Genomic DNA, 144,179 nt, shown 5'->3' with positions numbered 1-144,179 from the left:
GCAGTTAACCCCAGACAGGTCTGGGTGCAAGAACCATAGAGAAAATTACAAAACAAATTAATACAACACACAGAGAAAACCCAGCACTCACTTACAAGCTCTCAGCTAAGATTTAAAAGCAAAAATGGAAAGGTTAGTCACTGCATCTGGCCAAATGGGACAAGCTCAGGTACCACGTCAAGGTCCTTTCCAATACCTGAGACCCTAAAACAGCCACACAATGCAAGCTTTCAAATCCAAACAAACTGAAAACAAGGAAGGGTGCACAGGAATATGTAACCACCCTAGACATATACAAAACACGGAAGGGAACTGCACTCTCATACCGGACCGGGTACACATCCCATGACCCTGCAACATGCTCAGCCCTGGGTGCCACTGGCACTCAAAGGAAGCTGTGCTGTCCCCAGAGCCACAAGCAGTTAACCCCAGACAGGTCTGGGTGCAAGAACCATGGGGAAAATTACAAAACAAATTAATACAACACACAGAGAAAACCCAGCACTCACTTACAAGCTCTCAGCTAAGATTTAAAATCAAAAATGGAAAGGTTAGTCACCGCATCTGGCCAAATGGGACAAGCTCAGGTACCACGTCAAGGTCCTTTCCAATACCTGGGGTTAACTGCTTGTGGCTCTGGGGACAGCACACCTTCCTGTGAGTGCCAGTGGCACCTAGGGCTGAGCATGTTGCAGGGTGATGGGATTTGTACCCGGTCCGGTATGAGAGTGCAGTTCCCTTCCATGTTTTGTATATGTCTAGGGTGGTTACATATTCCTGTGCACCCTTCCCTTGTTTTCAGTTTGTTTGGATTTGAAAGCTTGCATTGTGTGGCTGTTTTAGGGTCTCAGGTATTGGAAAGGACCTTGACATGGTACCTGAGCTTGTCCCATTTGGCCAGATGCGGTGACTAACCTTTCAATTTTTGCTTTTAAATCTTAGCTGAGAGCTTGTAAGTGAGTGCTGGGTTTTCTCTGTGTGTTGTATTAATTTGTTTTGTAATTTTCCCTATGGTTCTTGCACCCAGACCTGTCTGGGGTTAACTGCTTGTGGCTCTGGGGACAGCACAGCTTCCTGTGAGTGCCAGTGGCACCCAGGGCTGAGCATGTTGCAGGGTCATGGGATGTGTACCCGGTCCGGTATGAGAGTGCAGTTCCCTTCCGTGTTTTGTATATATATATATATATATATATATATATATATATATATATATATATATAGTTTTAGAAAGACAAATAATTGCACCACTCATATATTCGTGACCCGCCCAATTTAAATTCCCTGATTATTTAGTATTTATCAGGAAAGATAGTGCTCGGGGGGAAAGGGAATATCAATTTTTTTATGAAAAAAGAGAGAAAATGTTAGACCATTGGCCCACATTAGTATCCCCTTGTCCAGCACCAGAGCATAAGGTCTATTATATCCTAATTGTATCCCAGTGATAGAAGAGACCACAAATTATGGTTCCCTAAACTTCCTAAACAACTTAACACTTATATATTATCACAATGTTACAAATGAGATAAATACATTAATATACTAAGCAGATACTTTATTGCTACAAGAGAAAACACAGACATATCTTACAAAGTATTCAATGTGGGCCCACTTTAAATTATCGGTTTACCGAAAAATTTCCAGCAGACTGGGAGAAAAAAAGGGGGGTTGAAAGTTTCCTTGAGGGTTCTGGTATTTAAAGTCCCATACTGTTTAACTACTAATTTATGCTCCACATTTACTTTGTTGAAATCTTCAGTGGGAGATTATGGCAAGGTATTTATAAAACACTCACGGGTATTATGCTCACGGGTATTAATATTCCAACAGTCACAGCTTTTAGTTATATCGTAGGTATATGCAAATTCGGAGTCATTACCACTTGTCTTAAAATCTTTGCTTGTATTGCATGCAGACAACGCCTCACCAGGTAGGCTTATAGTATTCCTCCCTGCTTATTATTTCAAGCAAGTAGAGAACGCAGCTTTTATTACTCTGCGCTTACCTTGATTGTAAATCCTCAGTGACTTTTCTTTCACTCCTACTTACAATGCAGCTGTAGACAGCCAACTCCGTTCAATTCCGCTTCTGTGGCAGTTTCCCATCCGTGAGTGTACCTGCTACTCAACCACTCCTGTGATTTACTGTCTCCGGTTAGCAAACAACATGAAGGGTACAGCTGTTACCCTCACAGAAACGGATTGCTTCTAGCTTGCTACGCGCATTTCACCCTCATTGGTATGTCAAAGAACAGGGCTTCATCCGGCTTGTTTCTCATTCGTCAGTTACCTGACTTTTAAGCCGTATAGTTTCTCCGCCCATACAGGTGAAATGAAAACGACACCTTAGTATATGTCCATTCAGTTGTCCAATCTTCTATTTGTTTTAGGAGTTAAGTCAAAAAATACACTCTTTAGCATCAGAAGATTTATACAATCTTGCAATTATGTGCAATTTTAAGAATTTTCAATTTATAGTAATTCCACTTTTGCCAACACACCATAAGAATTTTTTGAATACCTTTTAATCCCATATGATATTGCAAAAAATATACAAAGGAAAATTAATACTTATTCTGATTTGAAATTGCACACAATTCTTTTTCTTTGCATAAGTTTAACAGACTTAAATCTTTAATAATTATAAGTCAGTAATAGTTTGGGAATAATTTTAACAGATTCCTTATTTTGTGCTCTTACACTTTTTATAGAAATGGAGCGTAGTTAATTTCTTCGTTTAACCCATATGGTTTTAAAGATTTAAGGTCAAATATCCACCTACACTCCTTTTGTAGGAGTAAATTATCAAGGTTACCCCCTCTAATGGACAGGTCCACCTTTTCTAGACCCAAAAACTTTAGTTTATGTTCATTACTTTCATGAAATTTTTTGAAATGTCTAGCTACGCTACAAGTTTTAATTTCATTTGATATGTCCCTTTTGTATTCTTTTATACGTTCCTTGAGTTCCCTATAGGTTTTTCCAACGTAATACATCAGGCAATTACAGAAGACTAAATAAATAATACCTTCACTTCGACAGTTAATTTTCCCTTTTATTAAAACTAGTAGCGTAGCTAGACATTTCAAAAAATTTCATGAAAGTAATGAACATAAACAAAAGGAGTGTAAGTGGATATTTGACCATAAATCTTTAAAACCATATGGGTTAAACGAAGAAATTAACTACGCTCCATTTCTATAAAAAGTGTAAGAGAACAAAATAAGGAATCTGTTAAAATTATTCCCAAACTATTACTGACTTAGAATTATTAAAGGTTTAAGTCTGTTAAACTTATGCAAAGAAAAAGAATTGTGTGCAATTTCAAATCAGAATAAGTGTTAATGTTCCTTTGTATATTTTTTGCAATATCATATGGGATTAAAAGGTATTCAAAAAATTCTTATGGTGTGTTGGCAAAAGTGGAATTACTATAAATTGATCATTCTTAAAATTGTACATAATTGCAAGATTGTAAAAAGCCTACCTTCGCTGCCGCGGACCTGAAAAAATACGCCTAAGTTATCAAATAAAGCTGTCAAAAAGCCGTGGGGCGATGAGCAGCGGACTGTGAGAGTTATCACTCATCCGATCTCGCTGCTCTTCGGCTGTTTGACAGCTTTCTTGCTAGCCTGTCACTAAGCACTCACACTAAACTACACTGTTCTACCCCCTATACTGGCGCCCCCGGAGCCCCCCGCAACTAAATAAAGTTACTAACCCCGAAACCTCCGCAAGTCTTATAAATGTATTAACCCCTAAACCGCCGCTCCCGGACACCGCTTCCACCTACATTATACCTAGTAACCCCTATCCTGCTCCCCCTATACCGTCGCCCTCTATAATAAAGTTATTAACCCCTATCCTGCTGATCCCGCACCTCACCACAAATAAATAAATAGTTTAACCCCTAAACTGCCGCTCCCTGAACCCGCCGCAACCTATATTAAATTTATTAACCCCTATCCTGCCCCCCCTACACCGTCGCCACCTATAATAAATTTATTAACCCCTATCCTGCCCCCCACTACACCGCCGCCACTGTAATAAAATTATTAACCCCTAAACCTAAGTCTAACACTAACCCTAACACCCCCTAACTTAAATATTAATTAAATAAATCTAAATCATATTTCTATTATTAACTAAGTTAATCCTATTTAAAACTAAATACTTACCTTTAAAATAAACCCTAATATAGCTACAATATAAATAATAATTATAATGTAGCTATCTTAGGATTTATTTTTATTTTACAGGCACCTTTCAATTTATTTTAACTAGGTACAATTGCTATTAAATAGTTATTAACTATTTAATAGCTTACCTAGCTAAAATAAAGAGAAATTTACCTGTAAAATAAAAACTAACCTAAGTAACAATTACACTTAACACTACACTATACTTTAATAAATTATTCCTATTTAAAACTAAATACTTACCTGTAAAATAAACCCTAAGATAGCTACAATATAATTAATAATTACATTGTAGCTATCTTAGGATTTATATTTATTTTACAGGTAACTTTGTATTTATTTTAGCTAGTTAGAATAGTTATTAAATAGTTATTAACTCTTTAATAGCTACCTAGCTAAAAGAAATACAAAATTACCTGTAAAATAAATCCTAACCTAAGTTACAATTAAACCTAACACTACACTATCATTAAATAAATTAAACTACCTACAAATAACTACAATTAAATACAATTACATAAACTAAATAAAGTACAAAAAATAAAAAAAGCTAAGTTACAAAAAATAAAAAAAATAAGTTACAAACATTTAAAAAAATATTACAACAATTTTAAGCTACTTACACCTAATCTAAGCCCCCTAATAAAATAACAAACCCCCCCAAAATAAAAAAATGCCCTACCCTATTCTACATTAAAAAAGTTCAAAGCTCTTTTACCTTACCAGCCCTTAAAAGGGCCTTTTGTGGGGGCATGCCCCAAAGAGTTCAGCTCTTTTGCCTGTAAAAGAAAAATACAACCCCTCCAACATTAAAACCCACCACCCACATACCCCTAATCTAACCCAAACCCCCCTTAAAATAACCTAACACTAATCCCCTGAAGATCATCCTACCTTTAGTCGTCTTTACTCAGCCGAGCCACCGATGGAACTGAAGAGGACATCCGGACCGGCAGAAGTGATCATCCAAGGGGCGCTGAAGAAATCTTCCATCCGATGAAGTGATCCTCCAAGCAGCGCTGAAGAAATCTTCCATCCGGGCGAGGTCATCTTCCAAGAGGCGCTGAAGAAGTCTTCTATCCGGGCGAGGTCATCTTCGAAGCCGGGTCTTGAATCTTCATCCCGCCGACGCGGAACATCCTTCTTTCCCGACGGACTACTGACGAATGAAGGCTCCTTTAAGGGACGTCATCCAAGATGGCGTCCCTTCAATTCCGATTGGCTGATAGGATTCTATCAGCCAATCAGAATTAAGGTAGGAATATTCTGATTGGCTGATGGAATCAGCCAATCAGAATCAAGTTCAATCCGATTGGCTGATCCAATCAGCCAATCAGATTGAGCTCGCATTCTATTGGCTGTTCCGATCAGTAGGTGTAATTAGTTTAAAATTGTTGTAATATTTTTCTGATGTTTGTAGATTTTTTTTATTTTTTGTAACTTAGTTCTTTTTTATTTTTTGTACTTTAGTTAGTTTATTTCATTGTAGTTATTTGTAGATATTGTATTTAATTAATGTATTGATAGTGTAGTGTTAGGTTTAATTGTAGGTAATTGTAGGTATTTTATTTAATTCATTTAATGATAGTATAGTGTTAGGTTTAATTGTAACTTAGGTAAGAATTTATTTTACAGGTAATTTTGTAATTATTTTAACTAGGTAACTATTAAATAGTTCTTAACTATTTAATAGCTATTGTACCTGGTTAAATAATTACAAAGTTGCCTGTAAAATAAATATTAATCCTAAAATAGCTACAATGTAATTATAATTTATATTGTAGCTATATTAGGGTTTATTTTACAGGTAAGTATTTAGCTTTAAATAGGAATAATTTATTTAATAAGAGTTAATTAATTTCGTTAGATTAAAATTATATTTAATTTAGGGGGGTGTTAGTGTTAGAGTTAGACTTATCTTTAATCCATTTATTAGAATAGCGGTGAGCTCCAGTCAGCAGATTAGGGGTTAATAATTGAAGTTAGGTGTCGGCGATGTTATGGAGGGCAGATTTGGGGTTAATACTATTTATTATAGGGTTAGTGAGGCGGATTAGGGGTTAATAACTTTATTATAGTAGCGCTCAGGTCCGCTCGGCAGATTAGGGGTTAATAAGTGTAGGCAGGTGGAGGCGACGTTGTGGGGGGCAGATTAGGGGTTAATAAATATAATATAGGGGTTGGCGGTGTTAGGGGCAGCAGATTAGGGGTACATAAGGATAATGTAAGTAGCGGCGGTTTAAGGAGCGGCAGATTAGGGGTTAAAAATAAAATGCAGGTGTCAGCGATAGCGGGGGCGGCAGATTAGGGGTTAATAAGTGTAAGGTTAGGGGTGTTTAGACTCGGGGTACATGTTATGGTGTTAGGTGCAGATTTAGGAGGTGTTTCCGCATAGCAAACAATGGGGCTGCGTTAAGAGCTGAACGCGGCTTTTTTGCAGGTGTTAGGTTTTTTTTCAGCTCAAACAGGCCCATTGTTTTCTATGGGGGAATCGTGCACGAGCACGTTTTTTAGGCTGGCCGCTTGCGTAAGCAACTCTGGTATTGAGAGTTGAAGCTGCGTTAAAAATGCTCTACGCTCCTTTTTTGGAGCCTAACGCAGCCTTTATGTGGACTCTCAATACCAGAGTTATTTTTATGGTGCGGCCAGAAAAAAGCCGGCGTTAGCTACGCGGGTCGTTACCGACAAAACTCCAAATCTAGGCCTTAGGGTTTATTTTACAGGTAAGTATTTAGTTTTAAATAGGAATCATTTATTTAAGTGTAATGTAGTGTTAGGTGTTAGTTTTTATTTTACAGATAAATTTCTCTTTATTTTAGCTATGTAAGCTATTAAATAGTTAATAACTATTTAATAGCTATTGTACCTAGTTAAAATAAAAATAAATCCTAAGATAGCTACAATATAATTATTATTTATATTGTAGCTATATTAGGGTTTATTTTAAAGGTAAGTATTTAGTTTTAAATAGGATTAACTTAGTTAATAATAGAAATATTATTTAGATTTATTTAATTAATATTTAAGTTAGGGGGGTGTTAGGGTTAGTGTTAGACTTAGGTTTAGGGGTTAATAATTTTATTACAGTGGCGGCGGTGTAGTGGGGGGCAGGATAGGGGTTAATAAATTTATTATAGGTGGCGACGGTGTAGGGGGGGCAGGATAGGGGTTAATAAATTTAATATAGGTTGCGGCAGGGTCAGGGAGCGGCGGTTTAGGGGTTAATAGGTATTGAGTAGCTTGCGGTTGGCTCCGGGAGCGGTAGTTTAGGAGTTAATACACTTATTATAGTTGCGGTGGGCTCCGGGAGCGGCGGTTTAGGGGTTAATATGTATAGAGTAGCTTGCGGCGGGGTCAGGGAGCGGCGGTTTAGGGTTAATATGTATAGAGTAGCTTGCGGTGGGCTCTGGGAGCGGCGGTTTAGGGGGGTAATAACTTTATTTAGTTGCGGCGGTGTAGGGGGACAGATTAGTGGTGTTTAGACTCAGGGTACATGTTAGGGTGTTAGGTGTAGACAGCTCCCATAGAAATCAATGGGATGTCTGGCAGCAGCGAACTTGTACTTTCGCTATGGTCAGACTCCCATTGATTCCTATGGGATCCGCCGCCTCCAGGGTGGCGGATTGAAAACCAGGTATGCTGGGCCGTAAAAGTGCCGAGCGTACCTGCCAGTTTTTTGATAACTAGCAAAAGAAGTCACTTGTGTGCGGAACATCTGGAGTGACGTAAGAATCGATCTGTGTCGGACTGAGTCCGGCAGATCGAAGTTTACGTCACAAAATTCTACTTTTGCCGGTCTGTAGCCTTTGATAACTAAGGCGAATCAGCCTCGCCACAAATATGCTGCGGAATTCCAGCGTATTTGAGGTTGACGGCTTGATAACTACCCCCCACAGTATAAACATGTGGTTCCATATACAAAGATAGATATAACTTGGACGAAAAACACTGTTAATATGAAATGCTTAACAGTAGACATGTGCGCGGGCAAAAATGTCAGTTCGTCTGAAAGATTTAACTCAGAAATGTTTGCTGATTTGGGTTGTCAGAATTTTGCTTGTGGTTGCATTTGGTTTGGCTGAATATTCGGATAAGAATTTTGTTTGAAATAAAATTCATTATATTACATTATGGCCAATGGGAAGCCCACAAAACATTAATTTTAGCAACAAAATTTTGCTACTAGGAAATGCCAACAATTGAAAGATTAAGTGCTAACTGGGACACAAGAACATACAGGAATAAAAACAATTTTTAAAAAAGTGAATTCAAACAATAAATAAAAATAAAAAGCATTTGATAATTACAATAATATCAATTCACTACCACTACCTTTTGCCACCACCCTATGGTCTCCCTTTCTAACTTTTTATTTCCTACCACTACAACCTTCCTGTAGGATTTTTTTTTCCAACTCTCTTATTCTTTTATCAAATACCTCAAGCTAGTACCCACATTCCTTGCTTTCTCACTCACCTTTTTGTAGTTAAAATGTTTTCCTTGGAGACTCAATTCAGTGAAGGACAGGAGCAGGAGATGCAGCACCAGCAGGCAGCAGAGTTAATGAACTAGATAGTCCTTTATGTACAGTGCATAAACCTCAAATTACATCTCTAAAGTAAGAGGACAAATGTGTTTAGAATCTCTTGGGAACAGCGGCGAGCAGTTCCATGAGTATTTGGCATTGACGTATGATGACTACAACAAAGTGGAAAGGGCAGAAGCCGGAGAGGCAGCAGCCGGCAGAAGAGTTACTGAACTAGGTAGACCTTTACTACACAAACCCCAAAAATACCTCTCCAAGGGAGGAGGACAAACACATTCTTAGAGACCCTTGGACACAGAAGCCAAATGTTTGCTATGATTTTTACTTTAATTCATGATGACCACCATAGAGCAGGAAGGGCAGGAGCAATCGAGGCAGCAGCAGCATATGTACTGAACTAGATAGGTCTCACAGTACATAAACCTCAAAAATACACCTCCAAGGGAGAAGGAGGAAAAATATTTGCCTAAAGCCTTGGACAAAGTGGCCGGAAGTTCCCTGAGGATTAGGCATTGGCAGAGGATGACCAACACAGAGCACAAAGGGCAGGAAAACAAGTGGCAGGAGTACCAGGCAGCAGAGATACTGAACTAGGTAGACCTCAAAGTACATAAACATCAAAAATATGCCTCCAAGGGAGAAAAAGGACAAACAAGTGCCTACAGCCCATTGGACACAACATCCTCCTTCAGGATTTGGCATTGACGGATGATGACCACCGTGGAGCAAGAAGGGCAGAAGCAAGGCCAGATTCGAGTGACAGCAGTGATAGGCTGCAGAGTTACTGAAATAGGTAGGCCTACTGTAAAAATTAAACCAAAAATAGATCTCTAAGGGAGGAGGACAAACATGTGCTTAGAGACCCTTGGACACTTCAGACAACAGTTTACTATGATCTTTCACTTTAACTGATGATGACCACCACAGACCAGAAAGGGAAGGAGCAAGGTCAGATTGTCCTACCTGGACACCAAGAGATTTCCCGGTGGGCCAGTGCCATGGGACTGGCCGGTTACAGTATAAGGGGGTGTGCAGCTAGTGAGACAATGTAGCAGTATCACCTCTCTTCTTCTCTGAGCTATATGTATTAAAGGCAAAACGTTTTTTTCTTGTAACTTTTATATCTTAGACCACGTACCTTTTAGAAGCCTTGCTTTAAATTGTTTCTATTGTTTAGTCAAGTCACACTGTTATTTTCACACTTTGAAATAGTGTAAAAGTGAAATAACAACAATCTTTTTTTTATTACAAACTGATATAATTTAGTTCTGAATAAAAAAATATAGAGGGAAGTAACTTTCCAGTACCTCCCTTGAGAAAAATAGAGTGTGTGCATTCTACAGACTCAATGAAAAATAGGGCTGGTTTTCACATTTTTCCAGCTGTGATTTTTATGCCCTGGGCAGGAGCAGAAGAGTCAGCATCAAGCAGAAGAACTACTGAACTAGGTGGGCCTCTGGTACACAAACCCAAAATACACCTCCAAGGGAGGAGGACAAACACGTTACTAGAGTTCCTTGGACAGAGCAGCCTGCAGTTTACTATGCATTTTTTACTTTAACTGATGATAACCACCATAGAGCAGGAATGACAGGAGTAAAAGAGACTGCAACAGGCAGCAGAATCACTGAGCTAGGTAGGCCTCTGGCACACAAACCTCAAAAATATACCTCCAAGAGAGGAGGACAAACACATTCTTATAGACCCTTGGACACAGCAAACATGAGTTTACTATGATTTTTAACTTTAACTGATGATGACCACCACAGAGCAGGAAGGTTAGGAGCAGAAGAGGCTGCAGCAGACAGCAGTTACTAGACTAGGTAGGCCTCTGCTACACAAACCCTAAAAATTCACCTCCAAAAGAGGTGAACAAACACATGCTTAAAAACCTTTGAACACAGCGGCCAACAGTTTGCTATGATAACCCAAAAAATACACCTCCATGGGGGGAGGACAAACAAGTTATTAGAGTCTCTTGGACACAGGGGCCCACAGTTTTTTAAAAATTAACTGATGACTACCACAGAGCAGGAAGGGCAAGAGCAGGAAAGGCAGTGGGGGCAGGCAGAAGAGTTACTGAAGTGGCAGCAGATTAACTGAAGTAGGCCTCTGGATTATAGTACACCAACCCCATAATTACACCTGTAAGGAAAGTGACAAGTTGAGTGAAAGTAATATGGGTGAAAGGAAAAAACATTCCCACATTCCTCACCATCTTACACACCTACACCTTAAACACATTTGAAGTTATCCTTTTGTACTCAATTCAGATCTGCTTACAAAGTCCTTGTTTGAAATTTCTTTGACGTGAGCATGAACAGTATCTCTCAAAAGCCCAAATTAAATATAAGGTAGATATCTACTTTGTAAATGATGCTTTGGTGAAGGGATGAAACTTCTGAGAGATGCACAATGGTGTGGAATGTGTATCAGTACTGCAGGTACCACAGTCTTGTCTGTTTCTTTTTTCCTAACTTGTGTGTACTCCAAGTATTGGTGAAAAATCTTATCTGACTTCTAGGCTGGCCTCCAGCCTGATGTTGTCATCATGAACTAATGCTTCTCGGACATAGATATGGCCGGAAATAAATAGAAGAATTAAATATTGGAATGGGAATGAGTCAACAAGTGACTCAAGGGATCACTGGATAAGAAGAAAGAGGACAAATATGACTCCCTAGATAACCACAACAATTAGGACAGTGCCAGATGCAAAAACATGAAAAAGAGAACAAAAAGAAAGAAAAGAAGCATCCCCTATGCACACTTATACCATTATTACAAAATTCCCTCAAATATATATGATATACAGTGCCTAGGGGATGTTTTGTTTCTTTTTTGGGGGTTCTATTTTCATGTTTTTGCTTCTGGCACTGTCCCTTTGATGTGGAATGTTCATTGGGATCGGGAGCCTAATAGGCAGAGATGAGTGGACCACAATTAGTCAGTTAGTGGCATTTCTAAAGTCTATTAGGTATATCAAAGAAAAACTTGAGCCAAAACACTGTTAGTCTTGGTCAAGTCACAGCCTTGTTCAGTAATCTCTTGAGCAAGGTGGATGTCATCCTCAAAAATCAAGAAGTTGCCCCTGGTGGCATACTACGTATTGAAGTAGGAGCACTTGTCAGGAGGCTGAGGGAGTTGAAGAAAGATCGAATGTGAAGCATCTCAATTGAAAACTTTTTCCAGTAAAATCTTGCATTCAGAAGTAAAATGGTTTGAAAAGGTTAATTCCATTATTTTGACAATAAAATAAAGGGAAGTAGCTGATTGTATGTACATTTCTTTCAGACAGAGTAGAATTTAGAAGTCACTTAGGAGGAAAATAATATTTGACAGACTTAGAATTCTGTAATGAAATCATAAAAGGTAAATGCAAATGTACAGTGAGCAGTGGAGAACTTATTTATGAGGACATGTATTCATGTATTTTTCATGGATCTGAGGACAAACTATGATGATCAGACCAAAGATTTTGTTATAAGGGCAATAAAGTTTTTATTATTATTATTATTATTATTATTATACTTTATTTATGAAGCGCCAACATATTCCGCAGCGCTGTCCATTGGTACAATTCATTTAAATAAAACAATACAAGATTTGTAAAAGACAGGACAAAATTTAATTACAAACACATACAGGAGGGATTGAGGGCCCTATTCCCGTGGGAACTTACAATCTAGAAGGGTAGTAGGTTGAGAAACAGGAGGTGAGGACTGCAAGATTTGGAATGATGTTAATACAGAGTTAGATGAGGGAAATGTTAGGTAAGTGAAGTTAATTTATTATTGAGTTTGGTGGTAGGGTTCCCTGAACAGAAAAGTCTTCAGGGAACATTTAAAGGAAGACAGATTAGGGCAAAGCCTGACAGCACGAGGGAGAGTGTTCTAGAGGGTAGGTGCTGCACAACAGAAGTCCTGCAGTCTAGCATGAGAAGAGGTGATAGTTGCGGATGAAAGGAGCAGGTCATTGTTGGATCTTAGTGGACGGGCTGGAGTATACTTGTGTATTAGAGAGGATAGGTAGAGGGGAGCGGCGTTGGTGAGAGCTTTGTATGTAAGGGTGAGAATTTTGAATTTAATTTTCTGTGAATGGGGAGCCAATAAAGGGACGAGAAAGGTGGAGGCATTTAGGATGGATTGAATGGGGGAGAGGCGGGAAAGAGGAAGGCCAGCGAGTAGGTTATTGCAGTAGTCAAGTTGGGACATAACAAGGGAGTGGATTATTTGCTTTGTGGTGTCAGCTTTGTGGTGTCAATTCTCAGAAAAGGGCGAATTTTGGAAATATTGCGTAGATGGTTGTGGCAGGATGTAGAAAGCGATTGGATATGGGGGACGAAGGATAGATTTGAGTCAAGTGTGACTCCAAGGCAGCGGACTTGGGGTGATGGGGAAATGGTGATGCCGTCAACAGGGATAGAGAAGTCAGAAGTCGGCGTAGAACTTGAGAGGGGATAAGAAGGAGCTCAGTCTTGGACATGTTAATCTTTAGGTGGTGAGAGGCCATCCAGGAAGAAATACCAGATAAGCAATCGCTGACATGAGAAAGGACAGAGGAAGAGAGAGCAGGGGTGGAGAGGTAGATCTGGGTGTCATCAGCATAGAGGTGATATTTGAAGCCGTAACTGTTGATAAGTTTTCCCAGCGAAGAAGTATAGATGGAGAAGAGTAGAGGACCCAGAACAGATCCTTGAGGTACTCCAACAGACAGAGGCATAGGAGAGGAGGAGTCACCGGCAAATGACACAGAAAAAGATCTGTGGGAAAGATAGGAGTGAATCCAGGAAAGAGCAGTGTCACAGAGGCCAAAAGAGCTAAGGGTCTGTAGGAGGAGGGGGTGGTCAACTGTGTTGAAGGCAACTGAGAGGCCGAGTAAGATGAGTATAGAGTAGTGGCCAATATTTTTTGCAGAGAGAAGATCGTTTGTAACCTTGGTAAGGGCAGTCTCAGTTGAATGTTTTGCCCGGAATCCAGATTGCAGTGGGTCAAGCAAGGAGTTGGTGGACAGGAAGTGGGTTAGGCGATTGTAAACTAGTTTTTCAAGGAGTGTTGATGTTAGTGGAAGCAGTGATATGGGGCAGTAGCTTTTGGGAGAATTAGGGTCGAGGGAGGGTTTTTTGAGTATGGGAGTGACTTTTGCGTGTTTAAAAGAAGATGGGAATGAGCTGGGTAAGAGCAGGAGTGATGGTGGAAGATAGGGAGGGTATTAGATGGGAAGGGATAGGGTCGAGTGGGCAGGTATGAGGCATGAGGAAGATAGTAAGGAAGAAACTTCATTCTCAGTGGCTGGATGGAAGATAGAGAGGGTGGCAGAGGAAGTAATTGGGCCTGTTGGAATATTGCAGGTTGGTGTTGGGATGTTGCTTCGGATAGTACGTGTTTTGTTTAAAAAGTAGTCTGCTAGGGCTTGAGCACTAAAGACAGACAGGGGTGGTGGAGCAGGTGGGTAGAGGAGAGAGTTAAAGGTGGAAAAGAGTCGTTTAGGGTTTGAGGAAAGAGTAGATATGAGAGAAGAGAAGTAGGTTTGCTTGGCTAAGTGAAGGGCAGAAGTATATGAGTGAGGAATAATCTTATAGTGTATGAAATCAGGTTCAGAGTGAGTTTTCCTGCAGATACGCTCAGCAGTACGAGAGCATTTTTGCAAATAGCGTGTATGCTGAGCATGCCAGGGCTGTAACTGACTGCATGGTGTTTTGCCCAGCTGGGGAAGGGCAAGTGTATCTAGTGCAGAGGAAAGAGTTTTGTTATAGTGGGCTGTAGCGAGATCAGGGCAGGTTATAGTGGAAGTGTAAGGGAGGAGATTTTAAATGATTTTTGAAAATTGGAGCGGGTCCACAGCATGTGTATTTCTGCAGGTGCAGGGGCGGGATGGAGAAGTGGGTTTAGCTTTTGCATTAATAATATAGGTGACCAGGTGATGGTCTGAAATGGGAAAAGGGCGACAGGTGGTGTCAGATATAGACCAGAGGTAGAAAAATACCAGGTCGATGGAGTGTCCATCACGGTGAGTCGGGAGTAGGGTGGATTGTGAGAGACCGAAGGAGGATGTGAGTGAAAGAAATCTATAGGCAGCGGGGGCAGATGGTTTGTCAATGGGAATGTTGAAGTCCCCAAGAATTAGGGTTGGTATATTTGAAGAGAGAAAGTGAGGAAGCCAGGTGACAAAGTTGTCAAAGAATTGGGAGGTTGGTCCAGGAGGGCGATAGATGACTGCCACTTTGAGGGAGAGAGGGGAGAACAGGCGAATACAGTGGACTTCAAAGGAGGAGAAGGAGAGCGATGGGATTGGAGGTAGGTATTGATAAGTGCAGGAGGGTCCTCTTAGAACACAACAATTTTTTTTAGGGTACTTACTACCTCTAAAAGAGGGGCAAAGTGATGGGAGCAAAACTTGTCTTGTCGTATTGCTACTTGTTTATAGGTTGGCTAGAATACAACTTCCTTTTTTGGAGATAGTAATCCTTACTAGACTTGTGTGCGATTGAAAAAATTGGTTTGTTTTGTTTCATTTTGATTCGGGCTGTAATAAAATTTGGTTTCAGACATTTGTAATAATTCGATATGTGTCGGTAATTCGGTTTTGGAAATTATTTGTGTTGCTTCGAATTTTGAAATTCGGATGCATTCGAAACCGTTACCGAATTATTATTAATGTCAGACCGAATCTTTATTACGGACTGAATCGTTATTTCTAGCAAATTTTCCAGCGATTGGCGAAACAAAATTATGTTAAACCACTGCCACCCACACCGCCACTAAATAAATAAAGCTATTAACCCCAAACCACATACCCGACATCGCCAACACTAACTAAACCTATTAACCCCAAAACCACCGTTCCAAAACATTGCAGACACAAACTAAACCTATTAACTCCTAAACCGCACCCCCCACATCACCGTCAGGAACTAAACCTATTAACCCCTAAACCGCACCCCCCCCCCCACATCACAAACACTAACTAAACCTATTAACCCCTAAACCGCCATTCCGAAACATCGGCGACACCAACTAAACCTATTGACCCCTAAACCGCACCCCCCCACATCGCCAACACAAACTAAACCTATTAACCCCTAAACCACACACCCCACATCGACGACACAAACTAAAGCTATTAACCCCTAAACCACCGTTCACAAACAACGCCAATACTAACTAAACCTATTAATCCTTAAACCGCAGGCCCCCACATCACAACAACCTAAATTAAACTATATTAAATCTTAAACCTAACACCCCCTCACCCTAAACCTAACCCTAAACCTAACACCCTCTAACTTTAACATAATTAAAATATAACTAAATTAAAGTTACAATTATTAACTAACTAGTCGAAAAGCCTGCGCAGAGGGCAGTCTAATTATTTTTTAAGCTACAGATGTAGAAACAACATATGTTGTAACTCTTCTTTTATATAAATATATAAGCTACAGGTGTAGCAATACTATAATTTTAATGGACTACTGTCTTAAATATATCAAAAATATTTTCTATATAAAAAACTACAGATATAGCCACACTCTATTTGGACAAACTACTGTCCTAAATAAAAACAAAATGTCTTCTCTTTAAATTATATCTATTTTAAGTATGTTCCTTTATATACAACATTTTTGGTAAAACAGGCATCACTTCCAGTTATTAATCTCCCTTGTTCTTGTCTGTCTATGACCTTAACTTTTACATATGCATTGTGACTGTATAAATAATGCGTAGACTGAGCCGCCTGCCAATAATAAACCTAACAATTCTTTACCTATATTTCCGCCATCCATAAAAAATCGCAAGTAAAACTAAAATTAATAACCCCTTAACCGTCAACCACCCACATCGTAATAAAGCTAATTACCCTATTAACCCCTAAACCGCAAACCCCCCACATCGCAATAAACCAAATTATCCTATTAACCCCTAAACTGCAAACCCCACATCGCAATAAACCTAATTATCCTATTAACCCCTAAACCGCAAAATCCCTACATCGCAATAAACCTAATTAACTTATTAACCCCTTAAACCGCCAAAACCCACAATGCAAATAACTATTTTTTTTAAATAACTAAGCCCCCTAACCTAACACCCCCTTAAATTAACCCAAATTACCTAAACTAATAAATTCTAAAGTTACAAAAAAAAAATAAAAAAGAAGTTTACAAAAATAAAAAAAAACTATCATTAAATAAAATAAAAAATCAAATTGTCAAATTTTACAAAATTAAACCTAATCCCTATGAAAATAAAAAGCCCCCCCCCCAAATAAAAACACCCCCTTAAAAGGGCTTTTTGCAGGGCATTGCCCCAAGATAATCAGCTCTTTTACAAAAAATACACAAAGTCCCCCCTAACAGTAAAAACCCCCACCCACCAAACACCCCAAAATAAAAAAACTAACATTAAAAAAACCTAAACTACCCATTGCCCTTAAAAAAGAGCATTTGTTTGGGCATTTAGCTATTTTAGCTAAATCTTGGATATCCCGGAACAGTAGTGGTATCGGCTATTGAGTGTGAGGACACAAAAAAGGATTTCTGCCCAAGGAGGGACTCCTTGTAGTCCCAATAAAGTATAGAAGCAAAAGGAGGAGGCAGACGTCCTTGAATGTTTTAAAAATAGCGTAGTGCTATAATCATAAACCTGCTACACACTGAGAAGTGAACATCTTAAAAAGGATATTCTGCACAGGTATTAGTTGATTAAGAGGAAGGAACAAACCCTCCTCTTTAACCCCTCACTTATCTTAATCAATATTAGTTATAAACATAATTATTTTCACATAACAAAATGAGATTCTTATATGGTATTTTCAAGGCATAGCGAATAATGCATTTTTAAAAAAACTGTATTTACATAATATTAATTGCACATACAATACAAATATATGCATATGCATAGGGTATGCGATTACCGACCCATAACTGATGAGTGATATAGTTGTAACTCCCTAGACCCATACAGTAAAAGTTGACAGCAAACATATATAAAATATATATATCGATGTCTAAAATAGCCAAAGTGTTTGGCTGTATTCATTATATTAAATATACCTGTAATAGCTGTAGGGAGTGGAGGGGATAGCATCGCAAAATATATATGGGAATGTGCAAAGGGTAACAGTGCATCAAGAATGAACAAGACGATACACTAGGTTTATATCAGAGGTGACACATTCCAAGAGTTATGTACGAGTCGTTCACTATCCGCTCAAGTGTATGAAATGCTCTGACTGGGAACTTTCTCTATGTTTGTTTTGCTGTTTCCTTGATCCCAGCACACTCTCATACCTTTGGATTTGAGTACTGTTTGTTACTCAACCTTTTCAGTACACCTGACCATTTGCAATGGAAACACAAGATATTACACAGTATTACTCTTTATTACCCCCCAATGACTCTGACTTTGAAGGCTTGGAATTGGAGGATTTTTTTTTTCAAAATGAGTCACAGGATGTAAAATTTGGAGATTTGTTCTACTCCTTGGAAATTTTGAGACTTAAAGAGACACGTCTCAAATTAGATACATGTATTATTAAGAAATATTTGGATCTAAGTATGATGCCCAAAGCAAACAATAGACCAGGCAGGACTGCAAGGCACTTATATGAAATCAAGGAAATGCTTTATTGGAAATCTGTAAAAACATCCATAACGAAGCCTGACAGCTCCAAGACAAAAGTGTCTTGCGCGTTTCGGCTCTGGTTAGCCTTACTCATAGACATAACTATGACCCAGAACCACCAGCTTAAATAGCTGGTGTTCAGGGTCATAGATTGGAAGCAGCTGTCAGTGCTGGATTAACATCACTATACATATTACGGACATAGAAAGGAATGTAAGAAGGTTAATTATTACATGCTGCTCTGTTAAGGAAAATTAAATGTGAGAAGTGGAACAATGAAAACGAGTACAAATGTAAATATATATATACTGTTTTAACATTACCACTAACCTATATTAACAAGTGGAAACACGTCATTGGATATGCTGAGTTCACGACCTGGCGTGATATAGGTCTGGGCAAACATTAGTACACAGTGATCCAATATGATTGCTTGGTAATGGGCATGAGCTGGAATATAAATGTAAATACATGAATACATGAACATATGTGCATATTCTATAGTGTATACTTATAAGCTTATAATGGGTAACCTAACTTAATGCTAACACATGAGTTTATACGAATACTGCAGTCATAATGCAGACCCCTAGAAAATGGGTAACAATCATTATTAATAAACTAAAGTTAGAAATTTACATGTGTGAACATTAGTGTTATTGAGCCGCTAAAGTATATATATATGCACCTTCAAAAAACATTATATCCTAGCTCAATTGCCTTATTTAGTACAATAAAAGTAAAGGTGTGAGTATGTATACTCTATCAAAAGGTTTTGTATCTTAGCTCCAATGCCTCATTTAGTGTAATATAAGTGAAGTACTCCTATAATAATATTGGTGTACAATAAGTCGAAAGACCTAAATGTACACAGTAGTAATAATGATTAGCTCTTGACCTGAGCAGTTGTACTGAAAAACTGTCTTAGCTATTAGAGGGCATTTATTTTTCTCGCTGCCAGAAATTAATAACATCACCATCGATATTAAACCCATGAAGTCTTCTTGTTTTTAACTGGAATATCCAGAACGCTTTTTTGTAAAGCAGTTTACTCGTGGTATCCCCTCCTCTCTCTGGGGATATTGATTGATTTGTTCAATAACCTGCCAAACAAAATTATTGACATTTTTCCCATGCACATTGATGAAGTGTCTAGCCAGATCGGATACTTCAGCACCGTTCTCAATGTTATACGAGAACGTACCTCTCTAGTGGAGCACCCAACATATTGCCCGTCACATTGTGTGCACTCCACCAGATAAACAACATTAGAGGAGCGGCAATTGGTGCAGCTTAAAAGGTCAAAACTCTATGAGTAACCTTTGATTGGAAATTTTTGGTTACTCTAGTGCGACCACATGCAATGCAGTTAGAAAAATGACATTTGTAATGACCTTTGACACTGAGCCAACTGCTGGTTGTTGCTGTTTGTTTCCTTAACATGCTTGGAGATAGCATGTTAGACAAAGTACAGCCCCTTCTTGCAGAAAATTTGCAACCCTTGCTTACATAGTCTTTTAGACTATCCTCTGCTGTCAAGATGGGAAGATGTCTGTTTAGTATATTACAAAGGGTAGAGAGAGGGCGCCACAATAGCGTGATACCGTCTGGAAATGCAGGTAAAGATGACAGTAAGTATTATGCTTACCAGATAGTGTAGCACTGTGCTGTGACCAGTACGTGAAAGCTGGCTAGCACTTAGCAGTGGCTAGTACACTGTTGAAACCAAGCTCCAAGGGTACTTTTTCTGGTTCCAGCTTGAAGTATGCCTCCTAGTGACTGGACTTCAATTGCTACAAAGGTGAAATCTTTCTGTGTGTTGTTCTATTAGTGTTGAAATAGCACAACACAGTAAACTTCATAAATATAATAGCTTTAATGTTATGACGCATTTCTCAACCCCAATTGGGTTGTTTCATCAGATAAAAGTGAATGCAATCATTAGCAATTGTTGACAATTTATACACATTGTGTGTTTAAAAAGGAAGTTGTCATCAGGTGTTTAGTCCAATAGGAATACATTTGTGTGTGCTCAGCTGTGGAAACCAAATCAGGCTCCCAGCTGTTACAAATTGGAAATTAAAAAAGGGTAACAAAGTTAAAGAGAGACATATATATAAATAGGAGTCAATACTTTTTTAACCTGTTAATTGCATTGTGAATATAAAAAAAGTAGAATCGCTTTGTTTTCATTAAAAATTGACACATGTGTAATCTAACTTGATAATTTGTTGCAGTGAACACAATCTTTTATAAAAACAGGGGAAGAAATATTTGATTATAAAAATTGTGTATACATATATATATATGTAAAAAACAAATTGTTTTAAAAAAAAAGTTTTTTTTCTTTATATATATATGGGGTGTGTCGTTTGTAAATAATTGCTTAATATATATATATATATATATATATATATATATATATATATATATATATATATATATATATATATATATATATATATATATATATATATATATGTAAAAAACAAATTGTTTTTAAAGAAAGGTTTCTTTCTTTATATATATAAGGTGTGTGTTGCTTGTAAATAATTGCTCAATAGTTGGTAATCTATGTCCTGAATTTTATTCAAAATATCATTCCTATTTTAATTAATCAGTATCTGTGTTGAAACTTAATTTGTGTATGTCCTGTTGTTACTAGGGTGATCCTAAACTAAAAAATAAAACTGAAGAACTGCCTGTTATTAGGCAATTGTTATCTTGAATGTCTGTGAGCTCTGTGTGTCTGCTGATCTATAGCCACTGCTAAGTGCTAGCCAGCTTTCACGCACTGGTCACAGCACAGTGCTACACTATCTGGTAAGCATAATACTGTCATCTGTACCTGCATTTCCAGACGGTATCACGCTATTGTGGCGCCCTCTCTCTACACTTTGTATTTCAGCAGTTGTCCTACACTCTCTGGAATCAAGAGGAGCAGCCTGACTCACTACATCAAAAAGGAGGATACTTCCATCCCTTCAACCTACGATCATTATATGGACATTTTTCAGGACTGATACAGTAGATCCGTTCCACTAGATTTACAAGTACATTATTTTGTTCAACACTTTATAACAATTTTATATTTTTTTTCTTTCATAATACCAGCGTCGTTTTCTATCCCTTCACTGGGATACAATCATTATTATATTACAAATTTGATTAAATTCGGAACTGTACGTAGTGACAAATAGGGGTTTGGACTGATCAAACGTCCTTGCTTGTTGCCTATTTGTATTGTTTGCTAGCATATTATTTCTGTCCATTCTGGTTACCTCTAGGAGGGCCCTATTGACAGATTTTGTTGCATACCCTCTTTCTGACAGGTGAGATTTGAGAATCTCGCTCTCTCTCAAAAAATCGGCTTCATTAGTGCAATAGCGTTTGATGCACATAAATTGCCCTTTGGCTACACCGAAGCCTGTATGTTTGGGATGATTGCTACGGGCATGTAGCAATGTATTGGACATAATGGGCTTCCTATAGAGACTGGTAATCACCTTGCCAAGTTCGGGCTCACCTTTCAATGTAAGATCTAGATAGGGAATTTGTGTGGATTCGTGTTGATAGGTAAACTGGAGATTAAGATCATTTTGGTTGATATATAGGACAAAATCTTTCATTTGTTGTTCATTCCCTGTAAATACTATCAAGAGGTCGTCTATGTATCGTTTATATATTTTAATGTAGTCCTTAAAGGGGTTACCTTCTGCATAGACGTGGGACCGCTCCCACCAAGTCATGTAAATGTTGGCATATGATGGGGCGAACTTGGCCCCCATGGCGGTTCCACGCCTCTGCAGAAAGAACTCGCCCTCGAACTTAAAATAATTGTGACTCAGGAGAAAATCTAAGATCCTCATAATATATGCTATTAATGAAGTATCATAGTTGCTCTGATGTTTGAGGAAAAATTCAACCGCTCTTAGGCCATCTTGGTGGGGTATTGCTGAATAAAGGCCCACCACATCTATGGTGAGCCATGAGCAATTGCTATCCCAGTTTACTTGAGTTAGAAAGTTTTAAAGATGTTTTATGTCCTTGAGGTAGGACGGGATCTGTAGGACAAGGGGCTGGAGGAGGGACTCCTCCCAACTGGATAGATGCTCAAATAGGGAGCCGATGCCGGAGACTATCAGTCTTCCCTTCACCGCTATTACAGATTTGTGTACTTTGGGTAGGTGATGGAAGACCGACATTACTGGATGGGAGACAAAGAGATATTCAACTGTATCTATATCTAGAATACCCCCTCCAGTCCATCATCCAACAGATCCCAGAGCTGTTTTTTGAAAACCTCATTGGGATCTCTACTCAGTTTTTGGTAGACACTCTAATCATAGAGTTGTCTATGAGCCTCCAGGACGTAATCTACCCTATCCATAATAACAATACTCCCACCCTTATCCGAGTCTTTAATTACTATGTCTTTTCTGGCACTCAGATTTTTCAGGGCCTCTCTTTGTGGGGTGGTAAGATTGGGGTACGTCCTTTTGTGATTCTGTGAGAGACTTATTAAGTCTTCTTCAATCCTTTTATGGAAGGCTTCTAGAAAAGGACCACGTTCCTTGGTTGGGTAAAACACCGAGCGTGGTTTAAAGCCTCAATGTGAGATTTTAAAACTCTGGGTTTCTACAGTAGACTCTGAGTAGAGGATCCTGTAAATTAACCAAATCACAGGTATCTTGGAAATTAACCAGATCAAAAATCTCTTGACTGGTAGAAGTGACCCTGGATGTTTCATCAGTGTTCATGGGAAAATCATCAGGGTTTGGGAGGGACGTTGATCTATTCCAAAAGAATTTCTTTAGGGTAAGATCTCTTATCATTCTATTAACGTCCACTATGGTGTCAAATAAGTTAAAATCACTTTTGGGTACAAAGCCCAGACCCAGACCCAGACCCAAAACTTGTTTTTCTGATTCATTTAATGTTGTTAATGATAGGTTAATTATTTTTAAAGTGTGTACTTGTTCCACCTGCCTCTGCCTCTTCTTGCTCCCCACCTGCCTCTTGCGCCTCTTCCTGCGCTGCCTCCCCCTTCTGTTGACCTGAGGGAACTCTGAAAACCCTGATGTGTGTCCTGTCTGTTAGGGGGGGTTGGAAGAGGGAATGGATGGTCTCGGGTCTGAGTCGTCGTTACCCAGAAAATCTGCATTGCTTAATTAATTTGAAATAGTTAGCTGTAAGCTCTCCTTATTTTTTGCAGAATTCCTGGTAACTACCGGCTCAGGCCTGATTACTCTAGGTGTTTTTGGTATCGCCATCTGTGTGTCTTCTAAGGACTGACTACATGATTCAGTATTATTGCTTGTTCTAGGTCTCTCCTCATCAGATACTTCAGGATCTGAAAAAGTAACTCTCTTGTCCTGTTTCTCAGTAGAGTTAATATTGGGTACCCTTGACCTTGATCTAGATCTCCTGTGTCTATTTTCTGCTGAGTTTGAGCGATTGTGCCAAGTGTAAACCCTGTTGTTTGTGTAGTCAGTGAGGTCACGATTGTATTTTCTGAGTTTGTAGTTATCTAGTTCAGTCCTGAACTTCTTAATGGTGTCTTGCAAAATTTTATCAAATTCTGTATACTTAGGATGGTCTATGTATGCATTTAAATGTGCCTGTGTATTAACCATTTCCTCTCTCACATTAATCAATTGGGTTTCTTTAAACTTAATAATAAGACGCATGAGTCTCTTTCAACAGTCACTCAAAATCATATTCCATTCTTTCACAAATTCCTGATCATCAACTTGAAATGTTGGATATTTGTTAAGTCTCAGCCCTCTAGGTATTAAGTCCATTAGCAAATACTTTTCTAATGCACATTTATCCCACCAGGCTTTGTATTCTTTAAGCAAGATTTTTTCCATTTGTAAAAATGCTTCACTAATTGAGAGAGTCTCTATTTGTTTGGTAAAAGTGTCCTCCAGAGAAAGTATTTCTATGTCCATATCTTGCAATGATTTTAGTGAAAATAAATCTGTGGTTTCCATGGTTAAACAATCTGATATCCTGGGGTATATGTCTATCAAACCCTCAGGAAAATACAAAAAGGGAGCCAATTCATAAAAACAGCGTGTGTGTGTATGCTGAGCCCTCAGGAGAAAAATATGTTCATACAAAATTCAAAGGAAAATCTCCTAATGGAAGGCTGCTAGGCGTGGGTATGGTAAAAAGATGCTATTAATATGTTGCTGTAACTGCAATTTGCACCAAAATTCAAGCTGACTACACCCCCGGGTATATGCCAGAAAAATTGTGCAAGCGGTATGAGCGGTATAACCATATGTATATGTATGCAATTGGGAAATGGTCTACGTGAGCCCCTTGGCACCTGATTAAGCAAGCCTCTGTAGTTGAGTCAATCTTACCATGATGTACATCCAGGTCTTGCTTTGCCGTCAACAGCTCTGCCGTATATCCCAAACACTGCTCCGCATTCAGAACCGCTCCGTACCTCCATGGGTCCGTCTGGCGTCACTTCCGGTATGTGCCTCTGTGTGGATGAGAGTCGCTGATAGGTCCTCCTCATTCAGCCAATAACCCCACACGCTGCTTAGGCTCCCAAAAGTGCCGAGTCCCAGCTTGGTAAGAAAATCGATCCAAAGCAAACAATCTAAGTATGATGCCCAGGGGGTTAAGGGTAAATAAATTTCCCAGCTTTGATGTTTTTAATAACAATGATTTTGTTAACAAATGGAATAGCATTCTGTCTGAGTGTTCACTTAGATTGATGGGTGTCTTAGCCAGATATAAATCTGAACAGCTACAGATAGTGAGAATTGAAATAACTAAATTACAAGCCGAGTTAAACAACTATAAAGATGCTAATGAATATAGTGATTTTGATAAAATGTTAGCAGAGGTGGTTGAAACATCTAGAAAATAATTGATACACACAAAACATACAAAGTTTTTACTTGATCAGAGAGACTACTAGGATAATCGGGTCTTCATTTGGCATAAGCCCAGAAGATTTACAAATAAAAAATATTAACAATAATAAAAACAGTTCTGGCAATGAAAGTGTGGTTAGAGACCTAAATCCTGGCAGTTTCACACAAACACAGAAAAAATAAACAAAAGAAAAAAGTTACATTTGTAGATACTGATACCACTAACAATGACCAATCTTCCTTTGCAGCCTCTACCTCAGGGGATGATAATTAAGGGTCTGAAAGAGATTGTTCATATGACCCCTAACCCAGAAACTAAGACACCAACTTGTGCAACAGGCACTAATGGTAACTCATACAATATGGTTGATCAGGGAGCTACATCCAAAAATGCTAATTCTGTCATGCAGGGGCCTATAACGATCAATCATCAATTAAACTTTGATAGAACTAATGGATGCACTAGCCAGATCTCTACTGATAACACTCAGGCTTTTCTGCCTGTTTTGAAAACAACCCACAGGGTGAGGGAAGGAATCGGTAATCAGACAACACAGGTATTCCCTCAGGGAGAACAAAAATGGGAATTTTTATCTTTAGGTAGTGTGATAAATGTATCTTCACATAAGCTCACACAGGTGGAAATCAAAGTCCTAAATTATGGTCTGGGCTTTTGTCCCAGTAATAGTTTCAATCTGTTTCACACTATAATAGATGTAAATAAATTTATCAGGAAACTAACCCTTGATAAGCATTTCTCAACAAACACCAATTCAATACAGCCACCTAATGATATGTGTTTAAAATCAGAGCCCATCAGAACAACTACGTCCAATTTTCTAGACACTTGTGACATAATTACTTTGGAGAGCCTTTACAGAGAATCTAATATCTCTAACGATTCTACATCAGTTGTATTTCACAAATTCAAAGTGGCATCTGAATTCTACCCAATACACAGCCGAGGCAAAGCCTTGGGACTTTTTCATAAATGGGTAGTTGAAGATCTTACTTACCTACAGCAATCCAAGAGAACCACAAAACACAACCTGTCAGTAAATGAGAAGGTGGCTCTAAGCAGCCTTAAAGGGACACTGAACCCAACATTTTTCTTTTGTGAATCAGATAGAGCATGCAATTTTTAGCAACTTTCTAATTTACTCCAATTATCAATTTTTCTTCATTCTCTTGCTATCTTTATATGAAAAAGATTGCATCTAAGCTTTTTTCTTGGTTCAGCACTCTGGACAGCAGTTTTTGATTGGTGGATGAATTTATCCACCAATCAGCAAGGTCAACCTAGGTTGTTCACCAAAAATGGGCTGGCATCTAAACATAGATTGTTGCATTTCAAATAAAGATACAAAGAGAATAAAGAACATTTGATAATAGGAGTAAATTAGAAAGTTGCTTAAAATTTCATGCTCTATCTGAATCACAAAAGAAAAAAAATTGGGTACAGTGTCCCTTTAAGAACAATCGGTCCATTGTGATAAACAGTTCTGATAAGGGGGGTAGTTTGGTCCTCTTGGATAAGACAGCCTACATTGCAGAAGCTAAAAGACAGTTAGAGGACCCCGACACGTATACTATTCTATCCTGCAATCCTGTAAATAGATTTCAGAAGGAACTCTATGACCTATTGGACAATGGTGTGCACTGTGGTATTTTGGATGTTGAAACTTTGAAATATCTATGTAACTAATCATATTACACCAGTGTTTCACCATTTGCCCAAAGTGCATAAAAGTTTGGTAAATGTAAAGGGGCGACCAATTGCCTCAGGCATTGGCTCGGCCTTACATAGCCACATTAAAGACACCACACATGTATTGCAGCTGTTGTAAGGCCTCATGTAGACACCTGATTTCAGTTGGCTTACCCCATCCTTTGGGCATCATGGCTATTAAATACTTTCTGGAACTACAATATGACATGGAAGGCCACGCAATTGAGTTTATATTAAGGGTCACAACTTTTCTCCTCCAACACAACTATTTTTTGTTTGACGGGATTTACTACCTGCAGAGGCAAGGCACAGACATGGGGGCGAAATTCGCCCCGTCATATGCAAATATATTTATGGGATGGCTCGAGAGGTGCTTTATCTATGCAGATAGTAATCCCTATGCAGGTTGTATCCGCCTTTATAAACGCTTCATAGATGACCTGCTTATAGTGTAGACATCTGATGAAACTGATGCAGGAAGCTTTGTACAATTCCTAAATGACAGTGACAATGGTGTTAGTTTCACATTTGAGTGGAAGAAACACAAAACCAACTTTTTAGACATTGCCCTAGAGGGGGATTCTATGTCTGGGAAAGTTATCACTAAACTATATAGGAAGCCTATTTCAGGCAACATATCCCAGGCGCATTTTCAGAGGTATTGCAAAGGGACAACTGTTGCATACTAGACGGATCTGTAATACCGATGCTGATTTTGCGGAGGAGAGTACAACTATGATGAATAGATTGGTTGAGAGAGGCTATCAGCCCAAGTGGCTAGAATGAACAGACAAGATACTTTCAGTTAAAAGCCAAAACAAATTGAGGATAAGCGCACTTTGTTTATCACACAGTACTCCTCTGAGTTTTATGAAATCTGTGACATACTTAAAAAGTACTTTGCCTTACTATATGGTGATAAGGGCCTAAATACCACTGTTGAGAAAGGATTCAAATGTGTATATTCTAGGAATTTATCCTTGGGTAATATTCTGTCCCCCACCCAACTCCTACAAAAAGAACGGCAAACTACTTGGCTAAGTTTTAATGGTACATATAGGTGTTGGGGTGCTAGATATAAAGCTTGTGAATCTATTGTAGAGGGGAAAGACTTTTACTCATGTGTCACCAATCAAACCTTTGAAACAAAAGGATGTGTAAAATGCTCTACATCCTACAGTATGTTGTGTACCTAATAGAATGTGTCCACCACTGGTGTCAATATGTAGGTATGCTACTAGAGAAATACGAACTAGGATACGTGAACATTTTGGCTATATAAAAAATAAAATATTATTCTCTGCTTTATCAATACATTTTATTGAGGTGCATGAAGGGGATGTTAGATCATTCAGATGGAGGGCAATTGAAACCATCAGGCAACCACCTGGGGGGGTAATAAAGATGAGCTCCTGGCCAGACAAGAAGTCTTCTGGATTTTTAAGCTACATACTCAGGTCCCCGATGGTTTCAATTCAGTTTGATTTAATTAATCATTGGCATTGAACTACTGCCTGTACATATATATACACAGTATATTTACATATATATTAATATGGGTTTCTGTATAGCGCCTGAATGGTTAATTTTTCAGTCACCTCAGAACATTGAAATTCTACATAATTCTTGGAATGTGTCATCTCTCATATAAACCTAGTTTCTCATCTTGTTTATTCTTGATGCACTGTTACCCTTTGCACATTCCCATATATATTTTGGGCTGCTATCCCCTCCACTCCCTACAACTATTACAGGTATATTTAATATAATGAATACAGCCAAACACTTTGGTTATTTTAGACATCGATAGTGATGTCGCGAATTGTTCGCTTGCGAATAGTTCCCGGCGAACAAAGCTTGTTTGCGTTCACAGCGAGTAAACTTTGACCCTGTATCTCACAGTCTGCAGACACATTTCAGCCAATCAGCAGCAGACACTCCCTCCCATACCCTCCAAGGTCCTGGACAGCAGCCATTTTAGATTCATTCGGAAGCTGCATTGTTAATGAGAGGAGGGACAGTGTAGCTGCTGCTGATTTCATAGGGAAATTGATAGCTAGGCTAGTGTATTCAGTGGCCACTACAGTCCTGAAGGACTCATCTGATCTCTGCTGTAAGGACAGCACCCCAAAAATCCCTTTTTAGGGCTAGAACATCAGTCTTTTTTTTATTTGCCTGTGTAATTTTGACTGTGAAACATCAGTCTGCTAGTGTAATCTAATTGCAGTTGCCTGCCTGCAGTGCCACCACTCATATCTGTTGTAACAGTAGTGTAAATTTAAAAAAAAAAAAATAGTGATGTTGAGAATTGTTCGCCGGCGAATAGTTCCCGGCGAACAAAGCTTGTTTGCGTTCGCAGCAAGTAAACTTTGACCCTGTATCTCACAGTCTGCAGACACATTTCAGCCAATCAGCAGCAGACACTCCCTCCCAGACCCTCCCAGCTGCTGGACAGCAGCCATTTTAGATTCATTCAGAAGCTGCATTGTTAGTGAGAGGAGGGACAGTGTAGCTGCTGTTGATTTCATAGGGAAATTGATAGCTAGGCTAGTGTATTCAGTGGCCACTACAGTCCTGAAGGACTCATCTGATCTCTGCTGTAAGGACAGCACCCCAAAAAGCCCTCTTTAGGGCTAGAACATCAGTCTTTTTTTTTTTGCCTGTGTAATTTTGACTGTGAAACATCAGTCTGCTAGTGTAATCTAATTGCAGTTGCCTGCCTGCAGTGCCAACACTCATATCTGTTGTAACAGTAGTATAAATTTAAAAAAAAAAAAATAGTGATGTCGCTAATTGTTCGCCGGCGAATAGTTCCCGGCGAACAAAGCTTGTATGCGTTCGCAGCGAGTAAACTTTGACCCTGTATCTCACAGTCTGCAGACACATTTCAGCCAATCAGCAGCAGACGCTCCCTCCCAGACCCTCCCAGCTCCTGGACAGCAGCCATTTTAGATTCATTCGGAAGCTGCATTGTTAGTGAGAGGAGGGACAGTGTAGCTGCTGCTGATTTCATAGGGAAATTGATAGCTAGGCTAGTGTATTCAGTGGCCACTACAGTCCTGAAGGACTCATCTGATCTCTGCTGTAAGGACAGCACCCCAAAAAGCCCTTTTTAGGGCTAGAACATCAGTCTTTTTTTTTTTTTGCCTGTGTAATTTTGACTGTGAAACATCAGTCTGCTAGTGTAATCTAATTGCAGTTGCCTGCCTGCAGTGCCACCACTCATATCTGTTGTAACAGTAGTGTAAATTAAAAAAAAAAAAAAAAATTTGACTGTGAAACATCAGTCTGCTAGTATAATCTAATAGCAGTTCCCTGCCTGCCAGCGTGTGTGCCAGGCCCACTTGCCAACTAGTGCCACCACTCATATCTGTTGTAAAAGTAGTGTAAATTTAAAAAAAAAACTTTTTTGACTGTGAAACATCAGTCTGCTAGTGTAATCTAATTGCAGTTGCCTGCCTGCCAGCGTGTGTGCCAGGCCCACTTGCCAACTAGTGCCACCACTCATATCTGTTGTAACAGTAGTGTACATTTAAAAAAAAAAACTTTTTTGACTGTGAAACATCAGTCTGCTAATGTAATCTAATTGCAGTTGCCTGTCTGCCAGCGTGTGTGCCAGGCCCACTTGCCAACTAGTGCCACCACTCATATCTGTTGTAACAGTAGTGTAAATTAAAAAAAAAAAACTTTTTTGACTGTGAAACATTAGTCTGCTAGTGTAATCTAATTGCAGTTGCCAGCCTGACAGCGTGTGTACCAGGCCCACTTGCCAACTAGTGCCACCACTCATATCTGTTGTAACAGCAGTGTAAATTTTTTAAAAAAAAACTTTTTTAACTGTGAAATATCAGTCTGCTAGTGTAATCTAATTGCAGTTTCCTGCCTGCCAGTGTGTGTGCCAGGCCCACTTGCCAACTAGTGCCACCTCTCATATCTGTTGTAACAGTAGTGTAAATTAAAAAAAAAAACTTTTTTGACTGTAAAACATCAGTCTGCTAGTGTAATCTAATTGCAGTTGCCTGCATGCCAGCGTGTGTACCAGGCCCACTTGCCAACTAGTGCCACCACTCATATCTGTTGTAACAGTAGTGTAAATTTTTTTTAAAAAAACTTTTTGGACTGTGAAATATGAGTCTGCTAGTGTAATCTAATTGCAGCTTCCTGCCTGCCAGCGTGTGTGCCAGGCCCACTTGCCAACTAGTGCCACCACTCATATCTGTTGTAACAGTAGTGTAAATTTAAAAAAAAACCTTTTTTGACTGTGAAACATCAGTCTGCTAGTGTAATCTAATTGCAGTTGCCTGCCTGCCAGCGTGTGTGCCAGGCACACTTGCCAACTAGTGCCACCACTCATATCTGTTGTAACAGTAGTGTAAATTTAAAAAAAAAATTTTTTGACTGTGAAACATCAGTCTGCTAGTGTAATCTAATTGCAGTTGCCTGCCTGCCAGCGTGTGTGCCAGGCCCACTTGCCAATAGTGCCACCTATCATATCTGTTGTAACAGTAGTGTAAATTTTTTTTAAAAAAAACTTTTTTGACTATGAAACATCAGTCTGCTAATGTAATCTAATTGCAGTTGCCTGCCAACGTGTGTGCCAGGTGCACTTGCCAACTAGTGCCACCACTCATATCTGTTGTAACAGTAGTGTAAATTTAAAAAAAAAAAAAATTTGGATTGTGAAACATCAGTCTGCTAGTGTAATCTAATTGTAGTTTCCTACCTGCCAGCGTGTGTGCCAGGCCCACTTGCCAACTAGTGCCACCATTCATATCTGTTGTAACAGTAGTGTAAATTTAAAAAAACCAAACTTTTTTGACTGTGAAACATCAGTCTGCTAGAGTAATCTAATTGCAGTTGCCTGCCTGCCAGCGTGTGTGCCAGGCCCACTTGCCAACTAGTGCCACCACTCATATCTGTTGTAACAGTAGTGTAAATAAAAAAAAACAAAACTTTTTTGACTGTGAAACATCAGTCTGCTAGTGTAATCTAATAGCAGTTGCCTGCCTGCCAGCGTGTGTGCCAGGCACACTTGCCAACTAGTGCCACCACTCATATCTATTGTAACAGTAGTGTAAATTTTTTTTAAAAAAACTTTTTGGACTGTGAAATATGAGTCTGCTAGTGTAATCTAATTGCAGTTTCCTGCCTGCCAGCGTGTGTGCCAGGCCCACTTGCCAACTAGTGCCACCACTCATATCTGTTGTAACAGTAGTGTAAATTTAAAAAAAAACCTTTTTTGACTGTGAAACATCAGTCTGCTAGTGTAATCTAACTGCAGTTGCCTGCCTGCCAGCGTGTGTGCCAGGCACACTTGCCAACTAGTGCCACCACTCATATCTGTTGTAACAGCAGTGTAAATTTTTTAAAAAAAAACTTTTTTGACTGTGAAATATCAGTCTGCTAGTGTAATCTAATTGCAGTTTCCTGCCTGCCAGCGTGTGTGCCAGGCCAACTTGCCAACTAGTGCCACCTCTCATATCTGTTGTAACAGTAGTGTAAATTAAAAAAAAAAACTTTTTTGACTGTAAAACATCAGTCTGCTAGTGTAACCTAATTGCAGTTGCCTGCATGCCAGTGTGTGTGCCAGGCGCACTTGCCAACTAGTGCCACCACTCATATCTATTGTAACAGTAGTGTAAATTTTTTTTAAAAAAACTTTTTGGACTGTGAAATATGAGTCTGCTAGTGTAATCTAATTGCAGTTTCCTGCCTGCCAGCGTGTGTGCCAGGCCCACTTGCCAACTAGTGCCACCACTCATATCTGTTGTAACAGTAGTGTAAATTTAAAAAAAAACCTTTTTTGACTGTGAAACATCAGTCTGCTAGTGTAATCTAACTGCAGTTGCCTGCCTGCCAGCGTGTGTGCCAGGCACACTTGCCAACTAGTGCCACCACTCATATCTGTTGTAACAGCAGTGTAAATTTTTTAAAAAAAAAACTTTTTTGACTGTGAAATATCAGTCTGCTAGTGTAATCTAATTGCAGTTTCCTGCCTGCCAGCGTGTGTGCCAGGCCAACTTGCCAACTAGTGCCACCTCTCATATCTGTTGTAACAGTAGTGTAAATTAAAAAAAAAAACTTTTTTGACTGTAAAACATCAGTCTGCTAGTGTAACCTAATTGCAGTTGCCTGCATGCCAGTGTGTGTGCCAGGCGCACTTGCCAACTAGTGCCACCACTCATATCTGTTGTAACAGTAGTGTAAATTTTTTTTAAAAAAACTTTTTGGACTGTGAAATATGAGTCTGCTAGTGTAATCTAATTGCAGTTTCCTGCCTGCCAGCGTGTGTGCCAGGCCCACTTGCCAACTAGTGCCACCACTCATATCTGTTGTAACAGTAGTGTAAATTTTAAAAAAAACCTTTTTTGACTGTGAAACATCAGTCTGCTAGTGTAATCTAATTGCAGTTGCCTGCCTGCCAGCGTGTGTGCCAGGCACACTTACCAACTAGTGCCACCACTCATATCTGTTGTAACAGTAGTGTAAATTTAAAAAAAAAAAATTTTTGACTGTGAAACATCAGTCTGCTAGTGTAATCTAATTGCAGTTGCCTGCCTGCCAGCGTGTGTGCCAGGCACACTTGCCAACTAGTGCCACCACTCATATCTGTTGTAACAGTAGTGTAAATTAAAAAAAAAAAAATTTTGACTGTGAAACATCAGTCTGCTAGTGTAATCTAATTGCAGTTGCCTGCCTGCCAGCGTGTGTGCCAGGCCCACTTGCCAATAGTGCCACCTATCATATCTGTTGTAACAGTAGTGTAAATTTTTAAAAAAAAAAACTTTTTTGACTATGAAACATCAGTCTGCTAATGTAATCTAATTGCAGTTGCCTGCCAGTGTGTGTGCCAGGTGCACTTGCCAACTAGTGCCACCACTCATATCTGTTGTAACAGTAGTGTAAATTTAAAAAAAAAAAATTTTTGATTGTGAAACATCAGTCTGCTAGTGTAATCTAATTGTAGTTTCCTACCTGCCAGCGTGTGTGCCAGGCCCACTTGCCAACTAGTGCCACCATTCATATCTGTTGTAACAGTAGTGTAAATTTAAAAAAAACAAACTTTTTTGACTGTGAAACATCAGTCTGCTAGAGTAATCTAATTGCAGTTGCCTGCCTGCCAGCGTGTGTGCCAGGCCCACTTGCCAACTAGTGCCACCACTCATATCTGTTGTAACAGTAGTGTAAATTAAAAAAAACAAAACTTTTTTGACTGTGAAACATCAGTCTGCTAGTGTAATCTAATAGCAGTTGCCTGCCTGCCATCGTGTGTGCCAGGCACACTTGCCAACTAGTGCCACCACTCATATCTGTTCTAACAGTAGTGTAATTAAAAAAAAACTTTTTTGACTGTGAAACATCAGTCTGCTAGTGTAATCTAATTGCAGTTGCCTGCCAGCGTGTGTGCCAGGCGCACTTGCCAACTAGTGCCACCACTCATATCTGTTGTAACAGTAGTGTAAATTTAAAAAAAACTACTTTTTTGACTGTGAAACATCAGTCTGCTAGTGTAATCTAATAGCAGTTGCCTGTCTGCCTGCCAGCGTGTGTGCCAGGCCCACTTGCCAACTAGTGCCACCACTCATATCTATTGTAACAGTAGTGTAAATTTAAAAAAAAAAAAAACATTTTTTGACTGTGAAACATCAGTCTGCTAGTGTAATTTAATTGCAGTTGCCTGCCTGCCAGCGTGTGTGCCAGGCCCACTTGACAACTAGTGCCACCACTCATATCTATTGTAACAGTAGTGTAAATTAAAAAAAAAAAAACTTTTTGGACTGTGAAACATCAGTCTGCTAGTGTAATCTAATTGCAGTTGCCTGCCTGCCAGCGTGTGTGCCAGGCCCACTTGACAACTAGTGCCACCACTCATATCTGTTGTAAGAGTAGTGTAAATTTAAAAAAAAAAAAACTTTTTTGACTGTGAAACATCAGTCTGCTAGTGTAATCTAATTGCAGTTGCCTGCCTGCCAGTGTGTGTGCCAGGCCCACTTGAAAACTAGTGCCACCACTCATATCTGTTGTAACATTAGTGTAAATTAAAAAAAACAAAACTTTTTTGACTGTGAAACACCAGTCTGCTAGTGTAATCTAATAGCATTTGCCTGCCTGCCAGCGTGTGTGCCAGGCACACTTGCCAACTAGTGCCACCACTCATATCTGTTGCAACAGTAGTGTAAATTTAAAAAAAAAACTTTTTTGAATGTGAAACATCAGTCTGCTAGTGTAATCTAATTGCAGTTGCCTGCCTGCCAGCGTGTGTGCCAGGCCCACTTGCCAATAGTGCCACCACTCATATCTGTTGTAACAGTAGTGTAAATTTTTTTTTTTTAAAAAACTTTTTTGACTGTGAAACATCAGTCTGCTAGTGTAATCTAATTGCAGTTGCCTGCCAGCGTGTGTGCCAGGCGCACTTGCCAACTAGTGCCACCACTCATATCTGTTGTAACAGTAGTGTAAATTTTAAAAAAAAAACTTTTTTGATTGTGAAACATCAGTCTGCTAGTGTAATCTAATTGTAGTTGCCTACCTTCCAGCATGTGTGCCAGGCCCACTTGCCAACTAGTGCCACCACTCATATCTGTTGTAACAGTAGTGTAAATTTAAAAAAACAAACTTTTTTGAATGTGAAACATCAGTCTGCTAGTGTAATCTAATAGCAGTTGCCTGCCTACCTGCCAGTGTGTGTGCCAGGCCCACTTGCCAGCTAGTGCCACCACTCATATCTGTTGTAACAGTAGTGTAAATTAAAAAAAAAAAACTTTTTGACTGTGAAACATCAGTCTGCTAGTGTAATCTAATAGCAGTTGCCTGCCTGCCAGCGTGTGTGCCAGGCCCACTTGCCAATAGTGCCACCACTCATATCTGTTGTAACAGTAGTGTAAATTTAAAAAAAAAAAGTTTTTTGACTGTGAAACATCAGTCTGCTAGAGTAATCTAATTGCAGTTGCCTGCCAGCGTGTGTGCCAGACGCACTTGCTAACTAGTGCCACCACTCATATCTGTTGTAACAGTAGTGTAAATTAAAAAAAAAAATTTGACTGTGAAACATCAGTCTGCTAGTGTAATCTAATAGCAGTTGCCTGCCTGCCAGCGTGTGTGCCAGGCCCACTTGCCAATAGTGCCACCACTCATATCTGTTGTAACAGTAGTGTAAATTTAAAAAAAAAAACTTTTTTGACTGTGAAACATCAGTCTGCTAGAGTAATCTAATTGTAGTTGCCAACCTGCCAGCGTGTGTGCCAGGCCCACTTGCCAATAGTGCCACCACTCATATCTGTTGTAACAGTAGTGTAAATTTAAAAAAAAAAAACTTTTTTGACTGTGAAACATCAGTCTGCTAGTGTAATCTAATTGCAGTTGCCTGCCTGCCAGCGTGTGTGCCAGGCCCACTTGACAACTAGTGCCACCACTCATATCTGTTGTAACAGTAGTGTAAATAAAAAAAAAAAAACTTTTTTGACTGTGAAACATCAGTCTGCTAGAGTAATCTAATAGCAGTTGCCTGCCTGCCAGCGTGTGTGCCAGGCCCACTTGCCAACTAGTGCCACCACTCATATCTATTGTAACAGTAGTGTAAATTTAAAAAAAAAAAACTTTTTTGACTGTGAAACATCAGTCTGCTAGTGTAATCTAATTTTAGTTGCCTGCCTGCCAGCGTGTGTGCCAGGCCCACTTGACAACTAGCGCCACCACTCATATCTGTTGTAACAGTAGTGTAAATTTAAAAAAAAAAACTTTTTTGACTGTGAAACATCAGTCTGCTAGTGTAATCTAACTGCAGTTGCATGCCTGCCAGCGTGTGTGCCAGGCCCACTTGACAACTAGTGCCACCACTCATATCTGTTGTAACAGTAGTGTAAATTAAAAAAACAAAACTTTTTTGACTGTGAAACATCAGTCTGCTAGTGTAATCTAATAGCAGTTGCCTGCCTGCCAGCGTGTGTGCCAGGCCCACTTGCCAATATTGCCACCACTCATATCAGTTGTAACAGTAGTGTAAATTAAAAAAAAAAAACTTTTTGACTGTGAAACATCAGTCTGCTAGAGTAATCTTATTGTAGTTGCCTACCTGCCAGTGTGTGTGCCAGGCCCACTTGCCAACTAGTGCCACCACTCATATCTATTGTAACAGTAGTGTAAATTTAAAAAAAAAAACTTTTTTGACTGTGAAACATCAGTCTTCTAGTGTAATCTAACTGCAGTTGCCTGCCTGCCAGCGTGTGTGCCAGGCCCACTTGCCAACTAGTGCCACCACTCATATCTATTGTAACAGTAGTGTAAATTAAAAAAAAAAACTTTTTTGATTGTGAAACATCAGTCTGCTAGTGTAATCTAATTGCAGTTGCCTGCCTGCCAGCGTGTGTGCCAGGCCCACTTGCCAATAGTGCCACCACTCATATCTGTTGTAACAGTAGTGTAAATTTAAAAAAAAAAAAACTTTTTTGACTGTGAAACATCAGTCTGCTAGTGTAATCTAATTGCAGTTGCCTGCCAGCGTGTGTGCCAGGCGCACTTGCCAACTAGTGCCACCACTCATATCTGTTGTAACAGTAGTGTAAATTTTAAAAAAAAAACTTTATTGATTGTGAAACATCAGTCTGCTAGTGTAATCTAATTGCAGTTGCCTGCCTGCCAGCGTGTGTGCCAGGCCCACTTGCCAATAGTGCACCACTCATATCTGTTGTAACAGTAGTGTAAATTTAAAAAAAAAAAAACTTTTTTGACTGTGAAACATCAGTCTGCTAGTGTAATCTAATAGCAGTTGCCTGCCTGCCAGCGTGTGTGCCAGGCCCACTTGCCAACTAGTGCCACCACTCATATTTATTGTAACAGTAGTGTAAATTTAAAAAAAACAAACTTTTTTTGACTGTGAAACATCAGTCTGCTAGTGTAATTTAATTGCAGTTGCCTGCCTGCCAGCTTGTGTGCCAGGCCCACTTGACAACTAGTGCTACCACTCATATCTATTGTAACAGTAGTGTAAATTTAAAAAAAAAAAAAACTTTTTTGACTGTGAAACATCAGTCTGCTAGTGTAATCTAATTGCAGTTGCCTGCCTGCCAGCGTGTGTGTCAGGCCCACTTGCCAACTAGTGCCACCACTCATATCTGTTGTAACAGTAGTGTAAATTTAAAAAAAAAAACTTTTTTGACTGTGAAACATCAGTCTGCTAGTGTAATCTAATAGCAGTTGCCTGCCTGCCAGCGTGTGTGCCAGGCCCACTTGCCAACTAGTGCCACCACTCATATCTATTGTAACAGTAGGGTAAATTTTAAAAAAATAAACTTTTTTGACTGTGAAACATCAGTCTGCTAGTGTAATCTAACTGCAGTTGCCTGCCTGCCAGCGTGTGTGCCAGGCCCACTTGACAACTAGTGCCACCACTCATATCTGTTGTAACAGTAGTGTAAATTAAAAAAACAAAACTTTTTTGACTGTGAAACATCAGTCTGCTAGTGTAATCTAATAGCAGTTGCCTGCCTGCCAGCGTGTGTGCCAGGCCCACTTGCCAATAGTGCCACCACTCATATCAGTTGTAACAGTAGTGTAAATTTAAAAAAAAAACTTTTTGACTGTGAAACATCAGTCTGCTAGAGTAATCTTATTGTAGTTGCCTACCTGCCAGTGTGTGTGCCAGGCCCACTTGCCAACTAGTGCCACCACTCATATCTATTGTAACAGTAGTGTAAATTTAAAAAAAAAAACTTTTTTGACTGTGAAACATCAGTCTTCTAGTGTAATCTAACTGTAGTTGCCTGCCTGCCAGCGTGTGTGCCAGGCCCACTTGCCAACTAGTGCCACCACTCATATCTATTGTAACAGTAGTGTAAATTTAAAAAAAAAACTTTTTTGATTGTGAAACATCAGTCTGCTAGTGTAATCTAATTGCAGTTGCCTGCCTGCCAGCGTGTGTGCCAGGCCCACTTGCCAATAGTGCCACCACTCATATCTGTTGTAACAGTAGTGTAAATTTAAAAAAAAAAAACTTTTTTGACTGTGAAACATCAGTCTGCTAGTGTAATCTAATTGCAGTTGCCTGCCAGCGTGTGTGCCAGGCGCACTTGCCAACTAGTGCCACCACTCATATCTGTTGTAACAGTAGTGTAAATTTAAAAAAAAAAACTTTATTGATTGTGAAACATCAGTCTGCTAGTGTAATCTAATTGCAGTTGCCTGCCTGCCAGCGTGTGTGCCAGGCCCACTTGCCAATAGTGCCACCACTCATATCTGTTGTAACAGTAGTGTAAATTAAAAAAAAAAAAAAACTTTTTTGATTGTGAAACATCAGTCTGCTAGTGTAATCTAATAGCAGTTGCCTGCCTGCCAGCGTGTGTGCCAGGCCCACTTGCCAACTAGTGCCACCACTCATATCTGTTGTAACAGTAGTGTAAATTTAAAAAAAAAAACTTTTTTGACTGTGAAACATCAGTCTGCTAGTGTAATCTAATAGCAGTTGCCTGCCTGCCAGCGTGTGTGCCAGGCCCACTTGCCAACTAGTGCCACCACTCATATCTATTGTAACAGTAGTGTAAATTTAAAAAAAATAAACTTTTTTGACTGTGAAACATCATTCTGCTAGTGTAATCTAACTGCCGTTGCCTGCCTGCCAGCGTGTGTGCCAGGCCCACTTGACAACTAGTGCCACCACTCATATCTGTTGTAACAGTAGTGTAAATTTAAAAAAAAAAAATTTTTTGACTGTGAAACATCAGTCTGCTAGTGTAATCTAATAGCAGTTGCCTGCCTGCCAGCGTGTGTGCCAGGCCCACTTGCCAACTAGTGCCACCACTCATATTTATTGTAAAAGTAGTGTAAATTTAAAAAAAAAAACTTTTTTGATTGTGAAACATCAGTCTGCTAATGTAATCTAATTGCAGTTTCCTGCCTGCCAGCGTGTGTGCCAGGCCCACTTGCCAATAGTGCCACCACTCATATCTGTTGTAACAGTAGTGTAAATTTAAAAAAAAAAAACTTTTTTGACTGTGAAACATCAGTCTGCTAGTGTAATCTAATTGCAGTTGCCTACCTGCCAGTGTGTGTGCCAGGCCCACTTGCCAACTAGTGCCACCACTCATATCTATTGTAACAGTAGTGTAAATTTAAAAAAAAAAAACTTTTTTGACTGTGAAACATCAGTCTTCTAGTGTAATCTAATAGCAGTTGCCTGCCTGCCAGCGTGTGTGCCAGGCCCACTTGCCAACTAGTGCCACCACTCATATCTGTTGTAACAGTAGTGTAAATTTAAAAAAAAAAAACTTTTTTGACTGTGAAACATCAGTCTGCTAGTGTAATCTAATTGCAGTTGCCTGCCAGCGTGTGTGCCAGGCGCACTTGCCAACTAGTGCCACCACTCATATCTGTTGTAACAGTAGTGTAAATTTTAAAAAAAAAACTTTATTGATTGTGAAACATCAGTCTGCTAGTGTAATCTAATTGCAGTTGCCTGCCTGCCAGCGTGTGTGCCAGGCCCACTTGCCAATAGTGCCACCACTCATATCTGTTGTAACAGTAGTGTAAATTTAAAAAAAAAAACTTTTTTGACTGTGAAACATCAGTCTGCTAGTGTAATCTAATAGCAGTTGCCTGCCTGCCAGCGTGTGTGCCAGGCCCACTTGTCAACTAGTGCCACCACTCATATTTATTGTAAAAGTAGTGTAAATTTAAAAAAAAAAACTTTTTTGATTGTGAAACATCAGTCTGCTAGTGTAATCTAATTGCAGTTGCCTGCCTGCCAGCGTGTGTGCCAGGCCCACTTGCCAATAGTGCCACCACTCATATCTGTTGTAACAGTAGTGTAAATTTAAAAAAAAAAAACTTTTTTGACTGTGAAACATCAGTCTGCTAGTGTAATCTAATTGCAGTTGCCTGCCAGCGTGTGTGCCAGGCGCACTTGCCAACTAGTGCCACCACTCATATCTGTTGTAACAGTAGTGTAAATTTTTAAAAAAAAACTTTATTGATTGTGAAACATCAGTCTGCTAGTGTAATCTAATTGCAGTTGCCTGCCTGCCAGCGTGTGTGCCAGGCCCACTTGCCAATAGTGCCACCACTCATATCTGTTGTAACAGTAGTGTAAATTTTTAAAAAAACAAACTTTTTTGACTGTGAAAAATCAGTCTGCTAGTGTAATCTAATAGCAGTTGCCTGCCTGCCAGCGTGTGTGCCAGGCCCACTTGCCAACTAGTGCCACCACTCATATTTATTGTAACAGTAGTGTAAATTTAAAAAAAACAAACTTTTTTTGACTGTGAAACATCAGTCTGCTAGTGTAATTTAATTGCAGTTGCCTGCCTGCCAGCTTGTGTGCCAGGCCCACTTGACAACTAGTGCTACCACTCATATCTATTGTAACAGTAGTGTAAATTTAAAAAAACAAAACTTTTTTGACTGTGAAACATCAGTCTGCTAGTGTAATCTAATAGCAGTTGCCTGCCTGCCAGCGTGTGTGCCAGGCCCACTTGCCAATAGTGCCACCACTCATATCAGTTGTAACAGTAGTGTAAATTTAAAAAAAAAAACTTTTTCACTGTGAAACATCAGTCTGCTAGAGTAATCTTATTGTAGTTGCCTACCTGCCAGTGTGTGTGCCAGGCCCACTTGCCAACTAGTGCCACCACTCATATCTATTGTAACAGTAGTGTAAATTTAAAAAAAAAAAACTTTTTTGACTGTGAAACATCAGTCTTCTAGTGTAATCTAACTGCAGTTGCCTGCCTGCCAGCGTGTGTGCCAGGCCCACTTGCCAACTAGTGCCACCACTCATATCTATTGTAACAGTAGTGTAAATTTAAAAAAAAAAAACTTTTTTGATTGTGAAACATCAGTCTGCTAATGTAATCTAATTGCAGTTGCCTGCCTGCCAGCGTGTGTGCCAGGCCCACTTGCCAATAGTGCCACCACTCATATCTGTTGTAACAGTAGTGTAAATTTAAAAAAAAAAAAACTTTTTTGACTGTGAAACATCAGTCTGCTAGTGTAATCTAATTGCAGTTGCCTGCCAGCGTGTGTGCCAGGCGCACTTGCCAACTAGTGCCACCACTCATATCTGTTGTAACAGTAGTGTAAATTTTAAAAAAAAAAACTTTTTTGACTGTGAAACATCAGTCTTCTAGTGTAATCTAACTGCAGTTGCCTGCCTGCCAGCGTGTGTGCCAGGCCCACTTGCCAACTAGTGCCACCACTCATATCTATTGTAACAGTAGTGTAAATTTAAAAAAAACAAACTTTTTTGACTGTGAAACATCAGTCTTCTAGTGTAATCTAACTGCAGTTGCCTGCCTGCCAGCGTGTGTGCCAGGCCCACTTGCCAACTAGTGCCACCACTCATATCTATTGTAACAGTAGTGTAAATTTAAAAAAAAAAAACTTTTTTGATTGTGAAACATCAGTCTGCTAATGTAATCTAATTGCAGTTGCCTGCCTGCCAGCGTGTGTGCCAGGCCCACTTGCCAATAGTGCCACCACTCATATCTGTTGTAACAGTAGTGTAAATTTAAAAAAAAAAAAACTTTTTTGACTGTGAAACATCAGTCTGCTAGTGTAATCTAATTGCAGTTGCCTGCCAGCGTGTGTGCCAGGCGCACTTGCCAACTAGTGCCACCACTCATATCTGTTGTAACAGTAGTGTAAATTTTAAAAAAAAACTTTATTGATTGTGAAACATCAGTCTGCTAGTGTAATCTAATTGCAGTTGCCTGCCTGCCAGCGTGTGCCAGGCCCACTTGCCAACTAGTGCCACCACTCATATCTGTTGTAACAGTAGTGTAAATTTAAAAAAAAAAACTTTTTTGACTGTGAAACATCAGTCTGCTAGTGTAATCTAATAGCAGTTGCCTGCCTGCCAGCGTGTGTGCCAGGCCCACTTGCCAACTAGTGCCACCACTCATATCTGTTGTAACAGTAGTGTAAATTTAAAAAAAAAAAACTTTTTTGACTGTGAAACATCAGTCTGCTAGTGTAATCTAATTGCAGTTGCCTGCCTGCCAGCTTGTGTGCCAGGCCCACTTGCCAACTAGTGCCTACCACTCATATCTGTTGTAACAGTAGTGTAAATTTAAAAAAAAAAAAAACTTTTTTGACTGTGAAACATCAGTCTGCTAGTGTAATCTAATTGCAGTTGCCTGCCTGCCAGCGTGTGTGCCAGGCCCACTTGCCAACTAGTGCCACCACTCATATCTGTTGTAACAGTAGTGTAAATTTAAAAAAAAAAACTTTTTTGACTGTGAAACATCAGTCTGCTAGTGTAATCTAATAGCAGTTGCCTGCCTGCCAGAGTGTGTGCCACGCCCACTTGCCAACTAGTGCCACCACTCATATCTATTGTAACAGTAGTGTAAATTTAAAAAAAAAAAACTTTTTTGAATGTGAAACATCAGTCTGCTAGTGTAATCTAACTGCAGTTGCCTGCCTGCCAGCGTGTGTGCCAGGCCCACTTGCCAACTAGTGCCACCACTCATATCTGTTGTAACAGTAGTGTAAATTTTAAAAAAAAACTTTTTTGACTGTGAAACATCAGTCTGCTAGTGTAATTTAATTGCAGTTGCCTGCCTGCCAGCTTGTGTGCCAGGCCCACTTGACAACTAGTGCTACCACTCATATCTATTGTAACAGTAGTGTAAATTTAAAAAAAAAAAACAACTTTTTTGACTGTGAAACATCAGTCTGCTAGTGTAATCTAACTGCAGTTTCCTGCCTGCCAGCGTGTGTGCCAGGCCCACTTGACAACTAGTGCCACCACTCATATCTATTGTAACAGTAGTGTAAATTTAAAAAAAAAAACTTTTTTGACTGTGAAACATCAGTCTGCTAGTGTAATCTAATTGCAGTTGCATGCCTGCCAGCGTGTGTGCCAGGCCTACTTGACAACTAGTGCCACCACTCAAATCTATTGTAACAGTAGTGTAAATTTAAAAAAAAAAAAAACTTTTTTGACTGTGAAACATCAGTCTGCTAGAGTAATCTAATTGTAGTTGCCTACCTGCCAGTGTGTGTGCCAGGCGCACTTGCCAACTAGTGCCACCACTCACATCTGTTGTAACAGTAGTGTAAATGAAAAATTTTTTTTTTTTTTGATTGTGAAACATCAGTCTGCTAGTGTAATCTAATTGTAGTTGCCTACCTTCCAGCTTGTGTGCCAGGCCCACTTGTCAACTAGTGCCACCACACATATCTGTTGTAACAGTAGTGTAATTTTTTTTTAAAAAAAAATCTTTTTTGACTGTGAAACATCAGTCTGCTAGTGTAATCTAATTGCAGTTGCCTGCCAGCGTGTGTGCCAGGCGCACTTGCCAACTAGTGCCACCACTCATATCTGTTGTAACAGTAGTGTAAATTAAAAAAATAAAAAACTTTTTTGACTGTGAAACATCAGTCTGCTAATGTAATCTATTTGCAGTTGCCTGGCAGCATGTGTGCCAGGCGCACTTGCCAACTAGTGCCACCACTCATATCTGTTGTAACAGTAGTGTAAATTTAAAAAAAAAACTTTTTTGACTTTGAAACATCAGTCTGCTAATGTAATCTAATTGCAGTTGCCTGCCTGCCAGCGTGTGTGCCAGGCCCACTTGCCAATAGTGCCACCACTCATATCTGTTGTAACAGTAGTGTAATTTTTTTTAAAAAAAAAACCTTTTTTGACTGTGAAACATCAGTCTGCTAGAGTAATCTAATTGTAGTTGCCTACCTGCCAGTGTGTGTGCCAGGCGCACTTGCCAACTAGTGCCAACACTCATATCTGTTGTAACAGTAGTGTAAATTTAAAAAAAAAAACTTTTTTGATTGTGAAACATCAGTCTGCTAGTGTAATCTAATTGTAGTTGCCTACCTGCCAGCGTGTGTGCCAGGCCCACTTGTCAACTAGTGCCACCACTCATATCTGTTGTAACAGTAGTGTAAATTTTTAAAAAAAAACTTTTTTGACTGTGAAACATCAGTCTGCTAGTGTAATCTAATTGTAGTTGCCTACCTGCGAGTGTGTGTGCCAGGCCCACTTGCCAACTAGTGCCACCACTCATATCTGTTGTAACAGTAGTGTAAATTAAAAAAAAAAAACTTTTTTGACTGTGAAACATCAGTTTGCTAGTGTAATCTAATTGCAGTTGCCTGCCTGCCAGCATGTGTGCCAGGCACACTTGCCAACTAGTGCCACCACTCATATCTGTTGTAACAGTAGTGTAAATTTAAAAAAAAAACGTTTTTGACTGTGAAACATCAGTCTGCTAGCGTAATCTAATTGTAGTTGCCTACCTGCCAGTGTGTGTGCCAGGCGCACTTGCCAACTAGTGCCACCACTCATATCTGTTGTAACAGTAGTGTACATTTTTAAAAAAAAAACTTTTTTGACTGTGAAACATCAGTCTGCTAGTGTAATCTAATTGTAGTTGCCTACCTGCCAGTGTGTGTGCCAGGCCCACTTGCCAACTAGTGCCACCACTCATATCTGTTGTAACAGTAGTGTAAATTTAAAAAAAAAACTTTTTTGACTGTGAAACATCAGTCTGCTAGTGTAATCTAATTGTAGTTGCCTACCTGCCAGCGTGTGTGCCAGGCCCACTTGCCAACTAGTGCCACCACTCATATCTGTTGTAACAGTAGTGTAAATTTAAAAAAAAAAAACTTTTTTGACTGTGAAACATCAGTCTGCTAGTGTAATCTAATTGCAGTTGCCTGCCTGCCAGCATGTGTGCCAGGCACATTTGCCAACTAGTGCCACCAATCAAATCTGTTGTAACAGTAGTGTAAATTTAAAAAAAAAAACTTTTTTGACTGTGAAACATCAGTCTGCTAGTGTAATCTAATTGCAGTTGCCTGCCTGCCAGCGTTTGTGCCAGGCCCACTTGCCAACTAGTGCCACCACTCATATCTGTTATAACAGTAGTGTAAATTAAAAAAAACAAAACTTTTTTGACTGTGAAACATCAGTCTGCTAGTGTAATCTAATTGCAGTTGCCTGCCAGCGTGTGTGCCAGGCGCACTTGCCAACTAGTGCCACCACTCATATCTGTTGTAACAGTAGTGTAAATTTAAAAAAAAAACTTTTTTGATTGTGAAACATCAGTCTGCTAGTGTAATCTAATTGTAGTTGCCTACCTGCCAGCGTGTGTGCCAGGCCCACATGCCAACTAGTGCCACCACTCATATCTGTTGTAACAGTAGTGTAAATTTAAAAAAAAACTTTTTTGACTGTGAAACATCAGTCTGCTAGTGTAATCTAATAGCAGTTGCCTGCCTGCCTGCCAGTGTGTGTGCCAGGCCCACTTGCCAACTAGTGCCACCACTCATATCTATTGTAAAAGTAGTGTAAATTAAAAAAAACAAAACTTTTTTGACTGTGAAACATCAGTCTGCTAGAGTAATCTAATTGTAGTTGCCTACCTGCCAGTGTGTGTGCCAGGCGCACTTGCCAACTAGTGCCACCACTTATATCTGTTGTAATAGTAGTGTAAATTTAAAAAAAAAAACCTTTTTTGATTGTGAAACATCAGTCTGCTAGTGTAATCTAATTGTAGTTGCCTACCTGCCAGTGTGTGTGCCAGGCCCACTTGCCAACTAGTGCCACCACTCATATCTGTTGTAACAGTAGTGTAAGTTTAAAAAAAAAAAACTTTTTTGACTGTGAAACATCAGTCTGCTAGAGTAATCTAATTGTAGTTGCCTACCTGCCAGTGTCTGTGCCAGGCCCACTTGCCAACTAGTGCCACCACTCATATCTGTTGTAACAGTAGTGTAAATTAAAAAAAAAAAAAAACTTTTTTAACTGTGAAACATCAGTTTGCTAGTGTAATCTAATTGCAGTTACCTGCCTGCCAGCGTTTGTGCCAGGCCCACTTGCCAACTAGTGCCACCACTCATATCTGTTATAACAGTAGTGTAAATTAAAAAAAAAAAACTTTTTTGACTGTGAAACATCAGTCTGCTAGTGTAATCTAATTGCAGTTGCCTGCCAGCGTGTGTGCCAGGCGCACTTGCCAACTAGTGCCACCACTCATATCTGTTGTAACAGTAGTGTAAATTTTAAAAAAAAAACTTTTTTGATTGTGAAACATCAGTCTGCTAGTGTAATCTAATTGTAGTTGCCTACCTGCCAGCGTGTGTGCCAGGCCCACATGCCAACTAGTGCCACCACTCATATCTGTTGTAACAGTAGTGTAAATTTTAAAAAAAACTTTTTTGACTGTGAAACATCAGTCTGCTAGTGTAATCTAATAGCAGTTGCCTACCTGCCTGCCAGCGTGTGTGCCAGGCCCACTTGCCAACTAGTGCCACCACTCATATCTATTGTAAAAGTTGTGTAAATTAAAAAAAACAAAACTTTTTTGACTGTGAAACATCAGTCTGCTAGTGTAATCTAATTGCAGTTGCCTGCCAGCGTGTGTGCCAGGCGCACTTGCCAACTAGTGCCACCACTCATATCTGTTGTAACAGTAGTGTAAATTAAAAAAAAAAAACTTTTTTGATTGTGAAACATCAGTCTGCTAGTGTAATCTAATTGTAGTTGCCTACCTGCCAGCTTGTGTGCCAGGCCCACATGCCAACTAGTGCCACCACTCATATCTGTTGTAACAGTAGTGTAAATTTAAAAAAAAAAACTTTTTTGATTGTGAAACATCAGTCTGCTAGTGTAATCTAATTGTAGTTGCCTACCTGCCAGCGTGTGTGCCAGGCCCACTTGCCAACTAGTGCCACCACTCATATCTGTTGTAACAGTAGTGTAAATTTAAAAAAAAAACTTTTTTGACTGTGAAACATCAGTCTGCTAGTGTAATCTAATAGCAGTTGCCTGCCTGCCAGCGTGTGTGCCAGGCCCACTTGCCAACTAGTGCCACCACTCATATCTATTGTAACAGTAGTGTAAATTTAAAAAAAAAAAAACTTTTTTGACTGTGAAACATCAGTCTGCTAGAGTAATCTAATTGTAGTTGCCTACCTGCCAGTGTGTGTGCCAGGCCCACTTGCCAACTAGTGCCACCACTCATATCTGTTGTAACAGTAGTGTAAATTTAAAAAAAAAAAACTTTTTTGACTGTGAAACATCAATCTGCTAGTGTAATCTAATTGCAGTTGCCTGCCAGCATGTGTGCCAGGCCCACTTGCCAACTAGTGCCACCACTCATATCTGTTGTAACAGTAGTGTAAATTAAAAAAAAAAACCTTTTTTGACTGTGAAACATCAGTCTGCTAGAGTAATCTAATTGTAGTTGCCTACCTGCCAGTGTGTGTGCCAGGCGCACTTGCCAACTAGTGCCACCACTCATATCTGTTGTAACAGTAGTGTAAATTTAAAAAAAAAAAAACTTTTTTGATTGTGAAACATCAGTCTGCTAGTGTAATCTAATTGTAGTTGCCTACCTGCCAGCGTGTGTGCCAGGCCCACTTGCCAACTAGTGCCACCACTCATATCTGTTGTAACAGTAGTGTAAATTTAAAAAAAAACCTTTTTTGACTGTGAAACATCAGTCTGCTAGTGTAATCTAACAGCAGTTGCCTGCCTGCCAGCGTGTGTGCCAGGCCCACTTGCCAACTAGTGCCACCACTCATATCTATTGTAACAGTAGTGTAAATTTAAAAAAAAAAAAACTTTTTTGACTGTGAAACATCAATCTGCTAGTGTAATCTAATTGCAGTTGCCTGCCAGCATGTGTGCCAGGCCCACTTGCCAACTAGTGCCACCACTCATATCTGTTGTAACAGTAGTGTAAATTAAAAAAAAAAACCTTTTTTGACTGTGAAACATCAGTCTGCTAGAGTAATCTAATTGTAGTTGCCTACCTGCCAGTGTGTGTGCCAGGCGCACTTGCCAACTAGTGCCACCACTCATATCTGTTGTAATAGTGGTGTAAATTTTTTTAAAAAACCTTTTTTGATTGTGAAACATCAGTCTGCTAGTGTAATCTAATTGTAGTTGCCTACCTGCCAGTGTGTGTGCCAGGCCCACTTGCCAACTAGTGCCACCACTCATATCTGTTGTAACAGTAGTGTAAATTTAAAAAAAAAAAACTTTTTTGACTGTGAAACATCAGTCTGCTAGAGTAATCTAATTGTAGTTGCCTACCTGCCAGTGTGTGTGCCAGGCCCACTTGCCAACTAGTGCCACCACTCATATCTGTTGTAACAGTAGTGTAAATTAAAAAAAAAACTTTTTTGACTGTGAAACATCAATCTGCTAGTGTAATCTAATTGCAGTTGCCTGCCAGCATGTGTGCCAGGCCCACTTGCCAACTAGTGCCACCACTCATTTCTGTAGTAACAGTAGTGTAAATTAAAAAAAAAAACTTTTTTGACTGTGAAACATCAGTCTGCTAGAGTAATCTAATTATAGTTGCCTACCTGCCAGTGTGTGTGCCAGGCACACTTGCCAACTAGTGCCACCACTCATATCTGTTGTAATAGTAGTGTAAATTTTAAAAAAAAACCTTTTTTGATTGTGAAACATCAGTCTGCTAGTGTAATCTAATTGTAGTTGCCTACCTGCCAGTGTGTGTGCCAGGCCCACTTGCCAACTAGTGCCACCACTCATATCTGTTGTAACAGTAGTGTAAATTTAAAAAAAAAAAACTTTTTTGACTGTGAAACATCAGTCTGCTAGAGTAATCTAATTGTAGTTGCCTACCTGCCAGTGTGTGTGCCAGGCCCACTTGCCAACTAGTGCCACCACTCATATCTGTTGTAACAGTAGTGTAAATTAAAAAAAAAACTTTTTTGACTGTGAAACATCAATCTGCTAGTGTAATCTAATTGCAGTTGCCTGCCAGCATGTGTGCCAGGCCCACTTGCCAACTAGTGCCACCACTCATTTCTGTTGTAACAGTAGTGTAAATTAAAAAAAAAAAACTTTTTTGACTGTGAAACATCAGTCTGCTAGAGTAATCTAATTATAGTTGCCTACCTGCCAGTGTGTGTGCCAGGCACACTTGCCAACTAGTGCCACCACTCATATCTGTTGTAATAGTAGTGTAAATTTAAAAAAAAAACCTTTTTTGATTGTGAAACATCAGTCTGCTAGTGTAATCTAATTGTAGTTGCCTACCTGCCAGTGTGTGTGCCAGGCCCACTTGCCAACTAGTGCCACCACTCATATCTGTTGTAACAGTAGTGTAAATTTAAAAAAAAAAACTTTTTTGACTGTGAAACATCAGTCTGCTAGAGTAATCTAATTGTAGTTGCCTACCTGCCAGTGTCTGTGCCAGGCCCACTTGCCAACTAGTGCCACCACTCATATCTGTTGTAACAGTAGTGTAAATTAAAAAAAAAAAAACTTTTTTAACTGTGAAACATCAGTTTGCTAGTGTAATCTAATTGCAGTTGCCTGCCTGCCAGCATGTGTGCCAGGCACATTTGCCAACTAGTGCCGCCAATCAAATCTATTGTAACAGTAGTGTAAATTTTTTAAAAAAACTTTTTTGACTGTGAAACATCAGTCTGCTAGTGTAATCTAATTGCAGTTACCTGCCTGCCAGCGTTTGTGCCAGGCCCACTTGCCAACTAGTGCCACCACTCATATCTGTTATAACAGTAGTGTAAATTAAAAAAAACAAAACTTTTTTGACTGTGAAACATCAGTCTGCTAGTGTAATCTAATTACAGTTGACTGCCAGCGTGTGTGCCAGGCGCACTTGCCAACTAGTGCCACCACTCATATCTGTTGTAACAGTAGTGTAAATTTTAAAAAAAAACTTTTTTGATTGTGAAACATCAGTCTGCTAGTGTAATCTAATTGTAGTTGCCTACCTGCCAGCGTGTGTGCCAGGCCCACATGCCAACTAGTGCCACCACTCATATCTGTTGTAACAGTAGTGTAAATTTAAAAAAAAACTTTTTTGACTGTGAAACATCAGTCTGCTAGTGTAATCTAATAGCAGTTGCCTGCCTGCCTGCCAGTGTGTGTGCCAGGCCCACTTGCCAACTAGTGCCACCACTCATATCTATTGTAAAAGTAGTGTAAATTAAAAAAAACAAAACTTTTTTGACTGTGAAACATCAGTCTGCTAGTGTAATCTAATTGCAGTTGCCTGCCAGCGTGTGTGCCAGGCGCACTTGCCAACTAGTGCCACCACTCATATCTGTTGTAACAGTAGTGTAAATTTAAAAAAAAAACTTTTTTGATTGTGAAACATCAGTCTGCTAGTGTAATCTAATTGTAGTTGCCTACCTGCCAGCGTGTGTGCCAGGCCCACATGCCAACTAGTGCCACCACTCATATCTGTTGTAACAGTAGTGTAAATTTTAAAAAAAACTTTTTTGACTGTGAAACATCAGTCTGCTAGTGTAATCTAATAGCAGTTGCCTGCCTGCCTGCCAGCGTGTGTGCCAGGCCCACTTGCCAACTAGTGCCACCACTCATATCTGTTGTAACAGTAGTGTAAATTTAAAAAAAAAAAAATTTTTTGATTGTGAATCATCAGTCTGCTAGTGTAATCTAAATGTAGTTGCCTACCTGCCAGCGTGTGTGCCAGGCCCACTTGCCAACTAGTGCCACCACTCATATCTGTTGTAACAGTAGTGTAAATTAAAAAAAAAAACTTTTTTGACTGTGAAACATCAGTCTGCTAGTGTAATCTAATAGCAGTTGCCTGCCTGCCAGCGTGTGTGCCAGGCCCACTTGCCAACTAGTGCCACCACTCATATCTATTGTAAAAGTAGTGTAAATTAAAAAAAACAAAACTTTTTTGACTGTGAAACATCAGTCTGCTAGTGTAATCTAATTGCAGTTGCCTGCCAGCGTGTGTGCCAGGCGCACTTGCCAACTAGTGCCACCACTCATATCTGTTGTAACAGTAGTGTAAATTTTAAAAAAAAACTTTTTTGATTGTGAAACATCAGTCTGCTAGTGTAATCTAATTGTAGTTGCCTACCTGCCAGCGTGTGTGCCAGGCCCACATGCCAACTAGTGCCACCACTCATATCTGTTGTAACAGTAGTGTAAATTTAAAAAAAAACTTTTTTGACTGTGAAACATCAGTCTGCTAGTGTAATCTAATAGCAGTTGCCTGCCTGCCTGCCAGTGTGTGTGCCAGGCCCACTTGCCAACTAGTGCCACCACTCAGATCTATTGTAAAAGTAGTGTAAATTAAAAAAAACAAAACTTTTTTGACTGTGAAACATCAGTCTGCTAGTGTAATCTAATTGCAGTTGCCTGCCAGCGTGTGTGCCAGGCGCACTTGCCAACTAGTGCCACCACTCATATCTGTTGTAACAGTAGTGTAAATTTAAAAAAAAAACTTTTTTGATTGTGAAACATCAGTCTGCTAGTGTAATCTAATTGTAGTTGCCTACCTGCCAGCGTGTGTGCCAGGCCCACATGCCAACTAGTGCCACCACTCATATCTGTTGTAACAGTAGTGTAAATTTTAAAAAAAACTTTTTTGACTGTGAAACATCAGTCTGCTAGTGTAATCTAATAGCAGTTGCCTGCCTGCCTGCCAGCGTGTGTGCCAGGCCCACTTGCCAACTAGTGCCACCACTCATATCTGTTGTAACAGTAGTGTAAATTTAAAAAAAAAAAACTTTTTTGATTGTGAAACATCAGTCTGCTAGTGTAATCTAAATGTAGTTGCCTACCTGCCAGCGTGTGTGCCAGGCCCACTTGCCAACTAGTGCCACCACTCATATCTGTTGTAACAGTAGTGTAAATTTAAAAAAAAAACTTTTTTGACTGTGAAACATCAGTCTGCTAGTGTAATCTAATAGCAGTTGCCTGCCTGCCAGCGTGTGTGCCAGGCCCACTTGCCAACTAGTGCCACCACTCATATCTATTGTAAAAGTAGTGTAAATTAAAAAAAACAAAACTTTTTTGACTGTGAAACATCAGTCTGCTAGTGTAATCTAATTGCAGTTGCCTGCCAGCGTGTGTGCCAGGCGCACTTGCCAACTAGTGCCACCACTCATATCTGTTGTAACAGTAGTGTAAATTTAAAAAAAAAACTTTTTTGATTGTGAAACATCAGTCTGCTAGTGTAATCTAATTGTAGTTGCCTACCTGCCAGCGTGTGTGCCAGGCCCACATGCCAACTAGTGCCACCACTCATATCTGTTGTAACAGTAGTGTAAATTTTAAAAAAAACTTTTTTGACTGTGAAACATCAGTCTGCTAGTGTAATCTAATAGCAGTTGCCTGCCTGCCTGCCAGCGTGTGTGCCAGGCCCACTTGCCAACTAGTGCCACCACTCATATCTGTTGTAACAGTAGTGTAAATTTAAAAAAAAAAAACTTTTTTGATTGTGAAACATCAGTCTGCTAGTGTAATCTAAATGTAGTTGCCTACCTGCCAGCGTGTGTGCCAGGCCCACTTGCCAACTAGTGCCACCACTCATATCTGTTGTAACAGTAGTGTAAATTTAAAAAAAAAACTTTTTTGACTGTGAAACATCAGTCTGCTAGTGTAATCTAATAGCAGTTGCCTGCCTGCCAGCGTGTGTGCCAGGCCCACTTGCCAACTAGTGCCACCACTCATATCTATTGTAACAGTAGTGTAAATTTAAAAAAAAAAAACTTTTTTGACTGTGAAACATCAGTCTGCTAGAGTAATCTAATTGTAGTTGCCTACCTGCCAGTGTGTGTGCCAGACCCACTTGCCAACTAGTGCCACCACTCATATCTGTTGTAACAATAGTGTAAATTAAAAAAAAAAACCTTTTTTGACTGTGAAACATCAGTCTGCTAGAGTAATCTAATTGTAGTTGCCTACCTGCCAGTGTGTGTGCCAGGCGCACTTGCCAATTAGTGCCACCACTCATATCTGTTGTAACAGTAGTGTAAATTTAAAAAAAAAAAAATTTTTTGATTGTGAAACATCAGTCTGCTAGTGTAATCTAATTGTAGTTGCCTACCTGCCAGCGTGTGTGCCAGGCCCACTTGCCAACTAGTGCCACCACTCATATCTGTTGTAACAGTAGTGTAAATTTAAAAAAAAAACTTTTTTGACTGTGAAACATCAGTCTGCTAGTGTAATCTAATAGCAGTTGCCTGCCTGCCAGCGTGTGTGCCAGGCCCACTTGCCAACTAGTGCCACCACTCATATCTGTTGTAATAGTAGTGTAAATTTAAAAAAAAAACTTTTTTGATTGTGAAACATCAGTCTGCTAGTGTAATCTAATTGTAGTTGCCTACCTGCCAGTGTGTGTGCCAGGCCCACTTGCCAACTAGTGCCACCACTCATATCTGTTGTAACAGTAGTGTAAATTTAAAAAAAAAAAACTTTTTTGACTGTGAAACATCAGTCTGCTAGAGTAATCTAATTGTAGTTGCCTACCTGCCAGTGTCTGTGCCAGGCCCACTTGCCAACTAGTGCCACCACTCATATCTGTTGTAACAGTAGTGTAAATTAAAAAAAAAAAACTTTTTTAACTGTGAAACATCAGTTTGCTAGTGTAATCTAATTGCAGTTGCCTGCCTGCCAGCATGTGTGCCAGGCACATTTGCCAACTAGTGCCGCCAATCAAATCTATTGTAACAGTAGTGTAAATTTTTTTTAAAAACTTTTTTGACTGTGAAACATCAGTCTGCTAGTGTAATCTAATTGCAGTTACCTGCCTGCCAGCGTTTGTGCCAGGCCCACTTGCCAACTAGTGCCACCACTCATATCTGTTATAACAGTAGTGTAAATTAAAAAAAACAAAACTTTTTTGACTGTGAAACATCAGTCTGCTAGTGTAATCTAATTGCAGTTGCCTGCCAGCGTGTGTGCCAGGCGCACTTGCCAACTAGTGCCACCACTCATATCTGTTGTAACAGTAGTGTAAATTTTAAAAAAAAACTTTTTTGATTGTGAAACATCAGTCTGCTAGTGTAATCTAATTGTAGTTGCCTACCTGCCAGCGTGTGTGCCAGGCCCACATGCCAACTAGTGCCACCACTCATATCTGTTGTAACAGTAGTGTAAATTTTAAAAAAAACTTTTTTGACTGTGAAACATCAGTCTGCTAGTGTAATCTAATAGCAGTTGCCTGCCTGCCTGCCAGCGTGTGTGCCAGGCCCACTTGCCAACTAGTGCCACCACTCATATCTATTGTAAAAGTAGTGTAAATTTAAAAAAAAAAAACTTTTTTGACTGTGCGACATCAGTCTGCTAGAGTAATCTAATTGTAGTTGCCTACCTGCCAGTGTGTGTGCCAGGCGCACTTGCCAACTAGTGCCACCACTCATATCTGTTGTAACAGTAGTGTAAATTTAAAAAAAAAAAACTTTTTTGATTGTGAAACATCAGTCTGCTAGTGTAATCTAATTGTAGTTGCCTACCTGCCAGCGTGTGTGCCAGGCCCACTTGCCAACTAGTGCCACCACTCATATCTGTTGTAACAGTAGTGTAAATTTTTAAAAAAAACTTTTTTGACTGTGAAACATCAGTCTGCTAGTGTAATCTAATAGCAGTTGCCTGCCTGCCAGCGTGTGTGCCAGGCCCACTTGCCAACTAGTGCCACCACTCATATCTATTGTAACAGTAGTGTAAATTTAAAAAAAAAAACTTTTTTGACTGTGAAACATCAGTCTGCTAGAGTAATCTAATTGTAGTTGCCTACCTGCCAGTGTGTGTGCCAGGCCCACTTGCCAACTAGTGCCACCACTCATATCTGTTGTAACAGTAGTGTAAATTTAAAAAAAAAAACTTTTTTGACTGTGAAACATCAATCTGCTAGTGTAATCTAATTGCAGTTGCCTGCCAGCATGTGTGCCAGGCCCACTTGCCAACTAGTGCCACCACTCATATCTGTTGTAACAGTAGTGTAAATTAAAAAAAAAACCTTTTTTGACTGTGAAACATCAGTCTGCTAGAGTAATCTAATTGTAGTTGCCTACCTGCCAGTGTGTGTGCCAGGCGCACTTGCCATCTAGTGCCACCACTCATATCTGTTGTAATAGTAGTGTAAATTTTTTTTAAAAAAACTTTTTTGATTGTGAAACATCAGTCTGCTAGTGTAATCTAATTGTAGTTGCCTACCTGCCAGTGTGTGTGCCAGGCCCACTTGCCAACTAGTGCCACCACTCATATCTGTTGTAACAGTAGTGTAAATTTAAAAAAAAAACTTTTTTGACTGTGAAACATCAGTCTTCTAGTGTAATCTAATAGCAGTTGCCTGCCTGCCAGCATGTGTGCCAGGCCCACTTGACAACTAGTTCCACCACTCATATCTATTGTAACAGTAGTGTAAATTTAAAAAAAAAAAACTTTTTTGACTGTGAAACATCAGTCTGCTAGAGTAATCTAATTGTAGTTGCCTACCTGCCAGTGTCTGTGCCAGGCCCACTTGCCAACTAGTGCCACCACTCATATCTGTTGTAACAGTAGTGTAAATTAAAAAAAAAAAAACTTTTTTGACTGTGAAACATCAGTTTGCTAGTGTAATCTAATTGCAGTTGCCTGCCTGCCAGCATGTGTGCCAGGCACATTTGCCAACTAGTGCCGCCAATCAAATCTATTGTAACAGTAGTGTAAATTTAAAAAAAAAACTTTTTTGACTGTGAAACATCAGTCTGCTAGTGTAATCTAATTGCAGTTACCTGCCTGCCAGCGTTTGTGCCAGGCCCACTTGCCAACTAGTGCCACCACTCATATCTGTTGTAACAGTAGTGTAAATTTTTTTAAAAAAACATTTTTGACTGTGAAACATCAGTCTGCTAGTGTAATCTAATAGCAGTTGCCTGCCTGCCAGCATGTGTGCCAGGCCCACTTGCCAACTAGTGCCACCACTCATATCTGTTGTTACAGTAGTGTAAATGAAAAAAAAAAAACTTTTTTGACTGTGAAACATCAGTTTGCTAGTGTAATCTAATTGCAGTTGCTGCCTGCCAGCGTGTGTGCCAGGCCCATTTGCGAACTAGTGCCACCACTCATATCTGTTGTAACAGTAGTGTAATTTTTTTAAAAAAAAACTTTTTTGACTGTGAAACATCAGTCTGCTAGTGTAATCTAATAGTAGTTGCCTGCCTGCCAGCATGTGTGCCAGGCGCACTTGCCAACTAGTGCCACCACTCATATCTGTTGTAACAGTAGTGTAAATTTAAAAAAAAAACGTTTTGACTGTGAAACATCAGTCTGCTAGTGTAATCTAATTTTAGTTGCCTGCTTTCCAGCGTGTGTGCCAGGCTCACAGCGTATACTGTGCCCACTTGCCCAGTGCCAACACTCATATCTTGTTCAATAGTAGTCTAAGTGTACATTTAAAAAAAAAAAAACTTTTTTGACTGTGAAACATCAGTCTGCTTTTTTGTGTCAGGCTCACAGCGTAAACTGAGCACACTTTCCCAGTGCCACCACTCATATCTTGTTTAATAGTAGTGTAAGTGTACATTTAAAAAAAAAACTTTTTGCAATGTGAAACATCAGTCTGCTTTTTTGTGTCACCCTCACAGCGTATACTGTGCCCATTTGCCCAGTGCCACCACTCATATCTTGTTTAATAGTAGTGTAAGTGTACATTTAAAAAAAAAACTTTTTGCAATGTGAAACATCAGTCTGCTTTTTTGTGTCACCCTCACAGCGTATACTGTGCCCATTTGCCCAGTGCCACCACTCATATCTTGTTTAATAGTAGTGCAAGTGTACTTTTTAAAAAAATGACAGGCAGAGGCAGGCCACCCCACAGGTGCCGTTGTGGTCGTGGTGCTGTGATTCCCTTTGGCCCTAGAATAATGCCCAGTGTTCAGACGCCAAGTACCATGAACGCGAAAAGTTCTGAGGAGGACCTAGTTGACTGGCTAACACAGGATACCCAATCTTCTACAGCTTCCGCTCGGATCCTTGACACACCATCCACCTCCCGCTTAGCTTCGGGCACCTCTCAAGTGACCACTTACCCGCCTGCCACCACCACCAACACTAGCACCACAGCCGCTTCACTTGATCTGTCAGAGGAGTTATTGACAGATCAGTTTGAAGAAATGAATGATGCACAACCATCATTGACAGAGGAAGTAGATAACAGTGATATGTCTCAGTCAGGCAGCATTACAGACATGGACGTACGGTGTGATGATGATGATGATGTTGTACCTGCTGCTTCTTCTGTTGCTGTTCTGTTGTCAGATACAAGTGAAGCGGTTGATGATGATGCATCCATGGATGTCACGTGGGTGCCCGCTAGAAGAGAAGAAGAAGAGGGGGAGAGTTCAGATGGGGAGACAGAGAGGAGGAGGAGGAGACTAGTTGGAAGCAGGGGGAGGTCGTCGCAAGGAGCTAGCGGCACAGTCAGACAGCATGCATCGGCACCCGGGGTCATTCAGACAGCACGCCAATCAACACATGCTGTTGCCACCACCAGAATGCTGTCATAACAGAGCTCAGCAGTGTGGCATTTTTTTTTGTGTGTCTGCCTCTGACAACAGCGATGCCATTTGCAACCTGTGCCAAAAGAAACTGAGTCGTGGGAAGTCCAACACCCACCTAGGTACAACTGCTTTGCGAAGGCACATGATCTCACATCACAAACGCCGATGGGATGAACACATGAGTAGAAGCAGCACACAAACTCAAAGCCGCCACCCTCCTCCTGGTCCAGCATCTTCAGCCACGTCAACCACTTCTGTGCTCCTTGCCCCCTCTCAACCATCCGCCACTCCTTCTCTCTTCCGTATCTGTTCCTGCTCATCTGCCCACAGTCAGGTGTCTGTCAAGGACATGTTTGAGCGTAAGAAGCCAATGTCCCAAAGTCACCCCCTTGCCTGGCATCTGACAGCTGGCTTGTCTGAACTCTTAGCCCGCCAGCTTTTACCATACAAGCTGGTGGAGTCTGAGGCGTTCAAAAAATTTGTAGCTATTGGGACACCACAGTGGAAGGTACCCGGCCGAAATTTCTTTGCACAAAAGGCAATCATTGTGCGAAAGGAAGTAATGGCATGTCTGGCACACAGTGTTGGGGCAAGGGTCCATCTGACCACTGATAGCTAGTCTGTAAAGCATGGTCAGGGCAGGTATATCACCTACACTGTGCATTGGGTAAACCTGCTGACGGCTGCCAAGGAGTTGGTGACACCGCCACGACTTGCAGGCAGGCCTGCTGCCACTTCCTCTACTCCTCCTACTCCATCGTCTTCCATAACCTCCTCGGCTGAGTCCTTTTCTGCTGCTGCATCTTGCTCCACATCAACGGCACTCCCTCAGCTCCCCAGGTACTATTCCATGTCCCGGATATGGCAGTGTCACGCCGTCTTGGGGTTGACTTGCCTGAAAGCAGAGAGTCACACCGGAACAGCACTCCTGTCCGCCATGAACGCACAGGTGGATCAGTGGCTGACTCCGCACCAACTGGAGATCGGCAAAGTGGTTTCTGACAATGGAAGTAATTTGGCTGCGGCATTGAAATTGGGCAAGTTGACACATGTGCCGTGCATGGCACATGTGTGTAATCTGATCGTACAACGCTTTGTGCATAAGTACCCAGGCTTACAGGACGTCCTGAAGCAGGCCAGGAAGGTGTGTGGCCATTTCAGACATTCCTACACGGCCATGGCGAATTTTGCAGATATCCAGCGGCGAAACAACATGCCAGTGAGGCGCTTGATTTGCGACAGCCCGACACGTTGGAATTCAACACTCCTAATGTTCGACCGCCTGCTCCAACAAGAAAAAGTATTTGTATGACCGGGGTGCTAGGACAGCCTCTGCGGAGCTAGGGATTTTTTTGCCATGTTACTGGATGCTCATGCGCAATGCCTGTAGGCTCATGGGTCCTTTTGAGGAGGTGACAAACCTAGTCAGTCACACCAAAGGCACCATTTCTTCCTGGAGTGTGCCCTGCGAAGAGTGCTGGATCAGGCCGTAGATGAGCGTGAAGAGGAAGAGGAAGATTTGTGGTCACCATCACCACCAGAAACAGCCTTATCAGCATCGCTTGCTGGACCAGCGGCAACAATGGAAGAGGATTGTGAGGAAGAGGAGTCAGAGGAGGAATGTGGCTTTGAGGAGGAGGAAGACCAACCACAACAGGCATCCCAGGGTGCTCGTTGTCACCTATCTGGTACCTGTGGTGTTGTACGTGGCTGGGGGGAAGAACATACCTTCAGTGAGATCACTGAGGACGAGGAACGGGACATGAGTAGCTCAGCATCCAACCTTGTGCAAATTGGGTCTTTCATGCTGTTGTGCCTGTTGAGTGACCCTCGTATAAAAAAGCTGAAGGAGAAGGACCTGTACTGGGTGTCCACGCTACTAGATCCCCGGTATAAGCATAAAGTGCCTGAAATGTTACCAAATTCCCGCAAGGCGGAAAGAATGCAGCAGTTCCAAAATAAATTAAAAAGTATGTTTTACACAGCTATAAGGGTGATGTCACAGCACAATGGGAATCTAACAGTGGAAGAGGTGAAAGTAATCCTCCAACTCCCACGACCACGCCGGCAAGGACAGGACGCTTTACAGACGTGTTGTTGATAGAGGACATGCAGAGCTTTTTAACTCCTATGCATCGCCACAGCCCTTCGGGGTCCACCCTCAGAGAGCAGACTATCTCGCCTTAACTGCAGATCTTGACACTCTGAGGAGTTATGAACCCCTTGACTACTGGGTGTGCAGGCTTGACCTGTGGCCTGAGCTATCCCAATTTGCGATAGAACTTCTGGCCTGCCCGCTTCAAGTGTCCTGTCATAAAGGACCTTCAGTGCAGCAGGAGGTATTGTCACTGAGAAGAGAAGTTGCCTAGGTCAAAAAAGTCTAGATTACCTCACCTTTATTAAGATGAATGAGGGATGGATCCCGAAGGGACTGACATTGGGCGATACATTAGAATAAAAAAGGCCTAATGAGATCTGCCTTGGGCTATAAATGGTCCACAAGCTGCTGTATGTTATCTTCGAATGCCGGATGACTTGCGTGACTTATCCGCCACCAACTAGGGTTCAAGCCGCAATGTTTTAGGGCACTTCTGCCAGGGAAACAAACATCAATTTTTCTGGCTGCTGCTACAGCAGCGGCTGCAACAATACCTAATTTTTCAGGCATGTGTACATGCCAAATTTTTCTGGCCTCTGGTGCTGCACTGTGGCTTCAAAAAACAAAAAAACAAAACAAAAAATGGCACGTAACAGGGATTAAAGTGATAGGAATAGTACTACTTAACACACCACTCCTATCTGGTGGCACAGTAGATTGCACGTGCAGTGCCCCAAATTTGAAGTAGGAGGACCGACCAAGAATCTTTTTCCATCTCCCGGTTGCTAAAATCCATGCCATATACACGTCCCCTGATAGGGGACACCGCAGTGGAAGGTACCCGGCCGAAATTTCTTTGCACAAAAGGCAATCCCCAACCTGTACTCGATTGTGCAAAAGGAAGTAACCTTACCATGGGTCCCAGACCGCACGTCTTGTAATTCTCTGTCTGGGAAATTATCTATCTATCAAATCTATCTATTTATCTATCAAATCTATCTATCTATCTATCGTATCTATCAAATGTATCTATTGCATCTAATGATCTATCTATCTAATCTATGTATCTATCTATCTATCTATCTATCTATCTATCTATCTATCTATCTATCTATCTAGCAAATCTATCTATCTCGTGGCCGGACCGACCAAGCATCTTTTTCCATCTCCCGGTTCCTAAAATCCATACCATATACAGTAACAGGTATTAAACTGATAAGAATAGTACTACTTGACAGACCACTCATATCTGTTGGCACAGTAGATTGTACACGGTGCTCTGACAAAATGCAGAAGGACATTTGGCAGACGGACATTTGGCCGACAGATAGAAAGCTAAAGAATGTTCCGATTTCGGCCGAGGGCAGATACGTTCCAGAGTGCTCTGTTCTAATCAGAGCCTCGGGCGCCGCAGCTGCCTCTGGGAACCTTACCGTGGGTATCAGACCGCACGTCTTGTAATTCTCTGTCTGGGAAATTATCTATCAATCAAATCTATCTATTTATCTATCAAATCTATCTATCTATCAAATGTATCTATTGCATCTATTGATCTATCTATCTAATCTATGTATCTATCTATCTATCTATCTATCTATCTATCTATCAAATCTATCTATTTCATGGCCGTACCGACCAAGCATCTTTTTCCATCTCCCGGTTCCTAAACTCCATGCCATATACACGTCCCCTGATAGGGGACGTAACAGGGATTAAACTGATCAGAATAGTACTACTTAACAAAACACTCATATCTGGTGGCACAGTAGATTGCACGCGCAGTGCCCCAAATTTGAAGTAGGAGGACCGACCAAGCATCTTTTTCCATCTCCCGGTTCCTAAAATCCATGTCATATATACGTCCCCTGATAGGGGACGTAACAGGGATTAAACTGATAAAAATAGTACTACTTAACACACCACTCATATCTTGTGGCACAGTAGATTGCACGCGGTGCTCTGACAAAATGCAGAAGGACATTTGGCAGATGGACATTTGGCCGACAGGCAGAAAGCAAAAGAATGTTCCGATTTCGGCCGAGGGCAGATACGTTCCAGAGTGCTCTGTTCTAATCAGAGCCTCGGGCACCGCAACTGCCTCTGGGAACCTTACCATGGGTCCCAGACTGCACGACTTGTAATTCTCTGTCTGGGAAATTATCTATCTATCAAATCTATCTATTTATCTATCAAATCTATCTATCTATCTATCGTATCTATCAAATGTATCTATTGCATCTAATGATCTATCTATCTAATCTATGTATCTATCTATCTATCTATCTATCTATCTATCTATCTAGCAAATCTATCTATCTCGTGGCCGGACCGACCAAGCATCTTTTTCCATCTCCCGGTTCCTAAAATCCATACCATATACAGTAACAGGTATTAAACTGATAAGAATAGTACTACTTGACAGACCACTCATATCTGTTGGCACAGTAGATTGTACACGGTGCTCTGACAAAATGCAGAAGGACATTTGGCAGACGGACATTTGGCCGACAGATAGAAAGCTAAAGAATGTTCCGATTTCGGCCGAGGGCAGATACGTTCCAGAGTGCTCTGTTCTAATCAGAGCCTCGGGCGCCGCAGCTGCCTCTGGGAACCTTACCGTGGGTATCAGACCGCACGTCTTGTAATTCTCTGTCTGGGAAATTATCTATCAATCAAATCTATCTATTTATCTATCAAATCTATCTATCTATCAAATGTATCTATTGCATCTATTGATCTATCTATCTAATCTATGTATCTATCTATCTATCTATCTATCTATCTATCTATCTATCTATCAAATCTATCTATTTCATGGCCGTACCGACCAAGCATCTTTTTCCATCTCCCGGTTCCTAAACTCCATGCCATATACACGTCCCCTGATAGGGGACGTAACAGGGATTAAACTGATCAGAATAGTACTACTTAACAAAACACTCATATCTGGTGGCACAGTAGATTGCACGCGCAGTGCCCCAAATTTGAAGTAGGAGGACCGACCAAGCATCTTTTTCCATCTCCCGGTTCCTAAAATCCATGTCATATATACGTCCCCTGATAGGGGACGTAACAGGGATTAAACTGATAAAAATAGTACTACTTAACACACCACTCATATCTTGTGGCACAGTAGATTGCACGCGGTGCTCTGACAAAATGCAGAAGGACATTTGGCAGATGGACATTTGGCCGACAGGCAGAAAGCAAAAGAATGTTCCGATTTCGGCCGAGGGCAGATACGTTCCAGAGTGCTCTGTTCTAATCAGAGCCTCGGGCACCGCAACTGCCTCTGGGAACCTTACCATGGGTCCCAGACTGCACGACTTGTAATTCTCTGTCTGGGAAATTATCTATCTATCAAATCTATCTATTTATCTATCAAATCTATCTATCTATCTATCGTATCTATCAAATGTATCTATTGCATCTAATGATCTATCTATCTAATCTATGTATCTATCTATCTATCTATCTATCTAGCAAATCTATCTATCTCGTGGCCGGACCGACCAAGCATCTTTTTCCATCTCCCGGTTCCTAAAATCCATACCATATACAGTAACAGGTATTAAACTGATAAGAATAGTACTACTTGACAGACCACTCATATCTGTTGGCACAGTAGATTGTACACGGTGCTCTGACAAAATGCAGAAGGACATTTGGCAGACGGACATTTGGCCGACAGATAGAAAGCTAAAGAATGTTCCGATTTCGGCCGAGGGCAGATACGTTCCAGAGTGCTCTGTTCTAATCAGAGCCTCGGGCGCCGCAGCTGCCTCTGGGAACCTTACCGTGGGTATCAGACCGCACGTCTTGTAATTCTCTGTCTGGGAAATTATCTAACAATCAAATCTATCTATTTATCTATCAAATCTATCTATCTATCAAATGTATCTATTGCATCTATTGATCTATCTATCTAATCTATGTATCTATCTATCTATCTATCTATCTATCTATCTATCTATCTATCTATCTATCTATCAAATCTATCTATTTCATGGCCGTACCGACCAAGCATCTTTTTCCATCTCCCGGTTCCTAAACTCCATGCCATATACACGTCCCCTGATAGGGGACGTAACAGGGATTAAACTGATCAGAATAGTACTACTTAACAAAACACTCATATCTGGTGGCACAGTAGATTGCACGCGCAGTGCCCCAAATTTGAAGTAGGAGGACCGACCAAGCATCTTTTTCCATCTCCCGGTTCCTAAAATCCATGTCATATATACGTCCCCTGATAGGGGACGTAACAGGGATTAAACTGATAAAAATAGTACTACTTAACACACCACTCATATCTTGTGGCACAGTAGATTGCACGCGGTGCTCTGACAAAATGCAGAAGGACATTTGGCAGATGGACATTTGGCCGACAGGCAGAAAGCAAAAGAATGTTCCGATTTCGGCCGAGGGCAGATACGTTCCAGAGTGCTCTGTTCTAATCAGAGCCTCGGGCACCGCAACTGCCTCTGGGAACCTTACCATGGGTCCCAGACTGCACGACTTGTAATTCTCTGTCTGGGAAATTATCTATCAAATCTATCTATTGATCTATCAAATCTATCTATCTATCGTATCTATCAAATGTATCTTTTGCATCTATTGATCTATCTATCTAATCTATGTATCTATCTATCTATCTATCTATCAAATCTATCTCGTGGCAATGGGGAGTTTGCTGCTGTGTAAATGGACTGTTTGCGGTTGTTTCCGGTGCGTTAAACGGGGAGTTTGGTCTGTCACTGTGAAGCGGGCGTAACCCTTACACTACCTGATCGATACAACATCATACCTGATGTTTTAAAGCACGTTATTCCAAACAATTTAGGAATGTTAGGTGATTTATGCCCTTTATGGATTAAAACCAGACTCTGCATCAACTATGTAATTTTCCGTGGGAGTTTTGCCATGGATCCCCCTCCGGCATGCCACAGTCCAGGTGTTAGTACCCTTGAAACAAATTTTCCATCACTATTGTGGCCAGAAAGAGTCCCTGTGTGTTTTAAAATTCTCCTGCCTATTGAAGTCAATGGCGGTTCGCCCGTTCGCAAACACTTGCGGAAGTTCACGTCCGCTGTTCGCGAACAGAAAATTTTAAGTTTGCGACATCACTAGACATCAATATATATATTTTATATATGTTCGCTGTCTACTTTTACTGTATAGGTCTAGGGAGTTACAGCTATATCACACATCAGTTATGGGTCGGTAATCGCATACCCTATACATATATTTGTATTGTATGTGCAATTAATATTATGTAAATACTGTTTTTTTTAAAAATGCCTTATTCACTAAGCCTCATATGAATTATGCCTTGAAAATACCATATAAGAGTCTCATTTTGTTATGTGAAAATAATTATGTTTATAACTAATATTGATTAAGATAAGTGAGGGTTTAAAGAGGAGGGTTTGTTTCTCCCTCTTAATCAACTAATACCTGTGCAGGATATCCTTTTTAAGATGTTCACTTCTCAGTGTGTATCAGGTTTATGATTATAGCACTACGCCAAAAGTAATCAAACCAGCCTGCATTTGATGTCCTTGTGTTTTGGTGTCATGGATTTTATACCTTATTGAATAAAGAAAATGGATTTTTAACATTCAAGGACGTCTGCCTCCTCCTTTTGCTTCATTAGGTTCGGGGGGTGTTAGGTATTTAAATAGTTATTTGCGTTGGAGGTTTTGGTGGTTTAAGGGGTTAATAAGTTAATTAGGTTTATTGCGATGTGTGGGTTTTTCGGTTTAGGGGTTAATAGGGTAAATAGGTTTATTGTGATGTAGAGGTTTTGCAGTTTAGGGGTTAATAGGGTAAATAGGTTTATTGCGATGTGGGTTTTTTGCGGTTTAGGGGTTAATAGGGTTATTAGGTTTATTGCGATGTGGGTGGTTGACGGTTAAGGGATTAAGGGGTAAATTACTTTATTATTTTGCGATGTGGGGGTTTTCGGTGTAGGTTTTAATACTTTGTGTGGGAGGTTGTTTTTTTTTGTTATATTTCGTGCTGGCGTGTTTTTTTTTTTTAAATACTTGATGCGGGCAGTTATTTTATTTTTTTTAATACTTAATGCGGGCGGTTAGTTTTTTATTTTTAATACTTGATGCGGGCAGTTATTTTATTTTTTTTAATACTTAATGCGGGCGGTTAGTTTTTTTTTTTTTAATACTTGATGCGGGCAGTTAGGTTTTTTTTTTTTAATACTTGATGCGGGCGGTTACTTTTTTTTTAATACTTGATGCGGGTGATTCGTTTTTGCTTTTGTGTTAGTTTTTTTTTTTTTTTGGTTTTTGCTTTTTGAATCCCTTTAGATTCCGAAAATGGCAGGGTGGCGAAAGAATCCATCCACCCACCACCCTGTCATTTTCTGCTGGATGCAGCAAAGCATGTCCTTGCGCTACCAACATTCTATTGAGGATGTGTGTGCAACTGCCGACAGCGACGGGCATTACAAAAGCAATTATAGTTTAGATAATACCTACCTATTTAAATATCAATACAAAGTAACTTACCTATATTAACCCCTAAACCTAACACCCCCTAACTTTAACATAATTAAAATAGAGCTAAATAAAATTTACAATTATTAACTGAATACATAAATACTTACCTATGAAATAAAACCTAAGCTAGCTATATACTAGCTAATACTAATACTAATAGTTATATTGTAGCTAGCTTAGGTCTTTTTTTTTATTTCACAGGTATGTTTGTATTTATTTTAACTACGTAGACTAGTTCGTAAATAGTTATTAACTATTTACTAACTACCTAGTTAAAATAAATACAAACCTACCTGTGAAATAAAAATAAAACCTAAGCTGCCTTACACTAAAACCTAACATTATAAAAAAAAAACACTACAATTAAAAAAAAAATAAACCTAACATTACAAAAAAATAACAAACGAAATTATCCAAAACAATAAAAATTATTTATATTCTAATACCCTTTTTTTAAAAAAAAAAAACACCTCAAAATAAAAAACACTAATCTATAATAAATTACCAAGGGCCCTTAAAATGGCCTTTTGGGGGCCCTTAAAATGAACTGTTGTAGGGCATGGCCCTAAAGTTAACAACTCTTTTGCTACAAAACAAAACAAATACCCCCTAACAGTATACAAACCCCAACCCCCCAAACCCACAAAATAAAAATAAAGTAAAACCTAATCTACCCATTGCCCTGAAAAGGGCATTTGTATGGGTTTTGCTCTTAAAAGGATATTTAGCTCTTTTGCTGCCCAAGCCCTAATCTAAAAACAAAAACCCACCCCCCCAAATAAAAAAAAAAATACACAAAATAACAAATTATCAAAAATAATAGAAATTATTCCTATTCTAATACCCATTTAAAAAAAAAACACCCCAAAATAAAAAACCTAATCTAGAATAAACTACCAATGGCACTTAAAAGGGCCTTTTGTAGGGCATTGCCCTAAAGAAATCAGCTCTATTTATGAAATAAAAATACAAATACCCACTAACATTACAAACCCCCACCCCTCCCAAACCCACAAAATAAAAAAAAAATCTAAAAAACCTAAGCAAACCAAAGGGCATTTGGATGAGCATTGCCCTTACAAGGGCATTTAGCTCTTTTACTGCCTAAACCCTAACCTAAAAATAAAACCCACCCAAAAAACCCTTAAAAACCCTAACACTAACACCCGACAATCCACTTACAGTTTTTGATGTCCCGCTTGAACGATCTTCATCTAGGAGGCGAGGAGTCTTCTTCCAGATGGCCTCTTCAATCTTCATCCTGGTGGCAAAGTCCTCATCCAAGCAGCGAGAAGTCTTCATCCAGGCGGCCTCTTCAATTTTCATCCAGGCGGCATCTTCTATCTTGATCCCGGCAGCGTGGAGCGGGTCCATCCTGAAGAAATTTTCAGCCAATAGGAATGCAAGGGACACCATCTTTAATCGCGTACCCTGCATTAAAGATTCAGTGGCGGCGACCGTGTGAAGAGGATGCTCCACGACGGATGTCTTCAGGATGGACCTGCTCCGCACCGCCGGGATCAAGATAGAAGATGGATGGATGAAGATTGAAGAGGATGCCTGGATAAAGACTTCTCGCCGCTTGGATGAGGACTTTGCCGCCAGGATGAAGATTGAAGTGGCCGTCTGGATGAAGACTTCTCACCGCCTGGATGAAGATCGTTCAAGTGGGACTTCAAAAACTGTAAGTGGATTGTTGGGGGTTAGTGTTAGGTTATTTTAAGTGTTTGTTGGGTGGGTTTTAGTTTTAGATTAGGGTTTGGGCAGGAAAAGAGCTAAATGCTTTGTTTTTTTTCCTGTTTTTTTTGTAGTGTAGCTTCCCCCCCACAGACCACCCCCCACCCCCTGACTAAGAATTTTTTTCAACTTTTTTAACTTGCCTCCCCCCTTTTTCTCACTTTTCACAAAAAAAATCTGTAGTGTAGAGGTTCCCACCCGCTCCCTCTCTGTGCATGCGCCTGCCCCCCGTGCACGCACGCACATCCGTGCACATCCCCGGCTACCCCCACCCATGATCCCGCCCCCCTCCACATGACAGGGCCCATTGATGGCTGCCACCTGCCTCCCACGTCGGCTCCCAGCCACCAACGATACCGGCCATCAATGTCCGGTGCAGAGAAGGCCACAGAGTGCATCGGATGGCAAATGAGTGTTATTGCAGGATGCCTCGATATCGAATCAGGATTGCTTCCACCACTTTCCCAGACCGATGACGTACAGGGTACGTCCTCGGTCGTTAAGGGTATTTTTTTTAAGGATGTACCCTGCACGTTGTCGGTCATTAAGGGGTTAATTAAGATTGTTGTGATCTGGGGTGGCGGTTTAGGGGTTAATAGGTTTAGTTAGTATTGGAGATGTTTGTGAATGGCGGTGTAGGGGTTAATAGCTTTAGTTAGTGTCGGCGATGTTTCGGAACGGCCATTTAGGGGTTAATAGGTTTAGTTTCATGCCGCACCACACTAGTCGTTGCTAGTGGTGCAGTGTCTCCTTGCGTCTCCTTCCCTGCTCATTGCCAGGGGATGTGTCGGGTCTGGATGCATGCGCTTATGTAAGTTTTACTACAACAATCTGTCACTGCCCAAGTATAGGTGTTACTTTGTGTGCTCCTGGGTGTGACAGATCGTTGTATCAATTTGCCTATTTTGTGTATTATCCCTGCCTGTCTAACTACTCTGCCTGCTATACATCTTAACTACTGGATTAATATACTGCTGCTGAACCCTGCCTGTCTGACTACTCTTCCTGCTATACTCCTTAATTACTGGATTGATATACTGCTGCTGAACCCTGCCTGTCTGACTACTCTGCCTACTATACCCCTGAATTTCTGGATTTATATACTGCTGCTGAACCCTGCCTGTCTGACTACTCTGCTTATTAACCCCTGTTGTTCTGGATTGCCTCTTTGTTGCCGAACCCTGCCTGACCCTTCTAGTGGTGTGCCTTTGGACTGCTTTGCTGTTGCCAAACCCTGCCTCCCTGACCATTCTAATGATTTGTCCTTGGACTGCTCTGCCGTCGCCGATGGGGACTGTCCTGTCTGTGGTGAGTGCCGCCTTCCTCATCTTACTAACTTTCTCTGCTCTGGAATATTCCCAATCATTCCGGCTCGACGCTAAGATAACAAGACTACTGGCTGAGTTCGGTCTGATAGAGGACTATCCCACGAGCATTACATTTAGTTAGTGTTGGTGATGTGAGGGTGTGTGGTATACGGGTTTATAGGTTTAGTTTGTGACGGCGATGTAGGGTTTATGTGCGGTTTAGGGGTTAATAAGTTTAGTTTGTGTCTGCAATGTTTCGGAATGGTGTTTTAGGGTTCAGTAGGTTTAGTTTGTGTCGTCGATGTGGAGGGGGTGCCGTTTAGGGGTTAATAAGTTTAGTTTGTGTCTGCGATGTTTCGGGACAGCGGTATAGGGGTTAATAGGTTTAGTTAGTTTCAGCGATGTCGGGGAATGGTGATTTAGGGGTTATAACTTTAATATGGACTTAGAGGAACTGCGGTTTAGGAAGGAAAAATGAAAAATTCCGAATATGAATAATGGATCCCAAAATTCAGAAACATATTTATTCATTTTCTGAAATTTTCTGAATTTTTCGGGATGTGCCGATTCGGCAATTCGGATGCATGCCAAAATTCGTCCAAATTCCGAATTTGTTTGAAACAAAATGCACATGTCTAATCCTAACATTAGCAAGATCAAACTTTCTAAGAGGTTTATTGATGATCTCATCTTTAATGGTATGCTTAACGAACAGTAAGCAGTTTCTTTTGTGGATTTTCTAAACTAACGTATACCTGAGAGTCAATTCACTTCTGAATGGCATAAAACCGAGATTAATTTTTTGGATTTTAAATTAATATTTGATTTTGCACATAAACATATTGAAACCAGTTTATACCGTAAACCAATTTCTGGTAATTCATTATTACACTCTTCTAGCTCTAATCCAAAGAATGTTTTTCGAGGAATCGCCAAAGACCAATTTGTTAGGACTAAATGTATTAGTTCTAAAGAGGCTTTATTTGTTTTTGAATCCATGGTTCTTCAAGAGAGGCTGAGGAAAAGGGGTTATTCCGAAAAGGTGATTAATAATGCCTTTGAGGAGGCATTGAGCGTGTAAATACATATATACACATATAAATACATAAATACAAATGTATACATATATAGACATATGTTTATATATTTATGTATATATATATATATATATATATATATATATATATATATATGTATATATATATATATACAGTATATATATATATATATATATATACAGTATATTTATATATATATATATATATACATATACATACATACATATATACATACATATACATCTTTTTGTCTATGCTAAATCCCTTTCCCTGCCCTTTTTTCTTTCTTTAACTCCTGAAATCTCATACAGTGGGGCAAAAAAGTATTTAGTCAGCCACCAATTGTGTAAGTTCTCCCACTTAAGAAGATGAGAGAGACCTGTAATTTTCATCATAGGTATACCTCAACTATGAGAGATGAAATGTGGAAACAAATCCAGACAATCACATTGTCTGATTTGGAAAGAATTTATTTGCATATTATGGTGGAAAATAAGTATTTGGTCACCTACAAACAAGCAAGATACCTGGCTCTCACAGACCTGTATCTTCTTCTTTATGAGGCTCCTCTGTCCTCCACTCATTGCCTTTATTAATGGCATCTATTTGAACTTGTTATCAGTATAAAAGACACCTGTCCACAACCTCAAACAGTCACACTCCAAACTCCACTATGGTGAAGACCAAAGAGCTGTCGAAGGACACCTTAAACAAAATTGTAGACCTGCACCAGGCTGGGAAGACTGAATCTGCAATAGGCAAGCAGCTTGGTGTGAATAAATCAACTGTGGGAGCAATAATTAGAAAATAGAAGACATACAAGACCACTGATAATCTCCCTCGATCTGGGGCTCCACGCAAGATCTCACCCCGTGGGGTCAAAATGATCACAAGAACGGTGAGCAAACATCCCAGAACAACACGGGGGGACCTAGTGAATGACCTGCAGAGAGCTGGGACCAACATAACAAAGGCTACCATCAGTAACACACTACGCCGCCAGGGACTCAGATCCTGCAGTGCCAGACGTGTCCCCCTGCTTAAACCAGTACATGTCCGGGCCTGTCTGAAGTATGCTAGAGAGTATTTGGATGATCCAGAAGCGGATTGGGAGAATGTCATATGGTCAGATGAAACCAAAGTAGAACTGTTTGGTAGAAACACAACTCGTCGTGTTTGTAGGAGAGAGAATGCTGATTTAAAACCAAAGAACACCATACCTACTGTGAAGCATGGGGGTGGCAACATCATGCTTTGGGGCTGTTTCTCTGCAAAGGGAACAGGACGACGGATCCGTGTACATGAAAGAATGAATGGGGTCATGTATCGTGAGATTTTGAGTGCAAACCTCCTTCCACCAGCAAGGGCATTGAAGATGAAACGTGACTGGGACTTTCAGCATGAAAATGATCCCAACCATTTCAAGGTCCTGGAGTGGCCTAGCTCAGATCTCAACCCCATCAAAAACCTTTGGAGGGAGTTGAAAGTCTGTGTTGCCCAGTGACAGCACCAAATCATCACTGCTCTAGAGGAGATCTGCATGCAGGAATGGGCCAACATAGCAGCAACAGTGTGTGACAACCTTGTGAAGACTTACAGAAAACGTTTGACCTCTGTCATTGCCAACAAAATATATATATAACAAAGTATTGAGATGAACTTTTGATATTGACCAAATACTTATTTTCCACCATAATTTGCAAATAAATTATTTCCAAATCAGACAATGTGATTGTCTGGATTTGTTTCCACATTTTGTCTCTCATAGTTGAGGTATACCTATGATGAAAATTACAGGCCTCTCACATCTTCTTAAGTGGAAGAACTTGCACAATTGGTGGCTGACTAAATACTTTTTTGCCCCACTATATATATATATATATATATATATATATATATATACGGTATATATATATATATATATATATATATATATATATATATATATGGCTAGATTACAAGTGGTGCGCTATCGTTATATATTTTTTTCTCTTTCTATGGACAGCGTTGAATGGCAATGTGCGCTCATATTACAAGTTAAATGTAAATGTGATCAATTGAATGCAAACACATTGAACACTTAAACTTTTTACGTGATTTGAAAGTTCACATAAAGAGCTTGGCCAGAGGAAAAAGTTGCACTAAACTACACTATTAACCCCTAAACTGCCACATAGCCCTTTGCAAAGTTCCCCACTACACTATTAACCCCTAAATTGCCACACCCCCACATTGCAAAGTAACAGCTACACTATTAGCTCCTAATCCATCACAACGCCCTCGTCGCAAAGTAGCCCGCTATGCTTTTAACCCCTACAATGATACACCCCCACATCGCAAAATACCCAGCTACACCCCTAACCTTACACTCCCAAGTTAAAAAAACCAAAGTTATGCTTATTCTAAAACTAAAGCCAGCCTTAAAAAAAACAACCCAAAATAAAAAAAAAGCCTAGTCTAACACTAAAAGTTACTATAGCAATAGCCCTTAGAAGGGCTTTTTGTAAGGGCGCTGCCCTAGAGTGACTTAGCTCTTTTTTTAATACAACCCCATTCTACAATAAAGTAACTCCCCACCTACCCAAAAAGGTCTATCTCATAAAACCTACTCTAATAATAGCCCTGGTTGGGCATTGCTTTGATAAGGGCATTTGTTAGGGCAGTGCTCTAAAGTTACTCAGCTCTTTTGCTGTCCAAAAACTAAAAACATTAATCTAAAAAAAAAAACCTATCCTAAAAAAAGATATCTTGAAAAGGGCATTTGGTAGGCAGTGCTCTGAAGTCATTCGGCTCTTTTACTGCCATGAAAAAAAAAAAAACACCTAAAAAAAAACATTATCATAAAAAAGATCTCAGCTCTTTTGCATCCTAATCTAAAAAAAAACCCAGCCAAAAAACACCTATCAATAAACCCCACAATTGGCACTCACCAGATTTGAATTTGGCTCATAGATGATTGCCTCTGACAGTGCTTGTCTTATTTCTGGGCCTTCTTCTATCTTCCATCCGAAGCTGCTTCATCTTATCTTCTTCTTATCTTCTTGCCCTTGCATTCCTATTGGCTGATTTTCAAATCCAAATTTAAATCAGCCAATAGAATAAAAGCTTTTTCTATTGGCTGATTTGAACTTGAAAATGAAAATCAACAATCAGTCTAACAGCAACTTTAAGAATAGGCATAACTATGTTTTTTTTATTTTTGGTAATGTTTTTTTCTTATTTTCTGTAATGGTAGGCTTTTTATTTTATGTAATGTTAGGGTTTTTATTTTTATGTAATGGTTGTTTGTGTCCTATAGCTACTACTGGATATTGTATGTCATAAAACATTCAATTGTAGCTATAAGGCACAAAACATATGTCACATAACACACAATTAGCTGTAGCTATAGGGCCCAAAGTATATGTCACAAAACACACATTTAGTTGAAGCTATAGGGCACACAGTATATGTCACATAACACACAGCTATAGGACACAAAGAATATGTCGCATAACACACAGATATAGGGCACAAAGTATATGTCGCATAACACACAGATATAGGGTACAAAGTATATGTCACAAATTAACACACATTTAGTTGTAGCTATAGGATGATCTCTGATTCTGATTCAGAATATATTAGTATGTATGTGAGTGACTCATAATAATTCAATTGTTTTTGCTGCCTTGGATGATTGATCATCCAAGGCAGAAATAACAATAGAAGAGATCATTCTATAGCTACAACTAAATGTGTGTTATTATGTGACATATACTTTGTGCCCTATATCTGTGTGTTATGTGACATATACATTGTGCCCTATATCTGTGTGTTATGTGACATATACTTTGTGCCCTATCGCTCTGTATTATGTGACATATACTTTGTGCCTTATATTTGTGTGTTATGTGACATATACTTTGCACCCTATATCTGTGTGTTATGCGACATATACTTTTGGGCCTATATCTGTGTGTTATGCACCATATACTTTGTGTCCTATAGCTGTGTGTTATGTGACATATACTTTGTGCCCTATAGCTTCAATGGGCCCTATAGCTACAGCTAAATGTGTGTTATGTGACATATACTTTGTGCCTAATAGTTATAGCTAATTGTATTTTATGTGACATATGCTTTGTGCCCTATATCTGTGTGTTATGTGACATATACTTTGTGCCCTATATCTGTGTGTTATACAACATATACTTTGTGTCCTATAGGTGTGTGTTATGTGACATATACTTTGTACCCTATAGCTCCAACTAAATATGTGTTAGGTGACATATACTTTGTACCCTATAACTACATATAATTGTGTGTTATGTGACATGGTCTGTGCCCTATAGCTACAACTAAATGTTTTATGACATCAAATATTCAGTCGTAGCTATAGGGTTCAAAGCATATGTCACATACCACACAATTAGCTGTAGCTATAGGGTACAAAGTACATGTCACATAACACACAATTAGCTGTAGCTATAGGGCACAAATTATATGTCACATAAAATGTATGTGACATAGTATATGTCACATAACACACATTCAGCTGTAGCTATAGGGCACTAATTATATGTCACATACATTTTATGTGTCATATAATTTGTGCCCTATAGATACAGCTAATTGTGTGTTTTGTGACATATACTATGTGACCTAAAGCTACAGCTAAATGTGTCATGTGACATATACTTTGTGACCTAAAGCTACAGCTGAATGTGTCATTTTACATATACTTTGTGATCTAAAGCTACAGCTGAACGTGTCATGTGACATATATTTTGTGACCAAAATCTACAGCTAAATGTGTAATGTGACATATACCTACCCCTAAATGTGTGTTATGTGACGTGCACTTTGTGGCCTATAAGTTAGATCAATGATCATCCAAGGCAGCAATAAGCAATTCAGTCACTGTCAATATACATACTATATTGATTACTGATGGCAGACTCAGAATATGTAAACTTGGTTGTAACTAGCTTAATTCAACAAAATATACTTTATTTTGTTGAATTAGGCTAGCTACATACAGTTTTATAGATTCTGAGTCTGCCATCAGTAATCAGTATGTATAATGATTCATTTGGTTATTGCTGCCTTGGATGATCATTGTTGATCTCTTCTCTATGTAATGTTTATTTTGTTGAATTGGGTTAACTAGTTACAACCAAAAATACAGTGATTTTAGGGTTTTGTAAATTTTAAATGTCACTTAAACAAGTATTATACTTACCATGTTTGGTATACGGTTAAATAAGAAATGGTGAGCGGAGTGGGGGAGGTGGCCTTTTTGCCCTGGCCTCTTTTTGGTCCCAGTCCAGTTCTGATTTAGGGGTGTTAAGTTAGGGATGTTAAGGGTGTTAGCTGGTTAAGGGGGTTAGTGGTTAGTGGGTACTTTGTGATTGTTTTTTTACAGTTTAGGGGTTAATAGTGTAGTGGGTACTTTGCAATGTGGGGGGTGTAGTGTTTTAAGTGTTAATAGTGTAGCAAGGTACTTTGCGATGTGTGGGTGTGGCAGTTTATGGCTTAATAGTGTAGTGGGGTACTTTGTGGTGACCTATGTGGCGGTTTAGGGGTTACTAGAGTAGGGGGCATAATGTGATGTGGGTAATGTGATGTGGCTTAGCTCGCGAGTATGGGTATTCTACAATAAAAGTAACCCGCCACCTCCCCAAAAATATAAAAAAAACTACTCTACACTAAACTTGTAAAGAGAGATTATAAATCCCTGGTCCCCAGAGTGGAAAAAAAGAATGCAGTATGAACAGTAACGCTGCACTGCAAGAGAAAATCTTATTAAGCACACGCAGGGTTTTTTCCAACCCCTCTCCAAAAAAAAAAAAAAAAACAGCAGAGCAAGCTGATATAGGCACACACCACTGCACTGTTCAGAAGCTGAAGTGAAAATGATACAAGATGGCTGATGTTCACTAAGACTACCATCTTCATAGGCTTGGATTGGACAAGCCTGTTTGGTATTTAATAGCTGACTTGCTGGCCCTTACATCAATTATTGGACAGGGGAAGTTGTACACATGAATAGTCAGACCCCCTGTATGTCACTGCAAATGAATGAGCTGATTTTTCCTTCCCACTTTTTTATGCTGTAAGTGTTGATTGATAATGAAACAAATGTGACTACTAAACATGAAAAATGTTGTTACTCTGCCATTTTGGTCCCCTTTCTATTCGTCTACTCATTATGTGAGCGAATGGACAAATGGACCAAAATTTGGACCAATACGTATTCATTGGAAGACAAATGCACATGTCTACTTAACAGAGGAACTGCAGCAGTTTTTTCCACCAGCTTTTTACACTCCATTGAAATCTAGGGAATACGTTAACGTGATTGCGATATTCTAAGTTTGAATTTTTGGTCTCGTTGGGTTTGAGCTCGTTCGCAAATGTTATACTTTCAACTTGTAATATGTGCGCAACCCAACTTGTGCATAAAGCTTCTAACGAAGATAATCCGCAAGCAGGAGCACAAACTACCACTCCTAATCTAGCCCCTAAATATAGCTTTATTAGAAGAGGAAAATTCCTTCCAGAAACATTATTGTCCATAAGTACTTTACACAGCAGCAACTTGGTCTTCTTTACTCACTTTTCTTTTGAGATAGTTTTTGACAGCAAATTCATACAGTCTTAGTGGGTGGTAAATAGGTACCTCTTTAACTTTTTCCCACCCGTTTACTTGTGGACTCCACTGCTTGGGTATTAGATCCCAGGAGCAAAGGCTCGTTGACTCTCACCACCTTATTAAAGAACAGAAAATGTATGCTTACCTGATAAATGAATTTCTTTAATGGTTGTGAGAGTCCAAGAGATCTGACCTCTTTTATCTTTCCAATTGCAGGCAGTTTTAGTATGCACTTCATTTACCATGCTTTGTCCTTTCCTACTTCTCTTTTTTCTCTTTTTATAGGCTATAGGTTAGACTGGCATACCAGCAAGGTGAGAGGGATTAAAAGCTTGTGAAATGTTGGATATCTTTTCCTCCTCCTAGTGGCCAGGATTTTAATCCCAAGAGTAATGGTTCATGGACTCTCACCACCATGAAAGAAATTAATGTATTAGGTAAGCGTACATTTGTTTTTAACACTCAGGTTACAGTTCATATTCCTAACATTCAGCCTGCCAGTCTTCCTCCCTCCTAACTGCCACCACAACTTCTCAGCCCACTTGCAGTGTAAGACACAAAGGGCTAGATTACAGATGGAGTGCTAATTTATCGAAGTCCGTAAATGTGGAAATTCCCCTATTTACAGGTGCACAATAAAGTGGCTGGTTATCGCTACCGTGAGCTTGCGGTAGCAATTAGCATTCCGAAATTTTTAGGGGTTAAAATGTGCAGATGTGGGGTGTTAGAAAAAAAAACGCCACTGAAAAGTCCATTTACATTGTGGTCTATGGGGACTGTGTTATCATTTAAAATATATGTGTATATGCTTATATACATATATATTTATGCGTTAATATGTGTATATACGCATATTAACACATAAATATATATATGTAGATATTCATTTACATATATATTTGAATTTTGCTGCCCATCACTGTGTGACTTACTCTCTTCGCTGCGCTAGGTTCTCTGCCGTGTCTCACGGCATGAGTACGAGGCTCCCATTGGAGCCTATGAAAGCGCCCTTGTGAGTGCAAATCTTCCCTGCAATGCAAACACAAGGTTGTGTTCACATTGCGTTCAACTTGTAATATAAGCACAGATTTGCGTGCGCTGGTATAAGCTCACGTAATCGCAATTTTGCGCTCTACTCATAATCTGGCCCTAAATCTCCCTTCCTTCTCAATAAAGAAAATAAAACAGTAAACAACAGCAAATTAACATTTCCTAGTGTAGAAAATAATTAAAAGTTTCTTTTTTTTTGCTGTTGCTTTCAGAGTTATACTCGTCATCCCCCAGTTTTAAAACAGGAGTTTTATTTTACTATGGTAATATTTCTCCCTGTTTCTGCAAGTTTCTGAGTGGTTCTTGGGATTACCAGTGATCTGGCAGAAATTGAATCCCTACAGGATGATTTTCTCTGTTCCTAGGTGTAACTGGAGATTCTGAAGTATTAGTTGTTTGGCTCTCACAGTCATGAGTGACATCCTGTTGCAATTATTTCAAATGCTTGTTGTCAGCACCATCATCGTGCTACACACCAAACCATATACCTGTATCTGTTTCAATATCTTCAAGCACTTTTCAAAGGTGACTCCTTGGTCTTTGAGACCCATAGCCTAAGCTGATAAGTATGGCTTCTTGTGACAATGCTGTTTGCACTTCATACATTTGGGGCCCTAAAACTTTTGTAATTATAGCAGCTGCCCAACAAATATTTCTGTGATAAAGATATAGCCAAACAGTCTCTCTTACTGTGTCCTTCCTACAAGCTACATTACCTTTTCCATTTTCCTGTGGTTTGCACACTTTCGTCTGTACTTCAGGCTTCAGGAGATCAAGAGTAGTCTGGAGCTATCTACCCCACAATAGGCATGCTGGTGCCTGTAGAGTGGGGTATGTTCCTGTACTGTTTAAGTTGTGCACTCTTGAAAAATCTTTTGAATGTATAAACAAATAGTTTAGCCTGTCCATTGGTTGCAGGGTGGTAATCAGTACATTGTTGTTTGATGATATGGTCTGCAAAAACAATATGAATACACTGCCTTGGGTTTAAGGGTCTTTTCTATAGCTCTAAGTACCTCTTGGCATGTCTTGTTAAGCCCAAAGACCGCCCAAGCATGTTGAAATCTATTGTACAATGTCTGCATCTATTGTAAGCCACCACATATGTCCCCTAGCTTTCTGCTTCATGCAGACTATGCCTGGGTGGCCTTCATGTAGAGGTTGTAGGGTTTGTTTCTGCAGTGTTTGAGGAATAACTACTTGATCTCCCCTAACCACCTTACCAAACAATTTACAAACATTGTGGGAGAACAACTCTGTACAAAAACTATGACCTCTGCAAACACAGTGTCTTTGTCTGTTTCTGAAGCAATCTCATTTGATGTGACTCTTTCACTGATTTCATTTTTTTTAATTGTTTGTTTTTCTCTTATTACTTGGAAATGGAAAATGTGAAAAAAAAACTGCATGAGAATGTTGAGAATGTGGTCTGTATTTAATTTGGTACTGGTATGCTAATGCTTTCAACAGTAAAGCATATGATTGAAGCCTTGCAGCAGTCATAGTAGAGATGTCCCTTTGTGGGTTAAAAATAGCTAACAATTGTTTATGGTCTGTGAGTAGTGTTAAAAAGCTCCCATATATGTATGGATAAAAATAAATTAAATACCCAAAAATGGTCAACAACTTTTCATTCAGTCTCTGCTGGTGTAAAGGATCATGAACAAATGCTTTTGGCCTGTTAGTGCCGTCTGCCATAATGTGTGGCAAAACAGCTCCAAGCCTGTAGGGTGATGCAACACAGGCTATGGACAAAGGCTTGTGCAAATCATAGTGAACAAAAATTCTTAAACTTAGCTGAGTAATATTCTGAGAAACTGGAGCATCCTGTGGGGCCTTAACTTTATCATCTGTATTGTGAAGGCCATCTTTACCAATTACATGTTCACAAATTTGTCTTAATTTACTTTCAGTCCATGTGCCATCAGCTTTCTCAACGCAGCTTTCACATTACACTTATGTTCCTCCACTGTGCATCCAGTCACTAATATGTCATCTAGAAGGTATTGTGTACCTGTAATTTCTTCCAGCAGTTTACCCATGGTGCGCTGCCAGAAGGCAGGGGAAGAAGCAATCCCAAACACCATTCATGTATACTTGAATAGCCCCTTATGGGTGTCTACATAATTCTATTTGGACACCTGCTTGCACTGTCCGTTCTTTAAAAAAAATGGGCACTGCATCATCCTTGAGCAGTAACACCACTTGTTTGGCCTTAACTGTACCCAACTGGTAATTGAACACTGATGCTCTTTAACCCACCTAGACTCACAAGAAACTGCCTGTACAATATGACATGGTCTGATGGCTACAGCTGGCATTTCCTAGGGCTTGTATCCATACTGGGTAAAACAGAGGTGGACCCCCATATCTGGCAAGACATAGGGCAAGATTACAAGTTGCACGGCAGATCTGTTTTTCGAAATTGCAAAACACTGCGTGCATTATGGTTTTCTCGCATTTGGGTTGCACAGGTATTACAAGTTGCAAAATAACTTATTTTGCGCGCATATTAACCTGCGTAATTCATAAAGCCATATTGGGTGCGCGTTCACAGATTCCCCCATAGAAGTCAATGGAGAAGACAAATAGAAAAAAATAAAAAATAAAACCCTAATCTGTTGCACAAAGTCCATGACGTATTCTCCTCGAAAAGTGTACATGAAAATGCAAATTTTTCATATTGCACAAATTCTTTCTTAACGGAATATGTTCTATTTACAGGGAGTGCAGAATTATTAGGCAAGTTGTATTTTTGAGGATTAATTTTATTATTGAACAACAACCATGTTCTCAATGAACCCAAAAAAACTCATTAATATCAAAGCTGAATAGTTTTGGAAGTAGTTTTTAGTTTGTTTTTAGTTATAGCTATTTTAGGGGGATATCTGTGTGTGCAGGTGACTATTACTGTGCATAATTATTAGGCAACTTAACAAAAAACAAATATATACCCATTTCAATTATTTATTTTTACCAGTGAAACCAAATATAACATCTCAACATTCACAAATATACATTTCTGACATTCAAAAACAAAACAAAAACAAATCAGTGACCAATATAGCCACCTTTCTTTGCAAGGACACTCAAAAGCCTGCCATCCATGGATTCTGTCAGTGTTTTGATCTGTTCACCATCAACATTGCGTGCAGCAGCAACCACAGCCTCCCAGACACTGTTCAGAGAGGTGTACTGTTTTCCCTCCTTGTAAATCTCACATTTGATGATGGACCACAGGTTCTCAATGGAGTTCAGATCAGGTGAACAAGGAGGCCATGTCATTAGATTTTCTTCTTTTATACCCTTTCTTGCCAGCCACGCTGTGGAGTACTTGGACGCGTGTGATGGAGCATTGTCCTGCATGAAAATCATGTTTTTTTTGAAGGATGCAGACTTCTTCCTGTACCACTGCTTGAAGAAGGTGTCTTCCAGAAACTGGCAGTAGGACTGGGAGTTGAGCTTGACTCCATCCTCAACCTGAAAATTCCCCACAAGCTCATCTTTGATGATACCAGCCCAAACCAGTACTCCACCTCCACCTTGCTGGCGTCTGAGTTGGACTAGAGCTCTCTGCCCTTTACCAATTCAGCCATGGGCCCATCTATCTGGCCCATCAAGACTCACTCTCATTTCATCAGTCCATAAAACCTTAGAAAAATCAGTCTTGAGATATTTCTTAGCCCAGTCTTGACGTTTCAGCTTGTGTGTCTTGTTCAGTGGTGGTCGTCTTTCAGCCTTTCTTACCTTGGCCATGTCTCTGAGTATTGCACACCTTGTGCTTTTGGGCACTCCAGTGATGTTACAGCTCTGAAATATGGCCAAACTGGTGGCAAGTGGCATCTTGGCAGCTGCACGCTTGACTTTTCTCAGTTCATGGGCAGTTATTTTGTGCCTTGGTTTTTCCACACGCTTCTTGCGACCCTGTTGACTATTTTGAATGAAACGCTTGATTGTTCGATGATCACGCTTCAGAAGCTTTGCATTTTTAAGAGTGCTGCATCCCTCTGCAAGATCTCACTATTTTTGACTTTTCTGAGCCTGTCAAGTCCTTCTTTTGACCCATTTTGCCAAAGGAAAGGAAGTTGCCTAATAATTATGCACACCTGATATAGGGTGTTGATGTCATTAGACCACACCCCTTCTCATTACAGAGATGCACATCACCTAATATGCTTAATTGGTAGTAGGCTTTCGAGCCTATACAGCTTGGAGTAAGACAACATGCATAAAGAGGATGATGTGGTCAAAATACTCATTTGCCTAATAATTCTGCACTCCCTGTATGTATATATATATATATTTATATATATATATATATATATATATATATATATATATATATATATATATATATATATATATATATATATATATAAAACAACAAATATTCTTTTTGCAAGATGGATCTTTTCTCCTGTTATAAAACATATCCCAACATTCTGATAAATTTGTTATTGTTATAACTAGATGTGCTTGAAAAATTGCAAACTTAGGTCTAGATTACAAGTGGAGCTGTATCTTTTGTTTTCGCTATAGCAAAAACTCCGCTAGGATTTTCTTTTTTGTGCTAGTCGGATTGCGCTCGTATAACAAATTGAAAATAAACAGTTTTTTCTCCAGTGGTAACCTTAATCATGCTTAAAGTCACAATTCGAAAATAGCGATCGTGTTTTTGTATTCCCCCATAGAAGTTAATGGAGAAAAAAAGTTGAAAAAACTCACTCCCTCTCAGTGGGATTAAAGTCCATGAAGCAGAATATAAACAGGTGTTATACACTGACAATATCCTCTATACGCTTACAAACGCAGTACAATCTGTACCAAAACTCTTGCTAGAATTAGAGTGTTATGGCAGGGTTTTCCAACTTCCACTTAAAACTCAAAAAATCAGAAATATTAAATCTCACAGATAACCCGAACACCATCCAATAATTACATAATGGCCACCACATTGTTATTGCACACCAAAAACTGAAGTATCTAGGTATATTCCTTTCAGCCAAACAACACAGTATCTTTAAACATAATTATATTAGACTAAGAGAGGAGATATCTATAGATTTATCCTCATGGGAAAAAAAACTTTTAACTGGCTGGGCAGAATCCGATTAATTAAAATGAATATACTCCTGCGCGTCCTATATCTCCTACAAACAACTCCAATTCCTATACCCTCAGATTTCTTACCCTCATTGCAAAGAGTAATAGAAAATTACATATGGGCAGGCTCCAGACCAAAGATTAACCGATGCACAATGTACCTACTTAGGGACAGGGGGGATTGGGAGCACCAGATTTAGTTAACTATAGACGAGCAATCTTGCTCCAAAGATTAGTGGAATGGTGCCACAACTATTACTGTAAAGCCTGGGTCAGACTAGATACTCACCTATTTCAACTGAAAAACATGTGTACCCTGGCCTGGATCCCCCACATCTATGCCCTAAGACTATCACCCAATACCCTCAGACTGAGGTGACTTTGCAGGAATGCTACAAAACCATGAACACCAGTATGCAAATTATCTCTCTAACCTCTTCTCTGCTCCCGATAAAGGAGCACCCACACCTCCAATTCCACTACTCAAACTCCCTATCAGGGACCTTCTACCCCTTGCAAAAAGGGACACTAAATTATGTGAAAGAGAGAAACACACTGTTACCTTTTGACAGAATGACAGAATTACATCCAGATCTTGACCTGACCTGGTTCAAATACCAACAACTACATCACTTCGTAAACACGCAAAAAAGAACATAAAATTGACTTACCAAGACTAACACCCTTCAAAAAACTATGCACAACAGACAGTATCACTAAACACATCATCTAACTAATTTATAAAATTCTACTAGTACCAAATGACAACATGCTAGCGTCCTATACGATCCCCTGGAACACTAAACTAGGTAAAGAAAGAGACTCAAAAGACTGGCTTAAAGCCTTCGCTATTACTAAAAACACATTTGCATCAGCGACAACGCAAGAGATGCTTCTGAAACTTCAATGTTGCTGGTACCTCACCCCCCAAAGGCTCCACAGATCCCTTCCCTCCATCAGCGATCGCTGCTGGAGAGGATGCGGTGAAGAAGGGACTCTCCTACATATATAGTGGTCCTGCCCGAGGCTTCCGAACATTCTCAGGACAATCTCTGAGACAATTGGCATAATTATTCCAATATCACCTTACATTCTACTCACGCACTTCCACCCATCATAGACAAAATTAAACGATCCTTATTGATTTTAATGCTTAATAGTGCTAAGAAGCTAATCCCTAAAAAATGGAAATCCCCTACCATCCCAAGCATACAAGAATGGCGCTCCCAAGTAACAGAATTACAAAATCGAGAAAAATGGAACTACCTTAAAACAGGAAAACCTTGATACCAATATGTACATGACGAGCCTATGGCATAAACACATCTCCAAGCTTAAATAAGACTGAGCTATGTAAACCCAAGACATTAACGATACCCTTTAGCCCCCCCCCCCACCAATTTTCCCACCCCCTAAGCCCCTGTTTCAAGGGAAACCAACAAACTCCGAACTACTGTGCTGTATTCTTAAAAGATCACTGTTATTTGCCTAATCTATGCAAAACTCTTTACAGATATGTACTTCTAACACCTTATGTATACATGTTTAGTTATAATGTTTACAGTTTTATATTATGGACTTATACAAAAAATCTTAAAAATCTGAGTGAGAAATTTGACAAGGGATCAAGAACAAACAGTAAGGACTTGATAACCGTTTCATGGACATTGATTTCCATAAGGAAAAGAACTTGCTTAAATATAAAGCCTTCACATATTAAAGAGGCATTGTTGATCCTCTCACTGTACTAAATGTTTACTAAGTCAATGAAGCTCATTAAAAAAAAACTCACTTCCTCACGCAAACACCATGTTATATTCTCATTAGAGCAAACCCAGGTGAAAATATAAATATTTCGTATTCCAATGTTCTTTTCATAAATAAATATTTCTACAAATATCTGATTTTTTTTTAAACAAATATATATTTATACCTATATATTTATATAAAGATGATTATATATAGGTATAGATATTTGCAGATATAAATTATATTAATGTATTTATATGTGTATAGATGTCTGTAAATACATATATACACATATAAATACATTAATACATATGTACACATATATAGTTATATATATATATATATATATATACATATATACATACATAAATAAACATCATTCGACATGTATATGTATGTATCTCAATACAAAACAGTCACAATAAAAAGAGAAACCCAGTTTCACCAATTGCACGTTGAATGTATACTTGTAATATAATAAGCAAAAAACCTGTGCAGCTTGAAAAAAACAAAGTCCCAAATAACACGCTGGTGATCAGCAAGCAACTCACCGGGAAGTATTCACCCCTTGTGCTGTCACTGGCAGGTTCCGACGTCTAGTGTCCGGCCTGGGACGAGACCTAATGGTGCAGACCACTTGCCTCAACTTGTCCCAGCTGTTCGTTGGTGTCCGTATCCTCCGCTAACTCTTTGCGGCTCCTTTTGGAATCCCTCCGCCATGAGTACCGGATCTATCTAGTAAGACATTTAACACCACACAATACCGAGTTTTAAGTCGAGGTTTAAATTTTGCACCCACCAATGACTTTGACTTATTCAGAACCATTTTGGATGTGAATAAATTGGTACGGAAACTTACTCTAAAAAAACATTTTTCTGAACAGAATAATGATGAACAAATAGGTGGACCTTCTGGTGAAACAGTCAATGATCCTTTGAGTTTTTCACAATGTTGTGATGTAGTCTCACTTCAACAGCTTCAAATGGAAGCAGGGATCATTGGAGGAGACACCAGTAAGGGTCCAACTTTTAAGAAACGTTCCACATTTTATCCCATACAAAATCGGGGCTCAGTGATAGAGACATTCTACAACAGAATAGAGAGAGATCTAATCCATCTTAAAGAGCATAAACCCAACCCCAGATACAATTTATCCCTTGCTGGAAAGGAAGCACTTCTATCCCTTAGAGAGGATACCACGTTGGTCATTAAGAATTCTGACAAGGGGGGTATGGTGGTAATCATGGATAGACAACAGTACATCAATGAGGCCCTTAGGCAATTACAACAACCACATGACTATATTGTCTTGTCAAGGGATCCAACCAGCATCTTTCAAGTTGAATTGGAACAACTATTAGATGATGGTTTGGAATTGGGGGTTTTGGATCAATCCACTGTGGCCTATCTTTTGGTGGAATACCCCAAAATGCCACTTTTTCACCACCTCCCTAAGACACATAAAACACTTGACTCAGTCCAGGGCAGACCCATTGTGAGTGGGGTTGAGTCCCTATTGGGAAACTTGTCTAAATGGCTAGATTGTGTTCTGCAGCCATTAGTAGCTGCCCTCCCCTCTTACGTTAGAGACACTAAACACATCCTTAACATTTTGGAAGGAGTTGAATGGTCTCCATCGTCCCAATGGTTAACAATAGACGCTGTTTCTTTGTACTCAAGTATTCCCCACTCCAAAGGTTTGGATGCTGTTCAATTCTTTCTTGAAAGGCAAACTGATTTTTCTACCACATTCATTGGTTTCATTCTCAGGGTCACCAGTTTCCTCTTGTCACACAATTTTTTTTAAATTTGAGGGGGTCTGCTATCTCCAGAGATGTGGTACAGCCATGGGGGCAAAATTTGCGCCATCCTTTGCGAACTTGTTCCTAGGATGGTGGGAGTTTTACCACATCTTTGGAGATAGTAGCCCTTCCCAGCAATATATTTCCTTTTATAGGAGATATATAGATGATCTTCTTTACATCTGGACTGGTGAACCTGAGACTGCCCAAATTTTTGTTGATTCTCTTAATAAAAACAATGTGGGCCTAAAATTCACCTTTGAGTTGAAGGAGAGATGTATCAACTACTTAGATTTATCTATGGTGGGTGGTATTGATGGTAAGGTTAAATCTTCTATATACAGAAAACCCATCTCTGGTAATTCACTTTTACTGGGAACCAGTTGTCATCCAAAACATGTCCCCTTTGCCATTGCCAAAGCGGAATATATCAGGCTTAAAAGGAATTGTACTGACCAGTCTGAATTTGAGAGTGAGTCTATTATCTTAGATAAAAGACTCATGGGCAGACAATTCCCTGTAAAAGTAATTAAAGCAAAGCACCAGGTTCAGAATCTATCCAGACAAGATCTACTGACTCCAAAGATTAGGGATACTGGTAAACAACAGAATGTCACTTTTGTGGCAACACATAGTGCCCAATATACACAAATCTGTAATATAGTTAAAAAACATTTTCAGGTATTACGGGCAGAGGACAAACTCATTGACACTGTAAAAAGGGGGCTCAGATGTTCTTATCGGAAAAGTCCCACTTTGGGATCGATACTCTCTCCCACTCTACTTAGACCAATCCAAAAAGATAAAGCATAATGGGGGGTAGTTATCAAGCCGTCAACCTTAAATACGCTGGAATTCCGCAGCGTATTTGTGGCGAGGCTGATTCGCCTTATTTATCAAAGTCATCATCCAGATGGCGCTGAAGAAGTCTTCGATCCGGGCGATGTCTTCTTCCAAGAGGCGCTGAAGAGGTCTTCTATCCGGGCGATGTCATCTTCCAAGCCGGGTCTTGAATCTTCCTCCCGCCGACACGGAACATCCTTCTTCACCGATGGACTACGACGAATGAAGGCTCCTTTAAGGGACATCATCCAAGATGGCGTCCCCTCAATTCCGATTGGCTGATAGGATTCTATCAGCCAATCGGAATTAAGGTAGGAAAAATCTGATTGGCTGATGAAATCAGCCAATCAGATTCAAGTTCAATCCGATTGGCTGATCCAATCATCCAATCAGCCAATCAGATTGAGCTCGCATTCTATTGACTGATCGGAACAGCCAATAGAATGCGAGCTCAATCTGATTGGCTGATTCCATCAGCCAATCAGATTTTTCCTATCTTAATTCCGATTGGCTGATAGAATCCTATCAGCCAATCGGAATTGAGGAGACGCCATCTTGGATGACGTCCCTTAAAGGAGCCTTCATTCGTCGTAGTCCGTCGGTGAAGAAGGATGTTCCGCGTCGGCGGGAGGAAAATTCAAGACCCGGCTTGGAAGATGACATCGCCCGGATAGAAGACCTCTTCAACGCCTCTTGGAAGATGACATCGCCCGGATCGAAGACTTCTTCAGCGCCGCCTGGATGATGACTTCATCGGATGGAAGATTTCTTCAGCGCCACTTGGAGGATTAACTTCTTCCGCTCCGGATGTCCACTTCGGTTCCATCGCTGCTCGGCTGAGTGAAGACGACTCAAGGTAGGATGATCTTCAGGGGATTAGTGTTAGGTTTTTGTAAGGGGGGTTTGGGTTAGATTAGGGGTATGTGGGTGGTGGGTTTTAATGTTGGGGGGGGGTTGTATTTTTCTTTTACAGGCAAAAGAGTTGAACTTTTTGGGGCATGCCCCCACAAATGGCCCTTTTAAGGGCTGGTAAGGTAAAAGAGCTTTGAACTTTATTTAATTTAGAATAGGGTAGGGCATTTTTTTATTTTGGGGGGGTTTGTTATTTTATTAGGGGGCTTAGATTAGGTGTAAGTAGCTAAAAATTGTTGTAATATTTTTAAAATGTTTGTAACTTATTTTTTTAATTTTTGTAACTTAGCTTTTTTTATTTTTTGTACTTTAGTTAGTTTATGTAATTGTATTTAATTGTAGTTATTTGTAGGTAGTTTATTTAATTAATTTAATGATAGTGTAGTGTTAGGTTTAATTGTAACTTAGGTTAGGATTTATTTTACAGGTAATTTTGTATTTCTTTTAGCTAGGTAGTTATTAAATAGTTAATAACTATTTAATAACTATTCTAACTATCTAAAATAAATACAAAGTTACCTGTAAAATAAATATAAATCCTAAGATAGCTACAATATAATTATTATTTATATTGTAGCTATATTAGGGTTTATTTTACAGGTACATTTTAGTTTATTTTAGCTAGGTAAGCTATTTAGTTTTAAATAGAAATAATTTATTAAAGTATAGTGTAGTGTTAGGTGTAATTATAACTTAGGTTAGGATTTATTTTACAGGTAAATTTCAGTTTATTTTAGCTAGGTAAGCTATTAAATAGTTAATAACTATTTAATAGCTATTGTACCTAGTTAAAATAAATTGAAAGTTGCCTGTAAAATAAAAATAAATCCTAAAATAGCTAGAATATAATTATTATTTATATTGTAGCTATATTAGGGTTTATTTTAAAGGTAAGTATTTAGTTTTAAATAGGATTAATTTAGTTAATAATAGAAATATTATTTAGATTTATTTAATTAATATTTAAGTTAGGGGGGCGTTAGGGTTAGGGTTAGACTTAGGTTTAGGGGTTAATAATTTTATTACAGTGGCGGCAGTGTAGTGGGGGGCAGGATAGGGGTTAATAAATTTATTATAGGTGGCGACGGTGTAGGGGGGCAGGGTATTGGTTAATAAATTTATTATAGGTGGCGACGGTGTAGGGGGGGCAGGATAGGGCTTAATAAATTTATTATAGGTGACAACGGTGTAGGGGGGGCAGGATAGGGGTTAATAGGTTTAATATAGGTTGCGGCGGGTTCAGGGAGTGGCAGTTTAGGGGTTAAACTATTTATTTAGTTGCGGTGAGGTGCGGGATCAGCAGGATAGGGGTTAATAATTTTATTATAGAGGGAGACGGTATAGGGGGGGCAGGATAGGGGTTACTAGGTATACTGTAGGTGGCAGCGGTGTCCGGGAGCGGCGGTTTAGGGGTTAATACATTTATCAGAGTTGCGGCAGGGTCTAGGAGCGGCGGTTTAGGGGTTAATACATTTATAAGAGTTGCGGCAGGGTCTAGGAGCGGCGGTTTAGGGGTTAATACATTTATAAGAGTTGCGGCAGGGTCTAGGAGCGGCGGTTTAGGGGTTAGTAACTTTATTGAGTTGCGGGAGGCTCCGGGGGCGCCGGTATAGGGATAGAACAGTGTAGTTTAGTGTGAGTGCTTAGTGACAGGCTAGCAATAAAGCTGGGAAAAAGCCGAAGAGCAGCGAGATCCAATGAGTGATAACTCTCACAGTCCGCTGCTCATCGCCCCGCGGCTTTTTGACAGCTTTATTTGATAACTTAGGTGAACGTATTCAAGGTCCGCGGCGGCGAAGGTAGGCGAGCTTAGGCGGGCGTATTGGACCGGCGAAGGCAGAAAAGTAGACGGCTTGATAACTACCCCCCCATGGCTTAAACACATTGGCATGTATAAGTGTGGGCACCGCAAATGTAAACCCTGTGAATATAAACGAATTACCAAGGAATACACAAGTGTGGTGACTAGCAAAACATACAAAATTAATTCTTGTATGAACTGTAGGACAGAATCAGCCATATATCTCATTGAGTGTACCCAGTGTAAACTCCAATACATTGGACTCACCTCTCGTGACCTCAATTTCCGCATTAGAGAACATCTGTCATCCTTTTCCACTAAAAGGGCCACCACTCCCATTGTTCATAACTTTGGTACATACCACGATAATGATCTCAGGGGTTTTAAATGGTGTGGTATTGAGAGTGTCACGGTACCTAATAGGGGAGGTGACATTAACCAACTTCTTGCCAGACGTGAGGCATACTGGATTTTTACCATGGGTACACGTTTACCCAATGGTTTAAACTCCAAATATGATGTTATGAATTTGTGGGAATAATTTCTTCATTACATTGCACATTGTATGCTGCGGACTATCACTACATATATTTTTTCTTTAATTTTTGACATACATGCCTTTTGTATACGAGTATCTTGTTTTGTCCCCTGAATATTTAGTATCCCTTTTGATTAATTTGATAATTTTTGGCTCCCTCCAGGATTCTATACAATATTTTCACATTTTCACATGATCTAGTTGTTTACAACATGCTATCCACCTTTTTTGTATTCCAGCAGATTAGTAATATGCAGGTATTCCCATTCTTTGGAGTTTTAGCATAGGTCACAGTGGTGTGTATCCCAACTTGTTTCTTCTCTGTATATATATTATATGTATTTAATAATTATATGTAACTTTGTAACAAATAATAAGTACAGCCATATGCAATAATATTTTTTCATACTTAATTGAAACAATTGTGAATACTGTTTGCTACACAGGTGAATAATAATGACCAACTCTTTTTGAGTGGATAGAGTAGGTGGGCGTATTTTTTATCTTTTGCCAATCACATTTGTTCTTAAGGTATTTTAACAGGTGTGAGGCACATCACTGTAGGCTATGACTACGGAGTAGATCCGAAACATTTAAGCCATTCAGTGCTGCGCTCTCTACACCGTCAGTGTTTGCTGTCTGCTGTTTTCTACATGTAGCTTTTAAAGGACCCAATAAAGTATTTTGTTTTATCCAAGGATAGCTGGACTCTCTTCATTTGATGCACTCTCAATACAAAACACCCGAGATTTCACATCTTTGAGCCCTTATAACTTTTTAATGCAATATTTTTTTTAAAATCATTTTAATAAACAGTGTTATTATGAGTGCACCTGTACGTTGTAATCTGTTTTTCATGTGTTTTGTGACACTTTTTTGTTTTGCAAAACCATACCTCTCAACTGTCCCGGGTTGTACGGGACAGTACCGAATTCAGGGGTCTGTCCCGCTGAGACAGCGTTCAGTTCCGCATTGTTCCCTAAGCACACAAGTGTTGCTCACAGCACATTTTTTTTTTAAAAAAATTAGTATTTTTTTTAATGCTTCGTATTTCACTGAGTGACAGGAGGTGGAGTAAATCGCTATACAAATTTGCATGCGCGCTACAAGGACTCCAGACTGACTGAGCTCCTTAGAACAGTGGCAGGCAGGGCTATTAGCACAGGGACTTTGATATACCTAGACAAAAGATGACTGCTTCAGTTTTTAAGGTAAATTAGTACTGTGCACTAGAGCGGTGGGTGTCTTGGGCTGTGACCAGGGCTGTTACATGGTAGCTGACTCCTATTCCTTGCCGTGTTCTGCAGCTGCTGTGTGTGTGTAAAATTAACCAAGCTAGGGGGCGCTCTCTACTACATAAATGAATATATGACCATCTAAAAGTAAAAAAACACACAAAATAAATGAAAAGAAATAAAATAAAAAACATATAATCAATTAAAAATGCATCAGATCAATTGCAAATGCATAACAAGTAATAGAAAATATTGCAACTACAGTACAACTCCAATATATGAGAGGACAGGTCAGAGATATTCTTATCTCACAAAACGGTTAGTTCATAATTTCCAGATACAGGGCTGCTCTCCTTCTTGCAGATCACTCTCGATCAGACTCTAGACATGGATACAAAAGACAAAAGACAAAGGGGCGCCCCTTTGTCTTTTGCTGTGTGTGTTTGTTTCACTTGCCATGGCCTCTCTAACGTGTCTGCTGGAATAGATCTTTTTTCTGTACTTCTTTTCCCAAATTCCCATCAAACTACTTCAAGCCAGACTCTACCTACTGGAAGTTAGTGATTGCTTTTTGTTCACATATCTGCAGTCCTGTAATGACGATTTAGTTTGGCAATATATTTATACAAATGAAATGTTCTTGCATTTTTTTTTTAAATAGGCTGATAGCTCCTATAAGGGTTTGCGTTACTCTAACACCCATAAACTATTTAATAACCCCTAAACCGAGGCCCCCCCACATTGCAAACACTAAAATAAAAAAATGTAACCCCTAATCTGCCGACCGGACACCGCCGCCACCTACATTATACCTATGAAGCCCTAATCTGCTGCCCCTAACATCGCCGACACCTTCATTATATTTATTAACCCCTAATCTGCCCCCCCAACTTTTCTGCCACCTACCTACACTTATTAACCCCTAATCTGCCGACCAGACATCGCTGCCACTATAATAAATGTATTAACCCCTAAACCGCCGCACTCCCGCCTTGCAAACACTATAGTAAATTTTATTAACCCCCTAATCTGCCATCCCTAACATCGCCGCCACCTACCTACAATTATTAACCCTTAATCTGCCACCCCCAACGTCACCGCTACTATAATAAAGTTATTAACCCCAAACCTAAGTCTAACCCTAACACCCCCCTAAGTTAAACATAATTTAAATAAATAAAATTACTATAATTAAATAAATTATTCCTATTTAAAACTAAATACTTACGTATAAAATAAACCATAAGATAGCTACAATATAACTAATAGTTACATTGTAGCTATTTTAGGATTTATATTTATTTTACAGGCAACTTTGTATTTATTTTAACTAGGTACAATAGTTATTAAATAATTAAAGGGACAGTCAAGTCCAAAAAAACCTTTCATGATTTAAATAGGGTATGCAATTTTAAACAACTTCCCAATTTACTTTTATCACCAATTTTGCTTTGTTCTCTTGGTATTCTTAGTTGAAAGCTAAAACTAGGATGTTCATATGCTAATTTCTTAGACCTTGAAGACTGCCTCTAATCTGAATACATTTTGACAACTAGAGGGCATTAGTTCACATATTTCATATAGATAATATTGAGCTCATGCACGTAAACTGACCTAGGACTGAGCACTGATTGGCTAAACTGCATGTCTGTCAAAAGAACTGAAATAAGGGGGCAGTCAGCAGAAGCTTAGATACAAGATAATTACAGAGGTAAAAAGTATATTAATATAACTGTGTTGGTTGTGCAAAACTGGGGAATGGGTAATAAAGGGATTATCTTTCTTTTTAAACAACAAAAATTCTGGTGTTGACTGTCCCTTTAATAACTATTTAATAGCTACCTAGTTAAAATAATTACAAAATTACTTGTAAAATAAATCCTAACCTAAGTTACAAAAACACCTAACACTACACTATCAAATTAATTAAATAAATTAACTACAATTATCTAAACTAAAATACAATTAAATAAACTAAGCTATATTACAAAAAAAACAAACACTAAATTACAAAAAAATAAAAAAACATTACAAGAAGTTTAATCTAATTACACCTAATCTAATCCCCCTAACAAAATAAAAAAGCCCCCCAAAATAATACAATTCCCTATCCTAAACTAAATTACAAAGTAATAAGCTCTTTTACCAGCCCTTAAAAGGGCTTTTTGTGGGGCATTGCCCCAAAGTAATCAGCTCTTTTACCTGTAGAAAAAAGAAATACAACCCCCCCCAACATTACAACCCACCACCCACACACCCCTACTCTAAAACCCACCCGATGCCCCCTTAAAAAACCTAACACTACCCCATTGAAGATCACCCTACCTTGAACCGTGTTCACCCAGCCGGGCACCGATGGGGTAGAAGAGGACATCCAGACTGGCAGACATCTTCATTCAGGCGGCATCTTCTATCTTCATCCTTCCGGAGCGGAGCCATCTTCTATCCAGCCGACGCGGAGCCATCCTCTTCTTCCGATGTCCTAACGAAGAATGATGGTTCCTTTAAATGACGTCATTTAAAGGAACCGTGATTCTTCGTTAGGACATCGGAAGAAGAGGATGGCTCCGCGTTGGGTGGATAGAAGATAGCTCCGCTCTGCTCCGGAAGGATGAAGATAGAAGATGCCACCTAGATGAAGATTTCTGCCGGTCCGGATGTCCTCTTCTGCCCGTATAGGATGAAGACTTCTGCTGGTCCTGATGTCCTCTTCTGCCCCATCGGTGCCAATGGGGTAGTGTTAGGTTTTTTAAAGGGGAATTGGGTGGGTTTTAGAGTAGGGGTGTGTGGGTGGTGGGTTGTAATGTTGGGGGATTGTATATCTTTTTTTACAGGTCAAAGAGCTGATTACTTTTGGGCAAAGCCCCACAAAAAGCCCTTTTAAGGGCTGGTAAAAATGCTGATTACTTTGTAATTTAGTTTAGGATAGGGAATTTTATTATTTTGGGGGACTTTTTTATTTTATTAGGGGGATTAGATTAGGTTTAATTAGATTAAACTTCTTGTAATATTTTTTTATTTTTTGTAATTTAGTGTTTGCTTTTTTTTGTAATATAGTTTAGTTTATTTAATTGTATTTTAGTTTAGATAATTGTAGTTAATTTATTTAATTAATTTATTGATAGTGTAGTGTTAGGTGTATTTGTAACTTAGGTTAGGATTTATTTTACAGGTAATTTTGTAATTATTTTAACTAGGTAGCTATTAAATAGTTATTAACTATTTAATAGCTATTGTATCTAGTTAAAATAAATACAAAGTTGCCTGTAAAATAAATATAAATCCTAAAATAGCTACAATGTAACTATTAGTTATATTGTAGCTATCTTATGGTTTATTTTATAGGTAAGTATTTAGTTTTAAATAGGAATAATTTATTTAATTATAGTAATTTTATTTAGATTTATTAAAAATAGATTTAACTTAGGGGGGTGTTAGGGTTAGACTTAGGTTTAGGGGTTAATAACTTTATTATAGTAGTGGCGACGTTGGGGGCGGCAGATTAGGGGTTAATAATTGTAGGTAGGTGGTGGCGGCGATGTTAGGAAGGGCAGATTAGGGGTTAATAGCATTTATTATAGTGTTTGCAAGGCAGGAGTGGGAGTTGAGGGCGGCAGATTAGGGGTTAATAAATATAATGTAGGTGTCGGCAATGTTAGGGGCAGCAGATTAGGGGTTCATAGGGATAATGTAAGTGGCGGCAGTGTCCAGAGCGGCAGATTAGGGGTTAATAATATAATTCAGGTGGCGACGATGTCGGGGGCGGCAGATTAGGGTTTAATAAGTGTAAGGTTAGGGGTGTTTAGACTCGGGGTTCATGTTAGGGTGTTAGGTGTAGACATAGAAAGTGTTTCCCCATAGGAAACAATGGGGCTGCGTTAGGAGCTTTACGCTGCTTTTTTGCAGGTGTTAGGTTTTTTTTCAGTCAGCTAAGCCCCATTGTTTCTATGGGGAAATCGTGCATGAGCACGTTTTTCCAGCTTACCGCTACCGTAAGCAACGCTGGTATTACAGGTAGAAGTGGAGCTAAATTTTGCTCAACGCTCACTTTTCTAAGGCTAACGCAGCCATTCAGAAAACTTGTAATACCAGCGTTGTTTAAAGTGAGCGCTGCACAAAAAAGGACCGTTAGCTCCGCAAGTTTTTACCGACAAAACTTGTAATCTAGCCGACAATCTTTATTTATAAATTCGTCCCAATAGAGACGTATCATTTGGAAAAAAATCCTCTTTCTTTGACTTTAAATAAAAGTATTCTTCTAATACTAGTAACTAAGTTACTCTAGATATTAACATTTCTACATCTGGTGAACTAGTTTTCTTCCAGTTTCTGGCTATAATTGATTTAGTGCCGTTTTATACATATGTTATAAGTTTAGCCCTAATTTTGCAAATACCCTAATAGGTTTATTTAAAGGGACAGTCTACACCAGAATTGTTATTGTTTTAAAAGATAGATAATGCCTTTATTACCCATTCCCCAGTTTTGCATAACCAACACAGCTATATTTATATACTTTTTACCTCTGTGATTATCTTGTATCTAAGCCTCTGCAAGCTGTCCTTTATTTCAGTTCTTTTGACAGACTTGCAGTTTAGCCAATCAGTGCCTGCTCCCAGATAACTTCACGTGCACGAGCACAGTGTTATCTATATGAAATACATGAACTAACACCTTCTAGTGGTGAAAAACTGTTAAAATGCATTCTGAAAAGAGGTGGCCTTCAAGGTCTAAGAAATTAGCATATGAACCTCCTAGGTTAAGCTTTCAACTAAGAATACCATGAGAACAAAGCAAAATTGGTGATAAAAGTAAATTGGAAAATTGTTTAAAATTACACGCCCTATCTGAATCATGAAAGTTTATTTTGGACCAGACTGTCCCTTTAAGAGAGCAGTATAAATCTCTAATTGAAAATCGTTTTCATTCAGAATATGTTGGATACATGAAGAGGTATTGGACCATTAGTTTTTTTTAATTTTTTTAATTATTGGGCATTCCCACCATATGTGTTTCATTGTTCCTATCATTCTGCATCATCTCCGGCATTGATTAGATGCATTTGGGTAAATGCTATGTAACCTAACTGGAGTAAGATAAAATCTTGTTAATATTTTGTAATTAAGTTCTTGAATATTTGAAGAAACTGAGGATCCAGCCGTTTTAGAATTTTTTTTAATCTAATCTAGGTTTTCCAAATGGAGACCAGTCTCTTTCTCCCATTTGTATATGAGTGTATGATTTTTGGGGTTTGCCGGAGTTGTTAAAAGTTTGTAACTAAAAGAGATTATACCTTTTATAGAAATTCCTGTATAGCAAATTTTCTCAAAAGTGTTTAATTGTCTTAACAAGTTAGCCCTTTGTGAGTGGTTAGTTAGAAAATTACGTAGTTGTAGATATTTTAAACATTTTGAACATATTCCTCCTGCAATATCTATAAGATTTTGTTGTGATCTAAGCTTGCCTTGTTCTAAAAAGTTCACTAAAGGGATCATAACTTGTGTCTGGTTACGAATAGTGATGTCTCAAACCTAAAGATTTCGGTTCGCGAACGTCGAACGCGAACTTCCACAACTTTTCGCAAACGGTGAACTGCCATAGACTTCAATAGGCAGGCGAACTTTAAAACCAACAGGGACTCTTTCTGGCCACAATAGTGATGGAAACATTGTTTCAAGGGGACTAACACCTGGACTGTGGCATGCCGGAGGGGGATCCATGGCAAAAGTCCCATGGAAAATTACATAGTTGACGCAGAGTCTGGTTTTAATGTTTGGGACCCCCAATCCTCCATTTTTTTGGGGGGGTATATAGAGTAGATATATTAATTCTAGGTTTGTTTTTATTCAAAATAAAAGAGTTAATCATTTTCTGAAGATATATACTGAGCATGTGCAAGAATTCACAAATTATACGTATATGCATTTGTGATTGTCTGATTGCTATCACATGGTACAGGGGGAGTGGAAATACATAACTGAAATTTGTTTGAATTTCAAATGAGTAGTAGATTTTTTTTCTGAGTAAATGCTATTGTATTGTCTTGTTATCTTGCATTTGTTAATTATGCAAATCTACTGAGTTTACTGGCCCTTTAAGGAGGGTATCTACCAGTTTAACATAGTAAGATGGACCCCAAGATATTTAAGCGAAACATCTTTCCAAGTATATGGGCTATGTTGTTTGCAGGCCTAAAGGACCTGTGGGGGTACTGATGTACATATAGCCTTGGATTTATTATTATTCATTAAAAAATATGAATGTTTTCCAAATTCTTGGAAAACACTTTCTAGGGCATTAATAGAGCTAAATGGGTTAGTGAGAGTCAACAATACGTCATCTGCTTAAAGCGAGATTTTTGTATTCTTGGTTCCCTATATTCAATCCTTTTATTTTAGTATTAGAACGAATTGGCAGCAAGGAGAGTAAGGGGGGCAGGGGACATCTCTGTCTGGTACCATCAGATATTTTAAATGGATCTGGAAACATGCCGTTTACTCTTACCTTAGCCGATGGACAGGTATCAATAAAAAATATTTGCTGGATAATTCTGTCCTCAAATCCAAACCTTTTGAGTGTTAAGTGCAAAAAAATGACTAGTCAAGCTGGCCAAATGCTTTCTTTGCGTCCATTGAAAGTGTAATTAAAGGAATCTTATTCAGTTTTGCATATTTAACTAAATGTAAAACTTTGATGGTATTGTCCCGGGCTTCTCTGCCCGGACAAATCCCACTTGATCAGTGTTGATAACATGAGGGAGAATTTTATTTATTCTGAAATTATTTTAGCATAAATGTTGATGTCGTCATTCAATAGCAAGATTGGCCTAAAATGTGTTGTGATATTGGGTTCTTTGCCGGGTTTAGGCAGAACTATAATTCTAGTTTCTAACAGAGATAATAAACGGAACAAAGTACTGTTATTAAACATCGCAAGAATCAAACTCTGCAGCTGTCAGTAGAAGGAGGGCAGGTTTAGTTAGCAAACTTAATAAATACTACAGGCACAGGGAACCTACTTTGTCATTGCAGGTTTCAAGAGAAGAAGTTACTGGGAAGGAAGAGCCAGTAGTGCGACCAAAGATCAGAAGTAATGCAGTCCTTTTAGGCAAGAAGACAAAAAAACAAGAAGAGCTGGAAAAAGGAGAAGAAAAAAGAAGCTCCAAGAGGGGAAAGAAGAACTAAGTCTTTCAGTTCTCAATTTATCAGACTTTGTAGGGAATGAAAGCCATATAGGAGTATTGACTAAGGGTTTGGGGTTTGCACCTTCACATGATTTATCTGTTTTTTCTACACTGATAGATGTCAACAGGTTTACTCGCAAATTAGCATTACAGAGATTTTTTGCTGAGCTTGATGGTAATGCCTCAAAAGTTAATGGTTTTGAGATTCAGGAGGCATGTGGTACACAGGTTTCCTTAGATTTACATGACCAGAATATGGATTTTAATGATTTGATTGCTGTAGAAGTGTTAAGGGATTTAGATACTGGTGATAGTGGTATAAATGATCAGACTATCACTAAACCAAGGAAGGTAGCATCTGATTTTTACCCTGTACAGTCTCGAGGGGTACATCTGATTTTATTTCAGAAAAAGGTTGAACAAGATCTTATAAAATTTGGTCAGACCTTACACATTGGCAGCAATAACAAAATTCATAATTTGAAACATAAAGAAAGGCTTGCCATTAAACAGTTACGTGACAACCCCGACATTGTCATCCAATCATCTGATAAGGGTGGCAATGTTGTGGTTCTTAATAAATCTGACTACTTGAAAGAGGCTGTTCAAGAAAAAGCTTGAAAGGCTCATTGATGAGGGTATAAAAATAGTTGTTTTTGGTGAAAGTGATAAGCCTTCTCTTGTTCCTTCATTCCCAGTGATGCCCATCTTCCACCACCTACCTAAAACTCATAAAGACCTGGTGAATCCACCGGGCCGTCCGATCATTTCGGGCATTGGTTCGTTATTTGAGCCATTGTCAGAATGGGTGGACTTAATTTTACAGCCACTTGTCAAAAGTTTAAGTAGCTATCTGAAGGATTCTGGACATCTGTTATCACTTCTTGAAAATATTGAATGGCAAGGTGGCATGGCTTGGGTAGTGGTAGATGTGGTTTCACTTTACTCAAATATCCCACATCGATTGGGGATAAAGGCAATCAATTTTTTTCTGCACCAAAAAACCCAATATTCTGATGTCTTTCGAATGTATGTCTGTGATTGTGTCGAGTTCCTACTATCCCATAATTTTTTTATGTTTCATGATCAATACTATGTGCAAGTTTGTGGAACGGCAATGGGGGCAAAGTTTGCCCCTTCATTTGCAAATTTGTTTATGGGGTGGTGGGAGCTCGACACAATTTACAGCGCAAATAATCCATTCAGGGAGAATATACTATTGTTTATGAGATACATTGACAATCCCATATTCATAGTTAATGGTGACTTTTCTTTCGACTCTTTTTTGAGTTACATTAACAGGAATGATCTTGGATTGGGGTTCACGGGCTGCATGCATTCTACAGATGCCCAATACTTGGATCTTAATTTAAAAGGGTGTATTCAGAGTAACTCTATTATTACAGACACACACAGAAAATCCTCTGCGAGCAACACTATTCTGCATGCCAGCTCGTGTCACCCAAAGCACTTAATAAAGGCAATCCCTAAGTGCCAATTTTTGAGGCTCCGTAGAAATGCCTCGAGTGCCACACTATTTGAGCAATAAGCTTTGTGTCTTAAGAAAAGGCTTTTAGCCAGGGGATATGATTATGCCTCTCTGGATAAGAGTCTTAATGAGTTTAGGGAAGTGCCTTTAGTACATGCTACACAGCAATCTAGGAAGAACAAGGATAATTATGCACAATCATTATTATTCTCTAAAGAATACTCTTTACAGTATATTGTGGTCTGTAATATTTTAAAACGTAACCTTTTCTTTCTGAAGGGTGACGAAATCTTGTGCCCATTAATTAAGAACATAAAGTTTGTGTCAAGGAGGGCACCTACTTTGGGAAATAAGTTGGCACCAAGTTTAGTTGCTAGCAAACCCAGAAAGAGTAAGTCTAATTGGTTAGCAAGAAAAGGAACCTTTCATTGTTTAACATCCAATTGTGGCTCTTGTGAGTTCATCTGTAGAGGAGATGCATTTGGGAGTACCTCAACAGGTCTTACTTACAATGTGAGTCACTATGCTAACTGTTCATCCACTTTCGTGGTATATTTATTGGAGTGTAATCTCTGTAAGGCACAATACGTAGGTCAGACCACATGCACGCTGAGAACTAGGGTAGGTGAACATAAGCATAATGTGAAGAATTATGTAAAAACATTGAGTGTAGCTAACCATTTTAATGGATTTCACTTCACTAATATTGCAAACTTTGGTGTGAAGGTAATTGATCTTGTAATTGTGCCACCTAGAGGTGGAAACAAGAGCAAGATTCTTACAAAAAAAGAGTTGTACTGGATTTTTATACTGAATACCAGAGAACCCCACGGTTTAAATAAAGAGTAGGATATAAGTCTCTTTGTAGATTAGATCCCCCATGTTAGAGTATTTCTCTGTATTTAACATAATGCATCTGTTTATTATGCTTTACTGTGGGAGTTTCTAAGTATTCATGACACATTAATATACCAATATAGCTGTTTAAAGTACAGTAGGACCATATTTGCTTGTGGAGGTATTCAACCTGTTAGGTAAATTTTAAGGTGGATACTTGTTAAATTTTGGTACATGCTAAATTTTCATTATTTTAATTCTAAGGCACCACAGGATTTTTCATTGTTGTGGTGGTTTCACGCTTCACACACATGTTTATATATTTCTGAATAACAGACAAAAAATTGTATATTTTGAGTGTCTTTTGGAATTTTATCCATTTTTTTATTTGTGTGGCGTGAAATTAAATATAATAGTGCTTAAATCTGTTAGCAATTCACTTGTTATCCTCTAACCATGTATTGTATTGTGACAACAGGATTTTGTTATTTATTCATCTAAAGTAATGAATTGTACTACTTAGCGGTTACTATTATATTTATTTTAAATTTTTAAATTTTCATTTTATTATTATTTTTTTCTAAGTCAGTTGTTTGTCCCTAATATATGTCCCCTAACTGTTACTTAATCTTTGTATTGACAAGGGTTAGGTTAACATCTTTCCTATAACATATTTTTCCCTTGTTTTTAATTAATTGTTAATATCAATATGTATCCCTCATCTCTACCGATTTATGTGCCTGTCACTGTGATTGGGGAGTAGAGGTATATATTCTGATGGTACACACTCACCTGTTAACCTATGACTAAGTGACGCACGGCACGAAATGCATAAGGCCACGCCCCATTTTTCCCCTCCATTGCACTCGTGTGTTTGTATTACCTGTATTTTTTCTGCTGGATTAAACGTCCATTTTTTTGCAAAGCTATCAAGTGTGCTGCCTTGTTTTATTTCCTGGACTACTTGGGGATTGCTTGGTCTCCTATTACCCTGTGCCTGCACCTTTCGATCATCCACAGTCTCAATACGAAGTTTGTTTGTCCTGGCGCGAATGGATTGTACAGCTGTCTTCTATGTTGCCTTGCCTGCAGCTACGCCGCCACCCTCCTTTGTGCACAGGGGAAAAAAACCTGATAACTATGAAATGAACTGTAATGGCTCCTTAGACCACCATCTACAACAGTCCCCACAAAAACACTGTTATAACACAAGGGAAGCTTCAATAAATTTCATCACAAGAAGGGACTACTATACACTTTGGAAATTCCCTAAACATATCTTATAGAAAGGGGGCCAAATCAAAGCACATTAATACTAAACCCTCTCTCCTAATATCTTAAGACACAAGTACTGCTTGAATCCTAGAATTTTGTCAAGAACTACAGAGACAGATAGAGAGCCAACCTGAGGCATATACTAGAAAACAACATGTCAGCCAGGAGGCAAAACAAAATAACAACACCAGTCAAACCTGCCGCTGCTAATATTTTATTTAGACCCTCTAAAGGGGATAAGGTTAAGGAAAAAGAAGACGCTCTACATGAAGAAGAATTGGATACTGATATAGAGTCACCGTCTCCAGGGGGAAACAATATACCTATCACCAAAGATGACATTAGAAATCTTGTTTCTAAACAAGACATAACCATAATCTTCGACAAGATGTGGGAAAAGATGGATACACTTCAAAACACTGTCACGAGCAGCCTTACCGAAATTAAGCAAGATATATCGGAACTAGGTGCAAGGGTAGAATCCCTAGAAGAAAAAGAAGAGACCCTGGAAGAAGATATAACAACAATTACACAACAAGTGTCTGATCAACATCAAGAACTGGCAGAAATTAATGAGAAACTGGAAGACTTAGAGAACAGGAGTCGGAGGTGTAATATATGCCTAAAAGGTATTCCGGAAGCAATTACCATGACAGACCCAAGTAATTACCTACTACAACCATTCCAAGCTATCACAAGTTCATCCGAAGAAGGGAATTTTCAGATGGAAAGGGCTCATAGAGCTCTGAGAGCAAAGCCCAAGGAAACAGAACCCCCGAGAGACGTGATAACTAAACTACTATGCTTCCAAGAAAAGGATTTTTTAAATTTAAGGGATCAATTATACAGTTTTATCAGGATTTATGTATCAAAACACTACAGAAAATATATACCCTTCGCCCTTTAACGCAACTGCTGCAGAAAAATCAGATTATATACAGATGGGGATTTCCATTAGCACTCCATATACATCATGAAAGAAAAACTTCTACACTTAAAGAGAAACAAGATATTCCAGAGGTATGCCAGCTACTCAAGTTGGAGTGTCCAGACTTATCTGACAACCAACAAGAAAGCAAAATAAGACCTTCACAGCCACAAAGGGGAATATCCCAAGCAGAGCGATGGACAAAGGTACCCAAGAGAAAACAGAGACCCTGAGGAACAATTCAGATACAGCAGACCGGACTGCTTTCTTGCTCTATCCTTGCTTCTTTGCCCTCCTCTATACAGGAGATGAGCTCATGTGGCTCATATCACTATAAAGAACTCCAATGAAGAACCACTACGAGTAGAATGTGGTAGAGTCTGATGGCAGATGAGTATACCCACACTGTAGTATAGTGGGGGAGTTGTTTGAAGTTCCTTAAGTTAAACAAATATGGTTAGGTGATGTAGACTGGATAGGTTTTATATAAATGTGAATAAGAATTTAGAAGTTACATACTGGTCAAAATTGATATGGCCAATCCGTTTATGCCTTAAGCACATAATATTAGTTCACTCAAAGATCAGAGTACCCACTTTTAATAATCTTGATTTACAAATCATATTACACTAAATGTAACTACATACCCAATCAGAGGGGATTGACTATGTGGACAATCAAAATCAACTTGATGTTTACACAATATATAATTGTTTAATTTTGTTTAATGTTTGATTGTTTATTTTTATTTTAAGTACCGTCGAGCGGCACATGGGAAAGTTTCTCTACCATAGAGCGGAAAACAAGAGAGTGGAAGACATGCAGAGACCAAAAGCGGAAATGTTATGCAGGTACAGAGAGGTAGCGAGGAGGGTAATTTCACATGACATCTAAACTACAGATAATCTCACATAATGTGAGAGGCTTAAACACCATTACAAAACGAAAAACAGCACTTACCCAATACAATAACCTAGGAGCTAAAATCATATTTCTCCAGGAGACACATTTTATACACCAGCAAGTCCCTAAATATTGGAACAAACAATTTACGCAACACTTTCACTCCACGACTGATAAAAAAAGGGGTTTCCATTCTCATACACAACTCAATTCAGTTCACAAAAGAAGAAGTCATAAGGGATAAAGAGGGTAGATACCTTATAGTAAGAGGGAGTATACAGGGCACATAGATTACACTATGTAACATCTACGCACCTAATGAACAGCAACATGACTTTTTCCATGGTCTCTCACACCTATTGACTCAATGGTCCTAAACAAAAATTATTTTGGCCGGAGACTTCAATATAAATTTAAAGATAATTAAAGAAAACGCTCCAGCCAAACTAACAAATAAACAACTAAGACTTAACTCTATTTCTAAATCTATTAGAGAGACTCTGGAGATTCATAATGTCTTAGATACTTGGACAGCATTATATGGTCACACAATTTATCACACATATTATTCGCCTGCACATAAAGTATATACTAAACTTGATTATATTTATATTAGCCAAATATTACTACCCAATCTGGTCTCCTCAACCATTCACGCTTCAGTGTGGTCAGACCACTCCATTGTTCAGATACATTTAGAGGGCTTATTTAACGCAAGCAGACAGAGATCATGGACGTTTGATCCAACATTGTTAAAACAACCAGATATCCAATCTAAAATTTTAAAGAATCTCACAGAATATTGGAAGATAAATATAGATCCCTCAATTACTCCAATGATTAAATGGGCAGCACACAAACCCTATATAAGAGGGATGTTAATAAAGGAAAAGGCAATGTACATGAAAAAGACCAATACCAAGACCGTTGACTACACATTACAACACAAAATTGAAGCCCTAGAAAAGTCACATCAGTCCACACTATCTCAAACGGCCTTTGACACATTGACCCATAAAAGAAAATCACTTGCTAAAATTCTAAATGACAACTCCCTTAGAACCATAAATAAATTAAAAACGCATTATTTTATATATGCAAATAAACCGGAAAGGTATCTAGCCCATAAGCTAAGAGAAAGGACGAAAACTTTAGCAATAACACAAATTCAAAAACCTGACGGTAGTTTGACCTCACACGCACAAGAAATTACAGATTGCTTCGCTCAATACTATGAGACTCTGTATGATGGGATGAAGGTACAACATTCCTCCCAGACAGAGCTTATTAAACATCAACTTCTAATGAAAGCTGACATACCCAAACTAGATAATGCTGATGCGGAGGCTCTAGATGCAGAGATTACAGTGGGAGAGATTACTTCCGCAATAAAGATCTCAAAATTGGTAAGGCTGCTGGATCTGATGGATTTTCAGGGGATTATTATAAATTATTTAAAATAAATTTGACTTTGCACTTACACAAATTTTGCAACAATATCATGCAGGGCACTCCGATCCCACCAGACCTACTCCGAGCTAAGAGAGTGGTAATTCCTGAGCCAGGGAAAAACCCCAAGTTACCTCAAAATTATAGACCAATTTCATTAATTAATCAAGACTTAACATTTTTTACAAAAATCTTGGTGAATAGACTCAAACAATATTTACCTTCATTAATCCATCCTGACCAAGTAGGTTTTATTAAAGAAAGGGAAGCCCCAGATAATGTGTGGCGCACAGTAGCTATAATGGAGTATCTGAAGGGAACAGAAACGCCTTCTCTGCTCCTATCTTTGGATGCAGAGAAGGCATTTGATAGAGTGGATTGGATATTTATACTGGACGTCCTTGAACATATGGCATTTGGTAGTAAATTTATGAAAGCTGTCAAAAACCTTTATTCGACCCCAACAGCAACAATAAGAGCAGCGGGATATCAGTCTAGACTCATTAAAATATTAAATGGAACCCGCCAAGGGTGTCCGTTATCACCACTTTTATTTGCTTTGTGTATAGAGCCTCTGGCATCTTGTATACGAAATTCTAAGGATATTTATGGGATCAGATTGAACAGTGTAGAACATAAGTTGACTTTATTTGCAGATGACATTCTGCTCACACTCACAAAACCCATGCTGTCCCTCCCTAATTTATATAAGCTATTAGAAGACTTCTCCAACATATCAGGCTTCAAAATAAATTCAGACAAATGTGAAGCTCTCCCATTATCACTACCATCACACACAAAAACTGATAGAAGATAATTTTGATTTTAAATGGGCCAAATGCTCCATCAAGTATCTAGGAATCCACATCACAGGCACACTAGAAACTTTATATAAGGCAAACTCTATCCCAATTTTTAAAACTATAAGGAAAGACATGATGAAATGGAGAAGGGGAAATTTCTCTTGGTATGGCAGATTATAAGCAATAAAGATGAACGTCCTACCAAGGTTATTATATCTTTTTCGAGCTCTGCCTATTAAAATCCCACAAAAAGAGCTAGAAGATTTACAATCTGAACTAATAAGATTTATACGAGGAAATAAATCAGCTAGAATAGCCACCCATATTCTTAAACAACACAAACAAATTGGGGGAACAGGAGTGCCCAACCTGCTAGATTATTATCAAGCAGCTAGGTTGGCACAAACTACATTATTAAGTAAAGACTGCCAGGGATTAACATGGCCCAACATTGAGGCAGATATTGTGGGACTAAGTAAACCGGCGGATATCATATGGAACCCCACCAACACAACAACAAGAACATTATACAAACTAAAGATTACAGAGGAATCCAAGCAACTATGGAAGTCTCTCACAAGATCACTGAAGCTAATATCTACACATACATTGATAATACCATTAGGAGGACTACTACCTGCTGACTTTCAAAGACAGATAGCTAAATGGGAGAATAAGGGACTGTATAGGGAGGCAGAATTTCTAGAAAAAGGTAGAATGATGACATATACACAATTAAGGGATACAATACACCCAGATACATTAAAATGGTTTTTATAGCTCTGACTCTCTAATGTTATAAGTAAACACAGACAGAGCAACATGTTTTTGCCATATACCACTTTAGAACAACTCATTTTGTTGCCTAGCAGAAAACAAAAATGACTACACAATTATATTTAGCTATACAGGAGGCTAAAAACAAAACAAAACTAGTGCTCCACGAAAAATGGGAACAAGACTTAGACAAATCATACGATAGAGAGGAATGGCTACAGATTTTTTCTACAATAAGTAAAGGATTAGTAGGGGCAGATCTTATCGAAAATTCAATTAAAACTTCATACAGATGGTATCTCACACCACTAAAAACCTCACACTATACCTCTCAATGTAATAGATTATGTTATCGTGGCTGTGCAGGGATGTGAACTTATATCCACATGTGGTGGGAATGTCCGAAGATATGACCTACATGGGACAAGCTTTCACAATTATTTAGGGTAATACTGGATGACTCCTTTAAACTCAAAGCCTCTCAGGCTTTGCTACATGTACCTCAGGAATCTTTAAATCCAGCTACTAATATATTGATCAGTATACTATGTACAGCTACCAGAATATGTATAGCTAGGCACTGGAAGTAGGGTCTCCAGGATGGTCTGAAGTAATCAACAAAACTGAAGATATATACGCTATGTCTGAATCTGCGGCATGAATGCAAGGTACTTCAGGGTGCTTTCCGAACATATTGGTGCACTGGATACTGAATAAAAATAGATACGAAGTCCTAAATAGATCAAATCTAATTGGAGCACAATCTGATCAATAAGGCTCTATTAGGTCATTAAAAAGTTATCTTTACATTAAAAAAAAAAAAAACAAAAAAAAAACCAACATAAGGTAATAACAAAGATATCTTAAACATAATACCACTGCTCGACGGGAAAAGTTAAAGTTAAAAGTATGTTATTATTTTGTTTAAGGAGGGGGGAGGGGAAAGTATGGTATATTAAGACATTGTTTATTGCATCCTATTATGTTATTGTGGAAAATGTAAGCTAATAGACATTCAGAACACTTCATATCTTACTATCAGAAAATATTTTAAGGCTAGAGATATGAAAAATATCATTGTAATGAAACCTATTGTAAACAAACATACTGTAATGTAATTTTGTATTTGATGCAAATTTCAACAATAAAAATGATTTCAACTAAAAAAGGGGAGTCGTTACTAAGTGAGTTAAAACAATTTTAGGAGCTAAAGAATCTGTGAAGGTCTTATAGTAGTTTGCACTGAATCTGTCCGGACCTGGGCTTTTGCCCAAAGGCCAATTTTTGATTGTCTGAGTAACCGCTTGTAAAGTAAAAGGTTCATCTAGAGACATCCTTTGGGAGTCTGAAAGAGTAGGTACTACTGTGTTATTTATGTATGTAATGTTATCTTTCATATAATTTTGGGAAGGGTTTTTGGGGTCAAGATTATATAGTTGCTGATAGTAATTTTTAAATTATTTGGCAATGTCTTGGCTTCCTATAATATGGTTCCCCTGTGCATCCACCAGTTTTGGGACATAGGTCTGTAATGTTTTTTTCCTTAGTGCTCTGAAATTTGCCAGATTTATTACCTCCATTAAAAATATATTTTTAAGAGCCAATGCCCTGCGTTGGGCCCCTTTATTCAAAAAGATATTAAGATTATTTCAGGCTTCTTTGAGTAAGGAAGTTAGCGTTTTATTATAGGGATCCTTTTTGTGAGCATGTTCTGTGTGTTGGAGAGTTTTCATAAGCAAGGAGTAGGTTATCTTTAATTTTTTATTAATTCTGGCTTTATGTTTGATAAAATCCCCATGTCTCACTCGATTATGTGCTTCCGACCATATCGCAGGTGATGTGTCCTCACACAGATTGCATAAAAAATATGTATCTAAAGATTATTTGATGGATTGCTTGATTTGTGGATCGTTCAATAGATGATCCTCCAATCTCCATTGGTATGGAGGTAATGGTGTGTTTGGCCATTTAATAATTAATGAGATTAATGAATGATCTGACCAAGATATATTATGCATTTTAGCCTCCTGTACTAAGGAATAGCTGTTTTGGTCAATTAGAAGATAGTCAATATGTGAGTATGATTGTTGTGGTGCAGAATAAAAAGAGTAATCTTTTGTAGCGGGATGTAAAGTCCTCCAGCTGTCTATTAAGGATAGGGATAAGAGGTTGGATTTTACCAATCTAATTACATGTTATAGGGATATTACTTTTGGATTTAGAACAGTCCATCATTGGTTCTAATGGTAGATTAAAATCCCCACCTACTATTAGTGTGCCTTTCATTAAAGGAATGTCTCTATGTATTAGTATACATACACCGTTACATTTACATAAATTGGAGCTCTGATAAATTGTAGGGTAGAATCTACTTGTAAATCTCAGTTCATTGTTATATGAAAAATGAGATTCTTGAATAAAAAATAAGTTTTTGAATAAAATAAGTTTTCTACTACTCTCTTTATGAAAGCTATGTAGTGCTATGTTGCGTTTATGAGGGGCTTTCAAGACCTTCACAACCGTATCTGTTTTATATCCATATTATTGTATCAAGAAAAAGTTAACTGATTTTATCCATAGATATGTGTTTTGTATTTGGGATAAACTTAGAGGTGAGAGAGTAGGGGGAGAAAAAAGGCAAAAAACCTATGGGACAAATAACATTGTGACAAAACAGTTTAACACTCTCTCGTATAATTAGTGTGTTTTCTATAAATAACATTATATGATCTTACAACATCTGTTTTCTAATAAATCTTCATTTAAAGTGTGTCTTACTAATAGTGTTGTGTTAAGTTGATGAGTGCCTTTGTGGGTGCATTTTTTATTACGATTAAATAAAGTATGTGATTTAAATGATTTATTATTTTTAAATACACTGAATCTTACAGACTGTTTAAAATTAATTAGTTATATATTCAGCAGTATATAGGCTAATGTGTGCTTATTTAATTGATTCTGTTATCTAATCTATAATTATTTATTTAAGAACCTAATCCAAAGGTTGGTATGTTTATACTATCATTGGTTGTAGTAGCGTTTACTTGTTGTTTCTGTTTTTTATTTGAGACTTCGGACCACTGTGAACTTTGCGGGTGTATAGGGGCTATTGCTTGTTGAGCTGTATCTGTGGCAAGGACCGCTTAGTCCTTTAGAGGTGGAAGTGAAAGAGTGTTAATCTCTAAAGTAGTACAGAAGGTGTTAATGTCTTCTATGGATCATAGGATCACATTTTTCCCATTTGTTGTTGCTCTAAGGTCAAAGGGAAACCCCCATCTATAGGCGATGTTCAGTTGTCGGAGGTATGAAGTCAAGAATCTGAGTTTTCTTCTTTTTTGCAATGTCCTTGGAAAAAGATCTGCAAAGATCTGTATAGTCTGACCTTCATATATTATATTTTGCTGCTTCCTTGATGCTTGTGATATGAAGTCTTTGTCTTTGAAATGAGCAAATGTAATAATTACATCCCTGGGAGGGTTTTCAGATTTGGGTTTAGGCCTTAGGGCTCTGTGGATGCGTTCAATAGTTTTGGAAGAATAGTTATCAGTGCTCGTTAGAGTGTTAAAAAACTGAAGGAAATATTCTTCTAGGTCTGCTTTTAATATGTTCTCTGTGAATCCGCTTATTCTGAGGTTGTCTTCTGTGTCTATTTTCCATGTCTTCCTTTTGATTTTGTTGCAGTGTAAGAGCTTCACTTTGTTGGCGTTATTGTAATGATATTGTGTCAATAATATCAATAAATGTTACATTTTCGTCTTCAAGTTGTGCCGCTCTGTTTCCAATCTCAGTGACTTCCTTTTTAACAGATGAGAGTTCTGTTTTAATACATTGCTTGATTTGATTAATTTCACCTAGAAGAGTTTGAATATCGTCCTTAGTAGGTAGGCTCTGTAAGTCTGCTTTGGTTACCGGAAAGATGTTTGGTTCTGGAGTGTAATGAAATGTTTTAGAAGGAGAATGATCCCCTAAGCTGTTAATTAAAAGAGAGGAGTCCATTGTTTTAAAGTATTTATCCCCTTCTGGGGCCTGTGATATATATTTTTAAAAATTTTATTTCCTTTTTTAGAAGCCATATTGGAAAAAATGACTTAAAGCTAATTTATATGCTCCTTGACACTATTTAAGGTAAGATATCATACAGGTCAAAAAGGGCAGATCATGTCCCTTTTGTCCTTAGAAGTAATAAATCCCTTTAGTGCATAAAAGCGACAGTATCCCACAGATAGGGTGTGCTGATGTTATTTTTGCAATCCGTTATGGTCCTTTATCTTGTGTAGATTTGTACAAACAAGAATAAAACACTGGTATGTGTATATACTGCCACACTACTGAATATAATATAGTGTGCAAACTAAAGCAGGCTAGGTTATATCCAATAAACTTTTTAAAGGTTATATGTTTCTTCCCATTTCTTTTTGTAGAGACTTATTGCTTGGGTATCTGATTCCAGAAATGTGCTGGAACAAGGACAGAGTGTAAAACAAGGTGGGTTTTATATTATCCAGAAAGTTTTTAATAAAGGTGGGCCCATTTAATACACAATATCAACTATATCTCTAGAAAGGAATAACCAGGTGCTACTATTACAGTCCACTATAAGTTTTTCTCTTATACGAATTTATATTATACAATCCAGCCTCTAGTTTTTATGTGCTGCGGCACTATTAAGAGTGGTACAATATAAACTTCAAAGTAGGCAGTGTTATATTCAGTGTATCCTGTTAATGCACAAGAATATTTACTTGCGTGTTTCCATGTTACAAGACATAGTATGCCAAAGATATTGGTATTAACCGTTATAACCTCATTTTTCTTTTCTTCTTTCCTTTCCTTTTTTCTTCTCTTTTTCCTCTATTTTCCTTGTTTTCTCGTCCTCATTCTATTCTTCCCTCCTTTCCTTCTCCCCTCTCCTTCCCCTCTTCCTCTCGCCTCTTTTCCTTTCCCCCCTTTATAAGTTTATAGGAGTAAATCACTTAAATATAGTTTTCAATACCATCACTACTATAAATAAAATGTGTTAAATGAGTAAAAGGTAGGCTAAGTAGTGGCTGGTATGCTTTAAAGGATAATAGATTCTTTGATGCAGAAATAGAGAAAAGAGAGTGGTTTTTTGCTATGGCTCAAAAAATGTATAGGGGTTACCTTTATGGTCTGATGCAGCTTTTTACCGCTATTACAATCGCTTCAACGTGTATTACTAGATACCCATCTGTCTGAGAACCTGGCCCTTGGGATGTTCTTTGCATCCTTTCTTGTTAGGCTTAATGCTTATGATACATCCTCCAGTCTCTGTCCCCATCTGTCTGCCAACACCACGGCAAACCAGGCCTTTGCCACAGCAGCAGCACCACCCTCCTATCAGGAGATAGCGTGGGCGCTTGGTAGGCCTTACTCACACGGGCCGTTGTGGGTGCTTCACATGCATCACTCCAGTTCGGCACCTAGAAGACCCCGGTCCTGACCAGCCGGTACGGTGTGCAGCCTCTCTGGGTAAGTTTATTGCTTGTGGTCCCTTCAGGATATTTGAGGTTATAAGTAAAGGTTCTTCTTCATTTTGGCAATTTTTTAGGCATAGGTGGCTATTTTTAGCTGTTTGCCGGAGGTCGGTCTAGCTGGAGCTTCAGGTACTTGCGGCCATGCTCTTTCTTAGCCGGCTCCGCCCCCTCTACAATTAAAAAAAAACATTGAAAACTTTCTTTACATGAAAAGGAAAAAAAGCCTCCACTTGCTGTGGAAATGTCTTTGCAAAGGTCTAATGTTCCATCACACCTACTTTAACATCTAAATGATTGATTATATTTTCCCTAGAAGATGCATCCAGACTCTCATTGGACTTTTTCCAAAATGTACAAATACTGTGAATTTCTGATGATATTACAAAAAGTTTAGGCATTTCTTTGATATAGATCATAGGCCCTTTTTTAGACCACCAGCAGAATATTCTTGAGGTAATGAAACAAAAGGTAACCTTGGTTCTTGAATTCTGCTATTTAAAGGAGAAGTACTTTCTCTTCAATTCTTTGGTTAAGTTAGGGTTCCTGAATTAAGGAAGTGTAAATGTTTTTAACTCCATAGAGTAATTCCTTGTACTGATCTTGAGAACACAACACTCTGTAATCAACTTCACCCAGATGTGTGTAAAATGAAATAACCTTGCAACCACTTGGAATATATGGGCTAGTAAGCCACTTTTCTTGATAAGAGGATTGTCCACAGCCTCTACTTCTGGCCTGCACCTGAACATTCCATACCTGTAACTGAAAAGTCTTTGACTGTTGTTGGCTGTAACTAAATTCTGTATTTACTGTATGGGAGTTAATTAGGACTAGATTTCTGAAGAAGAATTTTTTTTTTTACCTCCAAACCTTTTAAAATCCACTGATCCTAATGTTTACTAATAAATACAAGACTCAAAATGAAGACTATAAAGGTTTACATTCAAGATAGCATGAGCTTCTTAATGGCTCAATATAACTATAATCTCCAAATTAGCTACCATTATGCTCCAAGGATTTCATTTTAACAAATGCATTACAGCTTTCATAATAAATCCAAGATTTGTGTGAGCTGAAAAACAAACTGCAACAGAATGGAAATCTGGCATGTCACAGATTTCACTTTTTATTGTGGAGGACGTACACATATTAGATGTAATCACTTAAGTCACAGTTATTAAAGGTTAGAACGTAGTCTCAATATTTAAATTATTTTTTTTTTAAGGACAATTGTATTTTTTTTATCCATTCTATCTCTAAATGCACCAAAGTCAAACATGTGCATGAGCATATATCTGGAAATTCTAGTTGTTGCCTTATCTTCTTTAGGAGAATCCCCAAAAATCTTGGATCAATGTTTTAGGCAAAAAAAAACAGTTTGCTTATTTCAGAAGTAACTTGAAGCGATCTTTCTTCCTGATTTAATAAAAGTAGGGAAGACAGTGAACTCATCTGCAATTTGGGACTCAACATTAGATCATTGCTTGTCAGCTCAGCAATTCTCTTCAGACATACTGTACCCCTAATGAGCTTAATGAAACAACACAAATTTGAGGGTTTTAAAGCAGCAAATTCATCCCACCAAAATCTTAGAAAGGGACAACAGATAATTCGGCAGAAGAAAATACTCTTATTTTACATGAGATTCATCAAGCACTTTAACACCATAAAACTGAGGCACACAAATTGTACAGTATTTCAGATCACCTAATACTGGATAGGAGCCGACTAAGAATATTTTTAAAACACTTTGCAGACTTCACAGACTCCAAATCAGATTTAGGCTTCTCAAACTGATAAATGGAAACACTTATGAGCCATGACTCAAACAGAAATACAAGTATAGGCCCCCATTTGGACATAAGACAAAATTAAAGTGTATACAGAGTAAAAGTGCGCCAGAAGCAGAACAGAGAATGAATGGCAGCACCCTGACGATTTTGTGGTTATCCTGTGGGCATATATGCATGAAGACAATGCACATGCATTGGGCAGCTAATCCTGTGTGGTTACTAACGGCTAGATTTAGAGTTTTGTCGGTAAAGACCCGCGTAGCTAACACCGGCTTTTTTCTGGCCGCACCATAAAAATAACTCTGGTATTGAGAGTCCACATAAAGGCTGCGTTAGGCTCCAAAAAAGGAGCGTAGAGCATTTTTAACGCAACTTCAACTCTCGATACCAGAGTTGCTTACGGACGCGGCCAGCCTCAAAAACGTGCTCGTACACGATTCCCCCATACTAAACAATGGGGCTGTTTGAGCTGAAAAAAAACCTAACACCTGCAAAAAAGCCGCGTTCAGCTCTTAACGCAGCCCCATTGTTTGCTATGCGTAAACACTTCCTACGTCTGCACCTAACACCCTAACATGTACCCCGAGTCTAAACACCCCTAACCTTACACTTATTAACCCCTATTCTGCCGCCCTCGCTATGGCTGACCCCTGCATATTTTTTTTAACCCCTAATCTGCCGCTCCGTAAACCGCCGCTACTTACATTATCCCTATGTACCCCTAATCTGCTGCCCCTAACATTGCCGACCCCTATATTATATTTATTAACCCCTAATCTGCTCCCCACAACGTCGCCTCCACCTGCCTACACTTATTAACCCCTAATCTGCCGACCGGACCTGAGCGCTACTATAATAAAGTTATTAACCCCTAATCCGCCTCACTAACCCTATAATAAATAGTATTAACCCCTAATCTGCCCTCCCTAACATCGCCGACACCTAACTTCAATTATTAACTCCTAATCTGCCGACCGGAGCTCAATCCTATTCTAATAAATGTATTAACCCCTAAAGCTAAGTCTAACCCTAACACTAACACCCCCCTAAATTAAATATAATTTTAATCTAACGAAATTAATTAACTCTTATTAAATAAATTATTCCTATTTAAAGCTAAATACTTACCTGTAAAATAAATCCTAATATAGCTACAATATAAATTATAATTACATTGTAGCTATTTTAGGATTAATATTTATTTTACAGGTAACTTTGTATTTATTTTAACTAGGTACAATAGCTATTAAATAGTTAAGAACTATTTAATAGTTACCTAGTTAAAATAATTACAACATTACCTGTAAAATAAATCCTAGCCTAAGTTACAATTAAACCTAACACTATACTATCATTAAATTAATTAAATAAAATACCTACAATTACCTACAATTAAACCTAACACTACACTATCAATAAATTAATTAAATACAATATCTACAAATAACTACAATGAAATAAACTAACTAAAGTACAAAAAATAAAAAAGAACTAAGTTACAAAAAATAAAAAAATATCTACAAACATAAGAAAAATATTACAACAATTTGAAACTAATTACACCTACTCTAAGCCCCCTAATAAAATAACAAAGACCCCCAAAATAACAAAATGCCCTACCCTATTCTAAATTACTAAAGTTCAAAGCTCTTTTACCTTACCAGCCCTGAACAGGGCCCTTTGCGGGGCATGCCCCAAGAAGTTCAGCTCTTTTGCCAGTACAAAAAACATACAATACCCCCCCCAACATTACAACCCACCACTCACATACCCCTAATCTAACCCAAACCCCCCTTAAATAAACCTAACACTAAGTCCCTGAAGATCTTCTTACCTTATCTTCACCATACCAGGTTCACCGATCCGTCCTGAAGAGCTCCTCCGATGTCCTGATCCAAGCCCAAGCGGGGGGCTGAAGAGGTCCATGATCCGGCTGAAGTCTTCATCCAAGCGGGAGCTGAAGAGGTCCATGATCCAGATGAAGTCTTCATCCAAGCGGGAGCTGAAGAGGTCCATGATCCGGATGAAGTCTTCTATCAACGGCATCTTCAATCTTCTTTCTTCGGGAGCCATCATCTTCCATCCGACGCGGAACATCCTCTTCTCCCGACGCCTACTAGCCGAATGAAGGTTCCTTTAAGGGACGTCATCCAATTCCTACCTTAATTCCGATTGGCTGATCCTATCAGCCAATCGGAATTCGAGGGACGCCATCTTGGATGACGTCTCTTAAAGGAACCGTCATTCTTCAGTTGGACGTCGCCGGATGAAGATGGGTCCGCGTCGGAGGTCTTTAGGATGGAGCCGGTCCTCATCGGATGAAGATAGAAGATGCTGCTTGGAAGATGATGGTTGCAGGTCCGGATCTACTCTTCTTCCCGGATAGGATGAAGACTTTGGAGCCTCTTCTGGACCTCTTCAGCCACCGGATGATGGATCGCCAGCCCCCGCTTGGGTTGGATGAAGATTTTGGAGCCAGGACGGATCGGTGATACCTGGTGAGGTGAAGACAAGGTAGGATGATCTTCAGGGGCTTAGTGTTAGGTTTATTTAAGGGGGGTTTGGGTTAGATTAGGGGTATGTGGGTGGTGGGTTGTAATGTTGGGGGGGGGTATTGTATGGTTTTTTTTACAGGAAAAAGAGCTGAACTCCCCGCAAAGGGCCCTGTTCAGGGCTGGTAAGGTAAAAGAGCTTTGAACTTTAGTAATTTAGAATAGGGTAGGGCATTTTTTATTTTGGGGGTCTTTGTTATTTTATTAGGGGGCTTAGAGTAGGTGTAATTAGTTTAAAATTGTTGTAATATTTTTCTTATGTTTGTAAATATTTTTTTATTTTTTGTAACTTAGTTCTTTTTTATTTTTTGTACTTTAGTTAGTTTATTTCATTGTAGTTATTTGTACATATTGTATTTAATTAATTTATTGATAGTGTAGTGTTAGGTTTAATTGTAGGTAATTGTAGGTATTTTATTTAATTAAGTTAATGATAGTATAGTGTTAGGTTTAATTGTAATTTAGGTTAGGATTTATTTTACAGGTAATTTTGTAATTATTTTAACTAGGTAACTATTAAATAGTTCTTAACTATTTAATAGCTATTGTACATGGTTAAAATAATTACAAAGTTGCCTGTAAAATAAATATTAATCCTAAAATAGCTACAATGTAATTATAATTTATATTGTAGCTATATTAGGATTTATTTTACAGGTAAGTATTTAGTTTTAAATAGGAATAATTTATTTAATAAGAGTTAATTAATTTCGTTAGATTAAAATTATATTTAATTTAGGGGGGTGTTAGTGTTAGGGTTAGACTTAGCTTTAGGGGTTAATACATTTATTAGAATAGCGGTGAGCTCCGGTCGGCAGATTAGGGGTTAATGTTTGAAGTTAGGTGTCGGCGATGTTAGGGAGGGCAGATTAGGGGTTAATACTATTTATTATAGGGTTAGTGATGCAGATTAGGGGTTAATAACTTTATTATAGTAGCGGTGCGGTCCGCTCAGCAGATTAGGGGTTAATAAGTGTAGGCAGGTGGAGGCGACATTGTGGGGGGCAGATTAGGGGTTAATAAATATAATATAGGGGTCGGCGGTGTTAGGGGCAGCAGATTAGGGATACATAGCTATAATGTAGGTGGCGGCGCTTTGCGGTCGGCAGATTAGGGGTTAATTATTGTAGGTAGTTGGCGGCGACGTTGTGGGGGGCAGATTAGGGGTTAATAAATATAATACAGGGGTCGGCGGTGTTAGGGGCAGCAGATTAGGGGTACATAAGTATAACGTAGGTGGCGGTCGGCAGATTAGGGGTTAAAAAAAATTAGTCGAGTGGCGGCGATGTGGGGGGACCTCGGTTTAGGGGTACATAAGTAGTTTATGGGTGTTAGTGTACTTTAGAGTACAGTAGTTAAGAGCTTTATGAACCGGCGTTAGCCCAGAAAGCTCTTAACTACTCACTTTTTTCTGCTGCTGGAGTTTTGTCGTTAGATTTCTAACGCTCACTTCAGACACGACTCTAAATACCGGAGTTAGAAAGATCCCATTGAAAAGATAGGATACGAAAATGACGTAAGGGGATCTGCGGTATGGAAAAGTTGCGGCTGAAAAGTGAGCGTTAGACCCTTTTTTGAGTGACTCCAAATACCGGAGTTAGCCTAAAACCAGCGTTAGGAGCCTCTAACGCTGGTTTTCACGGCTAACGCCAAACTCCAAATCTAGGCCTTAGTAAACAAATTTCTCCCATAATTTAAGAGTAAGGACATAAAGAGGTATCTGACTTCAGGCATAGAGCCCATACACATGATCGCATTTTAGTTTTGAATAGATTAGTTTTTGCAATACACATGTGTTTACCAGCTGGTTCAATACGTTTGCAAGATTTTCAGGAAAACCTGCATTATAAGTATATTTGTATTTAAACACAATGCTTCTATTTTAAATTATAATTTCAATTTTACAATATGAAGACTGTTTTTTACTTAATTTATTGTTTCCTAATTTATCAGGTATTATTGATTGACAGGCTACAAATTTTTCATTAGATAGATAACTTTGAGAGTCCAATATTTTTTAATATATTTTAAGACATTAAGGATTTTGAACCTGAACCATCAATCGTCTCCTCCAAAGGTAATTTAGATTAGGCAAGAGCAGCTCAAATATAATAATTCAAACATTTACTTTATTCATAAATAATTATCAGTTAATTAATAATCAATAAAAATCTATGTAATATTGTTGTGGCAGATTACAGTTAAATACAACTGAGACCCCATTATAGAATGGGCTATACCACAAAGCGAGATTTTGTATTGTTTTTAGACAAACTAATTTATTGGTTAATATTAATTTGTTTTTGTTTTTTCTTCTAAGCTTCATGCAACATTTGTAAATACTCAGCAATTAATTTAGTGACAAATTTGGGAAAATAAAGCATTTGACAGGAGATTTAAGGCTATTCCCTAAAGGTGTGAAATACGTTTCCAGCAGATGTTTCCATCTTAGTAAAAATTTAATTATTCATAACAAATACAGGAAGGTTTTAACTCAATTACTTTACAAGTGCCTTTTCACTGGTTTTGCTCTGCTTTCATGAAAACAGCTGAATCCCCTAGAAGTATTACATGGGACAGTATAATTATTCTGAAGCTATTTCAGATACAAACACAAGGTACACAACATATTTTATTGATTTTTAAAATGTTTTACAGGAAAGGCATTTGTCTCTTCATAAAATTTGTCTTCTGATATAAAACAGGGACTAAGATACCAATTTTATTTTACAAAGCTTCTAAAATTGTGATATTAATAATGAGTCATGTACATTTTCTTTTAACTAAACTATTTTGGCTTTAAACGCTTGATAGTGATTTTTTTAGCAATAGGTTAAAATATTTATCTTTTAAAAAACATACTTGATTGTTAGGTTTGGCACTTGGAATGATTATTATTTTACATTTTCTCTAGGAAAATATTTATTTTGTAAGAACTTTAAGCTGAGGGTAAGAACACATTTTTATATATATACATATATTTGCAGCCAACGATCAGCAGCAAGCTTTCTGCTCCTCACTTTATTAGCTTATGGATAAAATACAGGCAGGTAGATTACAAGTTATGAGCGCTATAGGGAATTTAACGAACGCAACAAAAGTTGCGTTATTTTACCCCCTATAGCGCAGCCATTACAAGTTTTCAAACAGCCGGCTTGTGCATGCGATATGGTTGTGTTGAGCTCCATACCACACACACACAATTCAAGTGCTGTTTTGACCTGCTCATGCACACTTAACCCACAGACATCAATGGGAAGAAGGTGTCAGAAAAAAACTAACATCTGCTGTGCGAAATGAAAAGCTCCGTAACTCAGCCCCATTGATGCCTTTGGGGAAAAAAAAGTTATGTTTAAACCTAACACCCTAACATAAACCCTAAGTCTAAACACCTCTTATCTGCCGCCCCCAACATTGCTGACACCTACATAATGTTATTAACCCCTAATCTGCCACTCCCGATATCGCCGCCACCTTAATAAAGCTATTAACCCCTAATCTGCCGCTCCCGATATCGCCGCCGCTATTCTAAAGTTATTAACCCCTATTCCCCTGCACCCCAACATCGCCAACAATATAATAAATCTATTAACCCCTATTCCGCCGCTCCCCGACATCGCCATTACTAAATAAAGCTATTAACCCCTAAACCTCTGGCCTCCCGCATCACTACCACTAAATAAATCTATAAACCCCTAAACCGCCAGCCCCCACATCACAACAACCTAAATTAAACTATATTAACCCCTAAACCTAACCCTAACGTAACCCTAACCCTAACACCCCCTAACTTTAACATAATTAAAATAGTGCTAAATTAAAGTTACAATTATTAACTAAATAATACCTATTAAAACTAAATTCATACTTACCTGGGGAATAAAACCTAAGCTAGCTATAATATAACTAATTAAGTTATAAAGTTAATAATAAATATATAATATAATAAAGTTATATTGTAGCTAGTTTAGGTTTTATTTTTATTTCACAGGTAAGTTTGTATTTATTTTAACTAGGTAGACTAGTTAGTAAATAGTTATTAATTATTTACTAACTACCTAGTTAAAATAAATAAAAATTTACCTGTGAATTAAAATCTAAGCTGCCTTACACGAAAACCTAACATTACAAAAATAAAAAAAACTACCATTACAAAAAATAAAAAACACTAAAATTACAAAAAATAAGAAAAATACCATAAAAAAAATAACAAACAAAATTATCCAAAACAATAAAAAATTCATCCTATTCTAATACCCTGTTTAAAAAAAACACCACCTTAAAATAAAAAGCCTAATCTATAATAAACTACCAAGGGCCCTTACAAGGGCCTTTTGTGGGGCCTTAAAATTGTATTTTGTAGGGCCTTGTCCTAAAGTTAACATCTCTTTTGCTACAAAACAAAACAAACATCCCCTAACAGTATACAACCCCTCACCCCCCAAACCCACAAAAAAAAATCTAACTAATCTACCCATTTGCATTTGTAAGGGCATTGCCCTTAAAAGGGCATTTAGCTCTTTTTCCTGCCCTTAAAAGGGCATTCAGCTCTTTTATGAAATGCCCAAGCCCTAATCTAAAAATAAAAACCCACCCCAAAACGAAAAAAATACATTACACAAAATAAAAAACAAATTATCAAAAATAATTAAAAAATATTCCTATTCTAATAACCATTAAAAAAACCCACCCCAAAATAAAAAACTAATCTAGAATAAACTACCAAAATCCATTAAAAGGGCCTTTTGTAGGGCATTGCCCTAAGTTAAATAGCTCTTTTACCTGAAAACCCCCCACTAACATTACAAACCCCCACCCCCCCAAACCCACAAAATAAAAAAACTATCTAAAAAACCCAAGCTACCCATTGCCCTGAAAAAGGCATTTGTACAGGCATTTGCTAAAGTCCCATTTGTATGGGCAGTTGCTGAAGTCCTGCTTGAAGGATCTTCATCCCAGCGGGTCTATCCTTATCCAGACAGCAGGTGGCTTCATCTTTATCCAGGCGGCTCCATCTTCATCCAGGTGGCTCCATCTTCATCCAGGCGGCATCTTCTATTTTCATCCCAGCAGCGTGGAGCGGGTCCATCCTGAAGACATCCGGCGTAGAGCATCCTCTTCATATGGTCACCGCCGTATACTGAATCTTCAATGCAAGGTTCGCAATTCAAAATGGCGTCCCTTGCATTCCTATTGGCTGATTTGATTTTGGAAATTCAAATCAGTCAGTAGGATGAGAGCTACTGAAATCCTATTGGCTGTCCAAATCAGCCAATAGGATGAGTGCTACTGAAATCCTATTGGCTGATTTGAATAGCCAATAGAATTTTAGTAGCTCTCATTCAATTGGCTGATTTGCATTTCCAAAATCAAATCAGCCAATAGGAATGCAAGGGACCCCATTTTGAATTGCGTACCATGCATTGAAAATTCAGTGTATGGCATCGACAATATGAAGAGGATGTTCCATGCCGGATGTCTTCAGGATGGATTCGCTCAGCACCGCTGGGATGAAGATAAAAGACGCCGCCGGGATGAAGATAGAAGATGCCACCTAGATGAGGATGGAGACGTCTGCCGCCTGGATGAAGATGAAGCTGACCTGAATGAAGATGGAGCCGCCGGGATGAAGAACCTTCAAGCGGGACTTCAGCAACTGTAAGTGGATCTTCGGGGGTTAGTGTTAGGATTTTTTAAGGTTTTTGGGTGTTTTTTTTTTTTAGTTTAGGGTTTGGGCTTTTTGCCCTTTACAGGGCAATTCAAAAGAGCTTAATTCCCTTTTCAAGTCAATGGGTTTTTGTTAGAGTTAGGTATTTTTATTTTGGGGGGTTGGTTGGGTGGTGGGTTTTACTGTTGGGTGGGTCTTTGTATTTTTTTTTTACAGGTAAAAGAGCTGTTTTACTTAGGGCAATGGCCTACAAAAGGCCCTTTTAAGGGCTATTGGTAGTTTATTGTAGGCTAGGTTTTTTTTTATTTTGGGTGGGATTTTTTATCTTTATAGGGCTATTATTAGTTTAATAGTTATATTAGTTTAATTGTTAGTTTAAACTTAGTTTTTTTAATTTGACAGGTAAGTTTTAATTTAATTTAAGATAGAATTGTAATTTTAATATAAAGATAGGGGATGTTAGGTTTAGGAGTTACTAATTTAAATTAGTTTATTGCGATGTGGGGGGCTCTTGGTTTAGGGGTTAATAGTTTAATTTAGTATATTTCATAATGGGGGGCTTGCGGTTTATTCATCATTCACTCACCGTATTCATCATTGCACCAGCATCTCACAAGACTCGCGGCCAATAGGCCGCCAGCAGGGGGGTGTCAATCAACCCGATCGTACTCGATCGGGTTGTATTGTGGCGATGTCTGTTCGCCTGCTCAGAGCAGTTGGACAGGTTATGGAGCAGCGGTCTTTGTGACCGTTGCTTCATAACTGCAGTTTCTGGTGAGTCTGATGACTCACCAGAAACACGGGGCATCACATCTCACAACGCGTTTCTCAGATTTACAGTTTCTTCAGGTGAGCTAATACATATCTACAATCTGTGACTTCTTCTCTGGCATTCTCAAATTTCCAAAGCGCATGCCTAAGGTAGATGGGCCAATCAAAAGTTGTCATCCAAATTATTGGCACTTCTAATCAAACCCCAACACAGCCTGAAATACATGCGCTTTTCAACTGAGAAACACAAAAAACACACCTTTGTCTATAACATAAGCATCCAGATAATTTTCACAATAAACAACTATATGTCCTATGCACATATCGCCCTGAAATTCTTAGAATAATCAATTTGCGCCACGCTGAATATATAATTTAAACAGAACAAAGTCTGTCTTAAAATGGAGCATGTTTGTCTAATTGGTATCTGAATGATTTAAACTTGTGGTTAACATTTGAAATAGGCTATAATTCTATCATATTTTTTTGGATTTAAAAATGAGTAGAGTTGATTTTGGTGCAATACAGTCTGATTTATACTGCAAAAAGACTGCTACTTATTCATTATTACAATACTCTAGCTCACATCACTATGCTACTAAGAAAGCCAAATCCAAAAAGAAAGAAGACTGAGTCCTTATCTCCCTGTATAAACCAATGGTTTATTAGGTGTGGGACATACAAATTAGAAGTACGCTCCCTGGAATTTCACGCGTTTCATAACTGCACACATGTGTTACCTCAGAGATGATTACCTGTCCTACCTGGAGTACTTAAATATCATTCAATAACAAAATGATACATGATTCTTTAACATACTTTCCATCATCATGAGTGCCATCATTGGCTGTTCTAATAAAGTTTTATAACTGTATAATGTAGAGCATTTCCTGTTAGTTTAATGACATACAGATAAAATTTCTTAAAACAAACAGTATGCACCTATTAGTTATTACTAATGGTATCTTTTGACATGTGTCTATGTTTGTCAATTTTTTTACATATTTCTGTATATTTCTATAGGGGGATTAAATCTTGCATATGTAAAACATGGGTGAGCTGATTAATCTCATGTGAAATATATATATATATATATATATATATATATATATATATATATATATATATATAGTAGAAAAGAAAACAGCACTCTCTGGGCTTAACTTAAACAGATGGTTTAATCGGTAACGTTTCGGGGAATGCTCCCCTTCATCAGACCAACAACATACAAGTGCAACAAACATTTAAAGCTACATAGACCCCTCCCCCTTGTGAAAAAACTGCCAAACCTGGTTGCCATGGCAACTACACAAAAAATAAATACAAATGATAAATGGTAAAGCAATTTTCATGTCACAGAGCCCACACAAGTAAATATATACACAAATGATCATGATATATGGGCAGCTAAGCTAAGGATCCTTAAACTGTACAGTATAGAGCCCCAGAATAATATAGATTAGAACAGTGCTAGTTAGTGTATATCATACACGGAGGTCTGATACAATGCCATTCAGCCTTAGGCTGTATACACAAATCCTATTTGCCATAGTTAAAAGACCAGTAGGTGGACAGGTACAGCTTAAAGAGGTTTCCAGCTACAATGAAGTGGACTTCCTAGACCTAAGAATCTTTAAAGTTAACAACAGACTTGGAACGACTCTTTTTAAAAAGTCTACTGATAGAAATACATTACTGCACGCCTCCAGCTACCATCCCAGATCACTCATTAAGGCAATCCCCAGGGCACAGATGCTGAGAGTTTGCCGCAATAATACTTCTGATGAGAAAAAGGAGATACAATTGAATGAAATGGAAGCAAGATTCTACAGCAGAGGATACAAAAGCAACATTGTAAAGGAAGCAAGGGCTCAGGTGTATCTGGAGTCTAGCAAGAGGGATCACCAGAAGAGAATGAATTTCGTCACAGCATATACTCCCAGCACAAGAACACTGGGGGTTACTCTGAAAGAAAAATGGGAGATTATCCAGACGGACCCATCATTACCTTACCAACAACATGGACCACCCAGGATTGGGTACAAGAGGGGAAGGAACCTCAAAGATATTCTGATGAAAACAGACCCCATTGACAGCTACAGTAAAGTCACTCCAATTACTAAAAGAGGTTCCTACAAATGCCCCAGTTGTGTAACCTGCAACTCCATGTTGCAATGCAAACAATTCAGACATCCACACAACAATACAACCTACAAAATTAGGCACTATCTGACGTGCACTACGAAATTTGTCATATATATGTTGAATTGCAGCTGTGGACTGTTCTATATTGGTAAGACCTCTGACGACATCAAGAAAAGGATGGCCAACCACAGGAGTGCGATCCGGACAGCAATTGAAAAAGGGAAGAGTGATCAGCCGGTGGCCAGACATTTCATGGAGGAGGGTCACTCTGTCGCTGACCTCAGATTTAAGCTTATTGACCACGTACCACCTCTCCCTAGGGGCGGGGATAGAGACACTCGTCTCCTGCAAAAAGAAGCTGAGTGGATCTTTAAATTGGACACCATACACCCCAGAGGTTTGAATATGGGGATAGACTGGCATTGTTTTTTATGATTGTTCAATATCTAACTACCACAGGTGCACTAATACATTGTGCATTTAATCGTATTATGTAGATGTGTTGGGACTAAGTACTCTTCTCTGATTCATATGACTTGTCCTGCCCTTCGTATATAGGATGTTGGGGGTACTCTCCATGCGGCCATTAGTGACCTTTGACTAACCAGAGTCACAGATGGACTAGTGTATGCCATACATCCTCCGTCCACATAACCCATACCCCCTCCTAATCTTGAACATATCATACTCTTCTTGGAGCTGGCCGCATTACGAGTTCCTGGCCGGGAGGAATGGGTGATGTTTAGTTATGATGGGTCTGGGGATTATATAATTCAGTTTTGCAAAATGTATTTTTCTAGATATGGTTTGTTTTATTTATGTTTATTTCAACTGCTCGTGCAACTGCTTGGAGCAAGCTTGGATCTTACTCAGGTTTCATTGATGCATTTATTCTGTGGGTGCCATCCTGATAGTTTTGACATTCCACTATGATGTGGTGGGCCTTGTCCCACCGGAACCAATCAAAATATAGATCCCATGACTGAGCGGTATGAGTACTTCTGATCCTATATGGGGGCCTATATGCAATACGGGCTTTGTCACTTTACTATCTACAATATGAACTTGCCTATCTATCATTGGCCTATTATGTTGTCCCTGACTTCTTTTTTCTAATTTACCCCTGCACAGATGTGTGTATACCATATGTGAGCACAGACGCTGCGCTAAGATTAACCACTGTTATGGCTAAATCCCCGTAGGTTAAGAGTGCACATAGATATTTTTGGGGGCTTGTCCACTAGAACCAATTAGAACATAGTTGGGTCTCATCGGGGGCGGTTCGGGCCGGCGCGATACGCATGTGCATTACTTAATACGTACGGCATACGGGGCACACTGTAAGCTCTGACACAGGACTGCATCCGATGTCTGCTCTGGGCCACAGTTATGATCAGGTTGGACGATTAGATTATCCTCAACGCCTGTTACTCGGCCAGGTAGCCACTTATGGGGAGTTCAAATAACATATTTGCCCTATGTTTAGGAGTAATGATCATAGATCACTGTATAGCCGGATCGTGACTATAGCACTATAATGTGCAGTAGTAGATAGGTTTGACACATATAACAGTTATTGATGGTTACACTCTGGTCTTTTAACTATGGCAAATAGGATTTGTGTATACAGCCTAAGGCTGAATGGCATTGTATCAGACCTCCGTGTATGATATACACTAACTAGCACTGTTCTAATCTATATTATTCTGGGGCTCTATACTGTACAGTTTAAGGATCCTTAGCTTAGCTGCCCATATATCATGATCATTTGTGTATATATTTACTTGTGTGGGCTCTGTGACATGAATATTGCTTTACCATTTATCACTTGTATTTATTTTTTGTGTAGTTGCCATGGCAACCAGGTTTGGCGGTTTTTTCACAAGGGGGAGGGGTCTATGTAGCTTTAAATGTTTGTTGCACTTGTATGTTGTTGGTCTGATGAAGGGGAGCATTCCCCGAAACGTTACCGATTAAACCATCTGTTTAAGTTAAGCCCAGAGAGTGCTGTTTTCTTTTCTACTACATTTCACCTACTCTAGCACCCTGGCTCTTGGAAAAGTGTTTGTGAGAGTGCAACTGATTCATCTTTGCTTATATTCACCATTCTGATGCACCCACCAGCAAAGTCAACTTCAGATCCCTCACTCTGTTGTATTACCGGACTTGTGTTCTAAAACTTATATCATCACCACAGTGTGGATATTCACTGGGGATTGTTTCACCACTAAAAGCATTAATGGAACATATTGAACCCACGCAGGCCACAGCAACCATCCCAGCGGACGTGGAGGGTGCTGAGACACTATCCATGAGTGACTTGGATGCAGCAAGGATACTGTTTGACACCATCCTACCAGAGGATCCGGCAGAAAATGCGGTGACTGTGTACAACCAACTGATCAAACTAAAGAAAAGAGAGGTAGATCTTAAACTTCATGGTATCTACCTCTCAGAATACCACAGAAAAAGACTGATACCAAGGGGCTTTAGAATCAACAATGTGCCTACCATAGGCAGACAAAATTCTGATTTTTGCAGGAAATGGGTGGCAATATTGAATAAATGCTCCTTGGACCTAATCTTACTGGTAGTCGAAGAAGTCAGAAGTCAGATGCAAAAAGCAAAGGAGGATATCAGCAGTCTGGAGGAGATCAAAGGGCATATCTTAACACAAGACAAGTCAGAGAACTGGATGGAAAAAATCAATACCCAATTACGTGACTATAACAATGCCTTAATTGCCTTTAAAAATAAAAAACTGGGCTATGTCATGGAGGATTATAAAGATAAAAAAGTGTACCGGTGGACGCTGGGACCTGTGGAAAGAGCCCAGTACCAGCCAAGAAGACAAAGGAGATTCAGAACCTATGCACACCGGCAACTAAACACTGTGGACTCTAGCTCTGGCTCAGATACTGAGTATTCCAGTGACCGGCTACAGGAGACGGAGAATCAGCACAATACACAGCCTTTTTTAGGCATTACCACCCGCTCCAGGGGAAGGGGCGAAGACCACACACCCGCAGGGGCGGTTTTTGGAAGAAGACCCCCAATACAACGCAGAAGGAGGAGGATGTGACTGTCAACCTTAGCCAACATATCCTGAATGAGAATGAAAGACGAGTACTTATGAAGGGCCTCTCTTTTGTGCCCACAACTAAACAGGATGACTTTACCACATACATTGATTCTATGCGCTTCCAGAGACAATTGAAATTGGGGGACTTCTTTCAGGGAAAGGTGCTGGAAGATAGCGGACACCCCTTTAAGAAATCAAGCAAGTTTGAACCTCCCACAACGAATCCAAGTATCAAAACCTATACCCGCATGGTGCAACAGAGATTAAGAAAGGGTGAACATGGTCCCACAAGAAATAACATGACAACAAGTGATTGGGAAGCTGTACAATCCCTGAGAAATGACTCTACAATAGTCATACGCCCAGCGGACAAGGGTGGTGCAATTGTCCTTCAGGACTATCAGGATTACAAGACTGAAATAGACAGACAACTGGCTGACAGCTCTACATATATGGCTTTACCATGTGATCCGACAATTGCTTATAAAGCACAGATCGATTCAGTCATTGAACATGCAGCTAGCATGAATTGGATAGATTCAACTACTAAGGAATGGTTGACTACAACCTATTCAGTGAGACCAATACTGTATACGCTACCTAAAATACACAAACGATTGGTACACCCACCTGGTCGCATCATAGTTTCTGCACGGGGGTCATTGTTACAACCCCTGGCCAAGTTTGTCGACTCTCTGCTACAACCTCTAGTTGTGAATATGCGGTCCTATTTACGGGACTCTTCTGCCCTTATCACGTGTCTTACCACACTGACTGACATTCAACCAGGTGATGTGCTTGCCAGCCTTGATGTCACAAGCTTGTACACCATTATACCGCATGAAATGGGGATGGAGATAATTACCAACTCCCTTGAGAGATGCCCATATGTCGGACCACCAACCAGTTTTATTGTGGAACTTTTATCCTTATGCCTCAAATTGAACTATTTTAAATTTGAGAGGAGATTTTACCTGCAGCTCATGGGGACGGCCATGGGCTCTAATATGGCACCTGCATTTGCAAATCTCTTTATGGAGTATGTTGAAGAGAGTTTATTTAAGGTATATGACAACCAACAGGTACATTTCTACAAGCGGTATATTGATGATATCGTGATAATCTGGCGAGGAACGATTGAGTCCTTTGGTGAATGGGTCAGATCCTTGAATGAAGTAGGTGGACAGGTATAGCTTAAAGAGGTTTCCAGCTACAATGAAGTGGACTTCCTAGACCTAAGAATCTTTAAAGTTAACAACAGACTTGGAACGACTCTTTTTAAAAAGTCTACTGATAGAAATACATTACTGCACGCCTCCAGCTACCATCCCAGATCACTCATTAAGGCAATCCCCAGGGCACAGATGCTGAGAGTTTGCCGCAATAATACTTCTGATGAGAAAAAGGAGATACAATTGAATGAAATGGAAGCAAGATTCTACAGCAGAGGATACAAAAGCAACATTGTAAAGGAAGCAAGGGCTCAGGTGTATCTGGAGTCTAGCAAGAGGGATCACCAGAAGAGAATGAATTTCGTCACAGCATATACTCCCAGCACAAGAACACTGGGGGTTACTCTGAAAGAAAAATGGGAGATTATCCAGACGGACCCATCATTACCTTACCAACAACATGGACCACCCAGGATTGGGTACAAGAGGGGAAGGAACCTCAAAGATATTCTGATGAAAACAGACCCCATTGACAGCTACAGTAAAGTCACTCCAATTACTAAAAGAGGTTCCTACAAATGCCCCAGTTGTGTAACCTGCAACTCCATGTTGCAATGCAAACAATTCAGACATCCACACAACAATACAACCTACAAAATAAGGCACTATCTGACGTGCACTACGAAATTTGTCATATATATGTTGAATTGCAGCTGTGGACTGTTCTATATTGGTAAGACCTCTGACGACATCAAGAAAAGGATGGCCAACCACAGGAGTGCGATCCGGACAGCAATTGAAAAAGGGAAGAGTGATCAGCCGGTGGCCAGACATTTCATGGAGGAGGGTCACTCTGTCGCTGACCTCAGATTTAAGCTTATTGACCACGTACCACCTCTCCCTAGGGGCGGGGATAGAGACACTCGTCTCCTGCAAAAAGAAGCTGAGTGGATCTTTAAATTGGACACCATACACCCCAGAGGTTTGAATATGGGGATAGACTGGCATTGTTTTTTATGATTGTTCAATATCTAACTACCACAGGTGCACTAATACATTGTGCATTTAATCGTATTATGTAGATGTGTTGGGACTAAGTACTCTTCTCTGATTCATATGACTTGTCCTGCCCTTCGTATATAGGATGTTGGGGGTACTCTCCATGCGGCCATTAGTGACCTTTGACTAACCAGAGTCACAGATGGACTAGTGTATGCCATACATCCTCCGTCCACATAACCCATACCCCCTCCTAATCTTGAACATATCATACTCTTCTTGGAGCTGGCCGCATTACGAGTTCCTGGCCGGGAGGAATGGGTGATGTTTAGTTATGATGGGTCTGGGGATTATATAATTCAGTTTTGCAAAATGTATTTTTCTAGATATGGTTTGTTTTATTTATGTTTATTTCAACTGCTCGTGCAACTGCTTGGAGCAAGCTTGGATCTTACTCAGGTTTCATTGATGCATTTATTCTGTGGGTGCCATCCTGATAGTTTTGACATTCCACTATGATGTGGTGGGCCTTGTCTCACCGGAACCAATCAAAATATAGATCCCATGACTGAGCGGTATGAGTACTTCTGATCCTATATGGGGGCCTATATGCAATACGGGCTTTGTCACTTTACTATCTACAATATGAACTTGCCTATCTATCATTGGCCTATTATGTTGTCCCTGACTTCTTTTTTCTAATTTACCCCTGCACAGATGTGTGTATACCATATGTGAGCACAGACGCTGCGCTAAGATTAACCACTGTTATGGCTAAATCCCCGTAGGTTAAGAGTGCACATAGATATTTTTGGGGGCTTGTCCACTAGAACCAATTAGAACATAGTTGGGTCTCATCGGGGGCGGTTCGGGCCGGCGCGATACGCATGTGCATTACTTAATACGTACGGCATACGGGGCACACTGTAAGCTCTGACACAGGACTGCATCCGATGTCTGCTCTGGGCCACAGTTATGATCAGGTTGGACGATTAGATTATCCTCAACGCCTGTTACTCGGCCAGGTAACCACTTATGGGGAGTTCAAATAACATATTTGCCCTATGTTTAGGAGTAATGATCATAGATCACTGTATAGCCGGATCGTGACTATAGCACTATAATGTGCAGTAGTAGATAGGTTTGACACATATAACAGTTATTGATGGTTACACTCTGGTCTTTTAACTATGGCAAATAGGATTTGTGTATACAGCCTAAGGCTGAATGGCATTGTATCAGACCTCCGTGTATGATATACACTAACTAGCACTGTTCTAATCTATATTATTCTGGGGCTCTATACTGTACAGTTTAAGGATCCTTAGCTTAGCTGCCCATATATCATGATCATTTGTGTATATATTTACTTGTGTGGGCTCTGTGACATGAATATTGCTTTACCATTTATCACTTGTATTTATTTTTTGTGTAGTTGCCATGGCAACCAGGTTTGGCGTTTTTTTCACAAGGGGGAGGGGTCTATGTAGCTTTAAATGTTTGTTGCACTTGTATGTTGTTGGTCTGATGAAGGGGAGCATTCCCCGAAACGTTACCGATTAAACCATCTGTTTAAGTTAAGCCCAGAGAGTGCTGTTTTCTTTTCTACTACATTTCACCTACTCTAGCACCCTGGCTCTTGGACAAGTGTTTGTGAGAGTGCAACTGATTCATCTTTGCTTTTATATATATATATATATATATATATATATATATATATATATATATATATATATACATACATATACAGGGCTTTAAAATCTTGCCCACACGGTTGTATTACACATCTGTATTATCAAAAATACACTTTTTAGACACTCAAAATGAAGCTGAAGCTAAAAAAGCTTGAGAAAAGCTTCTCCAGGTCTTGCACATCTCTTCAACACCTCTGCTAAGCACACCTCTTCCCAAGCACACATCCATTTAAGCACACCTCTGCCACACCTCTATATATGCTTCTTTTTTTAAAGTGCCCTTAAATGTATATATAGAAAGAGAGAGAGAAAGAGAGAGAGAAAGAAAGAGAGAGAGAGAGAGAGAGAGAGAGAGATAGAGAAAGAGAGAGATAGGGAGAGAGAAAGAGGGAGAAAGAGAGAGAGAGAGAGATGAATAAAGAAAGAGAGGGAGAGAGAAAGAAAGAAGTGAGAAAGAGGGAGAAATAGAGGGAGAGAGAGAGAAAGAAGAGAGAAAGAGGGAGAAAGAGAGGGAGAGAAAAAGAAAGGAGAAAGGGAAGGAGAGAAAGGGAGGGAGAGAGAGAGAGACACACGGGGGGAGGGAGAGATAGACACAGGCGGGAGGGAGAGAGACACAAGGGGGTGGGAGTGAAAGATACGGGGGGAGAGAGATAGAGACAGGGGGTTCGGTGGTAGGTGGGAGAGACAGACACAGGGGGAAGGGAGAGAGAGACACGGGGGGAAGGAGAGAGGGAGGGAGAGAGAGACACAGGGGGAGAGAGAGAAAGAGAGACACACAATGGGGAGTGAGAGAGATACAAAGGGAGAGAACAGAGGGAGACAAAGAAAACTACTGCAACTAGAAATATTACAGCACTTATATATTCAGCAGGTCTTCATTTTAAAATTCAAATTGTCATAATAAATAAATTGATAATACAGGAATGTATCTATTTTGCATTACAATAAACACTAAAAAATAGTTTCACCTTATATAACTACACTTGTGTGACGGTATAATTGTGTGGGTATATATATATATATATATATATATATATATATATATATATATATATATATATATATATATATATATATATATATATATATATAAGAAAAAGAAAAGTATTCTGTTCTAAAACAGAAACAATGCCTGTGCAGGACAGTTCTGAATCTGAATACGTTTTGGAAATGATATTACTTGACTACATCCACATTTCTATTAGTACCGTAAGGACACATGGCACAACCATACAGAACTTCTCTCTGCATACAATGTGGCATGAATTCAATAACACCCTTTTTTTTTTAATTATTATTCCTCTAGTTTTGTGCTTGGTACTTAATCTAATTTGGAAATTGGGACTTCCTAGAAATTTAATAAATATATGTTTGCAGGGAATAAATGTTCTCTAGAAAAGAGGAGATGGGAAAATGTATAAACAAATTTGCCTGCTGGAGCCATATCCAAAGCATTACTACAGCAGTCTGCACTTATTAAAAAAGATCTAAAGGAACACACCATCGTAGAGCTGTTTCTGCTAAGATTCTGTTAACTCAATTTGGATTGCACAATAAAACATACTGGTTACCTTATTACATTTCCTCACAAGTTCATTTTTTCCTGTATATTGCTCTCCCAAAGGCAAATTCCTTCCCCACTCTTCTCTTCTGTCTACAGAGCAGCATAGCGCAGCGCAGTTCCGACCTGCTGCATGGCCGCCCAGCTCTTGCCCTCACTACAAATGGCCATGTGCAAGAAATAGTTCAACAGTGTCTTCACGGAAGCTCTTATATTTTGCATACTAAAGCCCAAACTAACTGTTTAATATTGTTCATCCCACCAGAGTGTTAACAATTCTTATATTATTTTAATTTTATGTTGTTAACATATTGACTTTTAATTTGCTATTTGGTAGATCCAATTATTCCATATAACTTCTTCCCGATAACGTTATGATTTTGAATTCTTTGATTGTATCTATATGTGTTTGTAGAATAATAAATAATAAATATCACATTGGCGTAGTGCTTGCAAACACCATATAAACAAGTGTAGATACTCACAAAATAATACTGGATAAACGACTCCTTTATCGTCAAGAAAGTATTCACCAGCTCTTTATGGTTAAAAAAATGGCTTTATTAAGCTCAACGCGTTTCAATGGTAGTACCGACTTTCTCAAGAGCATTTCAAAGTTTTTACTGTAAAAATGGAAAAAATGCAGAGGGTGACTCCTAGTGCAGATCAGTTAGCGATGAAATCACCCACTAATAACTCCCTTTAGAAGGATACTCACACAGTGGAAAGCACACTATAGTGCTAATGCAGCATGCTGGGTATATTGCAGTGGCCCAGCGCACATAAACACTCTTGCAATGAAAAATTCCAAGGGTTCTTTTGGTTTTCAAATGAAAAAATAGGAGACTTCAGTAGATAAAAAGAGCTTTATATAAAAATCAATATATGGACAGATAAAAACAATCAGTAGAACTCGCTTTTTATCTGTCCATATATTGATTTTTATATAAAGCTCTTTTTATCTACTGAAGTCTCCTATTTTTTCATTTGAAAACTGAAAGAAACCTTGGAATTTTTCATTGCAAGAGTGTTTATGTGCGCTGGGCCACTGCAATATACCCAGCATGCTGCATTAGCACTATAGTGTGCTTTCCACTGTGTGAGTATCCTTCTAAAGGGAGTTATTAGTGGGTGATTTCATCGCTAACTGACCTGCACTAGGGGTCACCATCTGCATTTTTTCCATTTTTACAGATTACAACAACAATCCATCAGGAGGTGCTGCCCTGGCATTTGGTGCACAGTTAACTGGGACACTGCTGAGTTCCCAGACCGCTGACCTTGGCATTACCTTTGCCTTCACAATTTGTGAGTATAAAATTTATATTTGATTATATTTGCCCAATTGTATATTGGCTACACTAGGAGGCGCCCTTTCTTCTTGTATCTCATCAAAGTTTTTACTGCATATCCATATGACTTTTCCAAACAATACAAACTTTGAAATTATCTTGAGAAAGATGGTCCTACCATTAAAACGAGTTGAGCTTAATAAATCTACTTTTTAAACATAAATCATGGGGTCCACACAGTCAAATCCCCTGGAACTCTCCACAAATCAGCGCCTCTTTCTATAAAAGCATATTGATTTAACAGTCTTTGGGAGAGACTGTTGGAAGGCAGTGGTTCTAACCAGAGGGGAGTGCATATCCGTATTGTATACATACCTTTGTTTACTTTGATTGTATCTAATCTACAAATAGTTTCACATCATATCTACGATTGATGCCCTGTGGTTTCTTGTTTCAATCCAATAGACCTCTCTTCTTAATAGAAAGCCATGCCGGTTGGAGAATTCCTGAGACAATGAGGCCCATTTATCAAGCTCCGAACGGAGCTTGTGGGCCTCTGTTTCTGGTGAGTCTTCAGACTTGCCATAAAAACAATTTATGGAGCAGTGGTCTAAAGATCATTGCTCTATAACCCTGTCTGCCAGCACTGATGAGGCGGACAGGAATCGCCACAATTCAACCCGATCGAGTACGATCGGGTTGATTGACACCTCCATGCTAGCGGCCCGTTGGCCGCAAGTCTGCAGGGGGCGGTGTTGCACCAGCAGCTCTTGTGAGCTGCTGGTGCAATGCTAAATATGGAGAGCGTATTGCTCTCTGCATTCAGCGATGTCTGTCGGACCTTATCCGTACTGTCGGATTAGGTCCGACAGACATTTGATAATTCGGCCTCTAAGGAGAAATTTCTCTAATGCTTATGTTTTTAAACAGAGAGCATATGAACTAAGAAAGACATTGAAAGATAGGGGTTACCCAGCAAAGATCCCTAGGAAAGCCTATGAATGAGCTATGCATACCTCTAGAGAGAACCTTTTAATAGCTAAAGCTAAGAAACCAAGGAATGATGACATGATACGGTTTGTTAGAACATTTAACACATTTCACAAGGAAATCACGGCTATCCTAAATAAACATTTTGACATTTTCCAATCAGATGATGAAATTGCAGATATTGGCCTCTAGTTATGAAGCCGTCCACTTACCTGGATTCACCGGCCCCAATACGCTTGCCTAAGCTCGCCTCACATTGCCGCCGCAGACCTGAATACGCTCGCCAAAGTTATCAATAAATCTGTCAAAAATCTGCGCACCAAGTACGGGGCGATGAGCAGCGGACTGTGATAGTTATAAATAATAAATCTCGCTGCTCTTCGGCTTTTTTACAGCTTTATTGATACCCCTGTCACTAAGCACTCACACTATACTATACTGTTCTACCCCCTATACCGGCACCCCCGGAGCCCCCCGCAACTAAATAAAGTTATTAACCCCTAAACCGCTGTTCCTAGACTCCGCCGCAACTATAATAAATATATTAACCCCTAAAACGCCGCTCCCGGAACCCGCCGCAACTATAATAAATATGTTAACCCCTAAACCGCCACTCCTAGACCCTCCTGCAACTATAATAAATATGTTAACCCGTAAACCGCCGCTCCTGGACCCCGCCGCTACCTAAATAATACCTATTAACTCCTATCCTGCCCCCCTATACCGCCTCCACCTATAATTAATGTATTAACCCCTATCCTGCCCCCCCTACACTGTTGCCACTATAATAAAATTATTAACCCCTAAACCTAAGTCTAACACTTCCCTAACACCCTCCTAACTTAAATATTAATTAAATAAATCTAAATAATATTACTCTTATTAACTAAATTAATCATATTTAAACTAAATACGTACCTATAAAATAAACCCTAATATAGCTGCAATATAACTAATAGTTACATTGTAACTATTTTAGGATTTATTTTTATTTTACAGGCAAGTTTGTATGTATTTTAACTAGGTACAATAGCTATTAAATAGTTATTAACTATTTAACAGCTACCTAGCTAAAATAAATACAAATTACCTGTAAAATAAAAACTAACCTAAGTTACAATTACACCTAACACTAAACTATCATTAAATAAATTATTCCAATTTAAAACTAAATACTTACCTGTAAAATATACCCTAAGATAGCTACAATGTAATTAATAATTACATTGTAGCTATCTTATGATTTATATTTATTTTACAGGCAACTTTGTATTTATTTTAACTAGATACAATAGTTATTAAATAGTTATTAACTATTTAAAAACTACCTAGCTAAAATAAATACAAAATTACCTGTAAAATAAATCCTAACCTAAGTTACAATTAAATCTAACACTACACTATCATTAAATTAATTAAATAAATTAGCTACCAACCTACAATTAAATACAATTAAATAAACTAAACTAAATTACAAAAAACAAAAAAACACTAAATTACAGAAAATAAAAAAATATATCAAGAATTTTAAACTAATTACACCTAATCTAATCCCCCTAATAAAAAAAAAATAAAAAAAATAAAAAATAAAAGTCCCTACCCTATTCTACATTACAAAGTAATCAGATCTTTTACCAGCCCTTAAAAGGGCTTTTTGCGGGGCATTGCTCCAAAGTAATCAGCTCTTTTACCTGTAAAAAAAAATACAACCCCCCAACATTAAAACCCACCACCCACATACCCCTACTCTAACGCACCCAAATCCCCCTTAAATAAACCTAACACTACCCCCCTGAAGATCTTCCTACCTTGACTCGTCTTCACGCAGCCGGGCCGAAGTCTTCATCCGATGGGGCAGAAGAGGACATCCAGACCTGCAGAAGTCTTCATCCTATCCAGGCAGAAGAGGACATCCAGACGGGCAGACATCTTTATCCAAGCGGCATCTTCTATCTTCATTCATCCGATGAGGAGCAGCTCCATCTTTAAGACCTCCGGCGCGGAACATCCTTCCTGCACGACGATGAATGGTGGGTCCTTTAAATGACGTCATCCAAGATGGCGTCCCTCTAATTCCGATTGGCTGATAGGATTCTATCAGCCAATCAGAATTAAGGTAGGAAAAGTCTGATTGGCTGATGCAATGAGCCAATCGGATTAATTTAGTTAATAAGAGTAATATTATTTAGATTTATTTAATTAATGTTTAAGTTAGGGGGGTGTTAGGGTTAGTGTTAGACTTAGGTTTAGGGGTTAATAATTTTATTATAGCGGCGGCGGTGTAGGGGGGGCAGGATAGGGGTTAATAAATGTATTATTGGTGGCGGCGGTATAGGGGGGGCAGGATAGGGGTTAATAACTTTAATATAGGTGGCGGTGGGGTCCGGGAGCTGCGGTTTAGGGGTTAAACAATTTATTTAGTTGCGGCGGGGTCCGGGATCCGGAATGGGGTTAATAAGTTTATGTAGGTGGCGGCGGTATAGGGGGCAGCAGATTAGGGGTTAATATGTATAATGTAGGTGGCGGCAGGGTCAGGGAGCGGCAGTTTAGGGGGTAATACATTTAATTTGTTGCAGTGGTGTAGGGGGGGGCAGATTAGGGGTGTTTAGACTCGGGGTACATGTTAGGGTGTTAGGTGCAGACATTTCCCATAGGAATCAATGGGATATCGGGCAGCAGCGAACATGAGCTTTCGCTATGGTCAGACTCCCATTGATTCCTATGGGATTCGCCGCCTCCAGGGCGGCGGATTGAAATCCAGGTACGCTGGCCCGGAATAGTGGCGAGCGTACCTGGTAGTACTTTGATAACTACCAAAAGTAGTCAAATTGTGCCGAACTTGCGTTCGGAACATCTGTAGTGACGTAACAATCGTTCTGTGTCGGACTGAGTCCGGCGGATTGAAGCTTACTTCACTAGATTCTACTTTTGCTGGGCAGAAGGGCTTGATAACTAAGGCGAATCAGCCTCGCCACAAATACGCTGAATTCCAGCGTATTTGCGGTTGACGGCTTGATAAATAGAGGCCATAGTAGGTGATAGAATTGCAATTAGCTTGCGTAGATCAGCAACCATTGGTGATAAATTAGTGTCTATCCACTTGGCTAGAAGAAAATCAAGAAGATGTGATGAATTAAGAGGTACTTTTTCATGTGGCACATGCAGCTTCTGCACATATATCACTAATTTAAAAGAACTGGATATATTCCAACAGGGTTTTTTCACTGCAGAACCAATAATGTGATATATGGCATTGAATACAAGTGCAAGAAAAGGTATGTGGGCATGTCCTCATGGGAATTTTGGGTTTGCGTGGGCAAGCAACAAAGTAATATAAAAAAATATAAAAATGTAATGCTGATCAATTAAGCAGAGCAATATGTGTGTATATATATATATATATATACATATATATATATATATATATATATATATATATATATATATATATATATATATAATGTTACTATAAAACAGGGGGTATTGGCACACATCTATTGGCAAATAAACAACACATTTTTAAATGCTGCAAAAAAATGCCCACGCAAAATATCTATGCTTTTATATTAAAATTGGGAAATTAGTCATACAATATGGTCATATTCTGCTTAAAAAGAGAAAGTGGAGGCTGTTTCCTTAAAATTAATTCCTTTATTTATTCAGTTTAAAACCGGCAAACACAGCAAGGATAGGGTATGGTGTAGAAGGCGCAGCACAGTCTGGCTTACGCGTTTCGGATGAAATCCGTAGTCATAGCCTACTGTGCTGTGCTTCACACCTGCTTAAAACTAATTAAAACAAATGTGATTGGTGCACACATAAAAAACAACGCCTTCAAGTTTAACCAATACCAACAGTGTATAAAATTAACCCACTGGTGTCAGAACCGCACAATCTAATACATTGCCTAAGCCCATACAACCGTAATATACACACTGCTATAATTATGTCAATAACCAACATAGTGGTATGCATTGTAGACAAAGTGTCAAATACTAAGGGTTAGTAAGTAATTAAATGTTATTAAAAATTCTAATGCCCAGATAGTGCGTATAGGAGTCTCTATTAATATATCCTCGATATGTGAGAGTTAAATCATTACTCTTATCCTGTCTAATGCACTAATGGGCAACAGAATTCAAACAATACCCTAAGTGAAGAATACCACAATAGATGCTATCATGTGTCAAAAATAAATAAATGTATAAACAAATTATAAAAATATTATAAACATGCAATAAGCAAATAATTCTAAAAGAGGAGAAACCTGTCAAATACTATATGAATTAAAGATATCTAAACAAATTGTCATCATAATGATATATGGTAGAAAATAACAAGCTAACAAATAGCGCCTCCCCATAAAGTAATCCTATGTGATATGATACAGGTTGAGCACACATGACCATCCGATGAGTCTTAAATTATAATAAACAAGGAGATCTATTGGTAAATGTATTGCGAAATACCTTAATATTCATTCCCACAGGTTCATTACGTCATATCTTGAATTTAGACCATCAGGCACCCGAGTGCCTAAGGTAAAAATCCAAAAGGCTTCGCGTCTGGCGAGCAATTGGTCCAAATTACCCCCCCTAGCAGGTCTAGAAACTTTCTCAATAGCACACCATGTGAATCCTTTAAGGTTGTTGTCATGGTAGACTCCAAAGTGTTGTACTATTGGAGTCGTGGATCTCTTAGTGGAGAAAGAGGAAAGATGTTCCCTAATTCTAGAGTTCAGGTCTTTGGAGGTGAGTCCCACATATTGAATCTGGCACAATGTGCATTCAATCATATAGACTACCGATTCCGTTTTACAATTCATACAAGAATTGATTTTGTAACTTTTCCTCGTTTTTACACTCACAAATTCCTTAGTCACCTTGGCATAATCACAGGGCTTGCACTTCCTGTGACCGCATCTGTACATCCCAGTATGTGTGTTCCATTGGCCGGAATTGGGCCGAGCCCCCTTAGAGGCGTCCGGATAGAATCTACAGCCGCGAATGGCGATACCCGCCTTCTCCATTGGATTGGGTGAGTGAGATCTCCATTGTCCACGCTGGAGCGAGTGAATGAGTGATATACCAAGGAACTTGAGAGTTTCTTTTTAGCACCCTGCACTTTATTTGATACCTTTTTGTTGGTAAATTAATACAATACAGACTGCCTATCATATTCTGGGTTTCCTTTCCTTACATATTCTGCTTAGCCAGTCATCAACTAAAAAAGGTCTCCCAATTTTGACTAGGGATGGGGTGCTTTAACCAATGGAGGATGGTCAGTCTTGCTTAATTTATAAATATAAATAGAAAGTTTGGTTTAGCACACCTTACAAAAAGTTTATATATATATATATATATATATATATATATATATATATATATATATATATATATATATATATATATATATATATATATATTTGGGAGTGCAGCCAATGAGCCCAAATAGTTGCACAAAACAGGGGTTATTAGCGCACTTCCACTTGCAAATAAACAACCCATTTTTAAATGCTACAAAAAAATGCCTGCAAAAACATCTATGTTTTTATATTAAAATTTATTCATATGTTACTAAGTTGATCCTTGTAATAGGATAATGTTATATATAGTTCACATTTAAAATGTGTGATGGGCTTTTCTTTTGAATACTGCATAGATATATATTGCCAGCATGAGAGTATGGGAACAGGTATCCATATATTTATCTGATCAGCCCTTGTTTTAACTAATGTATGTTTATCTTGGAAACATTGTGTATTCACCTGATTGAAAGACTGTATCGATGGATATAATTGGTTCTTTCATGAAATGTTTTGATTGGATAGTAGTGCCAATAAATATCTGAAATAGAGGCTTGCAATTTACCTTTGACAAAGCTGTATGCAAAACATGTGCCAGGGTTCCCTAGTGAGTCCAGTGCCTTTCAGGGCCAGTATATTGACTTATTCTTAATTGTATGTCATTTTGACAATTTAAAGGGATAGTAGATTGAGAATACCCAGAATTTTTAAATAATTGCAGTGGGTGACATGAATGGTTAGCAGATTGCCAATCCATTTTGGCTCCAGTGTGGAGTGTTTAATAGTCACAGATAGGTTATTGTGAGGGAATTTTTATTTTTCATGTCACGCATTGTAATGGGGATAGTTACCCATATTGTGCTTTTTCCCTGAGTCTTTTGTGTCTGTTTCTGAAAATGTGGATCTAATACAGCTGGGTGCATGGGTTTGGTTGGCTTGCTTTCATATCAGACTAACCGGTGCACTCTTTTATGCTGGCCTGTTTTGTCTATTCATTTTTTTTTAATGTGGATTTGTTTTTTTTGCTTTTCCCTGTTTGTAGGCACAGTGCTCTTCTTAGTGTGCCGGGTGACTTCTGCATTGGTGTTTATGTAACTCATCTCCATGCCAACAGCATATATTTTAAAAATCTTTGCTGCTATTCCTTTTTCACCTTCAGCTGACCTGTGAAACATCTGGAGCTGGTGAGTCTACTTCATTACACACACATACACAGAAGGGATTCCTAAAGAGAATTTAGCTTTGACAGCAAATTATCACTTGCAATTGCATATCAGTGCCAGGAACATATATTTTTAATATTTAAAAACAAGTATCTGCTCAGGAACTATATCAAGGGATTGGTGCAGCAATAGATGACAGTGCAAAT

This window comes from Bombina bombina, chromosome 1 (assembly GCF_027579735.1).
Source record: "Bombina bombina isolate aBomBom1 chromosome 1, aBomBom1.pri, whole genome shotgun sequence".
Lineage (NCBI taxonomy): Eukaryota > Metazoa > Chordata > Amphibia > Anura > Bombinatoridae > Bombina > Bombina bombina.
This window is presented reverse-complemented; position numbering follows the sequence as displayed.